The sequence below is a fragment of the Hylobates moloch genome, unplaced genomic scaffold (assembly GCF_009828535.3).
Source record: "Hylobates moloch isolate HMO894 unplaced genomic scaffold, HMol_V3 SCAFFOLD_6, whole genome shotgun sequence".
In the NCBI taxonomy this organism is placed as follows: domain Eukaryota; kingdom Metazoa; phylum Chordata; class Mammalia; order Primates; family Hylobatidae; genus Hylobates; species Hylobates moloch.
Genome location: NW_026652281.1, coordinates 60,348,321 through 60,471,950, shown reverse-complemented (window position 1 = coordinate 60,471,950; position 123,630 = coordinate 60,348,321). Strand labels below are relative to the sequence as shown.

The 123,630-nt window shown below is 35.5% G+C and overlaps 1 long non-coding RNA gene and 1 other non-coding gene across 2 annotated transcripts; one reads left to right on the top strand and one right to left on the bottom strand.

The window, feature by feature from the left end:
* The first annotated feature begins 2,028 nt into the window (after positions 1-2,028).
* Positions 2,029-2,132, top strand: LOC116472100 (small nucleolar RNA U13). The gene has a single exon (XR_004249005.1). It is a non-coding gene; the product is annotated as a small nucleolar RNA U13 (small nucleolar RNA).
* Positions 2,133-6,114: 3,982 nt separating this feature from the next.
* On the bottom strand, positions 6,115-73,477 carry LOC131383707 (uncharacterized). The gene is made up of 8 exons (XR_009213944.1): positions 73,416-73,477; positions 55,726-55,888; positions 53,407-53,582; positions 28,964-29,120; positions 17,713-17,837; positions 13,467-13,509; positions 12,649-12,708; positions 6,115-6,153 (listed from the first exon to the last, which is right to left on the bottom strand). It is a non-coding gene; the product is annotated as an uncharacterized LOC131383707 (long non-coding RNA).
* Between the last annotated feature and the right edge of the window lie 50,153 nt (positions 73,478-123,630).

The following is a 123,630-nucleotide window of genomic DNA, read 5'->3' as shown; positions in this document are numbered from 1 at the left end:
CGCCCGGCTAATTTTTTGTATTTTTAGTAGAGACGGGGTTTCACTGTTAGCCAGGATGGTCTCGATCTCCTGACCTCGTGATCCACCCACCTCGGCTTCCCAAAGTGCTGGGATTACAGGCATGAGCCACGGCACCCGGCCACAAGTGATCTTAAGTTAACTTCAAGATGTAAGGTTTTCTGTGTCCCCAGATGACTTTGAGGTTGACTGAAGTGCTTGAGAAGGGTGCATTACTTTCTGTTCATTTTTACTCTGAGTGTGTGACCCTCAGGAGCTGTTTACCATAGACATCCTCCCTTGCCAAGGCTTGGACTCCACTTCTGTTGCTCTAGATCAAAGAGTTTGTCAGAGGGGCTCCTTAGGTTCTCAATGTTCCTTCTAGATCTGTGCACATCTCCTGCACAGAAATAGTCCTGAAGACCAGGCTTACCTGGATTTCTCCTGTTTGTTTGTTTTGTCTTTCTCTCTCTTCCTTCCCTCCTTCCTTCCTTTCTTTCTCTCTCTCTCTTTCTTTCTTTCCTTCTTTCTTTCCTCTTTGTTTCTTTTTCTTTTTTTCTTTCTCTTTTTCTTTCTTTCTTTTCTTTCTTTCTCTTTCTTTCGTCTTCCTTCCTTTCCTCCTCGCTTCCTTCTCCTTCCTTCCTCCCTCCCTCCCTCATTTCTTTCCCTCCCTCCCTTCCTTCCTTCCTTCTCCCTCCCTCATTCTTTCTTTCTCTTTCTTTTTCTTTTCTTTCTCTTTCTTTTCCTTCCTTCCTTCCTTCTTTCTTCTTTCCTTCTCTTTCTTTCTTTCTTTCTTTCATTTTTCTTCTTCTCCTTCCTTCCTTCCTTCCTTCCTTCCCTCCCTCCCTCCCTTCTTTCCTTCTTTCCTTCCTTCCTTCCTTTTTCTTTCTCAGTCTCACTCTGTCACCCAGGCTCGAGTGTAGTGGTGTGGTGAACACAGCTCACTGCAGCCTTGTCCTCCTGGGCTCAAATTATCCTCCTGCCTCAACCTCTCATGTAGCTGGGACAACAGGTGCCTGCCACCATGCCCAGCTCATTTTTCAAATTTGTAGCGATGAGGTGTCACTATGTTGCCCAGGCTTGATCCTCACTTTGGCCTCCCAAAGTGCTGGGATTACAGGCATGAACTACCACTACAAGGCCCAGCCACTTACCTGGATTGCTATATTTTCCTAGATCTTGACATGGTTATTCTTCACCATCATTTTGAAATTTTTAATTGTTTTTAGTGGCTGTCCTATTTTGAGGAACCCAAAGCTGTCCCAACTTGTAGGTCCCTCTTTAAGAAACAGAATGCAAAATTAGATACGAGGCCTTGGGAGGAAGTGTGCAAGTGAAGAGCCCTGTAATCTAAGCTTAAGTAGGTTCACAGTAAGTCCTTCTCTGTTGGCTTCACTTAGTGGTTAGGTCCAAATTACCTCCTACTCTGTCATTACCAAAAGTGGAAGATATCATGATGTATCTTTAAAAACACATATCCTTTTCACTGTGGTGTAATATTTGCATCACGAAGAACAGCAAAGCTAATAGAGCAGAACAACTCTCCCTTTTCACATGCATCTTCTCTTTGAGTGGAACAGCAGGCAGAATTACCCACACTATTTCTCTATTTATTTATGTCTCACTCCCCCTCTTTTTCTCTCTTATAAGTAAGCATAGTTGAATATGCAGAAGTTAAGTTTGCTATGATAGAACTCCATTATTATCTGTAATTTTTTGTGGGTTTCTTTAACATGAGTTACTTCTAAGTGCATACCAGATGAATTTTTAGCAATTTTTATTAATTACCATTATTATTGCATTGTTACTAATGTTATAATCTGCATAGCTTATATTTTTTGGAATTGGGGTTGTGTTGAGGCCAAATGGTTACCTTTTAAAGTTTTGTGTGTTTTAAAAGAATGCATATTTTATGTTGATAGCGGGAAACTCTACAAATCAATTAAATTAAGGTTATTAAACTTAAGGATAATAACATGAAAAGAGAAAGTTTTAACCCATTGGTTTGTTTTTCTAAAAATATACAAATAGATCCTTTTGTAGTTCATGAGCGTGATGATCGGGTGTTCATACGGTTGTGTGAGATGTGACACCCTTGAACCTTGTTACGACGTGGGCACACTACCCTTCTGACCTGAAAAAAATATATATATACAAATTTATTAGAAATAAATATAATTTTAAAAATAAATGAAAATTTAGTCAATCAAAAAATAAGAAGATGTCAAAAAAGAATATATATTACACAAAATAAAACATTAGGAATTCCTAATAAGAGGCAACCCATAATGTAAGGTAAATAAAGACCTATGTATTTCGTCCTAAAAAGTTGTAGGAAGAAAGTGGGAAATAGAGAAGGACAGGATAGCTGACAGATGTGTGTTCTATGGAACATTTGGGCTTCCACTTGGAAAAAAGGAAGTCTGTTACACAGGCATAGGAAATTTCAAGGGAATATGGTCTTCCATTAGGGCTTGGAAAATTTCTCTTTAGGGCTTCGGAGAGAGGTAATTTCTTAGGATGATCCTCAGGTAGTCTTCAGTTTCCAGGCAATCTTAATGTCCCCTGTAGCAAGAATGGAATCCCACAGTGCCCAGAGGATGGGACTTGGGTAAGAGCCTTTTGTGAACTAATGTGCATACTGACATATTTGAATTTTTAAAAATATTTATTTTGTGTGATGATTTATTAAACACCTTTGTAGTGGACCTACCATAGGGAAGAGTTGAAGTAGTCCTACTGCCAGAAAGAAGATGTGACAGACAACTTCAGGAAGAGCTAATTTTGAGTCACTCAGGGTGAACTATTAGAATATGCCCAAGTGTGGAGAGACCAATTTTTAACTTCCGTTTTGGAAATGAGCAAGTCACCCAGTGATCAAATGAATCAGAGGAAAATTTAAAATGACTGTAAGGATACAAGCATTATTTCATTCATTCTACCACTAGGAGTTTGTGTGAGCCCTTCCTCTTTCCACCATATACCAAACACATAAGGGTAATACTAAAAATATTTAAGAACCAATATATTAAAGGTACTGAATAATTGAAACAGACACCTATTCCACAAGAGTTAATAGAATATCAGCTGAATATCAGTTCTGGAACACTGTCTTAGAGATAAATCAAGAAAGAGAGAGTGAAATGTGAAAAAATGTGCAAATAACCCCAAAGACTTAGCATTATCTAAAAGAATTAGTTAGCTTACTGTATTGGGCTAAATGTTAGGAAGTGTTTGAGTACTTTCTTACCACTTCCTAGCGGGTGAGGGCTTACAAGGAAGACCAGATAGATTTTTGCAGGTCTGAGTTGTTTGCACATTTGTGACTTCACACACACACACACACACACACATATTTCTATACACACACACATATATATACACACACACATATAGACTTTAGACTTTTTGAGACAGGAATGAGAAACCAAAGGGAGCTCACTAGTTCACTGCCATATTGAACTCTTATGAGCTGAGGTGAGTGAGCTTTGTTTAGTTTTTTGATTTAGTGGGACATCCTGGGCATGTCCAACTAGATGTTGTTGTCAAGGCAGATTTACTATGCTGCACTTGTACTATATTTTGTAATCAGACAGGAGTGGCATATGATACCATGGGAGAGAAAAAGATTGTCCAGATGGAAATTTTGTAGCAAAAAATAGAATGGCTAATCTATATTTAGCTTACAGACATAAAAAGAGTAGATAACAAATGATATGTGAAAAGCTGCTCAGAGACTTACGAAACAAAACAGGAAAGTAAAATATCATGGAGAAGATGGAAAAAATATGACAGGTTCTTAATATCATCAAATTCTAAAGAATCGGGCAGGCCTGTGTTCAGAATCTGGCTCTACCAGGAGTTGTATAATTATGAGTTATTTATTTAAATTCTCCAAGCTTTAATTTCTCTATCTGTAAAAAATAACAGTTGTACTTATATCACAGGTTTAAAATAAGGATCAGTGAGATAATCCATGTAAAGTATTTAGCAGAATGGTTGACATAAATTATCAGTAAATATTAGGCATTATTATTATTATTGGTTTTTGGATCAGAGTTGGTCTGTGGCAGGAAGAGAGAAATCTCCCGTTGATTCAAGGACTGAAAGAAAGAGTAGAGCCTGAAGAAATTTGGGGGTGAAAGGTAGAACATACAAAGGAAATTATGTGAGGTATCATTTATCTCATTGCAGTGATCAAGATCGAATGTAATCATATGAGTTAATACCGCACTCAAAAGAAAAAGAAAGAAAAAAAAGAAAGAATTTAAAGTTCATATGCCTGACTGTATGGGAATGGGAATAAAGTAAATGGATGTTGGGTTTATCCCTAAATAGGGTGAAGAGAGATCTTAAAGTGGATAATTAAGGGGATGCGGCACATTTAATGTGGCTGATTGTGGAATTGAGATTGACACAGAGCAAATTAAAAACTGGAAGGTCTAATATGCTAGATGCAATGAGAGGAAAAGAAGCTTAAATGGAAGAGGGGAAATGGAATGTAATGGAAGAGAGGAAGCAACTCATAGGTATAGGAGAAAGATTTCAGAGGAGAATTTTTGTTCATAAAAAAGGTGCAGAAATATTCCAGGTGATGACTAGGTTTGAAATTTATAGAAATGGAAATGGAGATGTTTAAAGACATTGAATCCAGAAGTAGAAGTCAGAATCACCAAGTATAATATAAAGGATGTTTGAAAAGGAATCCTTTGAACCAACTAATTAAATCTTTGAGAAAGAAAAAAAAGTAACCTGGAAGGCTGTGAGTTATTGCAATGAAGATGGGGAGATCATAATGCAAAACAAATTTTACAGACACTGCAGATACATTGTAGTGGACCATTAACCTTAAGACAGTAGTTGTTTACTATTCTGAAAATATTCTTATCCAAACACTATTCTGTGCTCTGAAATATTTAAGTTCAGAAATTATCTTTGGATAAATGAGACCCTAGGCTGCAACAATGTTACCTATATGAATATTAAACCATAGGTTAAATCAAGCCATAAAATAGCCTCATACCCTCACTAAAACTAGATTGGTACTGTGTTTTTAAACGTTATTTTTTCAAATGAATTTACTCTAACAGTACCTCTTTGTTTTGATTTTAAGGCTTAAATTAGCTGCCACTGGAACCATTACTGGCTTGGCAGATACTTGCTTCTATAGTGTGATTTGAGGGGTGTTTTGAGAGAAGGTTCATTTGAACCTAATTGTCTCTACCACTGGCACTTTTATTATCTATTAAACTGTTGCTCAGGTGAATTTATCAAGATAATCTCAGTGAACCAGATGTCAACCGGAACCTTTAAAGAAGGGAAAACACTAAAAAGAATTTTGAGATAGAAGGAAAAACAAAATCAAGAGCAAAGAGTATTGCCAGAAGAGCTGAACGTCGTGAGCATCTCTACAAATGTGACGTAAGGTCAGTGCATACCAAACTAAGGGAAGAGGAAAAAAAGGAAGAAATATTTTTTACCTATTTTCCCGATTTGGGGTAGAGAAGGACTAGTTGTCTGTGCACTAAATTCCCGTCTTTATGTGTAATAAAGATGAAATGTTCGAGAAGCAGTTAAGCCTCCTTGAGTTGATTTAAAATATTTTCCTTTTGTGAAGATAGAGCCGTATTTTAGAAAAAATAATCAACTGAATGGTCTTATTAAAGAGTGGTGACAGCCGGGTATGGTGGCTCTCGCCTGTAATCCCAGCACTTTGGGAGACCAAGGTTGAGTGGATCACCTGAGGCCAGGAGTTTGAGACCAGCCTGGCCAATATGGTGAAATCCCATCTCTATTAAAAATACGAAAAATTAGCCGGGTGTGGTGGTGGGCGCCTGTAGTCCCAGCTGCTACTCGGGAGATTTATAAACATACTTATTTCAAATAAAAATATACAAATCAGACATGGCCAGTGGATTTAAAACAGTCTCAAAATTTAGCGCTCCCCCTGACTCCACAAATCCAACTCAAATGCAACAGGTCACAAATTTAGATACCTGCAGGAATAGCATAAAAGAGAGAAGCATCCTGGTGAGGACTCCTGGCAAAGGGAGGACTCAGGAGGCAGGAGAATGGCATGAACCCGGGAGGTGGAGCTTGCAGTGAGCGGAGATCGCGCCACTGCACTCCAGCCCAGGCGACAGAGCGAGACTGCGTCTCAAAGAAAAAAAAAAAAAAAATTAGCCAGGCGTGGTGGTGCATGCCTGTAATCCCAGCTACTTGGGAGGCCCAGGCAGGAGAATCGCTTGAACCCAGGAGGCGGAGGTTGCAGTGAGCCGAGGTTGCACCATTGCACTCCAGCCTGGGCGAGGAGAGCAAAACTCCGTAACAAAAAAAAAAAAAAAAAAAAGTGGTGTTACCTAATTGTAAGTGTCCTTGCTTACCCTCATGGACAATGCTTGCTAAGGACTCAAGCAGGAGAGAAATGCTGCCTTAGGTAAATTACAACTAAAAGTATAAATTATTGTAAGTGAGAGTTGTGGAGTAGTTTCTCTATTACAGATAGACAGAACAATTGTCTTCTTGTGACTGGACTAGAAGATCACAAGGTTTTTGCCAAAGGGTTCATGTGAACTCAAGTAATCAATCTTGTTTTGTGCGGGGGCCACGTGGAGGAGAGAATGAGGCGGTTCTCAGGAGTGTCCCAGAACTTTTTTTTTTTCTTTTGCTTTTCCTGCACTCTTACCAATTAGAGAGGCAGAGTATTAGGTACAAATCATGAAAGCTAGGAGGAAAACTATGAGGAGTGTGATCTCTGGTGAAACCACAGGTATGTTCTAGAAAATTAAAGTATTTGAAAGTTGAAGCAAGGAGAAAAGAGAAAAGAACTCAAGGTTCTCTCTTCAAAGTTATTGCTGAAAAGGATATTTTAAACAGTTGATGGTATACCTAGTGTACATAAGGGTGTGTAAGTGTGTGTGTGCATATGTGTGTATTTTTATGTATGCTCTAAAGAAATAATCTGTAAATATTAGTATGATGTTTTGACTTTTCTATTAGAGATGCTTTGTTGATGTTTTTTATTAAAAGGATAGCATGATAATACCTGGTATAAGCAGAATTGTCAAAACATACACATAGAAGCAGCCTGGATACCTAGGGCAGCTTACTCTTTGTGTGGGTTGCCTTTTATTCTGAATTACTTGAACAACAGATTTATAAACATACCTATATTGAATAAAAAATATATAAATCAGACATGGTCAGTGGATTTAAAACAGTCTCAAAATGTAGCGTTCCCCCAGATTTCACAAGTCCAACTTAAATGCCAACAGGTCACAAATTCAGATGCCTGCAGGAATAGCATAAAAGAGAGAAGCGTCCTGGTGAGGACTCCTGGCAAAGGGAGGACTCAGGACTCGCTTAGAGGGGGATTCTCTACCTGGCCTCTACCTGGCTCCAGGGGTTTGTTGCCTAGTGGGAATGTCAGCTCTGATTTTCCAAGAAAAAAAGAAAATTCTATTTTTTTAAATGTAAAATCTTATAATTTTAAATACTGGTATCTAGTTTTAATTTAAAAACATATATAGACCAAACAAATTTTACATCAGAGGTAGTCGACTACCAATTTCACCTGATTGATTGAGTTTTAGTTGAATCTCTCTATATATTTATTCACATTTTTTGAATTGGTTAAAGTCCAAACGAGCTGCTCAAAAGAGAGTTCAGACTTCTAACATAAATGGCAAATGGGCTAAAGTTTACCTCTTTGTGAAACATTGCAAGAATTTGTAAATAGTCCTTTAGGATTTTGTTGTGCCCTTAGAGTAAAATAGTGAATGAATTATGAACCTGGAAATTATAAATTCATAATATAAGTCAGTTAATTCAGTCTCAAAAGCATTGATTTATTTAATCTGGAATAGATGATTTTGATTCTTATAGAACCGAATTGACTGACTAAGCTATTCTTGCCCTGCACAGATACAGGATAAGAGGTCTGAGGCAACCATGGCCTAAGGCAGTTTGGATTTGGTTTATAAATAATAAATATTTTAAAGTTGTCAGAAGTACCTCAGAGTTGTACAGGGCCAGAGATTAAGAAATTCAATCCGAGAAAGGGAAGGAAAAATTCCACTAATGATATCAAAAATTGGACAAAGGATGACATTAATGATACCCCTTACATTTTCCTCTGGCAGTTCATTTGAGGTGTGTGTGCAGGGCAGGGTGGGAAAGGGGGTATATTTTCTTTGAAAATAAAAATATCTTTCTGAAGGAAGCCTTAGCTTTATTGCAGCCTGAAGCATGGTCAATGTCGCTTAAATAAGCAATAACTAGTCTTGGTAAAACTTGTGTTTGAATTTTAATTTGAAAGTTGGAAAATTTTGATGTTTAAAATACTGACTTTTTCAAAAAAGGATAATTTTTCTAATGATAGAAAACCTTAATAAATGCCAAGTGTTTGATGATTAACCTAAACATTGTTTCTCAGAAGCTTTTAGTTTAGGATTCTTTAATTAGAAACTTTAAGAAATTACCAGTCTACCTTCTATATAATATGTTCTTAAATCAATAGAAGAAAAAGAATTGCATGATGATAAAGGAAAGTGTACTACTAGTTATACATTCATTTTATTCTTTATTTTGTATGAACAGATATGTATAAATATAATTAATTAAATGAAAGAAATCATCAATAACAAATGGAAATTCATAGCTTCTAAAATTTTAACAAATTAATTCTTAATTTTAGATATATTGATCACAGTGTTTCAAGTAAATTCTGAAACTTAGCAAAAGAGAATTTTAAGGAAACATTAATTAGATTAAATAAACACAATATATTTTATAGAAAATGTATGTGTATGTACATAACTATACATCTGTGAAGATTACTGTCATGGAAAACTAAAGAATAACTTTACAAGAAAGGAAATTATTTGCAACCATGAAAGCTGTAATTAGGAAAGCATAAGGTGCCACAAAGAAGTCCCTCTAAATTCTTCTAGGAAAACAATGTCCGGGAATTGGATTCAGTTTTTATAGCATTTATGATAAGTGTAGCCAGCTTTGTAGAGATGCTTAAAACTTTAAATATTATTTCCTAGAAGTGCTTGAAAATTCATTTGTTATCTGAGGGAGACCAAAGTCATTGTGGAATGAGGATGTGAGAATTATTAGGAAACCATTGGAAAATGATAAATACTCTTCAGTCAGTGATAACTGCCATGGAGAATATTGCCTTATTCTTACTTTTGAAGTTTTGAATGTATGTGACAAAAAACAAAGAGATGAACAAAAGCAAACAAAAAACCTGTAAGACACATTGTAGCATTTTTAGCCATCTCTGATTCTTATTCGAGAAATAAAAGTGAAGATCCTTCTTAACACTGTAAAGCATTTTATGCCAGAGATGCGTTGTATCCTTTAAATATTATGAATCATGCCAATGTCTTTAATCGGTTCTCACATATATATGTGAGGATTCACATTTTTTCATGATTAGGACACTACATATTAGCATGTATTTCAGATAACATTATTGTATGTGGGTTCTAAAAGTGAAAATCCTTGGAATTTAAAGCCACATGTGGCAAAATCTTCTTGGCCAAAAGATTCATAGTATCTCATCTAATATAAAATAATCCCCATATCAAATGAAGCAGATCTATCAATATTGAGAGAGCAACATGCTTGACATGTTGGAGGTCTTCCATTGACACTACTTAGTAAGGTTTTACCAATGAAGAATCAGTACATAAAAGACTTAATATTGTATCACACATGGGTCTGTGTTTGGTTATTATTCTACCGACTCATATTTTTATCAGAATTTTCTTTCTTCACTATTCTATGCTTAGGAGATCTGCTAATATGAATGGCTAAAGGATAAATAAAGCTGACAAACAAACGTGAAGATATCTTTTGGCATTAAGATAATTTTAGATCATTACATGGTAGGAATAGCTGATAGTTCTAAAGTAATATGATTAAATAAAACAATTTAAACCTGTAATTCACCTCAGCTTTTTAATATTTTACTATTTCTCCTTTGTTGCTTCAAAGCTATGAATTTCAAGATTTATTTGTCACTATTCTCTATATTTTCTGCTGTACACAGTATTTGTGGGCTATGGCAACCAATCCCCTTGGGCTTTCTTTTGCTTTAATTTGCATAAACACAGGCATCATATGAATATTCAGTGAGTGGCTTTGCATTAAGTAAGTGCCCTTAATCAGCTTTTCAGTTCAGTTTTATTGGTTGCACGCACAGTCAGTTATTTCATCCAGAAAATCTGAAGGCCCTACAAACTAACCAGGTAAGGATTGTAATTCCTTGATGCATTTAATGAAAGAATATTATCATTTGATTACATAGGTTCTGGAGAATGCTAAAAACATGATGGGGTTTTTTTTCCCTTGTTTTTTTTCTTCCCTTGGTGGTCAGGTGGATGCATGATACTCTAATTTGCATAAACATCATCTCTATGAATAATTCATCAGGGTTATTTTAAACACTAGGCTTCTACTTTGGATGGCACTAGGGTACCACCATTTGATTGGCTGGATGCTGTTTTCATCACCAGCAGAATTCCTATAACATGAAAGCACCTAAAGGAGCTGAATTGAATATACAGTATTTGTTTTTTGAAAAATATCTGTTATCTTTTCAAAGCAAATTGTGCTGCTTTTCCCCTTCCCTACCATTAGAGCTTCTAGCTTTTCATGATAAATACATTACAAGCTCAAATGTGGCTATTTGTAGACTTGACCGGTGTCTGTGATTTCTGGAGAATGGGGTAGCAGCTGTATTCTTCTGAACATGCATAAACATGAGCAACATGTAAATAAGAAACCATCACATGCATATGGAGCCCTGGACAGCTCCATTGCTAGGTTTCATCTATTTTCTTTATCAGAATCTTCTCTTTGAATGATAACTTTAAGACTGTTTTATCTATTTTAAAATGCCATGAACAATTATGGTACTATATATGCATATAATAAGCATATATGATCAGACAAATTATTCCTTGTTAAATATGTTATTTATAGTTTTTTCTCGGCCCACCTGCAGATTTTTAAATTTGGTAGCCTTTTGTAATACAATAGTGGCAAGAGAAGTGTTAATCAAGAATGACCAGGATAATTAATTTAAATATTAGGGTATAATTCACTCCCATAATTTACTAAAAATAAATCGTGCCTTTCTTTATGCTTGTGGAGATGAGGAATATGGAATTTCAAGGCATTCTTTGTTAGTCTCCTCAACATCACCCATTTGCCTCTCTGGTCTCAGAGTCCTCACTGACAAGATTCTCATTGTAGACATTTGTGAACGTGAAACATTACAGACATACAGGACTGGAGAATGGTGCAAATTGAATTTAGTCTTTGGCACATCCCATTTTTGTTTTCCCACCCCATAGAGACATATAGCACAAATAAGATGCTAAGCAATTTCTGTTATGAAAGGTGTATTAAATGTTTTTTGCAATCAGTCTGTGAAATCAACTATAAAATACTCCACATTCACTGTATTTCCTATACATTGTATGGATAAAAATACCAAAGACATCTTTAATGAGGAATTAAGAAGGCTGAAATTTTTTCAGTATTTAATAGGTTTTCCACATGAAAATTTAAATGTTCTCTTTAAATCAACTTTGCACTCTAATATTCTTCACTGATTTTTTGTAAATAATATGCAAATACATGAGTTACATATGATGCTAAAACTGAAGAAAAATAAAATCCTTTTTACTTTTTCTTTCTAGCTTTCTATTCATCTACTGATAGAGTTGGGCTAGTTCCTATTTTCCTTTATTTGAATTATTTGTAATTAGGTGGGTCCATTTCTATTTTCCTTTCTTTCTTTTTTTTTTTTGCTATACCTTTGGAATAAAAATATTAAAGGAATAGTTCTGAGACAATACTCCTTCACTCAGGACCAACATTCATAAACACATTTGACATATTTGTTATATTGTCTGTTGTCAAATCCTCCATAATTTAAAAAATGGAGTAAGGAATTCAAAACTAAAATTGTTTAAAATGAGAGGAAATTGCAAATTTCTCTCAGAATTCCATGTGACTATATTAGGAATTGTGTTTTACATGTAATTATAAATAGTAATTTAAATCTCACATCTGCAGTGTGCTATGTTTAATTAAATCTTGCAAGATTCAATATGGATGCTGTTTAATTATCAGCCATTAAATGTTTACAGCTGTAATAAACACCATGCAATCTTTACCATTACTATATGAAGATTGTAGATTTGGAACCATTTAGCCAAAGATGCTCATTTAAGTGATGCTCATTCTATTGAATACTTTTAAAAAAACCAGCTAAATATATATATATATCTCCAATATTTTTTTCTTTCATTTGCTTCAAAATAATCCAAATTATTTTCTAAACAAGAAATAAGTTATAATTTCAGAAGAGAGTCCTATTATTCTGTAGATCTGTAAATATATGTCTATAATTCTATTTTATGTGCGTATAATTTTGAAAATGAAAAATTCTCATCTAATTCTTTTTGATTGAGCAATTGTGAAATGTACAATTTCACATGATAAACTGAATTCCTTTATGTTTTTTCCATTTATATTATTTGGAGAAATCACTGAAGCTTCTTTAAAGAAAACGTATTTTTAATAAAGTTGAAAACTGCAAAGCTAGTGAGTGACCAAATAATTTACCTTCCATTTCAGTAGGGGATTCTTCCTAGAAGGGCAAGAAGCATCTTGTGTTGTATACGCCTTATTTAAAGAAAACAAAGCATTCAGTTAAATTTTAAAAAGAAATCATCACATCAATGAAATTAAAATTATAATACATTTCTAAGGAGGAAAAATAATTTATATCTTGCAAATACAGTCTTTTATTTCATGTAGTGCTTTTATATTTTTAGACATTTTTAAAAGAAAAACAATGAGGTGTTTTTTATATATACATATATATATATACACACATACATTCATACTGTCAATTAAAAGATATTTTCATTAACCTCTATCTGACCATCCTGCATGTGGTGAACAAAAAAAATCCATACACTATTATCTGTAATTTTGCATCCTTGTTTTAATCTTCTGATTACATTGTCAAAAAAATGTTAGTGAGGGATTTAAGCAATTAAGGCTGTGTATATATCATTGCTAAATCCACTGGTAGTTAAGGAAAATTGCAACCAACCAGTGCTTTAGTCTGAAAAGGATAAAATCTAAATTAATCTACATGGAGTGAAGTACTAAATGAGGAATATTTTGTCTGCACGAAAGTTTTGGAACTGAGTGATACCTTAAGGCAAGAAATATCAATTAGCTCATATAGATCCCCTAGCAAATTCACACACCTTTATGAGAGACTGTTCTCAATGAAGATAGGATAGCCCCTCTTAATCTAAACTTAATCTGACTGTTGGTGTAAGTGTGTGACTTGAACACCTATTTTCAAATCCCTCCACCCAGTGGCACTCATCTCACAGGAACCCAATCATTCAGATTTGCAAACTTACTTAAAGCTTTCTTGTCATTGTTCTGAATGGATACTGTTTAAATCTAGATGGACAAAATAAGTCAGGCTTAATAACCTGTGTCTGAGTTAGCCAGTGAAGTTTCTTAGTATAGAAAAGGATGAGGAGGAGGAGGGGTGTGGCTTACTTTTGAGCTTTTCTGTTCTGATTGGAGCTCCCTCTACCACTCTAATTGATCAACTCCATTAGTTAGAACTGTATACTTAATTTTTTCATAGGGTTAAATTTTATAAAGTTATTGGGTAACTTGAATTTGTATAGCTACTCTTAAAATATGATCCCACTTATAATTAGGTTATCACGCAATCGAAATAAAAATGCTGTAAGCTTTGGTAGTGTGTTTTTTAATTAAATTTTTAATTCAGACCCCGTTTGAAACTTCCCAGTAGCATTCTGAACTTACTGATTAGGGAAGCAAACAAGTAATATTTGTAGTTAAAATTCCATTTTAAATATTATTTTGGGTGAAAATAAACCACTTTCTGTCTCCTTTTATCATACTATTTATCAAAGGCATATATGACATATTGATAGTCTACCTGGAATGGATACTTAAAACAGAAAAACTTTTAGAAGGAATGTTTAATAAAGGAGGCTCTTTTAGGATTACCATGTGTTCTTTTTGTGTTTGTTTGTATAGTGCACTAAATATACAGATTTTAATAGTGAATTTTAAATAAATGTATCCAGATTCAAATAGTATTGTATATAGTATTTTTTAGATTTCTACTTATAAGTGAGGCTGGTTAAAAATGGAGGCATTACATATTTTTTTCATCAAGTTATGGTATCAAAATTATATTAGCCTTATAAAATGTGTTGGGCAGTTTTACTTCTTCCATTTTCTCTGATACAAATTGTACATGAATTATCCATTTCTTCAAGTTTGGTATAAATTGACTATAAATCCATCTGGGCCATGTATTTTTTGAGAGGAATCTTTTTTTTAATTCAATTTCTTAAGTGGTAGTGATCAGTTGGGTTATTTATTTCTTATTGCATGTATTTTGATTATTTATATTTTTCTAAGAAATTTTCCTCTTCACCTAAGTTTTCAATTTCACTAACATAAACTTATTCATTGTATTTCTTATGACATAAAACTTGTACTGTGTGAACAATATGTCTCCTTTTCATTTTGTATTTTATTTGTGTGTGATTTTCTATTTTTTTCCCCTTGGATATTCTTGTAAGAGTTTTGTCTATTATCAGTCCTTTCAATGTAACAGTTTGAGGTTTTGCATCTTACTGATACTACGTCCTTGTTCTTCATTTTATTGATTTTTGATATTTAAAGCTTTGTGGTCTTGGATTCCTTAGAGGTATCTCTAAGAATTGTACCAGATCTAAAATTCTATGCTTCTATGAAAAGTTATTCAATGTTTAGAAGCCAATGGAACTCTCACATAAACATAAAAGGAAGTGGGATACTAGTTTTTATTGGGTGAATTTACTTATGTAGATATCCTTTGTCTGGAGTAATCACAACTAGAGTATTTCACATTGCTATGAGTAGACGTTAGCCTTTGAGGAAATCTACCTGGAAAGACTCTTGCAACTCATGATAATAATATGATTTTAAAAAATCTTTTTAGAAAGTCTATCATTTTATTTAGACAGCGAGAACTCAATCTGCAGAGTAGTATTTGGGATATGTTGTTCTTAGAATTAAAAACCAACACATTAATTGCTTAGAAAAGGTTTGTGAAAAGTTCACAATATAACATGAAATCATTTTATACTCATATAAAGGGTCACTAAATCTAGTTGGGATTTTTTATTTTTTACATTTTCTATTTTGTGAGTGGACCACTCATATAAAATTATTTCAAAATCAAGCAAAGCTAATAAAAGTTCATCAGGATTCTTTGAAAGCATTTTCTTAGTAAAATAAAATTCATGGCTTTGGCATCTTAACATTAAGTCAAGTTAAACTCTTGGTTAATAAATGGACACACACACAAATCACAGACTGAATTCTTATCTGAGTGAAGAGTTGGCTTTTCTTGCTTGCTTGTTTACTTGCCTTTTGGTTAACTGTCCTAAGGTGAATTGTTTATTCATAATAGCATTTTTTATTTTCCTCGTAGCCTGCTAATGTGATAAATTGTATGGATTTAACAAATGTTGTAACTGATACTACATATTGGAACTATTTGAGATTTCGTGCAAACATACTTAAACTGTAGGAAGAAAATAAGAACTTTTTTGAATACAGTATTTTAACAAAATGATCTATTGTCTTTTGGATATAGTAACTTGGAGAGCTATAACATTAGACTTTTATCAGTTTTAACCCCTTTACCCCTCTTTGATTTACAGAACACTAGTTTGACATACTTTAGTTAATAAAGTCACTGGTTCATTTATCTGCTTAAAATGGTAATATAAATTTGAGAAGGTTGAAATAATTCTTTAAAGATTGGTATGATATACAAGTGATCCAAGATGTAGAAAATAATTTTCTCTTAAATATAAATCATACTTACTGAAAATACTTTTCTAGACATGATTATTTTTATTCCAATGTGATCAATTTTACATTTGCTTTTTAATGTGGTTTCAAGAGTAATTTTCTGCTTATTCCAAGGTCTGTAAATTGTTTAGTTCAATATCTGGTTCCCAGATACTTGTATCAAAATATGTCTGAGCTTGCACCTATATTTTCACATGAAATTAGACCATTAAACCTAACTTCAAATACTCAATTCTGTGATTCTTTTTCTCTGGGAATATCCAAATTCCTTTGCAACTAATTTTAAAGTCTTCTGGTCACAGTAAGAAGAATTTTGCCTACCAACAGACTATTTTAATAAGTTATATAAAGTACCCTGGAGAGAATTTGATTTCACATAGAAAAGAAAGTCTCAATAATAGTTGCTTTTTGATATATCTGAGACAATAAGTGATATTTTAAAAGTAGTAATATCAAGATTTTGAGGGTTTTTACTAATAATTAACTTACAATACTTTTGTGCAATATGATAGGATTTTTACCTGGTGGCCAATTTGTATAACATAATGGAACAAGCTGGGAATAGACTCAAATCTCATAACAGGTCTTGCAATTATATAAGTACTCTCCTGGAAAGGCATTATCATTCTTTTTAATGTAGAATGCAACATTATTTTGCCAGTATTTATATTTCATAAATTAAACGTCAAATGTTTTCTATCTTCTAGTTCCTTCTGTGAGAAATAAATGATAACCTTTTGTAAGTACTGAGACTCACATGAGGCCATCCGTTAAGGGGAAGCCACAATAAAAAAATATGTTGCTACAAATACTCTTTTTATGTCAAAATTTGTAGCATTTTTCTCTGTATATTATCAGAAACAGAGAGGAATCTTGCCTCAACTATTCATCCACTTCTTCTGTTTATTCTCCACCTTAAATGCTAATCTTAGCTGATTATACCACTATAATTCTCATTGAGGCTTATTGTAATATTCCAAACAATAGGTCCAAACATGAGAAGGAAAATAAGAAGAAATTGCAGGTGATGATTTTTAAAAAAAAAAAAAAAGCAAAAAAGAAATTCATGTAAATGCTTGAATTTGGGGCAAGAGAGTCAGTGAAAGAGAGAAAAGAATAAAAGAATATTACAATATGCATATGCAAAAGAATGAAGTTGAGTCCTTATTCTACACAATATACAAAAGTTAACTCAAAATGCATTGATGATCTAAATGTAAAACCCCAAGCCAAAAAACTCCTAGAAGAAAACATAAATGAAAATCTTCATGACATTAGATTTGGCAATCGTTTCTTGGAAATGATACCCAAAGCATAGGCAGCAAATGCAAACATAGATAAATGGGACTATAGCAAACTAAATACTTCTGTACAACAAAGAACACAATCAATAGACTGAAAAGGCAACATATGAAATGCAAGAAAATGTTGGAAATCATTAATCTGAGAAGTTAGTGTCCAGAATATTTAAAGAACTCCTATAACTCAACAACAAAAACCCATCCAATTAAAACTTAGGCAAAGAACTTGAAAAGATGCTTCTCTAAGGATCATATACAAATGGTCAGCAAGCATATGAAAATATGCTCAATAGCAGTAACCATTAGAGAAATGCAGATCAAAACCACAATGAAATACTACTGTATGTCCATCAGGATGGTTAATATCAAAAGGACAGAAAATAAGTGTTGGTGAGGATGTGGAGAAATTAGAAACCTTATGCACTGTTGGTGAGATTTTAAAATAGGGCACCTGCTGTGGAAAGCAGTATGGTGGTTCCTGAAGAAATTAAAATTATAACTTCGTATTACACAGTAGTCCCACTTCTGGATATACAGTGGTCTCTTGGTATCTGTGGGAGACTGCTTCCAGGACTTCTAGAGAAAAATCAAAATTTATGAATGTTCAAGTCCTTGATATAAAATAGCACAGTATTTGCATGTAACCCATCACATCCTCCCATATACATTAAATCATCTCTAGATTACTTCTAATACCCAATATAATGTAAATGGTTATTATACTGTATCATTTAGGGAATAATGACAAGAAAAAAATGTCTGTACACATTCAGTGGAGGTGCAATATTTGTTTCCAAACACTTTGATCCATGATTGATTAAATCCACGGATGGAAAACCTATGGATATAGGGGGCCAACTAAGTATCTAAAAAAATTTAAAGCAAGATGTCAAAGAGACATTTGCATATTTATGTTCATGGCAACATTATTCACAATAATCAAGAGGTGGAAACATACAAATGTCCATCACTGGATGAGTGGCTAAACAATATGTGTCTATACACACAATAAAATATTATTCAGCCTTAAAAAGGAAGGATATTCTTTCACATACTACAACATGAATGAACTGTGAGGGCATTATGCTAAGTGAAATAAGACTGTCACAAAAGGATAAATACCGGATGATTCCACTTACACAAGGCATTGGCAGTAGTCAAACTCAGAGACAGAATGGTGGTTGCCAGAAGCTGGGAGGAAGGAGAAATGGGGAATTGTTCAATGGGTATAGAGCTTCAGTTTTGCAACATGGAAAAATTCTAGAGATAATTGCACAACAATGTGAATATTCTTAACACTACTGAACTGTACACTTTAAAATGGTAAATTTTCTCTTATTATTTTTTGTACTACAATAAAAAATTTTAAAAGAATGTTGCATAATTCAATATGCACTAACCAATATAGATGATTTTGCCAAACTTTTCACTATTAAGAAAATTGATTTAAAGTGAATTAAAAAATATATCTCCACAAATTTTTGAAAGAATAGTGCAATGCCAAAGTATTTTTATAGTGAAAGACAGTAACATACACAAACTTAGAGTTTGAAAAATCTGGGTAATTGTTACATCACATTGAACGAACAGGCAATTTCGCAAGCCAAAAAAATGTTCATTTTATTCTAAATGTTACCTACTTATATTAGCTTTTGAGAGACTTAGAGCACATTTATATTTTATTTTATATCCTGATTAGAATTTTTATCATTTTAAGCTTCTAGTATTTTAAATTATACAACTGTACATCTAGCTCTTTATCTATCCATCCACCTGCCATGCAGTCATGTGTGTAATATTTATAATATATAATTTTCCTCTTTTTCTTCCCTCTACATTGCAATACCTGTGAATTATTATCATTGCTATGTATCCCTAAATACCTTAATTTTCTAAGAACTTAAAGAATGATGAAAGAAGATTCATTACAATTTTTAAGAATTATCATAATACTTGATGATACTGAGGCAAATCTTGTAATTTTTTAATCTATCTATAAAATCTCAGAAATGATAAGGGACAGCAAACTTTACTCTTACCCTTTTCTTAAACTAAATGAAAAGGGAGCTGGATCATGATTCACAATGGATGATCTTCTCACTCACTAATAACAACTATTGCGTTTGCCATTCTTCACACCAGTTGCTGTGTCAGGACAACCGCGTATTTTGTATAGCGCTCTCTAGCACATGTTTTGAAATTTACCCTCCAGAGACCATCTGGTATAAATGGGCTGCAGTGCAGTTAATGAATATTTTATTGCCTTCTCTCCTTTTTCTGATCTGGAAACCATGGGGAAAATGTGAAGTGTCAAATTGACAGAGATGTTTCATTGATCCACTCATTCTCCGAAAGTGTTTTGTTAAGTATATGTGTGTATTTTATGTAATCAATTTACTAATGCAGATACACATCAAGGAAAACATGAAAGACTCAATATTAATGTGTCTAATTTTTAATCATAATTTCTTCCATTATGAGTGCATCACTTTTGATTAACTTGAAATAAAATAGCCATTGACTGGAGGAATGAATCTAATAGGTCATATGTTCTCTAGAAAGTCAACTGTTTTGAGAAAATCTGTAGTGAAATTATTCACCACCACCATATTTCTGTTGTCACTAATAGATCATCTTTGCCTTGCGGTCTGTGAAATAGTGCTAAATTTCTCAGATTGTTATTTGTCTACCAGAGAATGAATGAGAGGTCCAGGTCAAATTTGGGGCATTACCCTTCCAAGTTCCTGCTTTCTGGGATAACTAACGAAATAACTCTGTTACTATTAGTGAAACAGTGTCTTGTAACATCACCCCTTTGCACTCCAGCAACTTCATATATGTTTTCTATGGTTTTAAAAACACATCAGCTAAAATATCATGTGAAATTTGGCAAGTTTATATTGCTGTGGCCACGTGATGCAATTAAAGGAGAACACTTATTGAAGATCTAGTATGTGTCCAATATCATGTTAAACATTTTAGATGTATCATCTCATTTTATCCTCACAACCACACTAATATATATGTACTTATGATTCACAGTGTGTGCTCATGGTTCACAGTTGCATGCCTCTCCAGGAATTCCCCCAGCTGAAGGTAGCTCCCTCACTTGATGGTAGAATAAAGGAAGAGAACAGCAAGGAGTTCAGAATGACTGAAGAGATGTGCCAGGAACTTCAGTCATGCCAAGCAGCTGAAGTGTTATTCCTTAGGCCATTGTGCTTAGGATTAAGTAATCATATTAGTTGACATAAAATGTAGATATGATCTATATTTTATAGTTGTTGAAGTTCAAGTTAAGAAAGGCCAAACAACTTATTCAAGCCCACACATCTACTAAGTTGAAAGTTGGGTTAGTCTAATGCAAAAGCCTATACACTTTATATTATATCATATGGACCCCAGGTTAATATTGATAGCCCTTTACATTATGAATTAAATTAGAGTTATCTTAGATAAGTTCATTGCATTTCTAAAATAAAAGTAGAAACTGAAAGAAAAATTTGAGTTCTTATTATATAATGAACACTATGCAAGTTTTCCAAATGCTTTCAAATGTTTTCTACTGAAACCTTAAGATAAAATTAGATAATTTCTACAGATAAATGTGATACATATGGTTAGAATTCTGAACTCTAGGCTTCATTTCTAGTTAATATAGTACATATTTTTCTCAATTAAGGTGGATAATTCATTCTTTTAACCTCATATAAACACTATAAATATGTAAGACTTGCTTTTAGATGGATTAAATGATTTTTTGTTGACAAATCAATCTATTTACTCATCAAATATTTGCTGAGTATATACTATATGCCAGGCACCCTTCTAGGTGTGGGAGTTGAGCAGTGAATGAGAAATATATGTGCCTATGAATTTCTAGTCTACTGATTTTCATCTCTGGAACAAACTCACACACTACATTGAAATATATTAAAGTTAGAGACAATATGCCTATTCAATAACTGTTTTCTGCCATTAGTTTGATTCAAGTTGTCGAGATGATCAAAACATCAAACCTGGGGTACATGAACTTAAAGTATAATAATAATAAAATATATTCTAAAAAAATCAAACCTAAGGTATATTTTAATCTACTTATTGTTAAAAACAATTCCTTCATGTTTTTTAGTCTCAAGAATTGAGTAGAAACAAAGCTGAGACAGGCATTTAGTTAAAACAGTAATCTTAACCTCTTTCAGTCAACAAATAGCATAAATAGCAAATTCTTAAATGAAGTAAGTGGTGGTGTTGCTGAACTTTGTTTAATTAGTTTTTGGTAATCATGTCTCTTATGTTCTTTTGCTTTCTTATCTCTATTTCTGTATCTAATGCCTAAGTCGTTTGGTTTACATGGATCTCATTATCTCTCAACATCTTTACATTCACCCTTCTTCATATTTATTTTCACTTGTTGACCTTGCTTTTTCAGTTTCTCCATTATTTCCTTACTTCTGAATTCATGGCATAAAAAGATTCAAATCCATTGTATATGTGAAGGTGTCTAGTACGTGTAGTTACAATGGTATGATATAGTACTGTGATGTTTCAGCGTATATGTTGAGCCATTACAAATTTTGTTCAGGTCTTAAAATTCATTATTATGTACATACGAATTTTCTTTATTTTCTTATTACTTGAACAGAATTTAAAAGATAGAAAAATACAGAGAATAAGGGTGAAATTCCCCCACAGAATGCAAATATGCTGATATAAAAATTTTTCCCAGTAAAAAGTCGACAGACCAGAAACAAAAAGGGGAAAAATAAGTAATATTCACAAAAGCTAATGTAGGTGCTTCTTCTTTAATTTACACACAAGTGGGCATAAAAATTGAAAAACTATTGTTAGGTGGAAAGTAGACTTTTTAAACCTTTGCTGCTGATAGGTAATTGACACAGGAAAGGAGCTTTGAGCAAAGACTTTTGGGTACAAGAGATGGAGCTGTTTTCTTCCTGTCAAAGCCACTACATCAAAGAGAATGTGTTTAAAGATTTTCCCTAGTAGTTGACTTACTTTCAGAATTGGAAAACTTAGCCTGAAATTGAAATTACAGTATTTACCTGTATATATACATTAGAAAATAGAAATAGAACTAGAAATAGCCTGTGATATAGAATTACAATTGGTGAATACTCTGCACTTTTAAAATCAAAACTTTGAACAATATGCTATTAGCCTATTGAGATTCACACAGGGAAGCAGATAATTGACATGAATTGGGACATAGTTGATGTTCATTTAGTGACATCACCAGATGATAAAAGGAGAAGTGGCCGACACCGGAACAATGGCAGAGATATGCTGCATAGCTACACCACAGTTAAAGTACAGACAAATATTGCAAACTTATTTATTTATATATTAATTTATTGGGATTGCATAATTTATTGAAAATCTGGCACTATGATAGATGTCAGGGATTTAACAGTGAATGAAACAAATACAATCAAACAAAAACAAATACAGTGGTATATATACTGTATAGTGGTAGTACACACTGTCTACCCAGTACCTACTCTTCCCTTTTCCTTAGTAAAAACAAAAACGAAACCCAAAAAACTCTATACTATTGGGACCACTAAAGTGCTCGGATAATAATGACACTTTCTATCCTCCCTTTCAAATAGACGTGTCCAGTGAAATGTAAGTAGAAGCCAATGAATGAGTTTTTCAAGAAAGTTATTCAGCTGGGAGGTATATTCCTCTGCACCCGCTCCTTTCTCCTTTCTCCTATCCAGAATATGAATATAATGCCTGGAGCTGAAGCAGCCATTTTGAGACCATGAGACAACTGGAAGATAGAGACATATTTGAAAATGTAGTGCAGAAAAAATGGAGCCTGGTTCTCTCGTAAATTCTCAGAGTAATTGCAGAAGTTCAGAAAAAAACTCATCTCTGAACTCCTTCTGCATGAGAAATAAAATCACTTATTCATCTGACTGAAGCTATTATTACTTGGGTTTTGTAAGATATGAAGCTCTTTCTAATCTTGACATATTCCTACATAATAGAGAAAATAGATTACTTCTAACACAAAAGTGAATTTATATACACATTGAAATGTTATTCCAGATAGGGATTTAGTTATTTCCAACCAAATCCTCCATGTAACCCTACCACCACTCTAGGCTTACAAAGCCTTCTGTTGAAAGACTGCTTTCCTAAGAAAATATTTGAAGTATTTTAAGAAAAGTTTTGTAACCAGAGAACCTGATCGATCATTCTAAGCAGTTTTTGGTGTTCAGGATGGATGAACTAGCCAAGAGCCTCTCACCCAATAAATTCCAAGGTAAACTGCTCTTGTGTTATGGTTTCTCTTATGTCTGCTTTGCTTTCAACTTCACCATTTTCTAAATTTTCATAACACATCCTTTATATCAAAATTAATTGCTGAATTAACTAACTTTAATAATTTTTCTCTCTTCAATAGAATTACCTTTGCAACAAAAACACTGTTTCTTCATACTGTTTTAGTGGCTATGCTCAGACTAGGACAGGCTACTCAGTTATTAACTAGATGACTCCATGATCCAGGGATCCTTGTTCAGTGAATAAAACATGGTCTTGTCATTTTTATAGGAATATTTCAAGTTTTTTTAGTGTTCCTATCAGTATGTCTTATAAGCTAAATATGTCTTATAACAACATTTAAGAGTTTCATCTTTTGTTGCAATTTACAAAAGCATTTTTAGAAGGGTGTCTTTAGAGGAGATCTTAATGATATACTTAGTAACATTACTCAACGTGTTGCTTTTTCATTCTTTCATTTAACAGATCTTTCTTGTACTCTGTATGTAGCAGGCACTAATCTAAATTGGAGGGGAGGAAGGGGCGGACAGGACAGGAGTGAGTGAGGCAAAGTCTACCCCACAAAAAGTCTACCCCACAAAAGGTCTACACCACAAAAAGTTCACATTCCAATTGGGAAAGCAGACTATAAACAAGTATGCAAATGCATAACATACATAGTAAGAATACATAGTAATACGTAATATACATATTAAGAATAAAATGTGTAAAAAGAATAAATAGTAAGAGTAAAACGTTCTGGTAAGAAATTAAAGTAGGATACGACGGGAGACAACACTGGGATGAGAATTATTTTGATATGAAAGGTAGCAAAGCAAGCAACATAAAGATCTGGAAAAAATGGATACCAGGGCCTGAATTAGAAATAAGCTGGCTTTATTTCAGAAATAGACAGAAGGCTAGTGTAGCTGGAGGGCCATGAGTGAGGCAGAATGGTAGGAGAGGAGCGCCCAGAGGGAAACAGATGGTGCAGGACCTTGGAACTGAAAAGAAGAATTGGATTTTACTTCAAGGGTAATGATAAGTTACTGGAAAGTTTAAGCAGGGTAATGCATTATCCGATTTATTAATATGAATTATATTGTTCTTCTGGCTACTGGGTAAAGGGGAAAATATTTGCGAGCCTGAGTAGAAACTGGGAGACCAGGTAAGAGAGGAAGAATGTAGTTCAGGTGAGAAATAATGTACATTGGACTAGTAGGGTAATGGTGAGGAGTGAAAAGGGAAAATTCAGAAAATATTCAGCAAGTAGAACTGAAAAGACTTGCTGATGCAGCGGGTATGAGGTTGGCAGTGTTTAGTCCAGGGTCAACATACAGAGCAGATGAAATCCCAGAGTGACAACCTTAACACACTGAGGTATTGAATAAAATATTTCCGTTTTATCCTGAGAAAATGCAGCTTTCCTTAAAAGAGCTGGCCTTTCAACAGGATGACCTGTCAGAGGATAAAGGGAGTCACAGAATCCTTTGTGAATAATTTTTAGCTAATAATTCTTTTAAGTGGCTAATCAAGAAGTGGAGACAGAAAAAACAAAAGATGATAATTTCATAATAAATACTATTTTATGAACAGTGTAAATGATCTGATTTCTAAATCACAAATGTTTAAGATTTCTTTTTTTATTTTGTCTCAGACTTTCACTTTGTCCCTGGGCAACTGGCAATTTTAATTATGGTGAGAAAAACAAAAAAAAATTATAGCTTAAAAATTTATAATACTAGATTGGTTAAGTTGAAAGTATTCTCTTAGAGTAGGATGCGAGCTGTATTTTATTTGAGTTATCAGGTACTACCAACAATGTAGACATTTGAAGAAAGAAGTGCATATCAGAAAATTGACAGCTTTGTGGATGTCTTGAAAGGTAGGAATAAGAAATATTTTTTAAAAATACAAGAGAATAGGAATGAAGCTTCCCAAATGCAGAGAACCGGTGATTAAGCATATTGTCAATAGAGTCTGACAGTAGGTATGCAATAAGAGTTTGGGTATTTCCTACAAAGATGCTATTGCGCCAGGGAGATAAACACACATCCACCAATTTTCTCTTTGGGTTTGATGAGTTTGCCCCAGTTCTTCCACAGTCAACAAGACTAGGATTTAATCGTATTATTGTTGATTTTACTGATTTTACTGTGAACATTTATCTGGAATATGGTGGGTTTGTAACAGATCACAGAGGGAGGAGATTCAGTATGTGACTGATAGATAAGCAGATAGACACTGCAACAACTGTGGCTAGGTCGTTGTAGGCAAATGGAAACTGAAAATATTTAATGTGCCACTAAATAAAATTTGTATTTTTTACATGATAACTTTTAGACATTCTTTGTAATTTTAGAAATTAAAGGCCAAAAAGAAACTGATGAATACAGGGGTTAAAAGCTTATTTGAAAACACTAAAATTTTAGCTCTCAATTCTCATTAAAAATCTCAGTGTAGGAAACTTCTAAAAATGAAGCATGATCAAAGAGCATGAGCCATAAAAGTTTTTACCAGAGAAAGCCTGACCTTCCTAACTTAAGCTAGACTACCAGGCTTACCGGGGGCAATAGTGTAACTCATAGTTGGAACTTGAATTTATCAAGTAGGGACTATTTATTGAAATAATTTCATTTAGTGTTCAAGCAACCCTAAGACGTGATTACTATTGCAGACATTTCACAAGATAAGGAAGGCAAATATTATCTGGAAGTGAAGTGGTGGAAGTATGATGCAAACTCATACTCTTTTCATGAAATTTCTACATCCTTCTCTCAGTAAGTCTCTTTGTTAACAGTAGGGAATATTCCATTAGTTAGAAAGAAATGATTAAGAGGCAGATTTCAGTTCCGAGGGTAAAAGGAAGCACTGTCTACCCATTAAACACTCTCAAATAAAATGAACTTTCCCAGAAGGTATTGAGATCTCATGTCTGTGATTATATTCTGTAATCATGATGAAATAAATGACTAGGAATGGGATTTTATTAATAAATTCAACTTATTATAAAAAAGGAGTAAGGTAGGTAGATGTCACTGCTAATAGCACCCAAGGAAGATCAGGAAAGTTCGGACTGTAATCCCTTCGGCTCTGTGCAGAGACCCCAAAATCATCACGGTTCATCTTCCATTGCCTTGCAGAACAGTAAGGGTTGAAACTGAAGGCCAATTGTGAATACTATCCACGGGGAGCTTCTTATGAATTGACTCGTGTTCCTCAGATAGTAAATAACACTAAAAGACACCAGTTAGCTTCTGACCTCAAGGAGTGCTACTTTCATCTCCTGCAAGCTTTGAAAAGAGATCTGATACCTGACAACATCTTGACAAAAGCACATCCCATCTTCTGATGGAAGCTGAACCAAAATTATTGATGTCGCTAGTGATTCAGGGTACTCTAGATTGTTTGGAGTCCTATATACATACATTTAAGAGACAAAAAAATTGCTGCCTTGATCTAAGCACAAATGACCTTAGTAGATAGATACTGCTTACTCCGCTGATGCATTAGAGCTATACTAGTTCTAATTCTTGAGAAACTGTGTTTTCTCCAATTTATTTCCTTTTTGATCTTCACCTATAGTTTTGCTGGGCTGATTTGTAACTTCTGTATCCACAAATAAAAATAGCTGTGGCTTTAGCATTAAATAAGATATATCTATTTAATATTTTGAGTCATCATTTTTGTTGTGGCTAATGATAATGACTGGGAATTAACAGAAAGGTGACAGATTTCTAAAGATACCTTTGAAAAATGGCTATTTGCCTCGGTCCTCTCACCTTTTAAAATAAACTGTATTTTATATCTTTACTATCAATGAATATTATATGATCTGAACACTGTTATGCTAATATATATGTGTGTATATATCATAAGAAATATAGAAAATATTTATTTATTTATTTATTTATTTATTTTTTTTTTTGAGACGGAGTCTCGCTCTGTCGCCCAGGCTGGAGTGCAGTGGCGCAATCTCGGCTCACTGCAAGCTCTGCCTCCTGGGTTCACGCCATTCTCCTGCCTCAGCCTCTCCGAGTAGCTGGGACTACAGGCGCCCGCCACCGCGCCCGGCTAATTTTTTGTATTTTTAGTAGAGACGGGGTTTCACCGTGGTCTCGATCTCCTGACCTCGTGATCCGCCCGCCTCGGCCTCCCAAAGTGCTGGGATTACAAGCGTGAGCCACCGCGCCCGGCCAGAAAATATTTATTACAACTATTGGCAAGAATGTGGAGTAACTGGAACTCTCTTACACTGTTGATTGAAAAATAAAATGTTTTAAATACTTTGATGAATAGTTTGTTAGTGTCTTAAATTTCTAGATGCACATCTACCAAACAATCTGTTATTTCATCCTTAACTATTTGTCCAGGAGAAATAAATATAATTTTCCATCCAAGATTTGTATGAAAAAGTTCATATTAGCTTTATTTGTAATAACCCCAAACTGGAAACAACACAAATGTCCAAATGCAGGTGAACAATTAAAAAAAAAAAAAAAACGTGTTCTATCCATACAATGGAATACTATTCAGCAATTAAAAGGAATGAATTATTGATGCAGACTACCATGTAGATGAATCTCAAAATTATTATACTGGTAAAATAAGTACACACTGAGTGACTCTATTAATTTAAAGTTCTTTAAAAAGGCAAACTAGTCTATAGTGACAGAAGCAGATCAGTGGTTGCCTGGGGAGCCAGCTGGAAAGGGAGGATGGGCATGGGAAAAGGAGGGATTATTAAGGGACAAGAGGAAATTTTGAGGGTTGACAAATAGGTTCACTATATTGCTTTTGGCAAAGCTTCCCTGACAAATATTTATTTCAAAACTTACATTGCGTTTTCAATGTGTGCACTTCATTTTGTCAATTTTATCTCAATAAAGTTGTTTTAAAACTATACTACATAAGAGAGGTGCTTGTTTTTGAAGAAAAATATTTATATTTAAGTCAAAGGTCATAATTATATTTATGAAATTTGATTAATATTTTGTTAATATATTCAGAAGGAAGACTAGTCACTTTAAAAAAATACACAAAATGCCAAACAACAGTCACAACAGAATATGTGTCATCCTGACAATATCTTCTGGTCTGTCCCCAGTGAGAAAATTTTAGTTATAGAATTCATTCAAGTCTTTTCAAAGAGCTGGTGTTAGAGATGTTGAAATAAAAGAAAAAACCATATGCATAACCTGTATTACAATGGATATCATATTTGATCTACGTTTAGCTCCATTTTGGTTCCAACTAACAAAAAGGAAAATGAATTTTCAAATAGAAACGAACCTTCTTTATAATGAAATCTGAATCTGCTACTCTGTTATTGCTGTTTGCAACGAACCATTACCTAACTCCCAATCATGTATCATGTAGTGATATTAGTAGTCACTCTGGATAGTACCCACCCCTTGGAAATGATAGAATTGGAGTCTAGAAAACGTCTTTATTTCATGCTTCTCAACTGTGCTGTACTTCACTGTGAAGAAACTCTTTTTTGTTCAGTACCAATATTGCCTTCCCCTGGTAGTAGCCTCAGTACTACTATATATCTTTCTATTTACTCTAAAGGTGATATAGTACAATTCTTAGATGACAAGAAATAGCAGGAATGCAAATAAATGAAAGGGTTCTGTTTTGTTTTGTTAGAGTAAAAACAAAACAAAACAAAACAGAACTCTTTCATTTATTTGCATTCCTGCTATTTCTTGTCATCTAAGAATTGTACTATGTCACCCAAGTTCATTTCTAATCGGATGCAGTAATACTTGCTGTTATAGTATATGGTGAAAGGAGCTGCTGTCTGTAGGCTAGTATTTAGCTGTAGTTCCCCCTTGTATTGTAAGGCCCTCCTTTGTTGCAGGCATTTACTATTTTCAGACAGAAACTCAGTAAAGAGTTTCAAGTCTTCATAATACTTTGATACCTCACTGAGAAGCAGTGTGATATAGGTGGGATTAAACATCCAGATCCTGTCTGTGAAAAACGATCTTTCTTCCAGGCATTAAAAAAGGCATTTCAGGTCAATTGTTAATGACTTAACAACTCTGGGTACCCCCAGGAACCTCACCGTTTAATAACTTACTCAGAAGAGACAGAGTATATCCAAAAGGTTAAAAGCACAAACTTAAGGGCAGGTAGGGCTGGCTTTCTGGGTGTGCAACCTGTGCTTATAAGAATCCTGTTCTGTTTAAGGTTCTGTTGTCACTGTCTTGAAACTCTTAATGATTTTTGAACAAGGGGTTCCACATTTTCATTTTTCATTGGGTCTGACAAACTAGGTAGCCAGTCTTACTTATGGCTCAATGCATAAATTGTGTGACCTTCTAAGGACAGGTTTCCTCATCCATAAAATGAAGATACTGTTGTACCTACCTCCCAGGATTGTTCTTAGGAGCATATTAAAAAAATTTAGCTCGATGTCTGACACATAGTAAATACTGAATAAATATTGGCTATTATCTTTGTTGTTATTGAGTCATCAGTTTCATTACTACGTGCTGTTTTAAAATGCCTATAAAACAGAAAATTTTACTTTGAAGATGTATATTAAATTTTGTAATGTATATTGGTGTGTTAACTTTTAAAATGTACATGTAAATATTATAATTTAAAATAGGTTATGTATATTAGTGACTTACATGCCATTTGCATGAATTTCTTCAGTAGAATTAAATTTAAATTACACTGAATTACTGAATCCCGTATTTCAGAATAATTGATGATGAAGAATACTTTAGGGTTCTTCTCACCTTGACTGGACTTTAGACAGGTTTCTTCTTGACTACAGGCTCCTGATCTTTTTATTAGAGCATTTACTTTAGATAATTTGCAATTATAAGTTCTTTTTCTTTATCCAATCGACTGTTGATGGGTTGATTCCATGTCTTTGCTATTGTGATAGTGCTGCACCAATCTTGACTACGTGTGCCTTTTCGGTAGACGATTTATATTTCTTTGAGTATACACCCAGTAACTGGGTTGCTGGGTCGAATGGTAGTTCTATTTTTAGATCTTTGAGAAATCTCCAAACTGCCTTCCACAGGGGCTGAACTAATTTGCATTTCCACTAACAGTGGCTAAGCCTTCCCTTTTCTTCACAACTGTCCCAATAGCTACTATTTTTTTTACTTTTTAACAATGGCCATTCTGACTGGTGTGAGATGGTCTCTTATTGTGGTTTTGATTTGCATCTCTCCGATGATTAGTAATGTTGAATATTTGTTCATGTGTATGTTGGCCATTTGTATACCTTTTCTTGAGAGGTGTCTGTTCATATCCTTTGCCCATTTTTTAATCGGGTTATTTGCTTTTTGCTTGTTGATTTACCATTTGACCCAGCAATCCCACTACTGGGTGTACACACCAAAGAAAAATAAATCATTCTATCAAAAGACACCTGCACTTGGATGTTCATTGCCATCCTATTCACAATAGCAAAGACATGGAATCAACCAAGGTGCCTGTCAATGGTGGATTGGATAAGGAAAATCTGGTACATATACTGCACAGATACTACAAAGCCATGAAAAAGAATGAAATCATGTCCTTTGCAGCAACATGGATGCAGATGGAGGCCATTATCCTATGTGAACTAACATGGGAACAGAAAACCAAATACTACATGTTTCACTTATAAGTGGGAGCTAAATCTTAGGTTCACATGGACATAAAGATGAGAACAGTAGACACTGGGGACCCCAAAGGACAGGAGGAAGGGCTGAAAACTTCCTATTGGGTAATATGTTCACTGTCTGGGCAACAGGATCAATAGAAGCCCAAACCTCAGCACAATGCAATATACCCATGTAACAACCTGCACATGAACCATCTGAATCTAAAAAAATTGAAAAAATAAAAATAATAAATGTAATATTTTTCTGTCCCTTTGATATGTAAATCTCCTCTGAGCCCCTGGCAGTTTTACAACCCAGGAATGTCTTTTCATGGATCTGGAAGCCATGCTTTTGAAATATAATCACCAGAAAAAGATTGCAATCCCATCTCCCAGTCTCTGTGAGAAGATAGGGGCCTAACTTCTTCAATAAGCAACAATTAGCAAACTCAGATGTCCTAACTGCATTGATCAACCTCCTTTCTAACATCTTCCAGTACTTGTTTTTCACTAATTCACTAACTACTCCTGTCTTTTGTTTCAGTGGAGTTAAGTTTAGTCTTTTTCCCCTATTGCAAAAGTCTTGAATAATGTCTTCTCTGCCTGTTTAATTCTATCTGATGCACTTTTTCTTTGACATCGAGGACACTTTAGGTGTAGGCTTTATGACATGCAGGTTGAAAGTGTGACCAGGGAACCAAGCTGTATGGATTAGATCCTGGTGACACTGTTTATCATATAGGTGTGTTTGGGCAAGTATCGATCTCTCTGAGTCTCTGTTTCATCATTTATATAACAGAAATATTAACAGTACCTATTTTATTGAGCTATGAGAAATAATTGAGTTATCCATTTATAGTGTTTAGCCAATTTAAGCTTGGCTAAATAAGTGTTAGCTATTAAGAACTATCGCAATAAATGTTACCTGTTAATTATAGTCACAGCATAAAAAACATATTATTTGGCCTTGGCTTTGGTCCTAGCATTCATCATCTCTTTTTGTGACTATTGGAAGAGTTTGTGATTTTCTTTTCCAGCCTGCAGCTTTGACTACTCCTTCTAATCAATCCTTAACACAGTTTTTTTTCCCCTAAAATACAGCTTCCATTATTTTTCCCATTCTTAGTACCCTTCAATGCTTTCCCGTTACTTTGAGGATAAAGTTTAAATTCCATAGTATTGCATTCACAGGGCATCCAGATATGGCCTGAGCCATTACTCCAGCTTCATTTCTGATCACCCTCCCAAATCTGACCCCAGCCATCTCTCCGGCCTCATTTCTGGTGACTCCCAGATCTGGCCCCAGCCATGTCTCTAGACTCCAAACTTATTTCTTTTGATGTGCCCACTCACATCTCTCTCAATGTACCCAGTCCCTCATCATTTCAACTTCATCAGCGTCCTGGCAGCATTGCATTATCTACTCAGTGGCTCACACTCCCCCCTCTCTTTGCTGGAACATCTTTTTCTTTCTTATTTCCCAGGTATGAAGCATCCAGTTTTTAAGATTCACTCAAGTGTTAAATCCCCATGAAGTTTTTATGTTTGTTTATTTTTCTCCTAATTTTTTCTATATCTTAATTTTGAAATAACTTATGCTCATGGTTTAATATTTACGAAATTCAAAGATGAAATGTGGAGATAATTTTCTTCATATTTCTCTACTTTTCCATACCCCTTCTGAAATCTCTCCCTTGTCGAGTTTCATTTTATTCTTCTTTTTATTGCATTTATAAATATTCATACAGAAAAACACACCTGGTATACATGTTTACACAAAATTATAGTCAGACCATACATACAATTCTAAAACTTGTTTCTTTTAAAAATGTATTTTGTGAGTGATATCATTTAATCCCATAAGGATTCCATGAAATAGGAAAGAGTATTATCTCCTATTTTCCAACTGAGAAAACAGGTTCAGAGAAGTTAACTCTACTGCTTAAGCTCATATGGATAGTAGTAACAGGCAGAGATGGATGAAAAATTAACCTATCTGACTCTAAAGTGCTTTATCTCAACAATGTTAGTATGCGGGTAATCTCAATAAACAAGAACTGGGCTGACAAGTTGGGAGAATCTGGATAGGATTGAGGGACCAAAGGTGTTGATAAGAACATCACGAAAGCTCAGCAAGAATAAAGTATGGCAGAGTTGAGAGAATGGGTGGTGGTCATCGGGAAAAGGCCAGGATTTGACGTCTCATTAGTAAAAGAGTTTGGGATCTGAGTAGGCTTAAAGAATCATTACTCTTGGTAAGGGAACTGCAGCTGGAGGTAACTGGGAAAGATAAGGAACTTTGGAGTCTTAAACCTCACTTTTCAGAAAATGTGGTAGAGACAGGGAAAGCTGCCTGAAGTTTCCTAAAGCTGACACCTAAGGTCTGGCCGTATGGGACTGTGTGTGTTTCACTGCGAAATTAGAAGGAATGGAAGGAAAGGTGTTGATTGTTCTCTAGGTGATCAACCATCTGGGTTTGCCCTTTACCCATGACATGTGTCTTAGACCATGAGGGTTGCTATAACAAAATATAATAAACTGGGTAGCTTATAAACAATAGAAATTTATTTCTCATGGCTCTGGAGGCTGGGAAGTCCCAAATCAAAGCACTGGCAATTTGATATCTGGTGAGGGCCCTCTTCCTCATAGACAACCATCTGCTCACTCTAACCTCACACGGTGGAAGGGGTGAGGGGTCTCTCTGGGGCCTCTTTCATTAGGGCACTAATCCTTTTCATGAGAGCTCCACTCCGATGATATAATCACTCCAAAAGGCCTCACCTCCTAATATCACATTGCAGTGAGAATTTCAACATATGAATTTGTGGGGGATATGAATATTCAGATCATAGCAACATGGGACTTTCAGTACTAAAACTGGAAAGTACCAAACAAACAAGGATGAACTGGTCACCCTTCTTTAAGATAGCATTTTGGAACTACTCTTTCTCCTGTATTTTTATCCCCTTCTCACTTAGATCTATTTGGATCCTACTCAGCTATAAAAATCCTCCTGAAGACCAGGCACAGTTGGTCATGCCTATAATCCCAGCACTTTGGGAGGCCGAGGTGGGTGGATCACTGGAGGTCGGGAGTTAGTGACCAGCCTGGACAACATGGTGAAACCCCATCTCTACTAAAAATACAAACATTAACTAGGTATGGTGGCATGTGGCTGTAATCCCAGCTACTCGGGAAGCTGAGGCAGGAAAATCGCTTGAACCTTGAACCCGGGAGGTGGAGGTTGCAGTGAGCTGAGATCACACTACTGCACTCCAGCCTGGGTGACAAAGTGAAACTCTGTCTCAAAGAAAAAAAAAAATCCTCCTTAAGTGCTGATTCCATCCTCAATTCAGAATTATAATTGCTTACCTTTACTTTGATTTTACTTAACATTTAGAATTTGTGTCATTTTATCTTGAATCACAGTTATTTGTGGCATGTGCCTCTCCTCTATTAAAATTTAAACTCCTCACCTAGAGATCATTATCTTAGTCATGTCGAACCACCACTACCACCAATGTCAAACTCTATACTTCCTATTTGGTAGGTACTCAATAAATATTTATTGAACTTAACTAAAAGAAGCCTACTATTGCTATAAGTCCTTTTTCTCTTTTACTACTTTAGAGCAAGTTACAAGATTCATGGCAATTTTATATTTGCTAGATCTGAAAGGCTATATCATTTCAATCTGTTTGCATTACAAAGCCATAAAACTTGTTCAATAATTTTATAACTATTTACTTGAATTACATTTCAAACATGACATTACATTTAGTTCTAGGACAGAAAAATGCTGTATCATTTTAATTTAAAGCAACCAAAGTGCTCATTTGAAAATGAATATGAAGATGGAAGAATGGTTTTCAAAATTTATTTGAAAACATGGAGACACTGTTTGTGAAACAAAATTATGTCTATTGACATTCTAATGAAAATGAGATCAAGGGAGTGGCAAAGAAATGTGTTGTTGGGGAAAATCATGTACTATATAAGATTATCAAATTTCTAGCTTTTGTTGTGAGTGACATGTGTTTATTTATTACTTAAAATAACTGATTAATAACTAAAACATAGGCTATGTATGAACCAATGATAAGACCACATTATAAACTATAGGTTATGATTAATCCTAAGCTGCACAACTAAAGTACAGTAAAAAAAGTATGGTTGTCAATAATGTAGATAAACAGGAACATATCATGTTTATATTTTTACACTGGATGTCAGCCCACTTCAACGCCCATATATATGCTGAACATGTGTTACGGACTTCAGACTTGGCTTTTCTTGCGGTTGCTATTGTGGTTAAAAAAAAAACCCTACATAACATGAAATCTACCCTCTGAAAATTTTAATTATAACTATATTAAACTAATAACAATATTGTTAGGTATAATCATGGTGTTGTACAGAAGATTGCTAGAACTTTTTCATCTTGCATAACTGAAACTTTATACCCATCGAACAATGACTTTTCACTTCCTCTTCCAGCCCAGCAACCACCATTCTACTTTCTATTTCTGTGGGTTTGACTACTATATATGCCTTGTATAAGTGGAATCATATGTTATTTGTCTTTTTGTGATGTGTTTATTTCACTTAGCATAATGTTCTCAAGGTTCATACATGTTGTTGCATATGACAGGATTGCCTTGCTTTAAGGACAATAATATTTTATTGTATGTATATGCTATATTTTCCCCAACCATTCATCTGTTGATGGACATATAGGCCATGGTGAATAATGCTGCAATGAACATGGGTGTGCAAGTAACTTCAAAATCCAGCTTTCAGTTGTTTTAGAAATATATACCCAGAAGTGGAAGTTCTGGGTCTTATGGTGGTTCTACATTTAAATTTTGGGGGAATCTTCATACTTTCTACAGTAGTTGCCCCATTTCACATTGCAACCAAGAGTGCACATCAGTCCCAACTTCTCCACGTCCTCACCAATACTTGTTAGTTTTTTTCATAATGAGTATCTCAACAGATGTGAGGTTATATGTCATTGTGGTTTTGATTTGCATTTCCCTGATGATTAGGAATATTGAGCATCTTATCATATTTTTGTGGCCTTTTTGTGTATCCTTGGAAAATTGCATGTTTAAGTCCTTTGTCCATTTTTTAAACTATAAGGGTTTTATTGCTATTGAGTTGTAGAAGTTCTTTATATATTTAAGATATTAACCCTTTATCAGATACTTGGTTTGTAAATATTTTTTTCTCATTCTGTAGGTTAATTTTACACTCTGCTGATTGTTTCCTTTGCTGTACAGAAGCTATTTAGTTTGATGTAGTGCCACCTGTCTATTTTTGCTTTTTGTTGGCTGTGCTTTTGGCATTTTGTAAAAGAAATAATTGCTAAGGCCAGTGTCATAAAGCTTTTCCCCTTTGTTTCTTTCTAGGAGCTTTAAAGTTTCAGGTATTATATTTAAGCCTTAACTCCATTTTGAGTTGATTTTTCTGTATTGGGTAATGTAAGAAAGAGTCCAACTTCATTCTTTGGTATGTGGATATTCAGTTTTCCCAACACCATTTGTTGAAGACACTTTTTCCCATTGTGTATTCTTGGCATACTTGTCAAAGATGAGTTGACTGTATATGTATAGGTTTATTTCTGGGCTCTCTATTCTGTTCTATCAGTCTGTATATCTATTTTTACTCCAGTACCACACTGTTTTAATTACTGTAGCTTTGTAATGTGCTTTGAAATTACATATTCAAGTGTGAGACTTCTAGCTTTGTTTGTTCTCAAGATCGTTTGGCTATTTGAAGTCCTCTGTAGTTTCATATGAATTGTAGAATTGTTTTTACTATTTCTGTAAAACATTCCATTAAGATTTGATAGAAATTGCATTGAATCTGTAAATCATTTTCAATAACATGTACAGTTTAGCAGTATTAAGTCTTCCAATTCATGAACATGGAAAGTCTCTCCATTTTTTTGTCTTTTGAAATTTCTTTCATCAATGTTTTTTGATTTTCAGTGTACAAGTCTTTCACTTCCTCAGTTAAGCTTCTTATTCTTTTTTTTTTTTTTTTTTTTTTTTGAGATGGAGTCTCGTTCTGTCACCCAGGCTGGAGTGCAGTGGTGCAATCTCGGCTCACTCACTGCAAGCTCTGCCTCCCAGGTTCACGCCGTTCTCCTGCCTCAGGCTCCCAAGTAGTTGGGACTACAGGCACCCGCTACCACACTTGGCTGATTTTTTTTGTATTTTTAGTAGAGACAGGGTTTCACCATGTGAGCCAGGATGGTCTCGATCTCCTGATCTCATGATCTGCCCACCTTGGCCTCCCAAAGTGCTGCGATTACAGGTGTGAGCCACTGTACCTGGCTGTCTTATTCTTTTGGATGCTCTTTTAAATGGGTTTGTTTCCTTAATTTTCTTTTTGGATAATTCATTTTTAGTGTATAGAAATACAACTCATTTTTGTATGTTGATCTTCTGTCCTGCAACTTTACCAAATTCATTTATTAGTTCTAATCGATTTTTATGGAGTCTTTTTTTCTACATATAAGATTATGTCATTGCAAACAGAGATAATTTTACATCTTCCTTTCTGATTTGAATTTCTTAGATTTCTTTCTCTTGCCTAATTGCTTTCCCTAGGACTTACAGTACTACATTGAATAGAAGTGGTAAGAATGGACATTCTTGCTTTGTTCCCGATCTTAGAGAAAAAGATTTTAGTTTTTTATTATTGAGCATGATGTTGGCTGTGGGCTTTTCATATATGACTTTATTATGTTAAGGTAATTTTCTTCTATTTTTAGTTTATTGAGTGTTATTTGTAAAAAGTGTCAGGTGCTTCTTCTGTATCTATTGAGATAATCATGTGAGTTTTATCTATTATTCTACTAATATATCACTACATTAATTGATTTTTAAATGCTGAACCATTCTTGCATCAAAGAGATAACTCCCACTTAATCATGGTGCATGATTCTTTTAATGTGCTATTGAATCTGTTTGCTAATGTTTTGTGGTGTATTTTTCTATTTATATTCATTAGGGATATTGGCCTATAGTCCTCTTTTCTTGGAGTGTCTTTGTCTGGTGTTACTATCAGGATAATGTTGGCCATAAAAAATAAGTTTAAAAGTGTTCATTTATCTTCAATTTTTGAAATAATTTGAGAACAATTGGTATTAATTTTCTTTAAATGTTCAGTAGATTTCACCAGTGAAGCTGTCTGGTTCTGGGCTTTTCCTTGTCAAGGGGTTTTGATAAATTATTCAGTTTCTTACTGGTTATAACCTATAGGTCTGTTCAGATTGTCTATTTCTTTATGATTCAGTCTTGGTACATTGGGTGATAATAGAAACTTATCCATTTCGCCTAGCTTATCTAATTTGTTAGCATATAATTATTCATAGTAGTCTTTTTGGCACTTTTTATTTCTGTAGTATCAATTGTAATGTCTCTTCTTTTATTTTATTTTATTTTTTTGAGACAAGGTCTCACTATGTTGCCCAGGCTGGCCTTGAACTCCTGGGCTCAAGCAATTACAATGCCATGCCTCAGCCTCCCAAGTAGCTGGGACTATAAGCGTGTGCCACCATGACCAGCTTTTTTTTTTTGAGATGGAGTCTCACTCTGGTTACTCAGGTTGGAGTGCAGTGGCACGATCTCAGCTCACTGCAACCTCTGCCTCCCGGGTTCAGGCAATTCTCCTGCCTCAGCCTCCCTAGTAGCTGGGACTACAGGTGCATGCCACCATGCCTAGCTAACTTTTGTATTTTTAGTAGAAACGAGATTTCACTGTGTTAGCCAGGATGGTCTCGATCTCCTGACCTCAAGATCTGCCTGCCTCGGCCTCTCAAAGTGCTGGGATTACAGGTGTGAGCCACTGCACCCAGCCTCAGCTTCCTGTAATGTCTCCTCTTTCATTTCTGATTTTATTTGAGTCTTTTCTCTTCTCTTTCTTGGTAATTCTTGCTAAAATTTTGTCAATTTTATCTTTTCAAAAAAACCCTCAGTTTTATCACATAATTTCTATTGTTTTTTATTTCCAATTTTGTTTATTTCTACTCTAATCTTCATTATTTTTCCCCTTCTACTAAATTTTGTGGTCATTGAGGTGCAAAATTAGGTTGTTTATTTGATATCTTTCTTTTTTTAATGTAGGCATTTACTGCTATAAACTTCTAAGTATTGCTTTTGCTGCATCCTATAGGTTTTGGTATGTTGTATTTCATTTTTGTTTTTCTGAAGATATTTTCTGATTTTGCTTTTGATTTCTTCTTTGATCCATTAGCTGTTCAAGAATATGTTTTTTACTTTCCACATATTAATGAAAAATTTCCAGTTTTCTTTCTTTTGTTGATTTCTAGTTTCATTCCATTGTGGTCACAAAAATACTTTGCATTATTTCAATCTCATTAAATTTGTTAACTTATTCTGCGGCCTAACATGTAATCTATCTTGAAGAATGTTCCAAGTATGCCTGAGAAGAATGTGTATTCTGCTGCTGTTGGATGATATGTTCTGTATGTATCTGTTAGGTTCATTTGATCTATGTTATTTTTCAGATTTGCTGTCTCATTAATTATCTGTATGAATATTCTATTTCTTATTGAAAGGAGGGGTATTGAAGTATTCTAATATTATTGTATTGCTGTTTCTCTCTTCAGTTATGTCAATAGTTACTTTATATATTTAGGTACCCTGATGACAGAGGTATATGCTTTATAATTATTTTATCTCCCTGGCAAGTTAACCCTTTTATGATTATATAATGTCCATCTTTGTTTCTTGTGGCAGTTTATTACTCAAGTCTATTTTGTCTGATACAAACACGGCCATCCCTGCTCCCTTTTGGTTACTATTTCCATGGAATACCTTTTCTCTACCTTTTATCATTCAGTCTGTGTGTCTTTAAATCTAAAATTATTCTCTCATAGACAGTAAAATGTTGAGTTTTCTTGTATCCATTCAGCCACTATGTGTCTTTTGATGGGGGGAGTTTAATCTATTTACATTTAGTAATATTGATAGGTAAGGATTTATTGTTGCCATTTTATTAATTTTTTTGTGTATTTTGTAGCTTTTTTGTCTCTCTTTTGTTATCTTCCCTGGGGTTTCAACTATTATTTTGTAGTGATTTGCTGCACCTATCAACCCATCACCTAGGTATTCAGCCCAGTATGCCTTAGCTATTTTTCCTGATGCTCTCCCTTTTCCTGGCCCCTCCTGAGAGGCCCCAGTGTGTGTTGTTCCCCTCTCTTTGTCTATGTGTTCATATTGTTCAGCTCCTACTGATAAGCGAGAACATATGGTGTTTGGTTTTCTGTTCCTGTGTTAGTTTGCTGAGGATAATGGCGTCCAGCTCCATCCAAGTCCTGGTAAAGGACATGATCACGTTCCTTTTTATGGCTGCATAGTATCCCTTGGTATATAGGAACCACATGTTCTTTGTCCAGTCTATCATTGATGGGCATTTGGCTTGACTCCATGTCTTTGCTATTGTGAATAGTGCTCCAGTGAATATAATGTGTACATGTATCTTTATAACAGAATGATTTATATTCCTTTGGGTATATACCCAGTAATGGGATTTCTGGGTCAAATGGTATTTCTGGGTCTAGAGCTTTGAGGAATCGCCATACTCTCTTCCACAATGGTTGAACTCATTTATGTTCCCACCAATGGTGAAAAGTGTTCCTATTTCTCTGCAGTCTCACCAGCATCTGATGTTTCTTGACTTTTTAACAATCACCATTCTGACTGGCATGAGACAGTATCTCATTATGGTTTTAATTTGCTTGTCTCTAAGGATCAGTGACGTTGAGCTTTTTTTTTCATATGTTTGGTGGCTGCATGTATGTCTTCTTTTGAAAAGTGTCTGTCCATGTCCTTTGCCCAATTTTTAATAGGGTTGCTTGTTTATTTATTGTGAATTTGCTTAAGATCCTTGTAGATTCTGGATATTAGACCTTTGTCAGATGGATATATTGCAAAAATGTTCTTCCATTTTGTAGGTTGTCTGTTCGCTCTTATGATAGTTTCTCTTGCTGTACAGAAGCTGTTTAGTTTAATTAGATCCCATTTGTCAATTTTTGGTTGCAATTGTTTTTGAGGTTTTCGTTATGAAATCTTCGCTGTTACCTATGTCCTGAATTGTATTGCCTAGATTTTCTTCTAGAGTTTTTACAGTTTGGGATTTTACATTTAAGTCTTTAATTTATCTTGAATTAATTTTTGTATAAGGTATAAGGAAGGGGTCCAGTTTCAGTTTTCTGCATATAGCTAGCCAGTTCTCCCAGCACCATTTCTTAAATAGGAATCCTTTCCCCATGCTTGTTTTTGTCAGGTTTGTCAAAGATCAGGTGGTTGTAGATATGTGGTCTCATTTCTGATTTCTCTATTCTATTCCATTAGTCTAAGTATCTGTTTTTGTACTAGTACCATGCTGTTTTTGTTACTGTAGCCTTGTAGTATAGTTTGAAGTCAGGTAGTGTGATGCCTCCAGCCTTGTTCTTTTTGCTTGGGATTGTCTTGGTTATTTAGGCTCATTTTTGGTTCCATATGAAATTTAAAGTATTTTTTTTCTAATTCTGTGAAGAATGTCAATGATTGTTTAATGAGAATAGCATTGAATCTATAAATTGCTTTGGGCAGTATGGCCATTTTCAAGATACTGATTCTTCCTGTCCGTAATAATGGAATATTTTTTCACCAGTTCATGTCCTCTCTGATTTCCTTGAGCAGTGGTTTGTAGCTCTCATTGAAGAGGTCCCTCACTTCTCTTGTTAGCTGTATTCCTAGGTATTTTATTCTCTTTTTAGCAATTGTAAATAGGAGTTCATTTATGACTTGGCTCTCTGCCTGGCTGTTGTTGGTGTGTAGAATTGCTTGTGATTTTTGCACATCAATTTTGCATCCTGAGACTGCTGAAGTTGCTTATCAGCTTAAGAAGCTTTTGGGCTGAAACAATGGGGTTTTCTAGATAGAGGATCATGTCATCTCCAAACAGAGACAATTTAACTTCTCTCTCTTCCTATTTGAATACCCTTTATTTCTTTCTCTTGGCTGATTTACCTGGCCAAAATTTCCAATACTATGTTGAATAGGAATGGTGACAGACAGCATCCTTGTCTTCTACTGGTTTTCAAGAGGAATGCTTTCAGCTTTTGCCCATTCAGTATGATTGGCTGTGGGTTAGTCATAAATGGCTCTTATTATTTTGAGGAATGTTCCTTCAATATGCCTAATTTATTGAGAGTTTTTAACATAAAGGGATGTTGAATTTTATGGAAGGCCTTTTCTGCATCTATTGAGATAATTTTGTGGATTTTGTCATTGGTCCTGTTTGTGTGATGAATTACATTAATCGATTTGCATATGTTGAACCAGTCTTGCATCCTTGGGATGAACGCAACTTGATCGTGCTGAATAAGTTTCTTGATGTGCTGCTGGATTTGGTTTGCCAGTATCTTATCGAAGACATTTGCATTGATGTTTATCAGGGATATTGGCCTGAAGTTTTCTTATGTTGTTGTATCTCTGCCATATTTGGTATCAGGAACATGCTGGCCTCATAAAATGAGTTAGGGAGAAGTCCTTCCTTTTCTTTTTTCTTTTCTTTTTTATTATACTTTAAGTTTTAGCATACATGTGCGCAATGTGCAGGTTTGTTACATATGTATACATGTGCCATGTTGGTGTGCTGCACCCATTAACTCGTCATTTAACATTAGGTATATCTCCTAATGCTATCCCTCCCCCTCCCCCCACCCCACAACAGGCCCCAGTGTGTGATGTTCTCCCTTCCTGTGTCCATGTGTTCTCATTGTTCAATTCCTACCTACGAGTGAGAACATGCAGTGTCTGGTTTTTTGTCCTTACGATAGTTTGCTGAGAATGATGGTTTCAAGCTTCATCCATGTCCCTAAAAAGGACATGAACTCATCACTTTTTATGTCTGAATAGTATTCCATGGTGTATATGTGCCACATTTTCTTAATCCAGTCTATCATTGTTGGACATTTGGGTTGGTTCCAAGTCTTTGCTATTGTGACTAGTGCTGCAATAAACATACGTGTGCATTTGTCTTTATAGCAGCATGATTTATAATCCTTTGGGTGTATACCTAGTAATGGGATGGCTGGGCCAAATGGTATTTCTAGTTCTAGATCCCTGAGGAATCATCACACTGACTTCCACAATGGTTGAACTAGTTTATAGTCCCACCAACAGTGTAAAAGTGTTCCTATTTCTCCACATCCTCTCCAGCACCTGTTGTTTCCTGACTTTTTAATGATCACCATTCTAACTGGTGTGAGATGGTATCTCATTGTGGTTTTGATTTGGATTTCTCTGATGGCCAGTGATGAAGAGCACTTTTTTATGTGTCTTTTGGCTGCATAAATGTCTTCTTTTGAGAAGTGTCTGTTCATATCCTTTGCCCACTTTTTGATGGGGTTGTTTGTTTTTTTCTTGTAAATCTGTTTGAGTTCATTGTAGATTCTGGATATTAGCCCTTTGTCAGATGAGTAGATTGCAAAAATTTTCTCCCATTCTGTAGGTTGCCTGTTCACTCTGATGGTAGTTTCTTTTGCTGTGCAGAAGCTCTTTACTTTAATTAGATCTCATTTGTCAATTTTGGCTTTTGTTGCCATTGCTTTTGGTGTTTTAGACATGAAGTCCTTGCCTATGCCTATGTCCTGAATGGTATTGCCTAGGTTTTCGTCTAGGGCTTTTATGGTTTTAGGTCCGACATTTAAGTCTTTAATCCATCTTGAATTAATTTTTGTATAAGGTGTAAGGAAGGGATCCAGTTTCAGCTTTCTACATATGGCTAGCCAGTTTTCCCAGCACCATTTATTGAATAGGGAATCCTTTCCCCATTTTTGTCAGGTTTGTCAAAGATCAGATAGTTGTAGATATGTGGCATTATTTCTGAGGGCTCTGTTCTGTTCCATTGGTCTATATCTCTGTTTTGGTACCATTATCATGCTGTTTTGGTTACTGTAGCCCCTTGTAGTATAGTTTGAAGTCAGGTAGCATGATGCCTCCAGCTTTGTTCTTTTGGCTTAGGATTGACTTGGCAATGTGGGCTCTTTTTTGGTTCCATATGAACTTTAAAGTAGTTTTTTCCAATTCTGTGAAGAAAGTCATTTGTAGCTTGATGGGGATGGCATTGAATCCATAAATTACCTTGGGCAGTATGGCCATTTTCACGATATTGATTCTTCCTACCCATGAGCATGGAATGTTCTTCCGTTTGTTTGTATCCTCTTTTATTTCATTGAGCAGTGGTTTGTAGTTCTCCTTGAAGAGGTCCTTCACATCCTTTGTAAGCTGGATTCCTAGGTATTTTATTCTCTTTGAAGCAATTGTGAATGGGAGTTCACTCATGATTTGGCTCTCTGTTTGTCTGTTATTGGTGTATAAGAATGCCTGTGATTTTTGCACATTGATTTTGTATCCTGAGACTTTGCTGAAGTTGCTTATCAGCTTAAGGAGATTTTGGGCTGAGATGATGGGATTTTCTAAATATACAATCATGTCATCTGCAAACAGGGACAATTTGACTTCCTCTTTTCCTAATTTAATACCCTTTATTTCCTTCTCCTGCCTGATGGCCCTGGCCAGAACTTCCAACACTGTGTTGGAAACTCATTCCAGTTTTTGCCCATTCAGTATGATATTGGCTGTAGCTCTTATTATTTTGAGATATGTCCCATCAATACCTAATTTATTGAGAGTTTTTAGCATGAAGGGCTGTTGAATTTTGTCAAAGGCCTTTTCTACATCTACTGAGATAATCATGTGGTTTTTGTCTTTGGTTCTGTTTATATGCTGGAGTACGGTTATTGATTTCCATATGTTGAAGCAGCCTTGCATCCCAGGGATGAAGTCCACTTGGTCATGGTCGATAAGCTTTTTGACATGCTGCTGGATTTGGTTTCCAGGATTTTATTGAGGATTTTTGCATCAATGTTCATCAGGGATATTGGTCTAAAATTCTCTTTTTTTTGATGTGTCTCTGCCAGGCTTTGGTATCAGGGTAATGCTGGCCCATAAAATGAGTTAGGGAAGATTCCCTCTTTTTCTATTGATTGGAATAGTTTCAGAAGGAATGGTACCAGCTGCTTCTTGTACCTCTGGTAGAATTCGGCTGTGAATCCATCTGGTCCTGCACTTTTTTTGGCTGGTAAGCTATTAATTATTGCCTTAGTTTCAGAGCCTATTATTGGTCTATTCAGAGATTCAATTTCTTACTGGTTTAGTCTTGGGAGTGTGTATGTGTCAAGGAATTTATCCATTTCTTCTAGATTTTCTAGTTTATTTGTGTAGAGGTGTTAAAACCATTCAACTAGGTGGATGTGTCATTGTGCAGCTGCACACAACTTGGGCAACCATATCTAGCATTCCTAATTTGTTAAATACTTACCTATACATTTTATTTGCATTTAATTATTTCATCTACTTGGAATATATTTCAATCCCTGTTGTGAGATGAATAAAAATGATGGATATTCTTTCTACCACCATTTTTTGAATAATTTAACTCTTACACCTCTATTTCTTTGGGGGCATATAAAAGTTTTTTAATATATTTGGGACTGCTTTTGAACTGTTCCATGATGTGTACTAGTTCCACATTTTTAAAGTTATTGTTAATCTTATAATATTGTTTGATATATGACTGGGTAAGTTTCCTTTCATTAGTACTAATTTTTGGTGTCTTTGATAGTCCTAAAAAAAGTATTATTCCAAAAAAATTGCAGAATGTGCTCTTGGCAGAATGGAACTTTGTTTGACAGTTGAAGGAAAAACCTGTATTTCCAAACAAAGAATGATTGCAAGATATCTCTGTATATTTGGCCCCAAAGAAAATATTTTATGTTTCACCCACAAATTTATGAGTGACTTCACTTCAGCTTTCTCACTTAGACAGAATGTGTGGTGAGAAGAGCTCTGGAAAAAGAGTCAGAAATCCTCAACTCAAAACCAACTTTAATTCTTTGCAGGTGTCTAACCTGAGACTGGTTGCTTATTGTCTTTGAGTTTTTGTTTCCTTAAGGGTAAAATATGAGTATAATTTCTATTCTACCTTGCACACAGGGCTGCTGTAAAGAATGAGATCATATATTTGAAATCTCTTTTAAAACTACATAGCATTATAGGTAACAAATTAACATTTAATTAAAAAGTTACTGTTGTATTTGAGCCAGAGATGTATTTACTCTTGTCTACATCCACATTGCCACATTCTGTAGAGCAGAATTTGATTTAAAACAGATGTGTCTTGGATATTATCCAAGAAGGTTTAGTTTTACTGGAGAAGCCAAAAAGATCTCATTATAAGTTAGTCTCATGACATGCACTCTGAGGATGTTAGTAGACACTGGTTAAGATTTATGTACCTTCCAGTGTGTGAGTGGGATAAATGGGGAACAAAATTAATAACCTGGTCTGATATGACCCAAAGTTAAAACTAGGGGATGAAAGCTAGGAGGATGTTATACAAAGAAAATGAGACCCCAGTTTTAGTTGTATAAAAGAAGAATCCTTTGGAACAGGGATTAAGATTCTAAATGGTTAAGAGTTGTCAAATTTATATATGTCAAAGTCCATATTTGCAAAGAGTTTGAGTATAAGGTAGAACACAGTTATTATATATATAAATATATATATATACACACACACACATAGATATATAGTAACATTTAATGAAAAGTTGCATTTTATTTCCTTGCAAAACAAACACATTCCTGGAAGACAGTGTATAGCACACTATGCCTTCCAAAATTATATGTACAAATTGTGATTGATATGTTTCTACTCTAAAATTACCATTATGTGTGTGTAGTACACATAGTATGGTTTGTGCTGCTGTTGTGGAGAGAATTACTGCAAGCATCAGCAGGAGGAGTGCATTTTCTTACAAAATGCCCAGTACTATAAACGTGTTTATCTAAACAAAGTGTATTTTTTTAAACAGACTCCATGTTCAGTCTTCTGTTGTTCTTTTGAAAATAAATAATGTCTTTACCACTTAGCTGGGAAAGTGGTGAAGGAACTAGTATTTTATGGACTCTCACTATGTGTCGCCCACACGCAGCAGTGCGTTACAATCATAGCATGAAATGCTTCTATTCATAATAGCTTTGCAAGTTGATTTATAAGTTTACCATTGTTAACTTGATAAGGCAGAAAAAGTATCCATTGTGCGTGGCCTCTAGAATCTTCAAAACTGGGTTTGGAAGCTAATTCTGGTTCTTAGGCACCATAAAAATTACTTGACTTCTTTAAGGTTGATTTTTTTTATTTCATTAAAATAGGTGTAATACCACCATTACTAATAGGGGTAATTATGATATCAATGTATTATAACAACATATTAATAGTAGTAGGTAATAATAATAGTAATGTGAAGTAAGATAATACATGCGAGGAGTTTATTTATTGCTTTTTTTTTTTTTTTTTTGAGATGGAGTTCACTGTGTCACCCAGGATGGAGAGCAGTGGCACAATCTTGGCTCACTGCAACCTCAGCCTCCTGGGTTCAAGCGATTCTCTGGCCTCAGCCTCTCGAGTAGCTGGGATTACAGGCACATGCCACCATGCCCAGCTAATTTTTGTATTTCTAGTAGAGGTGGGGTTTCATCATGTTGGCCAGGCTGGTCTCAAACTCCTGACCTCAGGTGATCCACCTGCCTCATCCTCCCAAAGTGCTGGGATTACAGATGTGAGCCACTGCACCTGGCCATAACTGTTCATAATTATTATTAAGACTCCAAAACTTCTCCTGGTGACAACAAAATTTTCCCACTAAAATGAGTTTTCACAAATATTTTTTCTTACTAAAATTTCTGCTACAACTATGAAATTTCTAATTGATTCTGATTACTAACTGAATCTCCTTAATGTATACAGCATCATAAATAGATAGGAATTCAGACCCGCTTCATGTTAAATTTCTAAACTGTTATCTTAATGCCATGGACCAACTGAAGCTGGCTAACTCAACTGTCTTCGACAAAAAAAACAAACAAAAAATTATTCTTAGCCTGACCATTTTAACATTAAAAAAAACTATTTTAAAATAATACATGCATGCAGCATGAAGTGAACAGCTAGAGTTTAATATATTTGCAAAATTAATTGAATTATAGCTCTTTAATTTCTCCAACAAAAATTTCTCAAAGCATTGTAATTGTTAAAGAGAAGACTAAAATTCTTTCAAATTCAATCCACTGGCTTCCAACTCACTCGGAGAAAGATTGACATTTTGGAATGGCCCACAAGGTACCAAACAATCTGCCTCCCTTGGTGTTTTTCCTCCAACATTCACACCTTTAGCTCTAACACCTTGCTTTCTCCTGTCAGCACTAATTCTAGCTACACTAGTTCTTTCACCAAGACCAGAAGGCTCCTGTCTGCATCTGTCTTTTCCTGTGCCTATTCCAGGATCTTCTCTGAGATATCCTGATGACTTCGTGCTCACTTCATTTGGAAATTTACTTAAATGTGACTATTTTGGTAAGGTCTCTTTTGCTCCTCCACGTAACTTCCCCCTTATCCAATGCCCTCTGTCTCCCTTGCCTATTTAATTTTCCTCTACAACACTTATCAACTATCTTATATACTTCGTATTTTACTCATTTATTTTCTTTATTCTCTATCTCCTCTATAACAGAATATAAGCCGTATGATAGCAAAGATTTCCATTTTGTTCATAGCTCTATCTTCAGTGCCTAGAATAGTTCCTGGGACATAATAGACACTTGTGAAATCTTGACCAAATGAATACATTCTTTCTTCACCTTTTAATTGGTGACTCCCAATATGAAAAATAAATGGACATGTACCTTTTTGGGATGGTGGACACTTAGATGTCTACTTTCAGTCCAAGAACAAGAAAGAACTCTAGGAGCTTGATTTATTTAAGAGGACATTCATACATAATGTTATACAACTGGAGGGAATGAAAAATGTGAGAAATGTAATGCTGATAGGAGAGACTGAGCTTAGGGTTACTGGAATCTTCAAGTGCAATGGAGACAACTAATTGAGTCATACAAGAAATTATTGAAAGAAGTATGTAATAGAGATCTTCTATACCAAAATAAAATAGTGTTAAACTATGGAATAAGGTATGTTAAAACTGTAAGTAAAACAGGTATTGATGCGTGTTTGTCTTGATTGTTATGTTGCATTATTTGGAATGAATTTTTTTCAAAATTTTGTGGCCCTTACTACTGGTGTGACAATTTTTAGTTGCATATCCAACACAATTACCACTACTAGATTTTTACAGATCTGCTAGCAATATTTGTTTATTTTGTCTTACATCTGAGTGATTTTTTAAAGCTCTATCTCAATGCCATACAGCATGACCAGATTGATAGGTCAATCTTTTCTCTAACTTTGAGAATGCTACCTAGACATCATTTTTAATCCTCATAATTGGTACAAACAGTACTGTGGACAAAGGAAAAGTGAAATGGAATTTGCTCAATTGTTGTGAAGCATACAACATAGCATCTTATTAATGCGATAAAAGCCTAATAAAAGCCTCGGCACCCATCAGCTGGGCTGTAATGAGCACAGAAAAATTTCTTCTATAAAACAAGGAGAAGGCTTATCTTTGGTAATCAATAAAAAATACTGTAAAATATACAGTAAAAAATACAGTAAAAAAGATGATGTTAAAGTGATCTATGAACTTCTTGGATTATGAAGCCTTTCATCTCATGTAAAAAGCATGTGAGTAGCTCTTCGGAATAGTGAGGGGCAGAGCTTGTAACATCATCTCTCAGAGAAGTAAAGCTGTTTGCTTCTCATACAGACTTGTGATGACAGAGGCTTGCATTTTGTTGCTTTTATTATTTCATTAATGTTGACTGTCTTTTTTATGGAAACAATTGCTAAAAATATTCCGTTTCATCATTTAGATTCTTATGACTTGCTAAGAATGCTTTTCAGAAGGATGTTTAAATCATTAATTACAATAAACTTTGGCTTTGTAACCTTATCTAAGAACTACAACTCTAATATTTCCAAATGTTATTTTTAATAACACAGATTGTCTAAAAGTATAGTTAATCAAATTCAAAGAGTTGTCTCACATTCATGCCTCTCATCTACCTCATTCCATGACAGCAGAAAGAAATTGACTTTTTATTTAAAATTTCTCAGTTTTCTAAGTCATTACTTTCATTAAATTGCCTTCATAATATAAGACTAACAGCTTTTTGATAAACAGAGGTCAAAAACATGACTTTTATTTTTAAAAAATTAATATATATCATAATTTTGGCTGCATTTGAAGAAAGCACAAACACAAGATAACTCGAAGGTATCCTGGCCAGTATGTTTCAACTGCAACTTCCCTTTCTTTTTATGTACACAAATGGAAACAAGTAGGTGAAATTTTTTAAAACGAAGAATGACAGCCAATGGTCTCTCCCTTGGTATATCTGCTCAATGTGCAAAGGGTTCAGAATTTATTCATGGGAAACTGCTGTCTCATTTTTCTCTGGTGTCATAAGATATCCTTGCTTGTAAGGACATTCTAGAAACCTGTAGATAATCTTATTTGAAGCTTTCTAGTCTACAATCAAGTTCCAAGAATCAGTGTCGATATTTACTATGTCATTTGTCTACAGGTTTTTAGTGCTCAACATTTACAATACAGGAAAGCCCATTGCTTTCTTACGGTCATATACTACTTTTAACTTTTCAAAGTGCTTTCAAAACAAAAGTGAAAAACAAGTGTATTCCCTGTGAGAGTGACATTGCCATATGTGTCCAACTTAGATATTAAGAATGTCAAAGTAAAAAATAATGCCAAATAATTTTTAAGTGTTCAAAATTTGTTGAACATTATCAGGTAAACATGACATAATTGGTGAATCATATTTTTATGTGAGGCTCAGCCACCTATAAAATAAGTATCACTATCCATGAATGTGCCATGAGGTTTCTCAGCCACTTATTCAAATGCAAATTAAAGGGAAATGGAAACCTTCTCCTCAAATATTTAGATTCTAAAGGAAAATGTGTTTCTAGATTTAAATGATTTTTCCATTTTTATTTATTTCTTCTATTTCTTTGTAATATAATTGTTCTTACCAAGTATTTATCAACAAGTTATGCCTTTCTTTTATTAAAAAAATTTCTTAAATTTTTATTTTAACTGGTAGACAATCATCTACCTGCTGAAGAATATTGTAAATGGAATAATGCAATAAACTCCCATAAATATGTACCTTGTTTATCTTAGTGATATACAAAATATTTTCTAAAGCTGTATCTACAAAGTTAACATGAACTGAGGTGAAACATGGGAATAATTCATGACATGATATGTGAATATATTTAAATAAATTTATTTCTTATGTGATTTTTCCCTCACTTGTGAAGACATAAACAATAAGTAAAGTGCTTGATGATCTAATATAATTTATCATAAAAATTAATTCTGTGTGAATACAATGAAATTTCTTGTTAAATTACCTTTGCTAAGATATTTTGTTTTGCCTTATTAGGTCATTTGCCTTTACAGAATTATTTTTGGGCTCTTCAGATCAGTTTTTAAAACTGAAGAGTATAATTATAAAATGACATGTTTAAGGCCATGGATAAGAACAGTAAATTATTATCAATAATTATTATAATAGCTACTTCTTATATTTGGATTTATATAGTATGCATCTTCATCTAACTACTAGATAAATTTAATGCTAATTCCATGCAGATGAACCACATAATCCAATTTCATATTTTGCTAAAAACAACCAGATGTTCAATGTATTTTTTAGGTTCTGCCTGGGTTCAGTCACTGTATATCATCCATTTTCCAAATGGACCATAAGTCTCAACCTTATCCTGTCTCCATCACACCCAAGGACTTTGACTTATTTTTATAAGAGATAATAACTTACTATAGTAGTATTTCTGGGTAGGGTGGGAGGAAAGAGAAAAATAAAAACTAAAAAAAGAGGTGATCTGAGAAAAAGAGAAAAGTGTGAATAATTTAAAATATCTACTACCACACAAAATTATCTGATGAAACTTGCTTTCTACCCGTGGATTCACTCCCATCATATTCTCTAAGATAAATCCCAAAGTAAGACAAGAAGATGTTTGAAGTGGCTTGGATTAATGCTCTGGCACTTGATGACAGCTTCCTCATGAAGCTATCCTAGAAGCAGTTTAAGGAAGCATATTTTTAAAACAAGTATTCCTCTATGTTATTTCCAAGTCCTACTGTCTACCTTGGAATCTATTTCATTTAGCTGTGTTTGGGCCTGGTTATGGGGTCACTTTCTCAGCAGGCCTTCATCTCCCCAACACTGGGGCTCTGCCATGTTCTTGCTTACCTTCTCCCTAGGGCTGTATTGTTTATTCAGGTTTGTAGCATAAATGTAGCATTTTAAAGCTGAAAAACCATTAAAGAATCATTAAATTCAATATCCTCCTTTCAGGAGTGTGGAAACCAGAGGTAAAATCAGAGGTCAAATTTTCCCAATTAAGTACTAAAGGCATGGCTTGAGTATTGCACATCATGCAATACTTTTCCTTCTCACCATGACTGCTACTAGTACTACTAGTATATTTTGTACAAAGTAAGTTCTTCCTCACCTAACATATATTTCCTCCCTTCTCAATTACACTTTCTTTCTGTGTGTATCTTGTGTCTTGTCCCACCAGCAGAAAGATATCTTTCTTGAACAAAATATGCCTGTAGCTGCATTCAGGTACAGGTGGTCTGCATTCAGACTTCCATTTGTTGGAGAGAAACTTCTCATTCTTTCTCAATTCAGAGAACCTAGGATGTATCTGGCATTCTTTGAGCAGACAGAAAACAATGTCATTTATTCCATTGAAATACAGAATTGACAGAATGGTTTTGAAACCTGTTCCCATCTCTAACTTTTCTACTGCCTGGCCTTTTCCTTATGCATCTGCTGCCACTGTCAGAATCAGTCACATCTGCTGTTGAAATGGCCCAGCTGTGAAAGTCTGGAGCTTGAAATATTTTCTTCCGTGGAAACAATGTGAGATAGCGTTGAAACAGTACTATTACTACCATTACTTAAGTACATTATGCATTAAATAGGCTTTCTTTTTCATCCTGTCTCAAGAACATAACCAGCAGATACATATAATTTCAATGAAAAACAATGTTCTCAGATCCAAATAACCAATTTCAAAATTAATATTTTCACTCCTGTAATCCATTAAAAAGTCCACAACTACCAGAACTTACCAGTTTATAGTAGACTGCGTTTCTTGTTGTGATGTTTGTGAATGGTGTTTCAATATAATTGCATTCCTTCCTTTTTGAATTGTCTTTTATAGCATTGACAGTCAAGGATTTATATATAAACATGAGTAAGAAGTAACAATTCATTATCAAATGTCTGTTAAAGCTCTTTCTTCTTTCTTGATGGATTAGAAAAAAACGTAATGTTAGAGCAAAAGATAGTTAGATGGTCAAGGTTCTGAACAAAATTGGCCAGGGACTGCCTGTTTGACCTTAGGTTGGGTATTGCAGCGTTCTGTGGGTCAAATTCCACATCTACCAAATACCCTCAGCCCTTGCTTGTAAAATACAGTAAAGTCCTTGAGAAACTCTATTATGTGTTACTGTGCAAAGTAGGCTTATCACTGAGAAGAATACATTAAAGGGCTCATCTTCCACCTTTTGTGCTCATAAAATCAACCCATGTTTCTGGAAATGCATGCATTGTCAGGGCTGTAAAAAAAAGGATGCATTTAATACAGCAAAGTGTTTTACTAACTGAATGTTGTGTGCCATGGTTCAGTTGTAACCACCCAAGGGGTTCACCTTGCCTGCTGCCTAGACAGAGCTGATTCATCAAGACAAGAGAATTGCAATAGAGGAGGAGTAATTCACACAGAGCTGGCTGTGTGGGAGACTGGAGTTTTATTATTACTCAAATCAGTCTCCTTGAGCATTCAGGAAACAGAATTTTTAAGGATAACTTGGTGGGTGGGGGGAAGCCAGTGAGCCAGGAGTGTTGATTGGTCAGAGATGAAATCATAAGGAGCTGGAGCTGGAGCTGTATTCTTGTATGCAGTTAGTTCCTCTGTGGGGGCCTCAAGATCAGATGAGCCAGTTTATTGATCTGGGTGGGGCCAACTGATCCATCAAGTGCAGGGTCTTCAAAATATCTCAAGCATTGATCTTAGGAGCAGTTTATGGCGGGTTCAGAATCTTGTAGCCTCCAGCTGCATGACTCCTAAACCATAATTTCTACACTTGTGGTTAACGTTAGTCCTACAAAGGCAATCTAGTCCTCAGGCAAAAAGGAGGTCTGCTTTGGGAAAGGGGTTTTACTGTCTTTGTTCAAACTGTAAACTAAGTTTCTCCCAAAGTTAGTTCTGCCTACCCCCAGAAATGAACAAAGACAGCTTGGAGGTTGGAAGCAAGACAGAGTCAGTTAAGCTAGCTCTCTTTCACTATCTCAATCATAATTTTGCAAAGGCAGTTACAATCCTTCCCTTTGGGTTTTATAACACCTTCATCTTAAGGTGTAGGCTATGAAGATGGGAAAAGGCCATCAATCACTCTGTCTTCTTCCTGCTGACAGAAGACGTAGTGGGAATGGGAGTGAACCCCAAGATGACAAGAGTGGAACTGCTTTGCAATGATCTGGGTGTACTCATGCAGGCCTGGATGGGATTTCAAGGCTTGCATGGCAAAAATATTAGTACTCTCATCTATAGTTTTACTACAGTGTGTAAGTGAACAGCCTACTATAAGGTACATAACAAGCCCTAGGATGAGGAGTACAATTCTCAATTTTAAAAGCAAAGATTTAAAAACATTAGTTTAGGGACTTCTAACCAACAAGGAATTTAGAATTTAGTCTAAACTGTAGAAAAAAACCTCAAGAACAGCTAATAACAGTGCACTATAGTTTTTCTTTTGAAGCATAATTTTTCTCTCTCTAGTCCCCATTTTAATTAAAAACAAATCATGACAGAACTAATTTGTTTACAGAATAAACTCTAGTCTTACAGTACTTGGCCTGATTATTTGCTTAAAGTGCAGCAAGAATAATTATTTTTCACTTAGGCTTTTTTAATTGGCTTTGACAGAACTCTGTTACATGAGGAATCTGAGATAAGACTTTTTAAAAGCTGAGCCCAGGTTGGGCACAGCAGCTTACACCTATAAACCCAGCACTTTGGGAGGCCAAGGTGGGTGGATCTCCTGAGGTCAGGAGTTCAAGACCAGCCTGGTCAACATGGTGAAACCTGGTCTCTACTAAAAATACAAAGAAAAAAAAATTAGCCAGGTATGGCAGCAGGTGCCTATAATCCCAGCTACTCAGGAGGCTGAGGCAGGAGAATTGCTTGAACCTGGGAGGCAGAGGTTGAAGTGAGTCAAGATCATGCCATTGCACACCAGCCTGGGCAATGAGAGTGAAACTAACACCCGAGCCCAGCCACAGGTTTGTACCCTCAACATCTATGAGTTCGGCAAATTCCTCTCCTCTTAGGTCCCAAGAGAGCTTGGGGTTCCTGGGCCTGTTAGAAAGTGACATTCTTTACTTACCACAGGTCAGGAACCTTGTACAAGGACTCTGTGTGGACAAGGTATGAGGCCAGATTCCCCAACAGGGCTTAACTGGCTGTATAAGTCAAGCTTGAACTTTTTAAAGGAAGCATGCCTTTCCAGTCAAAGCCTAGGTAAAATAATCAGTTTCTCCAATTGTGTCCTGTTACAAAAGAAAACAGATTCTTATTGCACTTATGCAATTAACTATACTGCCATAAATTGAAAATATTCACAAATAGTTTCCAAATTCTGGAGCAATCAGGCAGAGAGGAACAAATATGCTCCAAATTTTGTTCACAGGAGTTGCAAAGAGCTCTAAAAAATAAGTTATCTTGACTCTGATAACAAAAGGTTTACCAATGTTTAACACATTTGCTCTCCAGGAGAGTCCTAGAAGTTTGATTTTTTTCCTCTATTCCAATAGCACAGTTTTTAAAGTTATCTGAAACCTGCACTTACAGTCCTATATGTGATTATAAACTGCCTTTTGAAAAGGACCAAAGCAAGACAAAGCAAGAGAAAACCTCTGCGGATGACAAAAGTCTATAGCCACTATTAAAGCTACAATTGACTAGGAATTTTGGTTACTTCTGTGGCAAACAACAATTTTACATAACAATTATAATTATTAAGAATGGACATTAAATTATATCAACATTATAGAAGTTTCCCATAACTTTGAAACACATACTAATTACATATTTATACAAATACAGTCCAAAGTAAACCAAAGTCCATTCACTTTTCTATTAAAAAGTTTTTTCTCTATTCTAATGTCACAATCTCCAGTGTTATTAATCAGAATCCTGCATTTAAGAGAACCTGTTACATTTTATAGGTGATTATAAAACCATCTTTTAAAGAGGACCAAAATGAGACAACAGGTGTCTATGGATAACAACATTTTAGGGCAGCCACAGGTAAAGACATGATTGTCATGGAAATTTGTTACCTCTGTGGCACACAGTTTATTAACACAATAATTATAATTATTACTGATAACATACACTAAGTTATATTAGAATTATAGGAGTTTTACGTAATTTTGGAACATATACCAATAACACATTTACACAAATGTAGGCCAAAGAAAGCAAAACACCATTTCATATTTGACAATGCTTCCTGTATGATTTTTGCACCAAATAAGCCAAATGTCATTTTTGGACTTCAGAGGACCCAATATGTAAAATATTAGGTAAGAAAGAGACATAATTTATAATTTGATTTTGGAAAGTTTGCCAAATATCAAAGGTTTAAAACATTGGATATCACAAAATAGAATCCCAGGTCACCATAAGTCATTCATTTGGCCAAAATAACTGCAAAATTTTTGTTAAAAAGAAAAATCTTTACTCTGATAGAGGAGACTTAGCTTTCCAAACGAGACCCTATGAAGATAGCATAAGGCTAAATGAATCTGTCTCTTCTCTCTCGCTTATCTTTTCCTGCCATTTACTCATAGGAGAAAACAAAACACTTTCATTGTCTTTTAACAGTACATAAAAATCGTATTCAAAAGAGAAAACCAAATTTAATGTTTGCATTAGTACATCTTTAATGTTAAAGCTAGTTTTTTTAATATAAAATTTTATATCTCTATCCAGTTTTAATTAGTTTGACCATAAGGTATGATTTTCACAAACCTTTTAGAACCCTTTACAATTTTCCATCAAACAGGAGATCAATTTTGTAAGAAAACCCTGTTATTCGGACACGTGGGCCCAGATTCTGGCCCCACATCAGTATGACTTTATTTATTTTTTTGGGGGGGGGGTAGAGTCTCACTCTGTCACCCAGGCTGGAGTGCAATGGTGCAATCTTGACTCACTGTAACCTCCGCCTCCCAGATTCCAGCAATTCTCCTGTCTCAGCCTCCTGAGTAGCTGAGATTACAGGTGTGTGCCACCATGCCCAACTACATTTTGTATTTTTAGTAGAGATGAAGTTTCACCATATTGACCAGGCTGGTCTTGAACTCTTGACCTTCTGATCCACCTCCCTTGGCCTCCCAAAGTGCTAGGATTACAGGTGTGAGCCACTGTGCCAAGACAATTTCTTGTAAATCTTAGCCAACTTGTTTATGCCCACAGAATTTTTACAAGAGCAACCCTTTACAAACCCTTTTCACTCTGCCAAACCTTCAGTTTTGTTCTGTTACTCTTTCAGGTTAAGACAATCTTTAAAACCCTCTGAACTAGACAAAATTATATTCCCTTTAACAAAAGCCATGTTCCCGTGCCTTCTTATAATCTTTTACCAAAAACACATTCCCTACACACATTGTATGTAAAACTGCTTCTCCGGTGGTCTCAATTAGATGTTACAATGTTAACTCTTGGCAACTTTTATTTTTAGTGAAAAACCTGATAAGTAACCAATTTAAATTATGTATTAGCCGCGGAGCCTAGGACGTCAGACAGAAATGAAGATAAGGTCTGACTCCTTTTAACATAGCTAGCAGGCATGGGTCTCCATATGTCCTTAGGCCTTATCTATAATCTAATGCTCCAAAGTAGGTAAATTGAATAATTTTCAAAAATCAAAGACACAGGTTGACCTTAATGCATTTACCAAATCTGATATCTGACCTTAGTTTAGACCAAATGTCTACGTTTTCAAGACATTTTATTTTATCAATAATCTTTAAAACTGTCTTTATATCCAAAAGATTCCTAAAGCCATGTGAACAAAAAGGCATTAAAGTTTCCATTTTTCTGACAAAATATTTGATTTAAGCGCTTATTTTCCTAAGCCAATTAATCAGAGCTCTTTTATATATAAACAAACAACACACGTAAATAGAAAGACAGAAGATTCAGCACTTGTAAAATTTGTTATTTACCAGTTTCTTTTTTTTCTTTTCTTTCTTTTTTTTTTGAGACAGAGTCTTGCTCTGTCGCCCAGGCTGGAGTGCAGCAGCACTATGTCGGCTCACTACAAGCTCCGCCTCCTGGGTTCACGCCATTCTCTTGCCTCAGCCTCCCGAGTAGCTGGGACTACAAGTGCCTGCCACCACACCCGTCTAATTTTTTGTATTTTTAGTAGAGACGGGGTTTCACCGTGTTAGCCAGGATGGTCTCAATCTCCCGACCTCGTGATCCGTTCGCCTCTGCCTCCCAAAGTGCTGGGATTACAGGCGTGAGCCACCACACCAGTTTCTTAATTGAATTACTGGCTTCAGGGAGGAGGAACAAGGCCAGGAAAGCATGCATTTCTGGGCCAAATAAGCAGCAAATTAGCCGCTGAAGGCAAAGACAGATCCCCAAAATTAAGGATGTCATTTTATACTGGACCCTGGATCCACGAAAAGAGGGAAATACTACTGGAGAAGACAGTGCAGTGCTTCTACCCTGCATTTCATTGCAAGGCAACCCAAAGCCAATCAGCCCATTTTGTAATCAGCCCATCTCTCATGGAAGTCTTATCTCCCAGTGCTGGGTGGAGATGTTTCCTTATTTTCCAGGTGGACAAGAGCATGCTTCTCCAATCCAAGTGTGAGAAGACTCAAATATAACTACTATTAGCCATCCCTTAAAGTATATTTCCTACCTAGTTATTACACACCAAAACTCTATCATAATATGAAGTAATTTTTGATGCCCTCAAAACTCAAAACCATCAGATAATACAATGTAAAATACAGAGAGATCCATCCACTTTTAGTTCCTGGGATTTCATGAGGAAAACAGAGGGCTTTTTTTTTTCCCAAAATGGGGTCTGTGGCGCCCCCTTTGCTTTTCCCAATAAGTCCCGGGCTACCAGAAGTTATCTTAGAGCCTCTCATGTGCATTAAGAGTGGCAAGACAAAAAACTGCAGAAAAGTAATTCGCTAGACTGAGAAGAAAAAACTTTTTCCAGAAAAACAAGTTCCAAGAAGAGAAAAACATGAAGGCCTTTTAAATACATCTATAGTTTATTCAATTTTAATTAAGCTGACTTTTAACCATAGTACTCTTTAAAAAATAAATCCTTTCAAATCTCTTATTACATGACTTTAGCCATGCCAAGTGGCCAATATATCTAGCTTCTGAAATTTATCAAAGGTAACTTCCTAGATGCTTCAAATACATGGCAAGCAGTTTCTTTTTTTTACAAGATTTAGAATCTGCACAAGGTAGTTCTGAGAAAGGAAAATTCAAGAGAGGAAATCAGAAGCTATCCATGAGGGGAAAAAAAAAACCTCAATAAATGGCAAAGTTACACAATTAACAAACCAGAAAGCAATCATTCCAGAAGCCAACTATTGAACCCAGGCCACCACTGTCGAAAGATAAAGCCTTAGCTACTGAGCTATACAGCATTGAGCAGTTTCTATTGCTTTTCCCAGAAGGAGCCTAGAGAAGCCAATTTCTAGCTTGCAAGGCTTTTAACTGCTCAGGAAAAATTTTTAGAGCTATGACATGAACTCCCAAATTCCTGTCCTCTGGGTGGTGGAAACCAAAAGAAGGTATCCCCACATGGTCACAAGGTTAAGCTCTTAAGAAAACAAAACAAGACAGAGAAATTTCATAAATATAGTATCTGTTTCAAGGACCAATAGCAAAGTTTGTAACTGACCAGCCTGACAAACTGACTTGAAAAGCAGGCTTATAGGGGTCCTAAACCCACATTCTATCCTGTGATACCTCTCTCTCCATTACAGAACACAGAAAGACAGATTCTTAGCACAAAGTACACCAGATTTCCTATAGCCTAAGACTAGTCTCACAAATCCTTCTTTCTATTAATCAAACCCTTGCAGAGGTGACAAATAGTTTACTGTTTATCCAGACAGAGAAAGAAACCAGAAACTTGGCCGGTAAGAATTTCTTACCCTTTTTTCTGGCATACCAGGTTTCTGGGTTCCCTTTCTCTGCAGCTTCCAGAAGAATGGAGCAGCTTCTGATGACTCTGCTTGCTTGTGCTATAGCAGTGGAGTTCAAAGCACTTTACAAGAGAAAATTCCTTTTATTGCTTTATGGAGCCATAGATAAGATTCTCAGTTTGCAAGATGCTGCCCAACAGGCTGCATTGGGGAACCAAATTAACATTTTCTATCCCAGCAAAATACACATAACAAAACAGACATTAGTCACCTCATTCAGCACCCAATATCAGCCTGGCAAACCTCAAACTTTTTCCCTTTGGTCCCTGTTGTCTTTGATACACTCCAGATGGGGATGGATGCCCTCTGAATGGTAATTCACCACGGGGTTTCTGGGCAAGGAAAGAGCAGATAGTCACCCTGAGAGACAGGCCTGTTGAGCCTTCTTTAGATCTCATCAAGTGTGACCAGACAAATAAGGAGGGTTCTCTGAGTTAGGCCTGCTAGATTTCCATCAGCAACCCCTCTGAGATCCCTTCCACATATACAAACACATACAAAGACAAGATGGAGAGAAGGCCTTCCGAATCAGATCCCTAACCAAGAACTCCAAGAGTATCCCTTCAAAACTATCCTCCTATTCTCTGTCTGAGAAACTTCCTCAAAATCTTCCTGATTGAGGAGAAGTTTCCCAAACCAGGACTCTTCCCACTAGTTAGAAAGAACCAACTGAGACCATCCCCCCTGCCCCTACAAGGATCTGAACCATACAGCTACAGAACCGGTCGGGAGAAGGAAAGAGCTGTTGGAAGTGCCTAAGGTTCACCAATCCATACACCTCGCAACAGGGCTACAGACAGACATCCCACCATGGGGCTACAGACAGACACCCTGTGTTAGGGCTACAGTTAAGGATGTCTCCCCAGGACTATTTCTCCCCATTGCAATTAAATCCATGCCCATTGGGTTGGCAGCAGCACCCATCCAGTAGAGAGAGTACCAGAGTCAGTCCCCAGTCTGAGAGAACTAGGCAGTCACTTGGGCTGGTTTCTGAATCCAACACTGGAGGGGGCCCACTGAACCACCGGAAGGTAGCCACAAGGGCAATCCTGGATGAGCCCTCAAACTTGTAACCACCCAAGGGGTTTACTTTGCCCACTCTCTAGACACAGCCAATTCATCAAGGCAAGGGAATTGCAATAGAGAAAGAGTAATTCATGCAGAGCCAGATGTGAGGGAGACTGGAGTTTTATTATTACCCAAATCAGTCTACTTGACCATTCAGGGAGCAGAATTTTTAAGGATAACTTGGTGGGTGGGGGGAAGCCAGTGGGCCAGGAGTGCTGATTGGTCAGAGATGAAATCATAGGAAGTCAGAGCTGTCTTCTTGCATCCAGTCAGTTCTTGGGTGGGGGCCAAAAGATCAGATGAGCCAGTTTATTGATCTCAGTGGGGCCAACTGATCCATCAAATGCAGGGTCTGCAAAATATCTCAAGCACTGATCTTAGGAGCAGTTTAGGGAGGGTCAGAATCTTGTAGCCTCCAGCTGCATGACTCCTAAACCATAATTTCTACTCTTGTGGCTAATGTTAGTCTTACAAACACAATCTAGACCCCAGGTAAGAAGGAGGTCTGCCTTGGGAAAAGGCTGTTACCACCTTTGCTTAAACTATGAACTAATTTTCCCCCCAAAGTTAGTTCAGCCTACCCCCAGGAATGAACAAGGATAGCTGGGAGGTTGGAAGCAAGATGGAGTCATTTAAGTTAGATCTCTTTCACCATCTCAGTCATAATTTTGCCAGGGCAGTTTCACAGTTACTGAGGAAGAAGGGCAGAGAATATTTTATCTGATGAATCTGTGGAAATTCATCTTTCTATAGCCAAAGAAATTGCTCTGTCAGAAGGAGAAAGCAAGGAGAATATGTTATGTGGGCATATTTCTATTTAACAAAACCTAGGGAAAGCTAATTGTTCCAAGCTAAGATCAGAAAGATATAACAAAGGTGAAAAATCTGAGTTTGTTTTACAAATCTTGCCAGTATTTGGATACACAACGAATGACTCATCCAGGGGCCTATTTTTGCACAGGACCACAAAGACCGGTAACTGTTTATGAGTGGGCATAAGGAACCCAGCAGAGTAATCATCTGGCAATTCAGATGCAGATTGCAGGCATGCAGGAAAAGGGTGGGAACTTGCAGCTATGATGGATAAAACTGCTGACTTTAGTCATAAAGACCAAGGATTAAATATGTTTGCTTTGTTAGGGATGAATCAGACTGAACAACAATTGACTCTAGTTGAGGTAGTTGAGTAGAGTGGCTATGTGTTGTGAGTGCCTGGCAAATGTTGTTGCTCTGTGTGAGACTGAAAAAAGAAAGTCCCTACTACTGTCTCTATTGGCCAAGTAATCTTGTGGCAAACATTTATATAAATTATACAAACACTGCAATGCATTTTATGCCATGTTGTGATGCAAACTAGTTAATTAATGCTATTGAACATACGGCATATGAAAGAAGAATGAGTTGAAAATGAGATATCAAATCTACATAATTAGTAATACTTTGATTTAGAGGAGTGGTAAGACAAGTGTCTCCAACACATGAAGAGTGTGACTTCAGACAGGTCAGCTCAGCATGTCTGTCTGTACAAACTGCTCTAGACCTGACACTACAACACATTGTGAGGGATAAATTCAAGGGAGAAGCAACAGCAAGAAAAGAAGGCCATTCCTTGGGGTGGGGCGGGGGGTGGAATTAAAATAACGGTAGATGCGTATTTCAAGTACTATGTTGTAGGGTCAAGATTATAAATCCTACAGAAATTTAAGTAGATCGCTCAAAATGAAAACAAGTTAAAAATTTTGATGATCCATTTTACATTTGGTCAATTGAGAAGCAATACAGTGTGATAGAAAACTAACTATATAATTTTAGAAAAATTACTCATTTCCTTTAAGCTTCAGCTTTTTTACTTGCAAGCTGAAAATCACTCTAGTAAGAATAAACAATGCTTACTGACAATATATCCCATTTAGAATTTCAGATTAGACTTTCGAGCCCATTTGTAAGCCATTATTTCACTCTTAATGCCTTACCTCTAATATGTCAATATTCATTTATTGACTGAAATCAGTGAGGCTTAAAAGTAAAACATAACTATATTTTATTTTATTTATTTTTTTGAGATGGAGTTTTGCTCTTGTTGCCCAAGCTGGAGTGCAATAGCATGATCTTGGCTCATGGCAACCTCAGCCTCCCGGGTTCAAGCAGTTCTCCTGCCTCAGCCTCCCAAGTAGCTGGGATTATAGGCATGCACCACCAAGCCTGGCTAATTTTCTATTTTTATTAAAGATGGGGTTTCTCCATGTTGGTCAGGCTAGTCTTGAACTTCTGACCTCAGGTCATCCACCCACCTCAGCCTCCCAAAGTGCTGGGATTATAGGTGTGAGCCACTGCACCCAGCCAAAACATAACTACCTTTTAAATTAACAACAAAAGATGAATAAGACAGTGCTTATGGTGATGTGATAATTGTACAATTGCTGATGGAATTGTCATCCTTTGGAATGCAAATTGGAAATATCTATTATCCTCATATCTTTTGACCTAATAATTCTGTCTCTGTCTAAGGTATAATATATATTGCAGGAAACCTATTAGTACAGAGGTGCTCACTCCAACCTTGATCAATAGAGCAATGTATTATATGCAACAAAATAAAAAAATATATAGAGCTGATTAGGAAAATTGATGGAATATCATAAAACTACTAAAACTGACAGTTAAAGACTATAATAAAGGCAAACCAAGTGTCCATCCAAGTGAAAATAAAAGAAAAAAATGTGGTATATTCACAGTCGTTTATTATACAGAAATCATAATGAATGACATAGAGTGACAGACAACATTGGGAATAAATCTTGGTAATAAGATTGTTAAATGAAAAAATAAATTCCAAAAGATTACATGCAGTATGCTCAACTTTTAAACAATCTCAAAAAAAAAAAACAAGCTTTTGAGGAGTGCATCTAAATGCAATACAGGAAATAAGAGATTGGTAAGAACAGAATTTTGAGCGATTCTTACCTTTAGTAGGGAAAGGCAGAGTGAGGAATGAGGAACAAAACATTTGATGTAGGTTAGCATGAAGCTCCTAATATATGAGGAGATGATGGTGAATTTGTGAGAGATCTTATAGTGTTACAAATAAGTAAGTAAAAAATTAATAGGGCCTTGCATGAACATTCAATAGCATTTGTCATGAACAAAGATTATAATTCCTGTAATTATGTATACCTAAGGGCCAAAGGGAAGGAAAAGACTAAGACACACATTTTTAAAATACACAATAATTTTTAAGGGCTTATTACTAAAAAACTAGGTAATAATAAACACAAATAATAATTGTGTTACTGTGGTGACTGTGATATTTTTCTTTTCTCTTTCAAATTTTCTAAAATATACTATTTTAATGACAACAAACGCTTACAACTCATTAAAAAACAGTGTGTCAAACTACGGGTCTGTATGTCAATGCACTTTTATAAACATGAAGTAGACAAATGAAATAAACTAAAATTGCTTGGCATTTCAGCAGGCTGTGGACCAATCCCCATGGCTGAAAGACCTGAGAGGGGTCACTGTTGACCTTGCATTGACAAATAATTTAAAAATAAATCAAGAAAAAACAAATGTGACTATTTGTGAGAGTACATGCCAGATCCAATTAGTAGTGAAAACTTATATTACCTACTAGAAAAATCTCTATTTGGCATCGACCCAGAAGGTGCAACAGTTGGGCTTCAAACATGAAAGCAATATGACTGATACGCGTTCTGGCTGAGTTATTTCTGCAAAGGTTGTATATAGGGAAGAATTTTAGATGAATATACATAGCATGGGCGTTTAGTCTATTCATTGAATGTTGATGTGCAGAAAACCAGTAAGAATGGGGCATGATTCATAATAGAAGCAAATTGATTGGACACTTTGCAATGATGTTCATAGAGAAGGACACTGGTGCATACTTGCATGTGAATGCACAGAAAGCTGGCTCAGAATTGGAAAAATATTATACCAAATTTATGTTTTTATAAAACATTTAGCTACAAACCTTTGATTTGTAGATATTTTAGGCCATTTTCGACCTTCCTTTTGGCTTTTGAAATATAAAGCATAGTATTACTTTAAAATATAATAATTTTCATATTTGAAGAATACTAGATGCATGAAATGAGCAGTACATTTTGCAGCACTGTAGCATGTATGTTTTTCTCTAATTCAGTATTTTCTTTGTAGTATACTCTCTTTAATACAAATAAATCAGTGTATTTCATAGCATATTTATTCCAGTATTTTTCCCCTAGTAATTGAAAAAAATATCTTCTTGGACAAGAAGTAACTTTCAAAAAGAAAATGTCTGTTTGGGAGTTTTAAAGGATCGTTTTCTCTTCTTAGTTATTTAAAGACTAGGCCCTTCAACAGTAGGCATGGAAGGCTGTGGAGTGAAATGAAATCGCGTATAAGGTTTGAAAGAAAAATAGTTGAGTTTGAACCCTCATCCTGCTCTTTAGAAAAAAATCATGTAAATTCTTTGAATCTCATTTTTCCAACATGTGAGTAGGAAGAAGAGGAAGGCAGCCAACATAGCTCACAAGATTCTTTTGAAAACAAGTAAGTTAGTGTACATTTATATAAGCAAAGTTCTTATTATTTTTACTATTAGGGTAAAGAACTTGAAGCCAAACTCTCTTCCCTGTGCTAGTTGGTTGAGTGTGTCCTAAAAGGACATGAAAACACCAAATGATTTTTTTTTCAAAGTTTCTCCTTCAAACTCAGGCACCTATTGTGAGACAATGCCAATGCCTGCCGTGTTTCCCTGGGAGTGATCATAGCAGCGTTTGCTCTCAGCAGAGATGAACTGCATGTCTGTAGGCTCCTATGTAAGCACCTATATAGGTGTGCTGAGGAGATTATGAGTGTAAGGCTTCACTGTGTCAGAAAGTGGAATAGAAATGTGGCGCAAGTGAATTCTGACAGTATAAACATAGCCTCTAAGGCTTCTTACGTTGCTTTGTGCATTTTTTAATTGCTTATTCATATTTATGTAGAAAGATTAGAAACAAAAAATAACAGCAAGCAGGAAAAAGATGTCCATAATCCTGTCACTATTGGCATGATTAGCCATATTTGCACTGTTGGTGTGTAAGCACTAGTAACATTTTGGAGAATACTTTCTTTTAATGTGTATGAATGAAACAAATGTATCTTTAAAGTGGGATCATCGTAGATACAGTTTTTGGGAAACTACACTTAGCATATAGCAACATGTCATCAACATGCTACATATTTATCAATATAGACCCCATCATTTGTAATGATTGGGTAGAATTTCATTTTATGGCTGTATGAGTTATTAAGTATTAATCTAAAGCTGTCCATTTATTTTCAATTTTCCCCCTATTATAAAGAATATTGTGATATTCAAATCTTCACATTTTCATTTTTATGAATCCATCTGATTACTAGGGAAAATTCTTAGAAATAGAATTTCTGAATTAAATGCATCACTTCCCTTTATATTTCATAACATTTTTACTAATTTTAATCTGTAAGAGTGTACTGCTTTTCAGTCTCAATCACAGTGGGAATTTTCCTCCTCTGATAGCCTAATAGTTGGTGAGGGCAGGGAAGACATCTTGTCTTACATTCATGGTTATGGTTATTAGTGAAGTAGAATATTTTCGTCATATTTTATTAATCACTTACATTTTTGATTTTTGTAAGTTGCTTGTTTATACTTTTTGCCCACTTTCCTAGTGGCTTATATATTCTTTTTATTGACAATTTGTAAGATTTCTATATACTAAATTCATTAACCCTTTCTGTCACACATAGTTATTTTTGTCATTTTCTTTTTCTTTTTTTTTTTTTTTGAGACGGAGTCTCGCTGTGTCACCCAGGCTGGAGTGCCGTGGCGCGATCTCGGCTCACTGCAAGCTCTGCCTCCCGGGTTCACGCCATTCTCCTGCCTCAGCCTCTCCGAGTAGCTGGGACTACAGGCGCCCGCCACCACGCCTGGCTAATTTTTTGTATTTTTAGTAGAGACGGGGTTTCACCGTGGTCTCGATCTCCTGACCTCGTGATCCGCCTGCCTCGGCCTCCCAAAGTGCTGGGATTACAAGCGTGAGCCACCGCGCCCGGCCTATTTTTGTCATTTGCATTTTCACTTGGATTGTGTTATTTTTCCCCATACAAATGTCTTAAAATATTTATTTAGTTAGATCTTTCCATGTCTGCCTTAATTCTTCATTGAAAGAGCTTTCTTTATATAAATGCATTTATATTTTCCCCTAATATTGTTAAATTTCATTATTTGTATTTACATCTAATTCATTTGGAGAATTAATTTTATTTTAAGGTGTTAATTAAGGATCAACATTTATTCTTGTCAAATGGTTAGTTGTCATCACACTTTTAAAAAAGAAATTATCATATTATACACCTTTTCTTCACTGATTTAAAATGCCACCTTTATTACGTACTGAATTCTTATTTGTAGTTTTGTCTGTTTCTGAACTTTCTGTTTTGTTTCCTTGATCTCTGTATTTTGGCACAAGCTTCATACTGTTTTAATATTTGAAGTTTTATAACTTTTTAAAAACTTGACAAGATCCCTTATAATTATTTTGTTTTAAATCTTTTTTGACTGACTCATTATTCCATGTTTAGTTTTCTAGTTGAATCTTAAAATTATTTTGTTAAATTCTAAAGAAAAATTATAAGAATCATTTCCTTATAATGTGTGTCACTTTAGAGACAATTAACATCTTTAGAAAACTGAGTTCTCCCATCCAAAACATGGTGGTTGTCTCCTTATAAGAACATCACTTTTTAGCATTCCTTAGAAAATGTTTGAATACCATCTCCACATTTTGTGCGAAGTTTATTCCAGTTTATAAAAGGTTTTTGTTTTGTACATTCATTTATTCAGTTTATAAATGTTTATTAACACATTATATACCAAGCCACAGACTAAGTCTGATACTGAAGAAATATCAATGGGGCCAGAGAAGCACTGTTTAATAAAAATATAATGTGAGGCATATCTGTAACTTCTAATATTTTAGTGGCTATAATAAAAAATAAAAAAGTGAAAGAAACAGATAAAATAAATTTTAATAATATGTTTTATTTACCCAATATATCAACAAATTTTATTTCAATGTCTAATCAATATAAAAATTATTGATATATTCTATTATTTTAAATCTACATCTTCAGCGGGACGTGATGGCTCACGCCTGTAATCCCAGCACTTTGAGAGGCTGAGGCAGGTGAATCACGAGGTCAAAAGATCGAGATCATCCTGGCAAACATGGTGAAACCCCGTCTCTACTAAGAACACAAAAATTAGCTGGGCGTGGTGGTGGTACACACCTGTAGTCCCAGCTACTCGGGAGGCTGAGGCAGGAGAATTGCTTGAACCTGGGAGGCAGAGGTTGCAGTGAGCTGAGATCGCACCACTGCACCCCAGCCTGGTGACAGAGTGAGACTCTGTCAAAAAAAAAAAAATCTACATCTTCAAAATTCAGCATTTATTTTATGCTTATAGCACATCTTAATTTATATTTGCAACATTTGAAGCATTCAAGAGCCAGATGGAGCTACCACACTGAACAGTAAGGGACTAGAGAATTTGATGTCATTAATATTTAGACAATAATTGAAACTTTTCTTGTGGTGAAGCTTGTCCAAGTGGAGTCAAAGATGGATATAGGAAGATAGCTTGTAACAGAATACCAAAAAAGCACTGAGAGTTAGGAAATGCCAGCGAAGAGGGGCCTGCAAAAAAAGGTAAGAAAGAATAGTTTAAGAAATAGGACAAAAGGAGCATGACACCTGAGATTTGGAAGATGAAAAAGAGTGTTTCAAGAAAGAGGAGGTTGTTCCAACGTTAAGAACTTTGCTAACTTTACCAAGTTGCATCTTCAGTGAAGAGTTGGATAGCATCAAAAAATTATTGGCAATAAAGAAGTAATGATCAAGTAATTGTTTTAAATTGAGTATCTAAAAAATTTGGCTAGGCTGAGAAGAATTTTAACTGTATTATAACTTTCAAATTATTTCAAATGTTTAATTTTTATCTAAAGATACATTTCACATCTAAGTATAAAACTTTCAATTTCATTATGTAATGTGTAAAGTCATCCTTTACTCCTCAATTTTTCTCACAATTTAAATCTAATAAATTATAAAATCTTTTAGTTTACACATTTAAAATCTTATCTCAAGTTGGGTGTGGTGGCTCATGCCTGTAATCCCAGCACTTTGGGAGGTCGAGAGGATGGATCCCCTGAGGTCAGGAGTTCAAGACCAGCCTGGCCTACATGGTGAAACCCCATCTCTACTAAAAATACAAAAAATTAGCTGGGTGTGGTAGCAGGCACCTGTAATCCCAGCTACTTGGGAGGCTGAGGCAGGAGAATCTCTTGAACCCATGAGACGGAGGTTGCAGTGAGCCGAGATTGTGCCATTGCACTCCAGTCTGGGCAACAAGAACGAAACTCCGTCTCAAAAAAAAAATAATAATTATCTCACAACTCATTCCCTGTCATCCGAGCACATGCCACCTTCACCTACTGCAATCCTTTTAAACCAGACTCCCTGATTTCATCTGGCCCCCCTACTCCATATTTCACTCTGAACCAGAGTGAGTCTTTTACAGTATAAGTCAGTTCCTGTTACTCCTCTGCTGAAAATCCACCGAGGGTTTCCTATCTCTCTCAGAGAATGAGGGAAAGTACTTAAAAATTTCCTGCAAGTTCCTCTGTGATTTGACCATGTGTTGCCTCACTGACAGCAATTCCTGCACTTCTTCTCCCTTATACCATCCAACTATTCTGATGGGTCCTTGAGCCTAGAAAGCCTGTTTCCACCTCTGAGCTCCCTCCCTCAATTCATTCAAGGTTTTGATCAGATGTCACTTTATCAAAAAAGACCTTTACTGGTATAATAAAAAAAGCAGTCCCCTTTCCCTCATCTGCTTTAATTTTTCTTGATAACACTTCTCACCATCTGACCTATTCTGTTCTGTTCTTTTCTATTCTCTTTTCTTCTCTTCTCTTCCCTCCTTCTACTGTAAAGTGGGTGCCATAAGGTAATAGGCTTTCTTTTTCTCACTACTAAATCCCCAGAGCCAAGAACAGTGTGCCTGGCACTTAGTAAGTCTGCAATAATATTTGTTAACTGACTGACTAGCTGAATGAAGGATGTCTAGATGTGAAATAATCAACATACATTTAACAATTATTTTTGGAATTAAAAATGTTTCCAATTTTGAAGCCTTTCAGAAAGAGATTTTTCTCCCCAAGAGAGGATTCAATATCATGCTTTGAAAAATTGAAATAAAAGGGAATTTGAATTATAAAGACAGAATTTGCGAATATTACAATTTTAAGAATTTTTTAACTGATGCAAATTTATTGTGATAGTTGAGAATAAAATTATTTCTCAAAATGTCATACGACATAGAAATAAAAAGGTTAACACTTTGGAGACTTTACTGAAGATTCTTAGGGCTTGAGTCTCAGCGCTACCACTTTCTAGCTGCACAACTTTAGGTTCCTCTCTACGCCTCAGTTTTCTCATCTGTTATTTCTTAGGGTTAATGATTGCATCTAATTTATAAAGCTGTTGTAAGGAGAAAATGGCTCAAATTATGTAAATGACTTAGAACAGTGTTTGGAACATAGTGTCTTGTAAGAATTTATTATTATTTATTTGATAATATAGTATTATCCCTTCTCAAGAAAGTAGGTGCTCTTGCTTAAGAAAGCAGGTGATGGATTTTGGGAATTTTATTTGTTGTTTGTTTAGACAACAAAACATTCTCGCAATGTTTCTAAGGAGAAATCTCATAGGAGGAATCTAGGCAGTGTAAATTGTGTAGATACAATAAGTGGATGAGAGAATTAAGGCAATTTCTAGTTATGTGCATAAACACCTTATTTTTTTCACATGTGGAATGCAGACAAACTTTTTGAGCCCTTATGTTTGGCAAAAGAATGCTTTATTTCTTCATTTTACTTTACATGAATAGGCAAAGTTAAATAGCAAATAAGGCAAATTCAGCATGGGATACCTAAAGCTCCATCCCCAAGCTCTAACCTTGAGACTAAATGAGGATAGTACAAATGCGCAAACCTTAGATTTAAAAAAAAAAAAACTGACTTAATGAAAAAGTCATATCCTTAAATATTTGTCCTCTTCAGGTAAATCTCATTCAAACTCTTCATCCATACTTTTCTCCTAGAAATTAACTCCAATAATGATATATTTTAGCCTTCCAAGCTATTTAGTATCATAATTGATGCTGAGTTTTAAATCATTCCTATCGCCTGTGTTTATACGTATTTATCATCTTATTTGGTTGCTATCTTTATAAAATTAGGTCTTCTGCTTCCTTAGTTATTCCCCATAGAGCCAAGAATAGTGCTCAGCAAATAACATTGTTGGTGGAAATATGACAATCAAACAGAATTACTAAGGATGAATGTCATGTCCTCCCTTTAAAATATTATGCTTTAAAATATATAATCTGTTATTTAAAAGTAAATTTTAACAAGGAAAAGATTATTGTTCCATATGTAAAATATTTGACATGGTTTCTTGAACACAATGAACACTTAACTAAAAGTTGGTTTCTCTTCTCCTACAATGACCTGAGACACATTTATTAGCTGCGCTCTGTCTAAATGTCTCAGCCTAAAATCCAAGAACAATCAAGACTTGGCATTCAATTTAACTGAGCAAAATATTCACTCTAAGGTTAGAAAATACAAAAGAATGATATAATATTACTTTTCCCCAACTTTGCCCCAGGGTTTGTAATCTTATCAGAGAGGAAGTCGTACAAACAGGAAATGATATCTTATGAAATGCTGAAACAGCACTGATATAAACAAGAGATCAAGAAGGGAACAACAATCACTTTGTTATCTTTTTAGATAGGAATTGAGTCAAGAAGAAAGTGGTTTCTCAGCTAAACCCTAAAAAATATTTACAGTTTGGAGAAGAAGATTGGGGGAAAGATGGTTAAGAATCCTTCTTTGGAAATTTCAGATTTTTAATCTTTGGCCAAGACACATTTACAGATCATCTATTAAGTTTAAAAGAGATCTTAGCTACCTTTGTAAGCTTTGCTCTTCCCTAATCTACTCAAAGATAACTCAGAGTATAAACAAAGTTTAGAAGATCAATCTAAGACAAAAATCTCATGGAATTATATAAAATGGTTCCTTTAAAAACATACTGAAGGATTTGTGTTGCAGGGAAATAGGTCTTAAGAAGGGGGAAAAGTAAAATATATCCTCAACATTTATCATAATAGAGCCTAGTATCTTTTACTTTGTCATCTGCACCCCGGGGAAATATACTATGAGTCACATTTTTGCCTGCATATTTCTTTCTCTTTTGTAAAAAAATTAACATGAATATAGTCCTTAAAGTCATCATATTGATAAGTCATAATTAAAAATTAACTAAATAAACAATTAGTTATTTCATTATTTGCAAAATGTGATTTTCCTGAAAACAAAACTAACCAGCACAACAAAATCATTTACAGGACATAATCCAGTGGAAAGTAATAGATTAAAGGAGTTGGGGGTGGAGAGAAGGTAATTTCTTTTACAGTCCCAGCTTTATTTTATTTTAATACGTGTCATCCTATAAAAATCCTGCATCTTAACTTTAAAAGAAAGGTATTGATGCAAGATTTGGAGAGGGTTAGAGAAAAAGAATGAGAGAGCTACAGGAATTGAGAGAAATTTATACTTAGAACTGATACTGAGTGAAAATTTAGAGTACATACCTAGCATGTTTTGTGCTTCCTTTCTTCCAGAGAGGAAATGACACTTTAGATTCCCTGGGATGCTGGAACCACATGCAAAAAAGGATGGGCAAATTTGTCATTCAGAATTTATGAAGGATATTTTTTCTTCTCACTGACTAAAAAGAACAAATCAAACACTAGGTTCCCAATTCTGAAAATTAGTGGACTCTGGAGAGCCAATTAAACATTATTCCCCTATCTCGACTCTGTTTTAACATCTTTCTTTATTGCACTGTTTCTTTCGCTCACAAGGCAGGTAGATGGTGTTATCAGGCTAATTTGGGGACAGTTATCATTATAATGTAATTTTTTGCAATTATGTGGTAGACCAGGTGGCAAGACAGCATGGCTTTGCATTGCCAAGGTGCAAAACAAATTCAGTGTTCAATCAACCTGAGAGAGAAAGGACAATTCTCATTTGCATAAACATGTAGCCACGGAAACGAGATGCACAGAGGTATAAGGGGAAAGAGACCTATTTTACATGATGTGCATAGAATATTTGACAGTTTAGATTGGAGGCGTCATTGATGTGGGTTGGAATGGTACGGTTGGTTGCCATGGATATGGTTTTCCCTACTGGCAGTGCAGAGATTGGCAGGGATGGATGCTGGAAAAAAAAAAAAAACCCAAACCACTGCAACACTCTGGCAGCCTCATTCTTTTCTTTTGTTGAAAAGCTATGTATCCTTTCTGCACTAATGACAGCTCATCAAGTATGCAGTGTAATCTAGAAACACTGATACTTCTGTAATAAATCATTCATGTATAATATATATGTATTTATACATTCTATGCACATATATATGTGGCAATCTACATGTATATTTTTGGAATAACATGTATGCAGATTAATAAAAGATTAGATCCAGGAGAAAAATATTTACTTTTGCCACTAGTTTCTATTTAGTATTAATTTGGGAAGCCCTTAGATATGAGGATTTATTAAATAAAATAAACAATGTATAACTCTACTGAATTATCATCTAACTTAAGAAAAGAGAATTGCATAGTATGTTTTTGTGGATAAGACAAACAATGAAAGGAAGAAGGAGTGGCTCGCCCCAACGGCCTAGTCTCTGAGTATTTGACCTCTATAGCCACTGCATTGCTGTCATAGAACTATGCAAATGGTGTTCGTCCAAGAGAAAATAAGGCACTTTTTTATTTCCTTTTTGGTTCTATCACAACATGTAGCACAGTAAAAACCCAAGCAGGCTATTTATGCTGTTTTTCAGAAATGCTGAAGGCACTTAATTTTCCTTTTCTAAAGGCTCACCTGTTTGTTATCTTGTTTTCCTACAGTTAGTCCAAAACCTTGCTTTTATTAAAAGGTTTTCAGGGATGTCTTTTGTCTTTAGAATTCATTCACTAACATATCATGCAAGCTAGAGCTAAAGGAGCACAGCCTCAGCTGCCCAATCCTGCAGGGCAAGAACTAAGGGCCTTTGTCTCTGCTAATGGGCAGCTTTGCACTTGGCCGTACTCCCGAGATATGAATTCTGGTGGACAAGTTCTTAAGACCTTGTGAGTTTCCTTCTACCCCTTCTAGACTGTGGAGGAATGTTGAGTGGCAAGGCATTTGGTAAATTATCTGTCCACCCTAACACTGGAAACTGAGAAAAGGGTTGGAAACACTACTTATTGTGCAATTACAACATAGGATCATTTTTGAAACATGACCTGTCTTCTGCCCTTAATACTTGACTTTGCCATGAATACAGCCAAAATCTGATGAATAATTATCGATCAACTGATCTCAACTGGATTGAGACCTAAAATCATATGTAGTTGAAAGAATAATCAAAATATTCTGCTCTCACTTTATAAGAAAGTTTTTTTAATGGGCAAAATGAAGAACGTCTGCATTGATATTACATAATTTTCCCCTTATTTAACATTTTAGGTGAAAATCTATTATTTATTGATGGAACATGTGAAAAGCAATGGTTATTTTTGCTATCGCATCTTTTGTACATGAAGCATACCAGTCGGTCAGCTCCTGTAAGAATCCACCTCCGACAACCCCAGCCCCATCATTGCTCTCAGCTTTTCCCTAGGAACTACTCAACAATTGCCAATATCTCCTCTATGATAAACAAGTCAGTGACCTGTTTATCAAGATGGAAATCAGCTGTAATCATATCATTTTTATTTTCATTTTCTTATTTCTTAGTTTACTTTTATCAGTGCTTCTTAGAGTGATGAGCTCTTACTTATTCTTCAAATTCATTTGTTCTTAGCTGTACATATTGGACATTAATAAATATTCATTGCAAAGAAGTAAGTTAGCAACTGCTTTAATCTCTGTATTTCACTGTTTTTAAGTTTTTAAAGATGAAATAGAATCTTAGGTTCTATCCAGAGTTACAAGTTTATTATATGAGACCTATGTATGAACAATGAGATTCAAAATGATTATAAAGTGTTTAAGAGTGAGTACAAATTTTAATACAGAAAATCAACATAATACACAGGGTCAAGGTAGATACAGCATTTCATGACATGTAAATGTTCCTGTTTGGGCACCTCTTTTGCTTATACTTTGTTGTCTCATGCATTTTGTTTTCTTTATTTCCTTTAACACCCCACGTTATTTTTTATTTTTCTTTTCCACTCCTGTGCTTCCTGTTTGTGTACACTCCTCCATTTGTAATCGATATAAAAGATACTATGCTGAAGAAAAAATCAAGTGATGCTTGGGGCTTGTTCACCTTTGCCCAAATCTCTTGCAGACACTGGCAAGATTTTAGTATGTTCCTTTATCTTATACAAAATATTTAGATGCTATAGCATTGAGGCCCTCCACATAATTGTACATACAGATGGTCCTCAAGAGCCAGTATGTAACACGCACAGAAATAAAGGTTTAAAAACCTTATTTCTATTTCAAAGAAAAAATTGCTTGCTCATCATTAGAAATCAATTCTTAGTCCTACAAGAATAAAGAAATATGAATGTGGTTATTTTATGAGCAGAAACCTGATTATTTCATGCTGTGAGTGTGATTCTTCAGTGGTCAGAAGGAGAATTCTAGAGAGGTCTACTTTTCATGGGCAAGTGCACACTTGCCTCAATCTCACTCATAAATCAGGAGACAGTCACATGCACTTCGGCCTTAAATGTGTTCATTTCAAATCAGGCAGGAGGCCTGACTCACATAGTAAATTTTAAGGATTAGGATCTCCAAATCTTTATCATCGCATATGTAGATGGATTCATTTTCAGACTCTGATAACTGGTTCAATATTGAATCATTTTAAGGATTTGGTTAACTATTTTACTTTATCACTTTTAGGTTGTTAAGATATATTATCGTACTAGTTTTAGTCATGTTCATAAAAGAAAAATGTAAATTTTACACTTTGCATCATAGGTTCATTTGCTCTCTCTGAAAATAGATATTTTCCTTGTTTCTTAGACTCACTCAAAATATAGGCAGTATTTCTTCCTTGAAAGGAGAATAGGGAAGCAAACTGATTATTTGTTGTAATGAGGCTTATTAAAATAGAGACAGAAAACTAGAGTTCATTTCCTAGATCTGTCATGAGATGACTAAAAAGTGAGGGGCTCTCTTTCTTGTCTTACTTTCCTCATTTGTAAAGTGACACACTCTGATCTTCACAAGCACATTTTGACTCAGTAATATGTGTAAGTCAGGATTTCCAAACTTCTGTGATGAGGAGCAGTTATTGACTTTCCTTACGTGTTTTGACTTCAGCTTCAGGTGGGACTGGTGCTCTCCTGACTGTGATAGAGCCAGTTACTGATGCAGACAATGACAGGACAAGTCAATGACCAAAAGATATGAAGGCAAAAATTACTGACACAGACTGGATGTAATCAGTATATGGCTTTGAGAGCTAGTTATTTATTATGATCAGTCTGTTGAGAACACCTAATTGTTGATGTCTTCGAATTTCTTGTAGAAAGGATTGCCTATGCTGATATGCCATTTATACCTCAGCTTCTTTACCAATATGTAAAATTAAATATCCCTTTGTCTTCTATTTAAATCCATTCCCTTTCCTCAGATGGCATAAACACTAGTATAATAAAGCATAGGAAGTACATTGGTTATGTGAAAGGTACTGAAATTCCTAATATAGCATATATCTCAAATGGCATTTCTTGTATTCTGATAAAATTGTACTGACATTAAATTTTTACTCACAACTTGTCTACCTGCTACCTATAATTAACATGACCCCACATCTTTGCCATCAGTTTTGTATTCCTTTAAGGCTACTTCTAAAAAGTTAATAGAAAAGAAAAAAACCTTTGGATTTCAGGATTACTGGATAGTGTTTCTTTATCTGGCAAAGAAAAAGCACTTTCATTCAGGGCTAACCTCACATTTTTATTTTTCTGGTCTTCAAAATGCCACATGTTATTTTCTCACTATACCACTGCTCCATGTCTCCCATGATGACATCAAACCATGTGCCAATGTGAACTTACCCTTATCCAGTCCCCTCAATAGGATGATGCCCTTCACCGTTCAAATTAAATCTGAACCCTATGTCACTGCTCCTAAGCTGCTATTCATCAATTTATTTTTTTCATGTTGTCATGTAGCCATGCTGTGGCTTTTTCTAATGTCCTTATCTCTATCATTAATTTTACCTTCTGATGTAGTAGTACTGAATGATGTGATTTACAACTTAATAAAATGAGCTTTTGAAACATTAGATAAAATAGTAAATCAATTTTTGTAAGAGTCAGTGGTCTAGAGTTCTGAAGGTAGACTTAATTTACCTCCTTTGCCTGATTTCATCTCAGGTGAAATGAATGGCATAGAACAATACAGTACACAATGCATCATGCATAATACATAGCAGTTGAATTCAATTTTAATGGTTCTCCTAATGGTGTCCAGATGAGGACAGGGTGGGAGTAAAAACATTGATCGGTGTTTTAAGGCAGCTCCTTGACTTTGTAATCTCACTTTCTTACCTTTTGTTTAACCTTTATGCTTGAGAATAAAATTTATCTCTATGGACACACATCCTTTGGGAAAGGGTGATTGGCTTTTTTACTGCTTGGGATGCCAAGATTTTAAAAAAAGGGCTCAGTTGAAGGATATGTAGATTAATATAATAAAGAATATTAATAAACAATTGGGTCCAGTTTCCTGCCTTTAGGCAAGTAATTAGAGAAGCCACCTAAGTCCAATATTTTACGCAATCAAAGATATTTATATTCTAAGTGGGAAAAGAAACAATTTCTTCTTGTTTCTCAGTGAGCAGCTCATTTAGGGTACTAAGACAGTTCCAAATATTACTTAAATGTGTCTAGTATGGTAATCTGAATTCTATAACTGGGTGGTGGTAAATTCCAGGGTAAAACAATTAGAATCCAATCTGTTAAAAAAAATCATATTTTTGAATACATATGGGGTGTGATGCGGTTGTAATTAATCAGTTCATGAAATTCAGCATGAGCTGTTCCTATCATCTGAAGACCTTGTGTGTATATCTGCAAGATCTACTGTCAGGGGATCAAAAGGAACTGACACCAAGAGAATTTTTTAGTGGCCCCAAATGGTGGGATAGGAATATTCCAGCCTCCCCTACTCATCACCTCATGCCTGAGGAGATGGAACACTAAGTGAAATTTCCAAGCTCAAAAAAAGGTATTTTTTCCATCTTAATTTTGAAATGTCTGTGGAAGAACTCAGATTCAAGTAGGTGCCCACAGTGTAGGTGAACATGGAGCAAAGCGACAGCTGAACTTCACAGAAAACAAGTAGGTTATTGTTATACTTTTAGTGAAATATAATGGAAGCAGTACTTATAATAAGAATGATACGCCAGCAAGACAAATATAGGAAGCTTTGTAAACATTCCTGAAAGATGTTGACTTCACTTCCCTGGGCCTCAGCATCCTTATACATGAATAAAAGTATTGGATAGCTTCTAGACTTAAAATTTCAATATCATCTGCGGCATAGAACACAAACAGTTGTTGAGTCTCATTATGAAATGCATTGATGATGAAATAAATAGCAAAACATGTTCAAATTAATGGTGTGTCTGCACTTCGAGTTTCTCTGGCATTTCTGCTTCTGCAATTGAAGAAATAGTATCCAGTAGATATAACACAGATTAAAAAAAAATAACCTGGAAAGATCCAGATCCCAGTAGCAGCTTGGTGATTATATATATTATATTCATTGGCCAGAAATATTTATATCACTGTCCAGAAAGACAGGCTTATTGGATGTAGAATCCAAGTATATAAAATAATGAGAAATTTCTACTTAAAGTAAACAAACTATCTCATAAAATCCTGAAATACTACAACAACTGACTACTCATGGAAACTTGAAAAACTTAATTTTAGCATAGGTCAGTATACGTACCATATCCTACAAAACAATTCTGTATGCTCAATTCTGTAGCAGATATCAAAATATAAGGTGTGATTCATACAAGCCAAGTTTACAATTTAGTTGGGAGGGAAGATTAATAGACAAAATAACAATGAATCATGAAAGAGTTTATAAGTATGTGCTAAATTGTGCAGTGCAGATTACAGATATGCTATTTTACTGTTTTTACTGTGAGTGGTATAATATGGTACTCAGAAAAATGAAAATTCAAACAATTAGAAGTTAGATTAGGTGTCCCAAAGTATGTAACTCAGGACACAAATCATAGATGCTTTTAAACATGTTGCTTTTTTTGTTTTTTTTTTTTTTCTTTTTTTGCGACAGAGTCTCACTCTGTTGCCCAGGCTGGAGTGCAGTGGTGCGATCTTAGCTCACTGCAACCTCCAGCTCGAAGGGTCAAATGATTCTCAAGCCTCAGCTTCCAGAGTAGCTGCGACTACAGGCATGTACCACCATGCCTGGCTAATTTTTAGCAGAGTCGGGGCTTCACCATGTTGGCCAGGCTGGTCTCAAACTCCTGACCTCAAGTGCTGCCCGCCTCGACCTCTCAAAATGCTGGGATCATAGGCGTGAGCCACCGTGTCCACCTAACATGTGGCTTTTGAGGATAAAAGAACATTGTACGTTATAGCCCTGCTATTGGTTAGTAATAGTGTATCTTAGCATATATAATTTCATTTAATCTGGTATTTCTCAAATTTCATTAACCACAGGACCTTTAATGTCCTTGAGCACTTGTATTTATCCCAAACACATGTTAGAAAATTCTAGACTTTAAAAATTCATAAGTCACAGAAATATAATGTAGTAGTAATTAAAAATAAGAAAGCCAGGAGTATGTTTGTTTTTGAAAAGATGAATTTCAGGATGACAATCAAGATCTGGGTTAATATAAATATTTGATTGAGGCCCGTGGCCCATCTAACTTGACTCTGTATAACTCTTAGGAATTATTATGCTCTTAGGGATTTAGACCAGGCTAATATTTTTGTGTTTTTTTACAAAATCATGACAAGGGTATAAATATAAGAAGAAATTATTATTAAAATATAGCCATTAATGGTAGCCATGAATTAATTAAAACTTACCTTAGCCGTATATCATTTGACTCATCTGCATGTACTAACACAAGGTTTTAGTGACAAATTTGCCCTTGAGAATAAGAGCTTAGTTCTGATTGTAGGAAGTTTTAATTGGAAATTACTAATATAAACTGTAGCTCTGATTCAATAGGAAACTGGTCTAGGCCCCTCTATGTCTTTTCAGGGTAAATTACATTAAAGATTTACTCTTAAAAAACAAACGATTTCAAACACCTGATTTATAGCACTTTCTCCACCTCCACCATAAAATAGTTCATAAAAGTTAGTAATGGTGCTATCAAGATTTTAACTGGGATAATTGGTCCACATCATTTTATGTTAAATCCAGCCACTGCTGTGTCTCAAAGAATTTGCACTCTTTAGTTACAATAATTCTGAAGCCTCCAGTGTCACTAGGTTACTTAGAACCACATTGACAGGAAGGGGGCTTAAGGGTAAGTTGTTCGTGTAGAATGACATTTATAAGGATTTTTATTATTACTATTCAATGATATACTCCATTGTGAACCCTTGACTCAGAGCAGTGTTTCTCAAACTTTCATGTGCAAAAGTATGACCTGGTGGATCTTGTTAAAGTGCATATTCTGATTCAGGAGGTTTGAGATCAGTTCCAAATTCTGCATTTCTAATAAGTTCCTAGGTGATGCTGGTCCCTGAACTACTCTTTAAGTTGCACGATTAGAGAGAATACTTAAGAGAAAGCCTTGCTCCTCTTCAGTCCTAGGAGCTTATTGGTTTTTAATTCCCTGTGGCATACAGTACAGGGATATCAGGTACCGAAGCATATGTTTCAAGAACGTTTCAAGAATGCGCCATTTCGACAAAATTTGGTCATTGTCATATCCAAAGCAGTGTTTTTTTTAAAATGGGTAGTTTACTTCTTCAAGTAAGTTGCTGATTACTTTGTTCTCAAACTTTTGAAAAAGAGCAAGAAATTATTTGTAGGAAATCTCTGATTAATCCTGTCTTTAAAAAGTGAGACCAGAGAGACATTGCCCTTGCTTAGACCATATTGCCTAAAGTCAACTGATCCTTGCACAGACTTAGTTGAGAGGATTTGTGGTTGCTTAGGCTTTAAATCAGAGCTTGAGCAAAACACTCGTGGGATTGGTCAGAATATGGCAGGGGCAGTTTTCAGGGAATGACCACTTCATTTTACCCCTAATGAGGTGGCAATGCCAAAATGCTGTGGATTTTACCCAAGGTGTTGTGTAGGCATTTTTTAATGAAGTCTCAGGCCTATTTTGCATGCTCTTACCCAGCAGTCTAACCATGCTTCAAAGTTTCAATCTTTTGATTGATCTCACTCATGTTGTTTGGGGGTGGGGGCTCGGGGGTAAGGGAAAGCTTCTGTAGCTGGTTGGAGGCAGATCCCACAAGAAAGCAATAAACTTCAGAATTGAGTAAAAATCCAATTTGTATAGACTAACTCTTTTTGATAGTGTTAATTTTTTTTGTTCTATGTGTACACTTCCATGACCAAAACTTCTTTTTCATCGGACCACTCATTAACTATAGCCCACAGCAGTTAATTTCCTGGCTCTCCCTCCCACTACTACTTCACTTTATTTGTTTAGCTGACAGGCTTTTGAAGCAAGCCGGCTAAAGCCTACAAGAATTCCTGGCTTTTTTCTTCCTTCATTCTTGTTCTTATTAGGAATATGGACAAGATGCTAGTGTGTATGTTCCATCTGAAAATTGTGCTACAGTTTTCTATCTCTTGGGAAAGAATCAAATTGCTTCATAATCATCATGGACCCAATTCTGTAACTATTCGTAGACAAAACTCTTGTTAGTGCCAAGGGGAGTTTTGCCCTCATTTACGGCTACAAGATCAAGTGGTAAAGGTATTTATAGCTACCTCATTCTCCCTAGGAAAATAAGTTAAACTATATGGAAAAAACTTACTAAATGTGCTATAGATGTTTTACTTTTCACTAAAACAATTCTTTTAAGTAAAAAAATTTAAACTTACAAAGAAGAAAATTAAAATTAACTGCTGACCAGTACTTTAGCTGAAAATTATCTTCTTTCTCACTTTTCATAATATAATGCACATTTACTTACAGGACACAATGAAATATAAAAATTACTGAATCTCCTTTCTTAGCCAAACATGGAGTGCAAATTCTATCCCTCATAAAACACATACAAAAACTTTAAAAGTTACCCGGCCCTTTGAAAGTCAGACACATTCAAACAGTTCTGTCTTTCCAAAAATGTATAGGCATCGACCTTATCAACACCAAGCTCACTCGTAATAGTAGTTAAGTCTCTTCTCAGCCTTCCTCTTCCCCTCCCTCCACTTTGGCTTTCAATAGGTGAATGCTGAATAGTAGAAAAAAACAGATGACTTCAAGCTGGAACTTTAGCTCTATTCTAGTTTCACAACTATCCCTTTGGTGAAAAGTCCTTGACCTTTCTGGTCTTAATAATTCATTTATAAATGAATGGGGTGGAGTAGCTATTCTCAGGTTTCTTCTAGATAAAAAAAAAAATCTCATGATAGCGACAGGTCATAAATTTTACATAAATATTTAACTTTATTTTACATAATGGTAAAACTGAAAAGGGGAAAGCCAATTAACATATTATATTATTCATGTCCTACACAACTTTATAAACTTGTTTCTGATTTTAAAATATTAAATGACTAGTTCAGCAGCAAGAGAAGAGACTTTAAATTCATACAGACTTGTATTAGATTGCTGGCTCTGTAAGGTGACTTTAGGCAAATCACTTTATCTCAAAACAGAAATTTATAATCGACTTATCAGTAAAATAGGGATATTGATACCTGTCTTACAGGATTGTTAAGATAATAAGGCAAGTAAGATTTCCATGCCAGACACATAACATCCCAATAAATGGTTGCCATTCTGACTGTATTATGCCCTATGTAGGTACAGCTAAGGTGAACAAAAGTTCTCTGAAAAGGAATTTGAAGGAAAGAGACTTTATTCCAGGGAACACTTTGCAAACTGGGGAGATGCAGCCTTCAGTGTAAAAGCAGCCTTCAGCGTAAAATGAAGATATGTTCCAGAGAATAAAAGAAATCTTGACTTTTGTGGAGAAAGTTCCAGCCCAGGTTCCCAATTTCCCAGGTTCACTTAGGCAAATGAAAAACGTCAAACTTGCTTAGTTCTGACTGGTTGATGCAATTGAGTTCTGATTGGTCAATGCATCTGAGTTCTGATTGGTTGATGCATGCCAGCCTAAGTGGTTGGCTCAGGCCAGGTGAACAGGAACAGTCAGGTATGAAAACCCTAAAGTTAGACAGCAGTGTGGGTGTTCTGGTAACTCAGAGAAATGTTTGACTCTATTTTAAATTTAGGCCCAGTTAGCCATTCAGGATTCATCTTGAGGGACTGGCTTTTTCAGGTTCACAGTAGTTAAAAAAAAAAAAAAAATGGTTTATTATAATTAGGAGACTTGAATAATTCTAGTTCTTCCACAACTAGTTGAGTCACAATTTGCTCATTTATAAAATCAAGTATTGAAAAAAGGATTTTAGTTTATTTTTTAGAGAAAGGGTCTTGCTGTGTTGCCCAAGCTCATCTTGAACTCCTGGCCTCAAGCAATCCTCCCTTCTCAGCCTCCTCAGTAGCTGAGATTTAAGGTGAGCACCACTGTGCCTGGCACCAAAAGGATCTTTAGCTCTCCTTCTACCCTAAATGTTTCAATTTAGTATCGAAAACATTTCAATTTAGTACCCAGCATACAGATATTCTTTCCTACAAAGATTTTAATAATCTCAATTGTTTTCCATAGTTTGTTATAACAGTTCTTGTTCATCTCTGACTTTGCTAGTAAATATTCAGCCTTTTCCCTCTGGTGTCTGTATTAGTGGTACTTAGAATTAAAGTAGATTTTTCAAGGACAAACAAATTGATCTGGATTTGAAAACTAGGTCCTTGAATTTTATAGGAAAAGACATTTAAAATAATAAAATACAAATATTGTATTTTTAGTATTCAAATCAACCCCTTAGTAATTTGGCTTATGAAGAACAGAAAGAAAGGAATTTTAAAGAACCTCAACAGAGTAATAATTATTTAAACACAGAAACATTTCCCTTGAGTTGATAGTGCAGTATACTTTTTTCCTATTCAAAATGAACCTACAACAAAATATGCTAAAAACATAACTGGCACTTTTGTTTTGTATTGCAAGTGAATTTCAAGTACATACTATTTTACTCTCAGGTATCCATTAGGATTGGATCTTCATTTGGTTGTCGGATAGCTTTAATAAAATAAGAATTTGATCAACAACTCTTAACATATAGCCATTGTTCATTAAGTTATCTGGTTTAAACAAAATAAATCTATTTAACAAATTATCTCCTATACTACATATGTGTTCCCTAAATATTGACAGTCACTCAGAAATACCTATATTGCTATAGCTGGTTTCTCCTGACACCAAAATATCATAGCTTGAAGAGTATTTAGAAGGTCGCAATTAATTTTACATTTGAAACCACTAAACTACAAATGGCAGATAAAAGTCCGTATCTTTGTAAGAACAAATTTATATCCCAAAAATGATGCTGCAAAATATATATCTATGTTAGAGAAAAAAATGCTGCTAAAATGCCAATGAATTTTTCAAATGTATTTGAATAGGAATGCAGCCGGTGCATCACCTGATAATAAACATATAAGATGTAAAACGAAATATATTGTGTGATGAACCTATATATATATATTCTTAAAGACATCTTGAACCATCATAAAATCATATTAGTATTGGTTTTTGTTTAAATAAGGATTGCAGACTGAAATGCCTTCAGGGCATAGGAAAGTATCATAAATGTACGAAGGAGTCAGAAACAATTGAGAGGTGTTAGGACTCCACTTTATAGGACAATGTATGCCTTAACTAAAAACTGTTCACACTACATTAAAATCCAAATAAAAACCATGATAACCAAATTCAACACACGGGGGGCAGATTTTTATTCTTAAACAAATAAAAGAGTCAGATTCACACAAGAGGCTTAGAGTTATATTCTTGCTTTAAAAAAGGGATAGTAATAGAAACTGAATACAGGAAGAAAATTTATTTGAGAAGTTGAGGATGAATGAGGAACAAATGGAAACTTAATTAAATTCAGTCATAGAGAAGTCCTGAAAAGTGTATTTTATAATTCAAAGGACACAGCCAAGACACTTCCTCAGTTTTTCTCAAAGGAAAAAAGAATTGGAACATTGATAGAAATGTTCTGAACTTTGACCCTAATAATGAAAATTCTATAATCACAGCTAAGAACCTGAAAAACAAAGACTCCTGGGACAAGGTTATCAATTTCAAATTATTTCAACTTTTCTGTAGTAGGGACTTCAATGTAAAAAGGAAAAGAAGAAGATGGAAGAGGAGAGGAAGAAAGAGAAAGAGAAAGTAGAGAAAAAAGATCAGAATTTTTTCTCTAGCACATTGGTTCATGAGGTTTGACTGAGACAAATATACCGATCAAATTTAGCATTCTCTGTATGGAGACAGTGAAAGCATATGGTCAAAATTTTCTCCTGTCTGAATGGCCACATCCAATTTATTAATTCATTTTAACTTCAAACAAATCAAATTATTTTCCTACACATCTATTCTGGTTGATTGCTAATCACTCGTAAGATGACTGACGGGATCTGTCCCTGTGGCCTCTCTGTCTAATCTCTATGGGATGGCTTGATTGGCTTGGGACTTCTATTAAACTGACATTTTACAGGCAAGGCTCTCATCTTATCTGTGAGGTTGTCTTATTCACTATTTTCTGTTCTCTTTTTTTTCAGTTCTCTGTGGCTACATTTTAGTTGTATGAGGTTTTAAAGAACATGGGTCATTCTCCAACATAGGCTCAAAGTCCTAGCCTTTGAGGCAGTTGTGGGATGTGGTTTTAGCTCCCTGTGTCTTAATACCTCCAACTGTATTAAGACATGGCTTTGAGGATAGTTTTCTCAAGGTGATGATGAGGCTTAACTGCACTAACTAACTAAAAGAGCTGTGACACATAGGGGAGTGAGCACTCAGTAAGCATGTGTTCCTTTTACACTCCTTACAACAAGAACCAGTAATTATAGCAAATCATCTTCAAGTCTTTCAAAGCAACCCTGCTGATTACTAGAATCAAGTCAACTGCTCTTTCTGGTCAGAAATAAAAACTCTCAAACAAAGAAAGTTTAAATTAATGCCTGAGAGGAATCTGAGGATTCAGTCACTGGCCAGGAACAAGGGTGGCAGCTCTTGTAAACATGGAGATCATAAAAGAATTTGGCCTATAGTTCTTGAGAGCAGGTACAGAAGCTTCTTAAGTAACAGTAATGCTTTTCTGAAGGAAGTCAATGGTGGGGTTCTGACCACAGCTCAGAGAAACGAAGCCAGAAATTTCCAGTGAAAGAATTTCTATTCAGGTGGAATTGCTGACTAGCCATGAGATCATTTCTGCACACCAGTCATAAAGCTGTGCCTAAAATATGCTTAACACATTCAATTGCAATCAGTAAAAGCCATAGTCTTTAAATTTCATGATCAGATGTATCAAAGGACCCTTGTTCCTCTAGTCAAGTGAGTAAGTGCTGGCAAATTACCAAAATCTAAATTTAATAAGATTGTATTAGTCACCTTCTGAGGTGTCATCTCAGAGTAATGCTGAGATCAAAACCCTGAGTTGAACATGTCAAACCAATTGCAGGATGCCAGGTGGCTTATGAAACAAAGAGAAACAACTGACATGATGGTCCGTGTGGCTCTGCTGATAAAGGAAGAGCACATTTACATTTTGCGAGTCAAGAGCCTGCCCTATCCCTCTTGTCCAAATATATGGTCTGCCAGACTCTGGGCTATATTTTGTGTTTGTGTGCTATCACTGGCACACAGCAGTCAGTGCCCAGTAAACGTTTTAGGCCACTGGTCCATGCTATGAGTTAAGCAAAATCTTTAAGGACACTATCCTGGTAACCAGGATGAAGTTGCAAAAGCAATACATTTAGGAGTCAGGAAAAATGATCTCTGAACTCAGCTTCCTAATCTGAATAATGGGAATAATGATAAATGCCTGGCCAATAGCAAAGGATAGTTTTAAATACAATTTCAAAACATAAGACAGCAAGTCACACATTCTGAAACCCTATACAAATCTGGCATTTATTTAACAATTATTTGTTATGCATATACCATGTGGCATGCACATTTCCAGATTCCTAGAACAAATCAGAGAAAAAGAAAGAAATGAATCTGTGCTCTTATGAAGCTCACATTCCTGCAGGGAAGAGAGGCAACAAGCAATAGATGTTAAAAAAGAAAAATTAAAGTAAATGTCACCATGTGTTAAAAGGAATAATTGTAATAAAAAGGTAGAGCCAGATGAAGAGGCTTAGGAGTATGGAGCGGGGGAGAGGATTGCAAAGTGAACTAGGAATGTCAGGTTAGAGTTAGTCTGTTTGTGAAGGTGACACTTGAGCAAAGCCTGGAAGGAGGTGGGGGAGTTGGACTTTCAGATATCTGGGGGGAAGCACTGCAGGTCAAATGAACACCCTAAGATAGGAGCACATAAACTGTGTGGGTGGAGCAGAGTAAGTTAGGGGAAGAGTGGTGATAGGTAGAGTCAGAGGTGCTGTGATCCCAATCTTACAAAGCCCTGTAGGCCTTTGTAAGGACTTTGGCTTTTACTCAGAGTAGAAAAGGAAGTCACTGCAAGATTTCTGACTGTAATTTTGAAAAACCTTTTTTTCTTTGCCTACTGTTAAGAATAGATCACAGCGGTGTTAAGAATATAGAAAGAGAAACCAGGTAGGAAGTGCTTGCAGTAATCCCAGAGAGGAAGATGGCTTTCTCCAGGATGGTAATAGTGGAGGCGGTGAGAAGTAACATGCTTCTGAGAGCATTTTGATGGCACAACCAAAAGAATTTTCTGATGATTGAATGTGGGGTATGACAAAGAGAGGAGTGAAGACGACTCCAAGGTTTGGAACTTGATTAACTGAGAGAGTGTGAAGGTTTGGGGCATGGAACGACATTAAGAGTTCAGTTTGTGACATATTAGGTTTTATATCTCTACTATACCTCTGATTGTAGGTGTTGAGTAGGCAGTTAATGACATGAATCTGGAGATCAAGAAAGTCTGGAGGTATAAATTTGGAAGTCATCAACATATATATGGTATTTAAATCCATGAGACCAAAAAAGATTGTTCTAATGGATTTAAATAAAGTGAAATGGGGAAGGAGAAGAAGAGACCTAAGGACTGAGCCATGGATAACTCTAATATTTAGTTTGTTGGACAGAGGAGGAGGAACCAGCAGAGAAGACTGAGAAGGAACAGCCACAGACACAGAAGAAAAATCAGGAGAACGTGGTGAACTAGAAGTGAAAAAAAGAAAGAGTTTCAAGGAGGAGGAGCCAACTGTGTCAAATGCTAATGTTAGGTAGGTAAGATGAGAACCAAAATTGACCATTGGATTTGGCAACATGGTGGTAACTGGTAAGTCAGAGAGACTGGTCTGAACGGACAATGAAGGATAACAACTACAACCTCCAGGCCCATACGTATGAGGACTGTGGGAGAAAAACAAACAAATAACAACAACAACAAAACCCAATCACTACCTCAGAGACATTGTAAGAAAAGTTGGGTTTTCATTAGAGTAAAAAGGTGAAAAGAATGTTCAGAGAAGAGGTTAAGCATCTAGGAGATTTTTTTACTGCAGACCATGAATTCTAGAAGACACAGTGGAAGGAGTTCACGAATTGGGGAGTGGTGGGAAAGGAGTGAGAGGTCAAAACTGTGCAGAGCCCTATGAGAATTCATGTGACAGATATAACAGGTGCCTGGGATTACGGACTTCTTTTGATGACTGACAGGTCCAGGGATAACAGGCATAATGTAGTTAGGCCTGGTAGATTCAAGCATAGCATGTAGCAAAGCAGTAGATGTGAACAGATTGGGAAGTCTGGGTGTCTAGGCCTCCTTCTGATCCCTACTGGCAGAGGCCATAAGGTCTGGGGAAGCTGTGGATAGCTGCAATCCAAAATGATTAATTTGGCCTTGACACTTCTGGGTAGAGTTGAGAGCCCTGAGGAATCTGCTTGTTTATGTAACTCACAATCTCTTCTTTACCTATGAGGAGAGTTGGAAAGCCTAGAGAAGACACAGGCAATGCCCTCATTTAAGAGTTCCCTTTAGACCTCTCTGGAGAAAGAACAGGAATTACCTCAAATACTTTTCCTTGTCTCTTGTTGATAGGACTGAAGACTTCTGGGGAAGCCACATATCATTTCTACCATTTGGATGCAAAGGATGGGAACCAAAGACCTTAAAGAAAGTGTGGTCTCAAAAAGATACTATTAGTTGAAGATATTCCCTAAAGAAATGGAATATGGAGGTGTGGGCTAGGAGAAGGGACGTAATATTCATTGAGTGGCTATTATGTGTCAAGTTACTAAACATATATGTTACATTCCTTTTAATCTAGCAATGTTATAGTTAAGTAGAAATGGTCACCCCGTTATAAACACATTGCATGCTTGAGCAGCTAACTCTGGGATTTGATATAAGGTCTCTATGAAAATGCTGACAGGATCATCTTCCATACATATTTCCATTCTTGTGATATATACGGTTGTTAGTGTATCTAATTCCAAATATTTTATGAGTTGCTATGCATTTTCAGTAATTATTCCAAAATGTCTAGTATCTAGGTTGATTTTCAATGTTTGTTCATTGATTGAGTGGTTTGTTAATTCAGTCTTCTTTTTCATTCAACAAATATGGGTGTTTACTATGTATAAAGCACTATCAATTTCTTCCATCACACTTTTCATTAGCTGTCCAACTTGGTTGACTGAATCTCATTTTGTTTTCATCTTTAATTTAAACTTTTTTACATATCAATGCTAAATGTTAGAAATTCCTTAAATATTATAGAATCAGAGAGAAAAGGCCACCTTTAAAATAACTCCAATACAATATTTAAAAATATTGGGTGTGTAATGTATTTATTTGAAACATGCAATATGGTTTTATGTTTTAACAATTTACTCTTCCTTAACTTGTAAATATGTTTACTCATTCTACCAATTCACTAAAAACTCTAGTGCAAGGATTAAGAGTTATTGCTATGAAGTCAGGCAGACCTGATTTAGAATCCTGGCTCTACACATACTGACTGTGTAAATTTCGGCAAATTTCTGAAACTCTCTAAGCTTCAATGTCTTCATCTGTTAAATGTTAATAACAACAATACCTACTTTACAGTGTTCTTGTAAAAACTAAAGAAGGTAGTGTGTGAAAACCTTGTAGCACGGTGCCTGAAACATATCAACATTTCACTAAATGTTATCTAATATTATTATTATTATTTTTATTAATTCAAAAACATTGTGGACAATATAAAAATAGATGATACCTGGTCCCTAGCACCAAGGATCTTATAATTCAGAAGAGAAAACAAGATGTATACAAATAATCATAGTTGGCAGTATAAAGTGCCACAAAAAAGGTTTAGATCAAATGCAGATGAAGAAGAAATTGCTTCTTCCCTAAATAATCAGGCAAGATTTTGGTTGAGGTTGACCATTCATTCACAGTTCTTGAATTGAACATTAGCTATAGGTTGAAGGATAATGAAAGTGAATCTAGAGATTTAAGGGATGATACTAGACTGACAGTAGCCATCCAGCAAGGTCAATCTAGGGAAGAATTGTGGTATCCAGGGGCAAAGCCAGATTCCAATACTTGCTTATGAGGATAAGAAGTTGCAAGAACTGAAAGGAATGAATTTCAGAATCAGAGTTATGAACCAAAGCCAGGTTAAAAGCTAGAGGAAGCATATAAGACATCAAGATTTGTTGTGGACTCAGGTACCAGAACCTATTTTCAGCACTAAATTTCCTTGCATAGATTTCCTTTTAAAAGAGCAAGAGCACACTTTCACAGTCACACTGTCTTTCATCCTAAAAGAAATCATTTGCCATTGGCCAGGCAGAGTTTTGGAAAGGAGATGTCTGTAGTTAGGGAGGATTCCAAATGAGAGCAATGGCACAAGCAAGAGTGCAGGGAATGGGAAAGTATGAGAAATGGTCATTCTTCTTTGTAGAACTTTAAGATTCACTCAGAAAAGAAAACCGTCTATGTAAAGCAATAATTATTTGGCGCAAATTGAGATTTTAGAAATCAACTCGCTGTTTGCCTTTGACTTACATTGTATTTCAGAGTTGCGCTCTGTAAAGACTATTTTGTGTCATTCTTTTAGCCTCCCTGCCCATTAGATGCTGTTATTTTTGTCTTGGGCTCATTAAACAAAGTACTGGTGGTGTATAGGCTCTGGCTTCCCTTGAAAGTGACTTCATCTATTGTAATCGTGTTGTGCGATAATGTAACAGTAAGCTCTCTCAGAGCTCTGAGTCCTAAAATAGACCGGCAGGACCTCGCTTTCTTAGCCTGAGCATGTCACTATTGTACTTTGGTTCTGACAGTGCTGGCAAGGAAACCCAGAGGTGGAGCTCAATCCGTTTGTTCTCATCTCAAAGAACTTCTAATATAGTAAAAGCACTCCCAAAGGAAGCAAATGCTCATATAGAGCCCAGACTGTATTTCAAAGACATGAGGCACAAAGACTGCCTAGTTATACAGGAAAGAGAAACTCACTTTAGAGGCTGGATTGCCTCCTGGTTAAGAGCACAGAGTCAGACCAACTTGGGCAGAATTCTATGTCTACCACCAGGAACCACAGATAAACTAATTATCCTCTCAAAACCTCAGTTCCTCGTCTATAAGATAGAGAATTGTAACACCTATCTCAGAGGGTTATTGCTGAAAGGATATATAATGTAATGTATGCAAAGCATTTAGCTCTTAGCTTGGCACATAGTAAACATTCAACAGACTGTTGCTATTATTCATTCATAGATCCAAGAGGAATCTGTATTGCAAAAGGAGTCAATGACTCAACACATATCTGGTTGTAAGATTGGGTTTTCATACTAAACTAAGCTAAACAAGAGTTCATTGCATACCAAGACTGATAAAAAAACATGACTTAAGAATTAGTAAGGTTAGCAGAGTGTGTCCCAGGAATAAGTTTCCCAAAGGTTGAAGGGCTCATAGAAGCTCTCCGTGGTCACTCTGTGATGATCTCTACCCTATTCTTGAAACTTCATGCCCCCACAGCCCTGCAGTACTTTTCCACTGGCAAAGAGGGCTAACAATCCTGGCACTTTGAATTAAAGGTCATTGAAGGGTTGGGGCCCAGTCTCCTTAGACCAGAAGGAGAACAGACCTGGCCATCTAAGTATGTGATACCACACTCTTAAAGAGATACTCATTATCCAGTGAAATCAATCATTTAAGTAAAAAGAAGAGCTGGTGAATTTTTTTTTAAAGCAACTGAATCACAAAGAAGGGCATATGGAATAGGTTAAGTGATCAGCATCACCTAGGTCCTTGTTAAAAATGCACATTCCTGGACTTCTACTGGATCAGAGCTTCTGAGCACATGGAGTCTCAGAACCTGTATTTTAAACAAGCACCCCCATGTGCTTCTGGTTTAAGTGGTCCCTACTTTGAGGATCACTGGTTTAAGTAAAGCTTACATATGCTGGGGAAAATCTGGAGGGAGTTCTACCTACAAGGCAGCCCAAATGACTGAAGCCATTAAAAAAATACAAATAAAGCCTATTTCAACTAAAGCAATGTAGATGAGGAGAGGGATGTATTCTTTAGTAAGCCAGAAGTGAATTTTATTATTATTTAGAATGGTGGAAGATAATTAATCAATTTGGCTGTAACGACGTTTTGGATACTACTGCAGCAGCTTCTGAGATATGTCAATTTTATTCACAAGGAGCAATCATATAAGATAATTTATTTTTCTAGGCCATTCATGCTTTAATGTACCCAATATTTATCAGCTCTTTGAAGTGTAAGTAGTAAAAAGCGAATTAAAACAAATAAGAAATAAGAACTGAGAAAGTAGTCAGTCCTCTTTTTCTCTATGATTAAAATTAAAATTCTAGCTGGACATAATATTTTTGTAAGCTTTAAGGCAGGGCAATTTACATCTTCTGGCTTTTTCTCCTGTTCAGTTCACCTCTGTTATCAGGATGATGTTATTTATTTAATTTTTTTCAAGATCGCCATGTGTTTATTATGATTTCTTTTTAATTGCTTGAATACAATCTTATGCTTCAGCCAGAACACAAGATGGAATAATAGATAACAATATTAATTATCATCATTTATGAGTGAAATCTGGGCACTGATTTAGATAGGGCAATGGGAGCAATGATATTTTTCCTTAAAAACAATGACATTTCTGTGATTTTGTACTTGCTTTACTGGGGTTGAGGATTTTTTTTAAGTGTAATGATAAAATATTGTGATAGATGGCAGTTCGTCTCTCTTAATTGCACTAAAAGCAAAACACTTATTCGTAAGGAATAGTTGTGGCTTATACAAATACAAATCTTTTTCTTTTCAATATAGAGCAAGCCACTCTCCATTTAAAGGATCAGTTCGTGTACAATCACAGTCCCTGGTAGTCTGCCAAACACAATAGGGCATTAATTAACATGTGCTGGGGGAGTCATCAACATGCACAGTGGTAGCATGCAATTGGAGCCTTTTTTTCTTCCCCTTTCCTCTCTACGTTGGCAGAATTCATGAAAGATCTACTCTAGTATGTAAATCAGTTCTTGCTAAACGCCTTGTAATGGAGTTCCTTTATTTTTCAAAGCTGTTGTCAGAGCTACTCACATACCCTAGAAAGACACTTACTCTGTCTCTTTCTCATGTTTAAAATCCAACTACAGTGGGCAAAAATAACATATTTGTTTACTTGTCATGCAGTCTGCACTGTAAATAAATCATCTGATAAATTACTTCCCAAAAAAGAACAGAATGAGATTCATTTCCTTTAATGTTGTACCGGTGGGGATGGCAGAATTATTCTCCCTGTTAGCCCAGGGTGACAGTATGCTGGTCTGCTAACTTACCTGAGTGTTGAGAGAAGCACCGAATTTAGCGTCTACCACCTGGTACGAGTAGGTGAAAAAAATGAGGAGTAAATTTGATTTAAATTAGTTCTCAGTTGGGTCTTTGGTTTGTCTTACCTTGCTAAGCCCTCACTGACTAATTTCAGTAGCTTTTGTATGTTCTTTGGGATCGAGATATGGGTTAATCACTCAGACCTGTAAGAACCAGACTTTGGACAATAGAAAATCTGTCCTCTAGAAGTAAAGAAAATGAAATCAAGGAAATAGAAACTAGTATCTTTATTTTCCACTTCTGAAAAAATATATACATGTTTCAATTTAATTTGAGTTTTAGATTGTATAATTTGTGGCTAGATCTTATTTTAAACAATGAAATAATATATGTAAAGTGCTTAGCAAAATACCTAAAATAAATGCCTAGTAAATGGCAGTAGAAATTATCCTTCGAGGTGGTGTTAGAGGCGTTATTATTATCATTTATTTTCTTTTATAGCCTGGAAATCACTAGTATTATAAAAAGTACAATGCAAATTTTATGTTTTAATCATTTTCAATATATATTAATAAAAGGCTTAGTTTTAGCATGTAGAGGAGATGTAGAATTTGAAGGTTCAATCTGATCGTCTCAGCTGTTCCGTAAATGTGTGTCCTTTATATGACTGCTTAAAGAGAGGCTGTTTAGTGATTCAGATGTCTTTAGAGTTATGCACACCTGGTTTCCATCTCAGTTCTACCATCGTGTGACCTTGAGCAAATTATTTAACTGCACCAAGGCTCAGTTTCCTCTTTTGTAAAATAGAAATAATGGTTGTAAAGATCCAATGAGATGACATGTGTCAAACATTTGACAGTATCCTGGCACACAAAAATGACTCAATCATTGGTAGAGATACACTCTTAATATACCAAAAACCTTCCTTTTCTTATGCTGAAAGACACAGGGAGGATTCTTTAATCCCCATCAGGGGTGCGATTGCTGTCTTTTCCTCTTGCAAAGAGCAGATTCTCCTGCCCACTAATGCTCAGAGGAGCTCAGAAAACAAGCCATCTAGAAGCATTCCATGTTGTTGCCTTCTCCTCGATTGTTCCCTGAGATTTACATTAGTATGTCATTAGTAGTCAATGAGAGTCAGATAATTAAAGCTGCTTTCATTTAAAACAAAAGCAAAACCAACCACTTTTAATAAATAGAAAATTCTGAAAAATTAAAATTTAAAAGTGAAAAATTATCTGTATAAATACACGTTTTTCTCTTACTGGATATTTTTAGGAAAACAGGAAAATACCTCTGTTTTATAAGCTTTCATTCTATCATGAATTCCAGCATATTTGTTTAAAAATTTTTTGGAAGTGATAGAATATTTGTGGCAGTATTAATACTACATTTCCTCAAAATATGAAAAATTAGTTATAATATCCTACAAGTGGTTTTTCACTGAGAATTTTTTTGGCTATTAATGCAAGTGCTATGATATGCTTCTATGGATCCATTTCTTCCTAAAGCTCTATTTATATCATATTTGATTTGTGAGATATTAAATTATATCTCAGATATACCTTTATCTATAATAAGAAATTACAGGGTAATTTTACTATATTAAATTTAAACAGATTAAAAAATATGACTGAACTTGGATTTTATGTGGAAAAGAGGTTTAGCATTGTAGCCTATGTTCCTCATCCTCAGCTGTTATCAGTATGAGGAAGTAAAGTTAGTTCTATAGGAAAAAACTTTCGGAGGAAGACCATTATTCTTTTATGAGAAAACAGAGCATCCATTAAGCTTCATATTTATTATTTCATTGCTTGGAGTAAATTTATTTATTTTACTTTATTTTTATTTATTATTAATATTATTTTTGATTGACAAATCATAATTTTATATATTTATGGGGTACAAGGTGATGTTTTGGTATATGTATTCAATGTGGCATGATGAAATTAAACTATCATATCCATCACATCACTTACCTGTCACTTTTTGTTTGTTTGTTTGTTTTTTGAGATGGAGTCTCACTCTGTCGCCAAGGTTGGAGTGCAGTGGCGTGATCTCGGGTCACTGCAACCTCCGCCCCCTGGTTCAAGCAATTGTCCTGCCTCAGCCTCCTGAGTAGCTGGGATTACAGGTGCCTGCCACCATGCCGTGCCTGGATAATTTTTGTATTTTTTTTAGTAGAGACAGGGTTTCACCATCTTGGCCAGGCTGGTGTTGAACTGATGACCTCATGATCTACCCGCCTCAGCCTCCCAAAGTGCTGGGATTACAGGTGTTAGCACGCCCAGCCCACTTACCTATCATTTTTTAAGGTGAGAAATTGAAAATCTACTCTCTAAGTTATTTTGGAATACATAATACATTATTTTTGACTATAGTCACCCTGCTGTGCAATGTCTCTCAAAACCTATTCGCCTGGTCTATCTAAGCTTTGTACCCTTTGATCAACAACTTACCATTCCCTCTCTCCTCTTTCTTTTCCCCCAGTCTCTGGAAGCCATCATTCTACTCTCTACTTTTATGAGTTGCACTTTATCAGATTCCACATGTAAGTGACATCATCTGGTATTTGTCTTTCTGTGCCTGGCTTGTTTACTTATCATAATGTCCTCTGAATTCATCCATGTTATCACAAATGACAAAATTCCCCCTTCTTAAAGGTTGAATAGTATTCCATTGTGTGTATACACATTTTCTTTATCCATTCATCTACTGATGAACACTTAGGTTGTTACCATATCTGGACTATTGTGAATAATGCTGCAATGAACATGTGAGTACAGATATTTCTTCAATATATTGATTTCTGTTCCTGTGGATATATACGTAGAAGTGGAATCACCGGGTTGTATGGTAGTTCTACTTTAAGTTTTCTGAGGAACTTAATTTACATTCCTACCAACAATGTATGAGGATTGCCTTTTCTCTGCATCCTCTCTAACGCTTATACTTCATCTTTTAAATAAAAGCCATCCTAACAGGAGTAAGGTTATCTTATTGTGGTTTTAATTTCTCTGATTAGTGGTACTGAGCATTTTAAAATGTATCTATTGGCCATTTGTGTGTCTTCTTTTGAGAAATGTCTGTTCAGGATCTTTGTCCAGTTTTAACTGGATTGTTGTCTTACTATTGAGTTGTTTGGGTTTCTTATATATTTTGGATATAGACCCCTTATTAGGTGTATGGTTTGCAAATATTCCCTCCCATTCTGTGGGTTGCGTCTTTACTCTGTTGGCTATTTCCTTTCCTGTGCAGAATTTTTTTGTCTGAAGTAATCCCATTTATCTATTTGTGCTTTTGTTGCTTGTAACACAAAAATAGTTAGAATAGGCCACAAAAAATAGTGAAAGAATGAATGAGACTTAGTATTTGCTAGCACAACAGGTTACTCTAGTAAAAAATAATTTAATCGTACATTTAAAAAGAAGAGTATAATTGAATCATTTATAACACAAAGGAGAAATGCATGAGGTGACGGATATCCCATTTACCCTGCTAGGATTATTATGCATTGCATGCTTGTATCAAAATAGCTCATGCAACCCATAAATATATACATATACTATGTACCCACAAAAATTAAAAAATATATATGATATTTGAAAAGATACAACATTTTGATAAGAGCAGATGTTAAGTGTTCTCACCATCAAAAAAAATGAGTTAAGTATATGAGGTAACAAATATATAAAGTACTTGATTCAGTCATTCCATAATATCAAAATATGGTGTACATCATAAATATGTACAATTTTTATTTTTGTCAATGAAACAATAAATTTTAAGAAAGGGTTATATCTAAAAAATAATGTCCTAACCCAATGTTGTGAAGCTTTTCTCCTATATTTTCTTAGTAGTTTTATAGTTTCAGGTCTTTAGTCCATTTTGATTTGATTTTTGAATATAGTATAAGATAAGGGTTTACTTTCATTCCTTGCATGTGGATATCCAGCTTCCCAACACTATTTATTGAAGAGACTGTCCTTTCCCCATTGTGTGTTTTTGGCATTTTTGTCAAAAATCTGTTGACTATTTTTTTTTTTTTTTTTTTTTTTGGGGCTCGCCCTGTCGCCCCCGCCGGGGGGGGGTGGTGCAATCTCGGCTCACTGCAAGCTCCGCCTCCGGGGTTCACGCCGTTCTCCTGCCTCAGCCTCTCTGAGTAGCTGGGACTACAGGCACCGGCCACCACGCCCGGCTAATTTTTTGTATTTTTAGTAGAGACGGGGTTTCACCGTGGTCTCGATTTCCTGACCTCGTGATCCACCCGCCTCAGCCTCCCAAAGTGCTGGGATTACAAGTGTGAGCCACCGCGTCCGGCTATCTGTTGACTATTAATGCATGGATTTATTTATGGGTTTTCTATCCTGTTCTATTGGTCTATGTCTGTTTATATTCTAGTAACATGCTATTTTGATTAAAATCACTTTATAATATGTTTTAAAATCAGGACATATGACACCCTCAGCTTCGTTCCTTTTGCTCAAGATTGTTTTGACTATTTGGGGTCTTTTGTGATTACACACAAATTTAAGCATTGCTTTTTTCCATGTCTGTAAAAAAATCACATTAGAATTTTGATAGGGATTGTATTGAATCTGTAGATCACTTTAATAATATAGACATTTTCATAATATTAATTTTTCCAATCCATGAGCACAGGCTATCTTTCCATTTATTTATGTTTTATTCACATTGCTTCATTTCAAAGAAATAGATAACTTGAGGCCTATGGCCTCAAGGAGCTCAATTCCTTGTTGAGACTGGTTAGACATACATGGAACTTACTTATTGTTAGAGAATATGGAAATTTGGGCATGAGTGGTTTTTCAACTGAGACTATATAAGACATTTGTCTATACAAATCTTCTGAAATTTCAATTTCAGTGTTAATAGGAGAGATAATTAGTTAAGATCAACAAAAGCTTTTTTTTTTTTCTTGATTGGAGAAAGGCCAGGAAAAGAGCCCTCCTTGAGCATAACTGAGTCTCAATGAATTTGGGCTAAAGTGAGATAGGAATTGAGTGGAAGAAAGTGAGAGCAACAAAACTTGGACTTTCTCCTTTCTGACTGCTTCTGTTCCTTGATAAAGAGATGGTTATGGTTATCCAAGTTAATTATAATTTCCTGCTCATATTAGTGTTTGCTGAGAATATTTATTTATTATAAGTACTACTATGGAGTTTTCTATATGCCAGGTACCTCTCTGATTACCTTATCACTACTAACTTGTTTAATCTTCAAAACAACCCTATGAGTCATGAATCATTATTAACATCTCCATTTTATAGGTGAGTGTACTGCAGCACTGAACAATTAACTAACTTGCTTAGTTCTCCTAGCTAGAAAGTAGTTGGGCTGGGATTGCAACTCCAGACAGCTTGGCTCCAATGTCTGTGCTCTTATCCACCTGCTGAACCATGCTGCATCTCCAGCAAGCTGCTTTAGTCTTTTTGTCAGGGAGAAATGAAATTGAGAAGGAGGAGAAGACGGGTAGCAGAAGAGAGTCGATAGAAACGTGTCACATATTCAAGGTCACCAGACTGTATATCTGGCATCCTTGTGAGTCCAAAGTTGATGCTATGGCTGATTACAGCAAACTCTTATTAATTCAGCAAGCAACAAACCAGAATTCAATAATATTAATTAATTGACTTGAGGTTAAATTCTTCCCAATTATTCAGTGTTTTATTAAAGAATGCATAACATCTAATCAGTTAAAGACTACCAGTGACTTTGAATTACATATCATTTTGAATAAATCAGCACTGGTTTAACAAACCTTACTTATAATTAGTTATTAATGGTTATATCTTTGTTGGTATAAAAAACCATTATTGATACCAGTTTATTTTAAAAAGACTGTAATTGGAAGCAATTGCCAAGACTTCTTATTGTTCTTTTAGGATCCTGGAAGAACAAATGATTAAGCATCCAAGTGTTTGAGCTATCATCTTTACTTCTCAGTGAATTAACCTTTCCTCCTTATAGTTACAAGGAAACGAGAAGGAAAAGAAATGTGAATAGCCCTAGGAGAAATCCCCATGTTTTTTGAAAATCCTTGGTCTCTGAATATTTCCCACTGCTAATATAAAAAATGGATGGAATAGGCCCAATAATCTTCCATGCATTTGTAGGTCTGTGTGTGTCGGGATCTGTGTTTAAAAGAATCCTGCCAACTACCAATGACATAACACTTACACACAGAAATGCCATTTCAAAAATAAGACATCATAATCTTAAGACAATTTAATTTTCTTGGATATCTAACTTTTGCTTTCTGAGCAAGGATCACTAAGTTAGAGTTAAGACTATGAACTTCAGAAAAACTGAAATCCCCTATGTCATCATCAGGTTTGCTATGTGTTAAGGACCTCTTTTTGCCTCCTTTCCTCCTTTCTCACCTAGCCACACAAGCATATGTGCACACACACATCGATACACATTCACATACAGATGTTGCATTTATAAACCACAACACTCTGCCAGAAGAAGTGGCATCATCTGACTTTTTTGTCTCATTTTTCTTCTCACCACCAGAGAGGACAAACCCATCAGCAATTAAATTGACTGATTTGGACTTTTTAAAAATATTCACCTGCTCAGAACTAAAGTCACTGCTTGGGTGATGATGTCAGTGCTGCCTTTGACCACTTTAGAGGCTTTCCTCTTTGCTCACTCCTTTCCAGAATTCTCTTGCTGCATTCCCTACACTCCCTCGTGAATCCCTTCCTGTTGGAGTGAGGCTTTCAGCCTCCTCCTCTGTGAAATCAAAGTTCACATTTCCTATTAACCCATTGCCACTCTGACACATTTTGGTGCAAAACTTCTTTATAATTTCTATTAAGTGTAAATTGCTGTGTAGCTCACAGGGGACGCAAGCTAATTTGCAAAATTCAGCAATCCTCAGTGGCCATTCCTATCAATAGGGTCAATGAGCTATTGTGCTTGATGAGAGAGTGAATGAGGGGATGAGTGAGTGAAAGAGCAAGAGGCACTGTCCTTTCCCTTAGTGTATTTAGTGTTTACCTTATTGGTGCTGAAATGAGCATAGTTTTAAGACTTCTAAGAGGCCCATACAGAGAGAGCTCAAAAATGACGTGAAGTACAGAGCCTTGTGGCTACTTGCAGATACACAGTGATGGTGTGTTGGAAAACGAAATTTGAGGGCTATACTCATATTAGGCATGTGACAAATGTTGGCACAAATAATTTATTTCTCTAAAGGAATTTACCTCAATACTTGTAAATTGGAAGAAGGGATGACAGTAGTATTTTCTATATTGAGTTTTTTTTTAAACAACTAGTATTTTTTAAGATGTCTGTAGCAATCATCTTTGACACTTCATTTTTTATTTTATTTTACTTTAAGTTCTGGGATACATGTGCAGAACGTGCAGGTTTGTTACACAGGTATACATGGGCCATGGTGGTTTGCCGCACCTATCAACCCGTCATCTAGGTTTTAAGTCCCGCATGCATTAGGTATTTGTGCTAATGCTCTCCCTCCCGTTGCCCCCAACCGCTGACAGGCCCTGGTGTATGATGTTCCCCTCCCTGTGTCTATGTGTTCTCATTGTTCAGCTCCCACTTATGAGTGAGAACATGTGGTGTTTAGTTTTCTGTTCCTGTGTTAGTTTTCTGAAAATGATGGCTTCCAGCCTCATCCATTTGTGACACTTTTTAATGACTCATTTGTTGATCCCATTCAAAGCTTTAAAATACTGCCATTTAAATCTCTGACAATAAATGTTTTATTGTCATTCTTTGGTTAAATATGCACTATTAAAGAATGTAGGAGAAGCTCAACGGAGTCCAGTCTCCCATTGACATTCAAGGGCTTTGTATGTCTAAGATCCATCAAGGTTAATGAAAGTTACCTCTGCAATTCCTTAGGCACTTGTGGGAGAATAGATCACTTAATTTCTATTCAGATGGCACCCCCACATGGAGTATCTGATCTGTTGGAGAAGTAAAAGACACAAGTTGGATGAACTGGAAGCTGACACACACAGCAGGTCATGTAAAATTGAAATTAACTTTTCTATTTGTCGTCTTCCTAATTAACATTATGTGACCAAACTACCAGAATGAAATATTATTTAAATCTTTTTCACCCCATTGGAACATTTACTCTGCCCTCATAAAGCATAGTGAATTGAGGCAGAGGCAAAATTTAAGGACAATCACTAACAGAACAAAATAAAATTTAGTTTTGGAAATCACAGGATTTTCTTTTTCTTTTTTTTTTTTTGAGACGGAGTCTCACTCTGTCGCCCAGGCTGGAGTGCAGTGGCGCAATCTCGGCTCACTGCAAGCTCTGCCTCCTGGGTTCACGCCATTCTCCTGCCTCAGCCTCTCCGAGTAGCTGGGACTACAGGCGCCCGCCACCGCGCCCGGCTAATTTTTTGTGTTTTTAGTAGAGAAACTACAGGCGCCCGCCACCACGCCCGGCTAATTTTTTGTGTTTTTAGTAGAGACGGGGTTTCACCGTGGTCTCGATCTCCTGACCTCGTGATCCGCCCGCCTCGGCCTCCCAAAGTGCTGGGATTACAAGCGTGAGCCACCACGTCCAGCCAGGATTTTCAAGCTTCAAAGGGAAAGGCCAAATCATCTGCTCCTGGTTTTATATTATTGAAAGTCATATTTCAACAGTCTACTATTCATCCCCAGTCACTTGAGCTTAGTTATCGTGAATGAAAATTGTGCTCCCTGCAAGATGTTGCCCCTCATAGGGAGCAAATACTGGGTTGGAATGACCGTTAATGTGATTTTGTATGAAAACAAAAAAAATTATTGTAAGTCATCTTACTTGACTTTTTAGCAGAAAATATGACTCACAAATGATACCTACAAAGTAAATATAAAAGTACATTGCAACGTTTATAGTTTCTTAAGCCTACCAGTCAAGTCAGAGGAGCTGGTTTCCAAGTTTATCTGAGACCCTCACTACACCTAGGAGGCCTCATCTGATTTGATCTGCCACCACACCTCTGCCTTACCAGCTACCCTCTATGCTCCTCTGCCTCCTCTTCAGTCTCTCTAGTTCCTTTCTATTCTTCCAACACAGCCAACACCTTCTGTCAGGACCTCTGTACTTTTGGTTTCTTCTGCCCAGAAAGCTTCTTCTCCTTTATCAGCAGGGTTCCTCCGTCAATTGCCTTCACATTTTTGTTCAAATGTTGTTTCATCAAAGGTATGTTTCCTGATTATCATTTATAAAATGCCACCTTATCACCTTCCACCCCCTTCCACTGCCTTATTTTTATTCCTATCACTTATCAACAGATGACATATACTTATCTTTTGTTAATGTCTCCTTCTCCCCACATCACTACTAAAATATAAGATGCGTGAGGGCCAGTTTTATCTGCTTCTGTTTCCTCTGCTTCAGAAGAGTGCCTTACCCATAGTGGGTCCCCAGTAAATATGTTGAGTGAATGAATGAAGAGCTTCTCTTTTGGCCCATTTCTAACGGCAGCACAGTTAATAACAGAAACTTGAGTTTGTAGCTTGAGACTGGAGTTTAAATTAAGACTTCATAATTTATGAGTTATAAAACACGGAGCAAGATAAATGACATCTCTTTGAGTTTAATTCTTCATATCTGTAACATCATTAGAATAACACCTATCTTACTGAGGTATCTAAAAATATAAGTCAGTGTCCATTATAGAGTCACTATTGAAACCCTTCATGACACAGTAAATGTAAATTCTCTTCTAAATGTGTGGAATTTAAGAATCATCATATTTTAAAATTTTTATTTTTCTAAAGCAGATAAAACTGCTTCAAGTCGCTTCTTAATTGAATGGAGAGAAAATGTTTCTAATAATGACATTAGAAATAATTTGAGAATCTACTCCTTAGGTCATGTAAGAATTCTAGGGTCCTACACATTCCAGGTTGTTCTGTGGGGCATCCTCTCATCTTCAGTCCATATTGGCTACCCTAATAGACTCATTGTCTGAGACAGCAGGGTCTCAGGTGGCTCCACTGTTCTAAATTGAAGACTCAAGGCATAGCATCCACCCTCTCTAGGTATCACCATAAATGCTTCCATCTGAGGTCTAGCCACCTCTCTATGATGTTGCATGGTACCAAAGCCCTGGTCCTTTCATCTGCAGAACTGGCAGGACCCTAGTTCCTTCCTTCTGCTATCTCCAAAAAGCTAAATCTTTCTAAACCTCTCTTACTTCTCCAATTGGCTCTCCTAATCCTTGGGGGTGGGGAGTGGGCCTTCTCCCTATTGATAAATATAGCTCCATCATTTCTAAGAGTCTGGGTTTTTCCAAACCAAAGTACTGGATCTTTGGATCCCTGGAAATATGAGAACATCTAAAGCACAGAAAGACAAAGACTAGGCAGTTTTTGCAGGATTATGTGAAGGGAAATAAGTATATCAGTAAGAATAGAGCACAAATTATTCTATTAATTACTCTGCCAAAATTGAATTCAATCAGGATTCTTGAAAGTGGGAATAATACACTAGAATGCTCTTTCATCTCAATCATATTAAATATCCTATAAAGAAAATTGTACGTCAACTTAGAATTTTTGTATGTTTAAGTATCAGGTGCTTTCTATAACCAAAGGGGTCAATTCAAAGAATAGGAGTCAGAACACCAACCATAAAACTGACTTTATGGACCTGAGCCTCATCAGAGTAGTTGTTGGAACTCTTCCCTGAGTCCCTTCATTCTTAGGTAGCTGATATAAAGCTTGCTGCTTCTAGTCAGTTTTTCTTTCTTTCAGTGATGCTGTTACTTTAGTCACCTGACATTTTCAAGTCCTGGGCACAAAGCTACCCCTCAAATATTAACTTTCTGTGGCATCACAGAGTGACAGCCAATAACTGGGCTATTGGTGTTGCCACTTCTTTTTCCTAATACCAGCATTGTAAGTGGAGAAAAGCTTCCTTTGGTGGTCCCCAAGTCTAGTACTTGTAACTTCTACTAGCAGCTGAAATCTTCCTCACACTTCTTATCTTATTCCTAGTAACTCAGTCAGGAAAGCTTAACAAACTCCTGCTACCTCTAGAGCAGTGATCCCCAACCTTTTTGGCACCAGGGACTGGTTTCGTGGTATGTGTGTGGGGAAAGGGGGGGGCTGGGGGGTGGTTTCAGGATGAAACTATTCCACCTCAGATTACCAGGCATCAGTTAAATTCTCATAAGGAGCCCACAAGCTAGATCCCTCGCATGTGCAGTTCACAATAGGGTTCAGGCTCCTTTGAGAATCTAATGCCACTGCTTATCTGACAGGAGGCAGAGCTCAGGTAACAATGCTTACCCAACAGCCACTCACCTCCTGCTATGCAGCCCAGTTCCTAACAGGCCGCAGACTGGTGCGTTGGGACCCCTGCTCTAGAGGAAACGTGTGTGTGTGTGTGTGTGTGTGTGTGTGTGTGTGTGTGTGTGTGTGTGTGTGTGTGTGTGTGTGTGTGTGTGTGTGTGTGTGTGTGTGTGTGTTTTCCTTATTCTTTAGGGACTTGGGCTTCTTCAAGGCTATTCTTTATCTACATCCAGGTCATACCCAAATTCAGGCCATCTGAACCAGAAGATCCCTGCTACATTTCTTTGTGTTTGTTTAGTAGTCTACTATTTATTAAAAAATTGTTTTGAATAGATTATCTTCTTTAAATCTCTCCAGAATCTCATGTTATAGACAGTTTTGTTGTTTTTATTGTACAAAAGAGGAAAACAGGATTTAGTGAGATTAAGTGTTTTTCTCCAAGTTAAGAGCTAGTAAGTGCTAACTGGATCTCAAACTCAGGTCATCTGACTACAAATCCTTGCCTCTGGCCCTACACAACAACTGTAGAATCCTGATTTATATTTCACTTTCAAGCATAGTATATTATTCATAATAGCTACTCAGTAAATAATTATTTGCTTATTTGTCGCATTTGCATAGGCCAGACCCTGTGTTTTGGAACTAGTTTAGAAGGTAGGAACTTGGAGATCACATATGAATTTTACCAGGTAAACTCATACCTAATCAAATATAATCAGAGGTCAGAAGGTCAGAAGGTCTGAATTATTCTATGTAAGCATCCTGCTATTAGTGATGCTGTGATTGTCTACGGGGCAGAGGGGAAAACATACTATAAGCCGATACGAAGGAGATAAAAGTATTAACAAACTGAAACTCCAACTTAGCCCTCCCTTTCAGTAAGTTAGAGCAGCCTTCCCTACTTAGCCACACCCATCTCCTCTCACTTTTTTGCCACTTACCAGATAGTAAGGATTTCTGTGGTTTTCCCTGGCAGAATTAAAATAATGGGCAAAGAACAACCCACTCATAGAGGCAGAAGGAAAGGGAGAAGGGTAGAAAGAATAAGAGCCAGAAAGGGGTGGGAGGTGGAAATCTTACAAAAATAATTTGGAGGAAGATTGTTCATGGCAAGAATGAGATGTGTCGATAATGTATCTAGCAGGAGAATATAATATGGAAAAATTGTTCTCTGGGATAAGATAGCAAAAGATTCTAGAGGCTTAGCAATACCAAGAATTAGAAACAATCATGGAGCTTTGAAAAAGAATGAGTATGAACTAGGTATTTCCATCCCCATCAGATGTTTATTCTTGAGATTTAGATATATATAGAAATGCCTAATTGAACTGTATTTCTTTGAAAGCAAAGTAAGTTTATAACAACATGGGTGCCCAGATTTAAGAATGTGACATTAAGTCTGGTTAATACATATCAAGTAACTGAAAAAATATGAGTTATCCTGCATTATTGCTGGTCACAGTATCTGTCATTATAGTACCTTCACAGGGATCACAAGTACTTTCCCTTTCTAAATTGTATTTTTAGTTGTAGCTGTTTTCAGTATAAGGGTAAATAAAATTTTGCATGTTGAAGTCAACAATCTCAAGCCAAGATGTAATGCCCGAATTAATGCCATTATTCTCAGGTTAAAAAATAATGATTTCTTAGTTTTGAATATGCAAAGACTAATGTCATATTTTAAATCTTATATATAAAACAATTTCTTTTCTTATAATTAAACAAAAGGGCAGCATTTATTTTTTCATCCAATTGCCACATGAGCATTGTCTTTCCACTTCTCCCACTTGTCTTCTCACTCCAAATATTGCGTATGAATGTGGGGCCACTGATTCAATTATTTCAGTGTCAAATTGTTTGCTTCAGCTGTCATAATGGCTAACTATATGGCAATTTATTGGATTAAAAAGACGTGACATCAAAATGAATAGAATGTGTCTGATCTGTCATTCACCTATTTACTATACATGACAAAAATTAATCTGTTAGGCCATCAGAATAGCTCTTGCCCACCTTTAAATTCTACTAATCTTATACAGAATAACCTATTTTACTTAAAAAACACACTGAGCTGAAATTCACTCTTGCTGCCGTTTCTGCTCCCCTGTTCCAAGAGTCTTTCAATTAAAAAAAAAAAACACAGAATTTGCCTTATTTTCTATAGCTAAGAGAAAATTATTTTAATTTATATAAAATTTTAAAAGGGATAATTTATCTCTGTCTTCACTAATCAAAGCTCAAATTTGTAAAATGGAGGTACCTTTTCTGTTAGCGATAAGTACCTTAGTGGGAGAATTGGATGGCAGTGGTTGGAACTCGGAACACTTTATTTGAATTATATGTCACTGTATACAGACTCGTCCATGTATTTTAATTCTTATAACTTTTACAGATATCAACATTTAGAAATAAAATTGTCCATACTTAAGGGAGACTTGCAAGTTTATTTCTTAAAAGCCCAAAAAATACCTTTTCATCCAGTTTTGTTATACAATATGAACAAGATATCCTTGTTTCACTTTCAAGGAAATGTATTTCTGATTCCACATAACTCAGAAGTAATTCTAAGTAGTTTTAAAATAACAATACACAATTTCCACTAGACTTAGAGTCATAAAATCATTATTGTTAGTGTGAAGTTTCTTAACAATTTAGTTTGGACATGAATACTTGAGTGGGAGATATATTGTCCATGACATCTATAGTCTTCTGGTTTAGTTCCAACAGGAAAGGGAAAAAAATAGAATTAAAGTTCAAGAAAAATCGTTAACGGTATAGGAAAAAACAGATAAATTATACATGAGAAGAAAGAAACAATATTTTACAAGCTACACAAATCACAGTTCTGTTAGACATTCTGTTGCTCTGAAGCTCACAATTGCCTGTAGAATCACAACCAAACTCCTTAGTAACATCAAGTGTCAACATAGTTGTTGACACTTGATTTTCATCACTCCTCCTCAAGCAACTTATATTCCCCCTCTGTCTCGCTTATATTGGACTCCATGTCACACCAACATTCCTGCATTTTTTCCACCTGGATGCTTTTTCTCTTGACATTTTCCTTTCCAGAATGTAGCAATTCTATCAGACTATTCTGTCCTTCTCCACTGCAGGCCAATTGAATGCATCTTTCAAGGCGGTGTTTAAGTGCGCTCACCTCTATGATGTCTTCCTTGATTCAGCCAGAAAAAAATCTCATTGATATATTCTGACAAAATTTTGTGACTTTCTGTTCTTGTTCATCATATTCTAGCTTTTATTATGGTTGTGCATCTTACTTTTTTTATAGATTCTAGAATCCTTAAGAGTAGAGAAAAATGCTTTATTCATTCTTATATCTCCCCGTAATCCCAGCACAATATCATACTGATAGTAGATGAAGAAATATTTGTTTCATTCAACCAAACTGAATTTACATTAACTCCTTAGGGAATCCAATAACCAAGATTAAAAAGTTTTAGTGTATTTAATAGACTTTTCTCTCCTCCCCACCCCTTTAAGTGTATTTGGGAAATATAAAATGACTAAAGAAAAATTAGAGGTTTTAAAATTAGTCATGAGCGTATTTCTCAAAATGTCGTGATCAAATATTGAAGTAGATAGAAAGATAAACTGGAGTCTGCTTGTGTGTTCCTAAGAATACACATTGGATGTGATTATGAAAAATTACTAGGTAGATGGCTTTGAGGCTAATGATTTCACAAGTTATTTAAATTGTCTGTCATTTAGAAGTGGCAGACCTTAGTGTTCCTTCCACCTTGACTGAACTGAAGGCTTTTATCTGAAGGAGCTCTTCAATCTGAAGAGACAAAGTTGTATAACTTTCTTAATAACCAGCTGGTACCTGGTAGTAAACTGTGTTCTTCCACTGGGACAAATGCCTTCTAATATTTTATATATTCCTGGTCAGTGACTTAAAAAAAAAAAAAACCTACCCAATTGCAGTCTGCCATTCAAAAGGAATATTTCTGCAAAGAAAAAGATGTGAAAATGTAGGCATTCAAGTGAAAATTCAATCCTTCACAGTACAGAGCCTCTGCGAAGTCTTTTAAATGACCCTTTTTATCATGGTGCCATGTCTGTACCTTTCTGAATAGTGAGACCTGGTAAGAAAAATAGATGTATGTATACAAGTGGTTGAGTAATGTATTACTCATATGCACTTTGTTCTTTTTGGCAAACTGACCTTATCAAAGGAAAGAAAGCTATACATTGTGACAAGCTGAGCTTTACCAGAAAGTCTGAATTAGGAGTGCAAGTCCTCTGTTATCTGGATTAAAATGTGATCGGGAAAAAAAAAAAATCATCATTTAACCTCTTCAGAAGTGGAGATGCTGGAAAATTGACTTCCTTTTAAATCAAAACCTAAGCTTTCTTATTACATTTGGACTTAGCCGTCAGAGATGATTTGCATTAAAACAATCATATTATTTCCTCTAAATATTTGTCCACTTTTTGATGTTTAAATAAAGTGTTAGATTGTTTGATTGTCTATACTTTACAGAGGACTATTATAAGAAGTTTCTCCAGGACAAATGCTGTGCCTTATTTTTTACCTCTGTAGATGACACTTAAATAAAAAATTAAATTTTTGAATTAATATTGTACGGTAATTAGAAGGCCTTGATAATTTTTTTAGAAGCACGCCCATTCCTGGAACTAGTTTAAAAAATACTATTTCTTCATGCTCATTTAACCCATTTTAGTGAAAATATTAAATTATTTTAAAAATTAGTGAAAGAATAATGAACCCAATTCATTCCTTTAAACATAAACAGAGACATGGAATTCAAACTTGCTCATCTAGATACCTTTTTCCTTTGTAATAAGCAACCTCTTTTCAAATCAGTACATAAAGATAGACAAAATAATCTGGAATGGATAAAACCAAGAGGAAAAAAAAAAGACATTTTACGTAGCACAAAGGAACATTAAACTATTGCTATTTTATTCACAGTAAAAGAGTGTGTGTTGCTGCTGCCCAGTTACTGTGCATATGAATTCACCAGATCTAGACGTATTTGCCCAATTAATTACTCGGCTGTTCGACAATGATGGGTAATGGTCCAAGCAGCCTGCTCCTCCTCAGATCACCGATGGAGTTCATGCACGCATAATGTCCTCTCTTCAGAAAATGATCCCAACAAGCTCTATAATTATTTTTTTTCTTTTGAAATAAAGGCATCGATTCGATTATATGTTAAAACAGTTTGGGGGAGAAGAAATGGAAATGAAGCAGGATCTCTCTCTCACTACTTTTCTGGGTAGAAAGCTGGAAGATGAACTTCCCCATTCTACTCTTTCCAGGAGCGAACTTCGATATTAAAAAATAATTGCTGATCAAAATTGTTCATCATTACCCTTAATTAGTCTGTTGGTTTTCAGTAGTTTTCTTCATTAATACAAATGAAGGTGTGTTCTTCCACGTTCAACGATACATGCTATCCCTCCGTGCTGGTAAGCTTATGATGTAGCAGATCAAACAAAGAACCCTCGTGTACAAATGCACAGCAGCCCCCGTAAACTGGGCTAATTAGCATTGTAATTAGCTCACATGATAACTAAAACAAAGTCAGAGTAACACAGGAATCACTTAGAAAGGATATCAAGTGGTGTCGTCCCCCTTCACCCGCCAGCCCTCCCGCCCTTGTTTCTAATGCTGGGTAGAGCCCGGAGCCAACCTTCTTCGCAGCTCCCCACTCCTCAGCTCCCCAGCTCCCCAGCTCCCCACCTCCCCACCTCCCCACCTCCTGGTGGCGCAAGCCAAGTTTTCTGCCCAGGCCTGGAAGTTAAGGGATGCGCAGGGTTTGCCTGAGGTTGCCATAGCGATGTTGTTGGGATATTAGTGTGGTGCACTAAATGTTGCCAGTTAAAGGAAGCTTACAAAAACATCTTCCTCCCTTGGCTTTGCTGGAATTGGCTGACACAGTTCGCTTTATAAGCATGAGAACTGGAAGCAAGAATGGAGACTTGGGCTTCCTTTCACGCAGATTTACCAGCTTACTTAGGAGTAAATATTAAGTATAATTTGTGGAGTTCTACTCACACACTTCTGCACCAACATGACTTATAAAACAGAGATCCCTAAATGGGGCCCACATGCCTAAATGGTTTTCTTTGGAATTTTACAATGTAATAATAGCTAAGGCATCTTGCTACTTGATGTGGGATTCTTTCTAATTATATCCAATTATGAAAAGAAGTTCCAAGGCTTTATTCAGAGGAAGTGAGGGCAGAGACCATCAATGAAAATCAAAAAGAAAAATTACCATTGTAGGGGAAAAAAAAGTCAATAATTGGGATAGCACTAATCCATTCTTTAAATAACTGTGTCACTTAAGATTAATGCGTTTTCACTCTTTATTATATTTGATCCTTACAACTACCCCGCAAAAGAGATATAGAAAGTATTTTAATTCCCATTTTACAGAACAGAAAATGGCCTCAGTGGTTCTGATTGACAGAGAATGTAATCAGCAGACAGCATCATCCTCAGGCTTCTAGTTCAGTGAGGCTTCCATTATGCCAAACTGACTATGATTAAGGCTTTCGTTTCTCTTAAAGTCAGTGAGACTGGGCAAGTTGGTCTTTATTTTTTTTTTAATTATTCTTGGTTTAACTTAAACTCAATTATCATTTCTAATTTAAACTGTCTTATTTTAAATTGTTTTAAAGTTATATTTAAGCCCATTTCAGCACAAAAATATCAGCCATTACTGAAAAAATTCAATCCATAAGAAAAATATTTTCAAAAAATTCCAATTAGAATCTATATACAAGGTGAGGAAACTGTCAGAGCTGTTAGTAAATGCGAATGATAGGGGCTAATTTTATTATATTACATTTAGCATCATATAAAATCAATTATCTCCGAGTCATGGTACATCCACATCTTCCTAGTGACAAGAATAGGATTTCCTAAAGCTCTCAAATACTGCAGTCTCTTTTACTAATACCAGTGTTTCATGCATATTTTGGAGAATTAGACGTGTATGATAATTGCTATACTTTAAAAGAATATTCATGTGATTAACATACATGAAAAGATAAAAGTTTTGACCTAGCTGATGAATCGATGGTCATTAGGTCTATTTTCACCTCAATTTAGTCTGTTTAATAGAACTGATCAATTAGTTCCCAAAACAGCAGATCCAGTACTATGTTAGATGTGGCTTAAGTGGCAGGATTAGACTGTTGATCCTCAGGATTGATGGTGAAAGCTTGGTAAATATTCATGAAATGTTATTTGAAATTTCCTAACAAATTAATCTGAAAGAAGGAAATGGATACAATATTAGTAAAAACTTATATTTACATCCTGTGTAATATATGAATAATTTTAATAGAGGTGCAAGTTGTTTTTGATATTTGCCACAAAATTGAGTATAAATAAGTTTGCTCCAATCATAAAATAAAAATAAGGAACCTAAAGATAGGCATTTGGAGTGCCTACTGGGAATTAGCCGCTCCACAAAAAAGGTGTATTCTCTGCTTATACTTTCTTGACTTCTTTTATCAAAAGATTGTGGGAAACTGCAATTTGGGGCCCATTGGCTATTATTTCGTGAGCTTAATTCTGATATGAGAACATAGGAATAAGTGGGCAGAAGGGTAATCAATGGTAAGTGAAGGTGAGACTGATGCAATAGACTTGCCTCCCCAGTCTCCAGATTTAATTCGTGTTAGAAATGGAGAAAGGAAAATTCCAATACAGATTTCTTTTTAATTTTCATACTGAAAAAATAATTTTGAACAATGTTTTTTACATAATTTTGAAACTTAAATATAAAAGACACAGACACAGGCACCAATTTTCAAAACAGGAGAGAAGAGCATAACCTGGCAGTGTGGAGCGGGATATGATATCCTGTACTTACCAGTTGAGTGTGAAAGTCGCATTTGACAGATCAGTTCAATGAAGTAATATTTTTTAGGAAAAAAAATCAAAGATGAAAGAAAATACAATTATTACAGTTGAGATATAAAAACATGTCCATCTCTGTGGGGAAAACTAAAATTACAAAACAGTTCCCAAACATAAATACAAAGTAGCAATATTATATATCCAATGTAATCTATTACATTCACTTTATCATACTGCTGTTTTTATTTTATTATATTATTATTGTACTTCTTCGTGATAGTACATTCATTCTCTGCCTTTTCTTTTATTCCCTACATCTGGGTTCTAAGAGAGGGCTTCCTGTACCCCTGAAATTGCATGCAGACTTTTGTGCTTGTGTGCAACAGTATATGCACATTTGTGAGAAGAGGATCCACAGTTTTTGTGAGATAGACTAGGAAGCCTATGACCCCAAATGATTAAGATCCAGTATCCCAGTGATTTTTTTCTCTTTAAAATTTCTCTGTGCAGACTTTTAGTGCTTTACACCCCAACTATGCCAGTAACCTCCCAGCTGCCTTCCCATCCTCCTGCCTCCTTTCTCCAACTCACCCTCTATAATAAATGCCACCAGATCAATCTTATTGAAACATCATCTATATCATATCTCAAATCCACTAAAAACTAAAAAAACAATGATAGCTTTCATTTTACTTACAAGGTCAAGTTCTCACTTCTCATTTTGGCATTCAAATCCATTTCATATCGTGTTCTCCACCACCTCTACTGATAGTAGCTGACATTTACAGGGTGGCGCTAATGTGCCAGGAACTATGCTACGTGCCCTACATAAATGGACTCACAAAATCTCCCAAATGGCTCTGTAAGATGCTTTGAGACTTCAGAGGTACAATCATCAGCTAGTAAGTGATAGATCCAGAATTCAAACCCAGACAGTTTGACCCTGCGTGAGATTTTAGCCATGAAGATTTCTCCTGCCTACTTAATTTACTTCTTGCCAGTATGAACCTTCCTCTCTGGACAGCTGAGAATCTTCACTGTCAACTGAATAAAGCATATGTCTGACCTCAAGCCTTTTTCATACTTCTCCTTCCCCATTCTCCAAAGTTGTACTGAAGTCTCACCTTTAGAATGAATAATGCATTCGTTAGCTCTTCTGTCTTGGAACCATAACATCCATAACATTCATTCAACCACATCCCTATGTTACTCATACACAATTTTGCATTACGAATTTTCTCTAACAGGACAGTAAGTGACTGGTGGGCAGGGTTTTGATCTTGCATTTTTTGTTCTTCATCTTTAGCACATAGATCAGTGCCATTCATCACGTTTGCATTTGAAAAATACTTATTGAGGGAATAAATTAGCCTGAACTTCTGGAGAGTGTCATGTTTGAAAAATGATACTGTAATTAGTTCTCTAGCATTCTATTATGTCTTGATAAAAGCTCCTGTGTATGGTGGCAGGTGGGCTTATGAGCTATTGTTACCATGCTGAAACTGGCTTCCTATGTTTTCTCAGTTTGCCTAAAGTAAATCTGATAGACATTAAAAAGAAACTGCCCAAAGTGAGTGCCCCTGTGTGTGCGTGTGGGATGGAGTGGAGGGAATATTCATTTTCATGTAAAAATGATACAAAATTACAAGAAATTTTAATGCAAATTTTTCCTTTAAATGAATTTCAGTGCTTATTGGGTTAGCTCACTCTCAAGAAAAGGATCAATTTAGTGAAGAATCTCTCCCTGATACAGAGTCAGAACTTCAGCTCAAAGTAGGCCAAGAAAATTCCAAGGATTCAGATTACAAGGCAGTTCTTGGGAGTGGTTAGATCCTTAGTTCTTTTAATTCTTCTTGGAGCTACGTGGAGTAGTACAAGTTTCTAGTGCTAAGGCCAAAGTCAGGGTGTCTCATCTTCATATCTGTCAGGCACTGATCCTTCCTCACCATCAGACACTCCAGCATCAACTGACAGAAAGACAATAAGGAAGAAAGGGATCCGTCCATATGCTTGAGAAACCAGTTCTCTCGGCTAGGCAGAACTGTCTACATTGAAACTCTTTGTTTTCTTCTCTTATATACACAGAACACCTTGTGTTTAGTGAAAACACATATTACACATTTTGTATCCAACCTTTAGAAAAGTGTGAAATGGAAGATATTTTGTATAATAAATCATATTATAGTTAATCTGAGTAATTATATTATATACATACGGATGTGCAAGTTTATAATAGAATGCTTTTACTATATTAAAAATCCTTTTGAAATGTCTAAAAGTAACTCAGTTTGATGCATCTAATCATTCAGTGGATAACACCCAGGGCTTGGATGCATCACTATAAATGACTCAGCTTTCCTTTTAATAGTTTAAAATGCAGGGCTTGGACTAAATTAGGAACAACTTACATGCTTACAGACAGAAGGCAGATAATGAATGCCTGAAGTAGGCTTGGAAGAAATCTCTCTAAGAAGTACTGAGGACTGGGCAAATTGGAGAAAGTATGCCCTGTCTAAAGAGAATGACAAATTTTCAGTCCCAGGTGATTTTATCCTGCAAGAAAGAAGACCCACTGTTACAAAACCTTCTAGTTTTTCATGAGAAGCAAGGTTTTTTTAAAATGTGAAATGCCCTGGGTTTTGAATTAAGAAAAAAATCTGCTTTTGAGAACTGGGCAGGCCAAACAAAGCATATGTGAGAATGGGTTCTGGCCTAGAAGCTACCAGTTTATTGCTGCAGACTAGATGATCTATGCCTGCTTTTTGACCATGTAATCTGTAGTTATATATGCAACTATTTCTCAAGTATACTGTCTCAAAAATCCATTAAAATTGAAAATTTTCAGTCGACAAAAGCATGGCTGAATTAAGAACATTTCCTGCTAGACTCTATTAAAAACACTGGAAGATGGAGGAATAGGAATAGTTATACTGTACTGCAACTTCAGCAAAACTTTTCATTCTGGTACTCATGTGCTCACCTATAAACTCTGGTTAAGGTGAACTCTGGTTAAAAATTTCCAAATGAATACAATTATTGTACCCGGAGAAAGGGTCCCAGGGAAAGGTTATCAGACTCTGGACCAACCCAGAAAATATTAAACAGATAATATTCTGTGAGAATTAGTCTTGACCCCATCTTGTTTAACAATATCTTATTCATTTATTTATTTTAATTTAGTTTAATTTAATTTTTTTTTTGAGACGAAGTCTTGCCCTGCCGCCCAGGCTGGAGTGCAATGGCATGATCTCGGCTCACTGCAACCTCCGCCTCCCAGGTTCAAGCAATTTTCCTGCCTCAGCCTCCTGAATAGCTGGGATTACAGGCGCGTGCCACCGTGCCCGGCTAATTTTTTGTATCCATAGTAGAGACAGGGTTTCACCATGTTGGCCAGGCTGGTCTCGAACTCCTGACCTCATGATCTGTCCCCTTGGCCTCCCAAAGTGCTGGGATTATAGGCGTCAGCCACCGCAGCCGGCCCACTGACTTACATGATAGAATGGCATGTTGCTTATTATTCTAAGAGTGGAACTGGACTTGATGAGCTGCCATCCACCTGGCTCAGTCTTAACCGTTGAACAGCGTAGCTCCTCTGGAGCATTCTGCTAGGTACCTTAGAATGATATCATGGAAAATGTAAAGAAATGAAAATTGCTTCCACTTTAAAGATTTTGGATATTACTTAAGATATCAAGCATATATGTGAAATAAAATAACAAGTTTATTGTATAAACCGATATGGTAGAAATTAGTGCCAAGTGGTGCCAAGCCAGAGGAATCCAATCAAGTGAGGTAGACTACCACAAAGTCCCAAGAGGTCAGTGCGAACGTTGTATGGACTTTGAAGAAAGTCTGGTCAGGTGAGGCAGAGATAAACAAGGCATGACATGTCTACTGTGTTTTATGTTTAAAGTAATAAGCAGAATGAGTCATGTGCAAAATTCTCTTGACAAATGAGATAAGTGGCAGCACATATGAACAAGGGGAAAATGGCACAATTCTACAATCCATAAAATGGAATAATTATACAGAATATGTCAGAGAATAATTACCAAATTCATCCATTAGAGTTTGTTTTAATATTGTATTAAATCCAGTTTGTTAGCATCATTACCCCGATTTCTACCAAAATTGAATGCTTTGATTATTGACATACCTGATAAAAGTTCTGTTTCTGCTTTTGCTAAGAAGCTAATACTGTAAATATACTGTTACTTACACATCCAAATTTTGTTCAATTTAAGAAGCACATAGGAAAAGACACAGGCTTTATAATCAAGTGATATGTATAAAGAACATGGGACAGTTTCTGACTCATATTAGTGATGAGCATGGCATGCAGGAATGATGTGTAGTAGGATGAAGCAGGCATAGATTTGAATTTATTTTGCCATTTGATAGCTGGTGACCATGGGCAAGTGATCCAAATTCTCTTAGTCTCAGTTTCCTTATGTGTACAATATAAATAGTTCCTAATTTGTGAGATTATTCTAAAGATGAGCAATAAAAAATATAAATTATGGTAGATGGCATTGAGTAGCAGCTATTATTATTTAAACGATCATTATTAGCCATATAATAATTTTCAGTTCCTTTGTAAAATTTGTAAACACTCTAACAATGAATCAATTTCTATATTGCTATTGTAATGAAGACAGGATATTATTCTTATGTTAGGAATTTGAGGTCTAAAACTGTAAGAAGTAAAGTACTTCCTAAGTTTCTTTACCATAAATTCTAGGCATTAACCAGTTTAGTCTCAGCTATTACACATATACACTCACGTTTTTACCACTTATAATGAGATGTTTGCTGTTTAAATTGATGTGTTTTTTAATACAAAGAAAAAAAGGAAATTCCCCCAGGGAATCTTGCGGAAAATTAATCAGCTGATTTCTAAACTTCACTGTGATTCAAAATGCCTTGTTGAGTCTTGAACACATGTGTTGTTTTAATAAAGCAGATGCTTCTATGTGGGGGCATGGTTTTCCACTCTGTTTCATTTAAGAGGCAGACAGAATGGGATACTGCTGCAGCCTAGCTGTGTAACCTAAAAGAGAAATACAGCCCAGGAAAAGTGAAAGAAAGGGATCTAACATCCAGAATACCTGCCTTTAAGTGCAGCATTAGGTAGAGAGCACCTGACCAAGGACATTCATTAAGAGATTTCTGTACACCAAATATACTCCTACACATAAAAGGGAGGAAAGGACTCCCTTGATTTGTGTTGATGAGACTGCAAATTGTTCCTCCAGAAAATACAGAAAGACCCTCCCCGGAGTATATAATATAAATGCCAAAGTTAATTAATTCTATTAATTCCATTAAAAACATTATGAATAAAAACTGAAAAATTCAGATATCTCTGTCATCTATCTATCTATCATCTATCTATCTATCTATCTATCTATCTATCTATCTTTCTATCATCTATCTATCTATCTAATCTATCATCTATATCTCCAGGGAAACTTATCTTAAGATAAAAATAGACACAATGAAAGAAATGCAAAATATAATGCTTATATAGAATTGTTTTCATCTGCATTTCATTCTAACACCTAAAGAATGAGGCAAATTGTCTTATCCTGGGAGAGATCATGCTTAAATTATGAAGACTTTAATATTTTCTTTATCAAAGCTATTTTCAATCATAATTCAAATTTTCCTTTATTCTCATAGATGGAGCTTCTTTATTTCACTTCGTGGAGAAAGGATACAAAAAGTTATCTACATAAGCTTAGTAAAATTAAAACATACACATTTTAGTCCATCAAAAATGATAATGTTTGTTTTTTAATTCTTGTGGATTTCTCACTTTTCAGTACTTTTGAATATCAAATTCATGTTTTCAGATAAGCCAAGTTGAGCAGCCTGTGGCCTAGAAAATCAACTATACATATCATAAAGCACCATTTTTTAATCATAAAGCTACAAACATCTGCACTGATTACAATTAAAAACAGTGTAAAAGATTATCACTCCAATTATAGCTTCTTGTTCTAATCAAAATGCAGCACTGTCCTCAGACAGCAATGTGTGATGCCCACATGCCTTTTTCTATGAAATGAAACCTCCCTGAGGTTTTTTTCCTTTTCTTTAAAACAATGAATATGTATAGTTGTAGTGAATTTATCAGAAAAGTAGCATTTTACTGAGATATATTTTTTAAACGGTTTGGAAGTCTATTTGTCTGTCTATGTGAACCTATTTAGAAAAAATGCAGAAAAGCACTATCATGCTACTCAAAAAAGAAGTTTCCAGCTTTCTAAAGTTTTTCTGAATATTGTTTTAAGGAACACTGCTATATATGGTTCTCAATAATATTGACATTAAAACTGGTAGAAACACTGCTGGATGTCAATTAAAATTGGACCAATGTTACTTAGAATTTTATAAATAGCTTCTTTTTACATATGAAAATAAAATCAAATTACATATATAATAATTATTAGAAAATGCAATAAAAGTACAATTTTAAAATTACCAGATAATTTCTTCTGATAAGAAAATTATAGTTAAAATATCAGTTTAAAAAAACCACCAACCAGTTGATCTACTAGGATATATATAGATATCATCTGTAAACATTTATTGTTTGAGATTTCATATTGCCATTCCAAGAAAAAATTGGAAAAAAAAATGAGCATTTTGTGTAACATGAATTTTTCCCTATGGTTGTTTGAAAGGTGAAAACCCAGACTTGACCTCTCTTTAAGAAAATTTATACTAAAATTAGTACAAAGTAGAAAAATTAAAGAACATTCTTTCCGATTCAGCATTTTTTAAAAAAGCATCCTGACTTTAAAATATTTGCTCAGTCTAAATTAAATGATGAAACATAAATGTTCAAAAAGAACACAACAAAGGCAAATAACATCATACTTATCAGAGAAATGTTAAATTCAGATTTTATGAATTTTTGTTTGTTCATAATTGAATCTTTGAAAGTGAATTTTTAATACAAACAAAAAAATTATTTTCCACTTGTATATTACTTATAATGTTTGAAAGGTTAAATGTGCACACCTCTTCAACAAGTACTAAATTAATTTACTAAATCCTTTCAAGTAAGGATGTTTGATTTAAAATATTTATCAGTCTTTGAACACCACATGTATAGAGAAAGTCACAACTTATATTTCTTATTGATTCCCAAACGCAATAAAATACATGAGGTCTTCAAAATTCCTATTTAGGAACAGCCCCTTTTATTGGTGATTTAGAAAATTTAATCCTGGTTCATGACTAATATTATGCAATATTAGTCATGAATTTCTACAAATGTAGAAATTAGCTTCTTTGTATCATTAAAAGGTATATCAATGACAACACTGTAAATTTACTTTTTCACATTATCCAAAAAGGAAACTATATTTTCAGATTATAAGAGTTTCTATCTGTAGATAAGACAAATGTAATATTAAAATGTGTGACTCAGTGGGATCAAAAGGGAGAATGCCTAGGCCTATGAAATAACTCTCAAATAGGAAAAGAATGAAACGTGATTTTGGTTAAGTAGACTTTACACTAGTTGAAGATTGACTCATTAAGCAAAGTTCAAGCACACTTTCTATTCACATATATAGTGTGTATAATGCCATTTTGCAAAGATGACAGTGGAAACTTGTATTTCTGAGAGTGGCTAAAATAGCTTGTAAACAATATCTTTGCAATTTGACATTCCAAGTGCTGCTTGCAGAGCAGCACATCTGAGGGTTGATAAGGGAAGAGTGTCTGAGGACAGCACTATTTTGGGTGTTTCCAAGAGCAGAAAGTTGGTTCTTTGATTTTATTACCTATTATTATCTCAAATTAGAATGCCAAAGGGGGCATTTTATTAAAATAAAAGCCTGATGAGTACAAGCACAAAAAAAAAAAAAAAGAAGCTTCAAGCCGTTGAAAAATTTGAAATCAAAACAGAAATTTTAAAGAAAAGTAGAATGTGAAAATAAAGGAAAGTGGAGGAGGAGAAAGGAAAGAGATGCAGCAGATAAGTAGACAAAAGTGAAAGGAAGGGCCCTAGTTCTGAAGCCACTTCCGCTTAAACCAAAATGGCACCAAAAATTTTAAGCCAGGGTATTTAAACTGCTGGAATATTTCATCCTGAAAAATTTATATTTTTCAAGCAAAATAATTACTTTGTGTCCAAATTCTCTGAATAATTATGGCAATTTCTCTCTTCTATTTGCACTTCTATTTGCATTATAGGCACTACTTGAATACAAACAGGAGTGGCTCGCTGAGATCACAGGGCGTTCCAGAGACTTCTCACAAAGCCGCTAGATGGCGTGAGAGCACTGCATTGGACCCGCTCAGCCACACGGCCGCGTGGAACATTGAGGCGTTTATTCTCTTCACGCTGAGAGCTCAGTGTTTAGTCAAGTAAGATGCGTTTTCTTTCAGAGAGATCTTTCTGTGTTGCATGACACTTTTTAGGACACAAAGGGGGTATTCCGCCCTCCCCATACACACACTAAGAAAATGTCGAATTAAATTTGGAATAGTAAAAATCATTTCAGTATTTACTGGGGCTTCCTGAGAACTTTACCTTTCAGCTCTTTAGGGGATAGTCTGCTATTTGTTATGCAGCCTTCCTTAATAGGTAGTTAGAGGGAAAAAGTCCCTTCAGCATTATGCCTGTGCTCAAACAACTGCAGACAAAGTTTGCATATTCTCAGTCATCTTTCTCTTTTTCCTGATTTTTTTTTTTCATCAAAAATTCTCTTTGTTTTTCTTCATCTGATATTGTGGGGTCCCTCATAAGGACTGTAATATGAAAAGCTGGATTTAAAACTGCTGTCAAAAAGGAGGTTGTCCTCTTTTAATATTCTTTACCAGCAAAGCAAAAGGAAATGTCTTTGTTCTTGCTTTATAAATGCAATGTTTTTGCTTTATTTAATGTTTCTGCCGGATCACTAGGCACCTTCTAATCTACCCTCCCAACTTTGAGATATACTTTTATATTTGGTGTCTTTGCAGTTTCCCAATATATGCATGAGGCATCTCTCTGTGCCTCCACAACAGGACTAATTACCATATTCCTCCAGATATTATCAGTATCTCCCTTCACAAAGTGTCCATTGTAAAAGCTGTTTTGATCTTTCGGATAAGTGCCTTAATTTAAAATAATAGCAAAAAGGTAAAATTAGGCCTCTATGCTCAGCAGTGCATGAATGACAAATCTGTTGTAGTTTGGGGTACATTTTTAAAGATTCCTTTTAAAACCTCTTATAGCAAATTTACATATGATCAAAAATGATATTACACATTGGCAAACTGAAGTGCATAATTTACTTCATATGCTACTGATATAGTTATGTTTATACGTATAATGGGTTTTACAGTTTTGATATAATATCATACTAGTTCAAAAACTGAAAGATTTTTAAAAGCATTTTTTTTTTCAGTTTTTATCTACCCCTGAAAAGTTATTTTTTTCCTGTATAGTGTCTCAGAGCAAGATGTATCATTTTTAATGTACACTTTTAGCCCTAATATCCATGAATTTATGAAAACCGGAGATTTTATGAGGGCATTCAACTAAAATATTT